At 37.3% G+C, this 115,762-nt stretch overlaps 16 protein-coding genes, 1 non-coding gene and 1 pseudogene across 20 annotated transcripts; 10 read left to right on the top strand and 8 right to left on the bottom strand.

The window, feature by feature from the left end:
- Positions 1–8,369: 8,369 nt before the first annotated feature.
- BDBG_17674 (uncharacterized protein) lies at positions 8,370–8,836 on the top strand (the record flags this gene model as incomplete). Its single annotated transcript, XM_031725337.1, has 1 exon — positions 8,370–8,836. Exon 1 carries the CDS (start codon positions 8,414–8,416, stop codon positions 8,834–8,836), a length of 423 nt encoding a protein of 140 aa, XP_031580397.1. The 5' UTR covers positions 8,370–8,413.
- A 13,492-nt stretch (positions 8,837–22,328) lies between these two features.
- BDBG_17673 (uncharacterized protein) lies at positions 22,329–22,541 on the top strand (the record flags this gene model as incomplete). The annotated part of the gene is made up of 1 exon (XM_031725336.1): positions 22,329–22,541. One exon carries the CDS (start codon positions 22,329–22,331, stop codon positions 22,539–22,541), a length of 213 nt encoding a protein of 70 aa, XP_031580396.1.
- Positions 22,542–32,254: 9,713 nt separating this feature from the next.
- On the top strand, positions 32,255–32,343 carry BDBG_17672 (annotated as a pseudogene). Its single transcript has one exon. The product of its transcript is annotated as a tRNA-OTHER (tRNA).
- Positions 32,344–36,789: 4,446 nt separating this feature from the next.
- On the bottom strand, positions 36,790–39,634 carry BDBG_07808 (pre-mRNA-splicing factor syf1; the record flags this gene model as incomplete). Its single annotated transcript, XM_002621923.2, has 5 exons — positions 36,790–37,081; positions 37,157–39,168; positions 39,238–39,291; positions 39,355–39,471; positions 39,542–39,634. The coding sequence occupies 5 exons, from the start codon at positions 39,632–39,634 to the stop codon at positions 36,790–36,792; spliced, it is 2,568 nt and encodes an 855-aa protein (XP_002621969.1).
- Positions 39,635–39,856: 222 nt separating this feature from the next.
- Positions 39,857–41,403, top strand: BDBG_07807 (V-type proton ATPase subunit D; the record flags this gene model as incomplete). The annotated part of the gene is made up of 8 exons (XM_031723268.1): positions 39,857–40,005; positions 40,074–40,186; positions 40,259–40,269; positions 40,335–40,660; positions 40,735–40,790; positions 41,017–41,057; positions 41,113–41,168; positions 41,242–41,403. The coding sequence occupies exons 1-8, from the start codon at positions 39,991–39,993 to the stop codon at positions 41,401–41,403; spliced, it is 780 nt and encodes a 259-aa protein (XP_031580395.1). The 5' UTR covers positions 39,857–39,990.
- A 1,484-nt stretch (positions 41,404–42,887) lies between these two features.
- On the top strand, positions 42,888–42,996 carry BDBG_17671. Its single transcript has one exon. It is a non-coding gene; the product is annotated as a tRNA-Gly (tRNA).
- Positions 42,997–43,345: 349 nt separating this feature from the next.
- On the bottom strand, positions 43,346–47,651 carry BDBG_07805 (beta-tubulin cofactor d). The gene is made up of 6 exons (XM_031723267.1): positions 47,384–47,651; positions 44,691–47,259; positions 44,339–44,621; positions 43,910–44,254; positions 43,669–43,834; positions 43,346–43,596 (listed from the first exon to the last, which is right to left on the bottom strand). The coding sequence occupies exons 1-6, from the start codon at positions 47,564–47,566 to the stop codon at positions 43,465–43,467; spliced, it is 3,678 nt and encodes a 1,225-aa protein (XP_031580394.1). The 5' UTR covers positions 47,567–47,651; the 3' UTR covers positions 43,346–43,464.
- A 502-nt stretch (positions 47,652–48,153) lies between these two features.
- Positions 48,154–50,117, bottom strand: BDBG_07804 (uncharacterized protein; the record flags this gene model as incomplete). Its single annotated transcript, XM_002621919.2, has 2 exons — positions 48,883–50,117; positions 48,154–48,806 (listed from the first exon to the last, which is right to left on the bottom strand). Exons 1-2 carry the CDS (start codon positions 50,033–50,035, stop codon positions 48,154–48,156), a joined length of 1,806 nt encoding a protein of 601 aa, XP_002621965.1. The 5' UTR covers positions 50,036–50,117.
- Positions 50,118–52,426: 2,309 nt separating this feature from the next.
- On the bottom strand, positions 52,427–58,477 carry BDBG_07803. 2 transcript variants are annotated; one of them, XM_031723266.1, is made up of 9 exons: positions 58,134–58,477; positions 56,976–58,058; positions 56,617–56,886; positions 55,978–56,538; positions 55,532–55,927; positions 54,395–55,463; positions 54,127–54,328; positions 53,664–54,069; positions 52,427–53,596 (listed from the first exon to the last, which is right to left on the bottom strand). In XM_031723266.1, the coding sequence occupies exons 2-9, from the start codon at positions 57,439–57,441 to the stop codon at positions 53,535–53,537; spliced, it is 3,432 nt and encodes a 1,143-aa protein (XP_031580393.1). In that variant the 5' UTR covers positions 57,442–58,058; positions 58,134–58,477; the 3' UTR covers positions 52,427–53,534. The 2 variants fall into 2 exon arrangements, with proteins under 2 accessions (XP_031580393.1, XP_031580392.1); XM_031723265.1 differs by having other exon boundaries at positions 56,976–58,450.
- Positions 58,478–61,436: 2,959 nt separating this feature from the next.
- BDBG_07802 (uncharacterized protein) lies at positions 61,437–61,907 on the top strand (the record flags this gene model as incomplete). The annotated part of the gene is made up of 2 exons (XM_002621917.2): positions 61,437–61,747; positions 61,811–61,907. 2 exons carry the CDS (start codon positions 61,437–61,439, stop codon positions 61,905–61,907), a joined length of 408 nt encoding a protein of 135 aa, XP_002621963.1.
- Positions 61,908–62,063: 156 nt separating this feature from the next.
- BDBG_07801 (alpha-1,3-mannosyltransferase) lies at positions 62,064–63,507 on the bottom strand (the record flags this gene model as incomplete). Its single annotated transcript, XM_002621916.1, has 3 exons — positions 62,064–62,666; positions 62,790–63,313; positions 63,387–63,507. The coding sequence occupies 3 exons, from the start codon at positions 63,505–63,507 to the stop codon at positions 62,064–62,066; spliced, it is 1,248 nt and encodes a 415-aa protein (XP_002621962.1).
- A 212-nt stretch (positions 63,508–63,719) lies between these two features.
- BDBG_07800 (uncharacterized protein) lies at positions 63,720–66,315 on the bottom strand. Its single transcript, XM_002621915.2, has 2 exons — positions 65,134–66,315; positions 63,720–65,066 (listed from the first exon to the last, which is right to left on the bottom strand). The coding sequence occupies exons 1-2, from the start codon at positions 65,256–65,258 to the stop codon at positions 64,133–64,135; spliced, it is 1,059 nt and encodes a 352-aa protein (XP_002621961.1). The 5' UTR covers positions 65,259–66,315; the 3' UTR covers positions 63,720–64,132.
- A 34-nt stretch (positions 66,316–66,349) lies between these two features.
- Positions 66,350–68,053, bottom strand: BDBG_07798. Of its 2 annotated transcripts, none has more exons than XM_031723264.1 (2): positions 67,507–68,053; positions 66,350–67,431 (listed from the first exon to the last, which is right to left on the bottom strand). In XM_031723264.1, exon 2 carries the CDS (start codon positions 67,277–67,279, stop codon positions 66,779–66,781), a length of 501 nt encoding a protein of 166 aa, XP_031580391.1. In that variant the 5' UTR covers positions 67,280–67,431; positions 67,507–68,053; the 3' UTR covers positions 66,350–66,778. The 2 variants fall into 2 exon arrangements, with proteins under 2 accessions (XP_031580391.1, XP_002621959.1); XM_002621913.2 differs by having other exon boundaries at positions 66,376–67,445; positions 67,507–67,629.
- A 1,575-nt stretch (positions 68,054–69,628) lies between these two features.
- Positions 69,629–72,372, top strand: BDBG_07797 (serine/threonine protein phosphatase). Its single transcript, XM_031723263.1, has 3 exons — positions 69,629–69,988; positions 70,064–71,369; positions 71,501–72,372. Exons 1-3 carry the CDS (start codon positions 69,972–69,974, stop codon positions 71,501–71,503), a joined length of 1,326 nt encoding a protein of 441 aa, XP_031580390.1. The 5' UTR covers positions 69,629–69,971; the 3' UTR covers positions 71,504–72,372.
- Positions 70,818–77,053, bottom strand: BDBG_07796 (nitrogen assimilation transcription factor nirA). The gene is made up of 6 exons (XM_031723262.1): positions 76,518–77,053; positions 76,061–76,421; positions 75,938–75,992; positions 74,919–75,885; positions 74,484–74,852; positions 70,818–74,415 (listed from the first exon to the last, which is right to left on the bottom strand). Exons 2-6 carry the CDS (start codon positions 76,205–76,207, stop codon positions 73,167–73,169), a joined length of 2,787 nt encoding a protein of 928 aa, XP_031580389.1. The 5' UTR covers positions 76,208–76,421; positions 76,518–77,053; the 3' UTR covers positions 70,818–73,166.
- A 2,311-nt stretch (positions 77,054–79,364) lies between these two features.
- BDBG_07794 (N-carbamoyl-D-amino acid hydrolase) lies at positions 79,365–81,072 on the top strand. Its single transcript, XM_031723261.1, has 3 exons — positions 79,365–79,909; positions 79,972–80,626; positions 80,761–81,072. Exons 1-3 carry the CDS (start codon positions 79,665–79,667, stop codon positions 80,845–80,847), a joined length of 987 nt encoding a protein of 328 aa, XP_031580388.1. The 5' UTR covers positions 79,365–79,664; the 3' UTR covers positions 80,848–81,072.
- Positions 81,073–82,396: 1,324 nt separating this feature from the next.
- Positions 82,397–83,902, top strand: BDBG_07793 (uncharacterized protein; the record flags this gene model as incomplete). The annotated part of the gene is made up of 1 exon (XM_002621908.2): positions 82,397–83,902. One exon carries the CDS (start codon positions 82,397–82,399, stop codon positions 83,900–83,902), a length of 1,506 nt encoding a protein of 501 aa, XP_002621954.1.
- Positions 83,903–93,046: 9,144 nt separating this feature from the next.
- Positions 93,047–94,063, top strand: BDBG_07792 (uncharacterized protein; the record flags this gene model as incomplete). Its single annotated transcript, XM_031723260.1, has 4 exons — positions 93,047–93,166; positions 93,197–93,238; positions 93,565–93,657; positions 93,959–94,063. The coding sequence occupies 4 exons, from the start codon at positions 93,047–93,049 to the stop codon at positions 94,061–94,063; spliced, it is 360 nt and encodes a 119-aa protein (XP_031580387.1).
- Positions 94,064–115,762: the final 21,699 nt, after the last annotated feature.

Raw genomic sequence — 115,762 nt, 5'->3', positions numbered from 1 at the left:
CAGAAGTGTGACAATGTTCTTCTGTCACGCTCCCGGCCGCGTCAAGGCCCCGTTGCGGTTTCACACGGCTCATCACTTTCATGCGGATGATTCCATCCTGTCTGAACCGGTTTCCAACCACTCTATGACATCATTTGAATATATCATAGAAAGATCTGATTGATGAATATAAGAACCTCACTTCTATACAAGGTCAGCAGATTACTTTTTCTTGATAGTGAGATGCTGCTGAGGTATTACTTCAGCTATTCTTACTTATAAAATGAGAGAAGAGATTCACTTATTATCTATATAAAATAGCTAGATACTGGCTTCTCATGAAAGAAGTCAGTGATTTGTTTTTCTTCTACTGAAATATATATAAGAGTTACTGCATATCTTATACAATCTTCTTAGTATACTAAGTACTATATCTGTGATATTCTTGCAATAACCCTGTAGTTTATAAGCTCACTATTCAAGCAAGATAGTCAAGCTTACTTATACAGTCTCTTAAACAACTACTTCTACATGATATTATCAACTAGTCATTACTTCAGTTCTATTATATTACAATTTGAATTGCTTAACCTGATTACATATTTGAATCAGTCAAGCTCTAACAGACTGATATGACTTTATACACCTGTGCTGAGACTGATCTAACCTCACTCTCTGAGGGAAATACTACATCATTCTCTAGAGTGTGTACATCTCTATCTCAGCAGAAATCTGAGATTTCTGAATCTGCTGCATATTTTGACATGAGCTCTTCAACTGCTCTGTCACCGCCGCAGCCTCTACACACCTACATCTATCATAGAGATAGAGAGATTAAGATCAGAGATTCACTGAGATATAAGAGAAACATCTTGTCTGAATTTCACAGCTTTATCTGTACTCTTGAATGAAAATTCCACCTTAACCTGAGCCAGTATAATACTCACAAGGTATAAGTAATATACACTGTCAACCTTCTTGAAGGCATCTCTGCAACTACTTGAGTTATCAAGAAGAGAAAGCTTGAGTGTATCAATACTGTCATGACTTGAGAAGAATTCAAGAACTTTCTACTAAATCAAATTGAAGATTATCATAACTGCAGCTTTACAGCAGTGCAGTAGTTCAACTTATTATATTAATAAGATGATGAGAATCCTTCTAATTTCAATGCAAGATTTGAAGAATATTGAGAGAAATTGATCAATGATTTGAATCAATTAAAAACACAGCTTTATCTTATAAAGCTGACTCACAAGATGCAGACAATGATATCACAGTATCAGAGTTCATCAATCAATTGCACTGAGCTTGTCAATCTGACTTCTCAGATCTATTTGAATAATCAATTCTCTGAGAAAAAGACTAATAAGATCTCTTTTAAGTAATCAATGATGAGATCATTATTATTATTATTATTATTATTCTTCAATTATAGATGTATGCAGTCAGAGACTATGACATCTACCTGAGAACTTTTAGTTCTCAGGGTTTTTCCTATATCTGTAAAGTTAACTATTATACATTCATCAATTTCAGATATGCAAAATCAGAAAATTCCAGCTCAGAATACAAAAACTGTTTATAAATTGCAGTGTTTTAACATCATCTCATACTTTGAAATCATTTGACAATATCATGACAAAGGAAAAGAGAACACAGTCTTAAAGATAGACACATTAAATAGATAGATAGAAAGAAATTAAAAGGAAAAGATAAAATAAAGAAAGACTGTAACAAAACAAATTATTAAAAGATAGTATATAGCTGTTTTAACAGACTATATCTGGTTGATTTCCTTCTCTTCATATTCAGATAATTCTGAATGTAGTCATTTTCTTATAGCTGCTTGAGTTTCTGATAGAAAGTCTATTAAGTATTTAATTCCTGTCTCAGTTGAGAATAAGAATCTCATATTTAATTGATTTAGATCATACTTCTCTTTCAATCTGACTCTGAGACTATTGTATAATGCACAGTGTATTATAATATGCTCAGAATTCTCATTTGCATTGCAGAATGAGCATTCTATTGAGTCAAATCTATCATCAAATCTTTGTATATAAGATTTGAAATAGCCATGTTCTAGTTTCAGCTGTATTATAGATGAGAATATTTTCTTTTTACATTTAATTGAACAAGATTTTCACTTGGGTTTTATTTCAAATCTTGAATAATGTATACTCTTCTTTTATTTCTGCCAGCTTTCATTTCACTTGTTTAAATAAGATTCTTTTATTTTTCTCTTTATAAAAGACCAGGACACAACTTTTTGAATAGATCTGCTTAATTCTGCACCCTTTTTTACAGCTGAATCAGCCAATTCATTGTCATGAATATTTATATGAGCAGGAACCCAGTGTAAATGAATTATCAGCTTTGATATTCTTCTCTTTTGAATTTTCAAAACAGAGTTTAAGATCAGTTTAAGATTCATTTAATTATTATGAATCTGACTATTTCTAAGTCTTTTTAAAGCAGCTTGACTATCAGAGAATATTCATACCTCTTTCAAACTATTTTCTCTTTTATAAGATTTTATTTCTATGAGTTTGAAAGCTTTCACTATTACAAATAGTTCAGCATCAAAGACTTCAGATTCACAGCCTAGATTTCAGAAATCTGAGATAAAATTAATATTATCTTCAGTATAAGCAATGCCTGCGCCTAATCTATTCAGATTCTCATTCTTTGAGTCATCTGAATAAATCAGAATAGAGTCTTTTATATTGATTGTAGAAATTCTCTTCAAATGCTGTTCATATTCTTTCTCTTTTGATAGTTCACTTATTTGTAAGTCTATAAGAGATTCAAGCTTTTCTCTCCAGAGAGATAACTTCTCATGATTCACTTTTTCAATATTTAAAGAAGAAAATTGATTTTTAATCAGAGAGTATAGTCTGTAAAGTTGAGAAGATATTTTCTTTGAAGAATCATTTTCATTTCAATCAAGAAATCTATTCTAATTCAGTTCATTTTCAGAGTTAATTGATGAAAATGAAGACAAGACTCTTTCTCTGATTATATGATTTGAGCTTATCTTTATAACTCTCAGAGCATAGTTTATACAGGCCTTTTCAAATCTAATAGCAGAAGAAGGAATTGAAGCTTCAATTTTCATTGCTTTAATAGAAGATGATTTGAATACTTTCAGAATTCTTCTCAGAGCTCTGTTTTGCAGACTTTGAAAGAGTTCAGTGAAATTCCCTTGATTATTTCATTAAACTTGAACTTCATAATCAGCTACTGATGTAATACAGGCTATATATAACTGTCTCATAGCCTGGAAGAATAGACCTCTCTCTGTATTTGATAGTCTGATTATGTTGTTCAATAGTCTTTCTGCCTTGACAGTTCTTTATTGAATATGATATTTAAAGTTCAACTTAGAGTTTAATCATACTTCTAATTATTTGACATTTACACTGGGTTTGATCTCTCTATTTAAAAGAGATAGAGACAGTTCTTTCTCATTGAATCTAGAAAAGAAATGAATTAACTCAGTTTTATTCATATTAAATTAAATTTGATTGATATCTACTCTAACAAAGATTTTCTTTGCAGCTTCTTCAATCACTTTCAAATTCTCTTTGATAGTTTTTGAGCTGTAGACTAGACCAATATTATTCACATAACTCAGAGATCTCACTATTCTCATATCTCTATTCTTGAATAGATATGCAGTGTATATTACAAATAAAATGAGTGAGATTGAAGATTCTTGTGATACTTCTATTTTTATCTCAGTCTTGTCTTGTTTCATTTCATCAAAGAAAAGTTGTATAATTCTTTTAAATATAAAACAGTTAACTCATTTTATTAGAGAAAGTGACAGTCTTAACATCTTCAATGTCTGAATTAGCTTTGACTTTGAAACATGATCAAATGCTTCTTTTATATCAATAAAAACTGCAGTTGAGACCAGATCTTCATGCTTTGCTATTTGAATATCATGAATAACTGAGAGAATAGTGTCAATTGCAGAACACTGTTTTCTATTTCTCATTTATTCACTGAATAAAAGAGAATTACTGACAGAGCTTATAAAAGATAGTCAAGTAGCTATTATCTTTTCTAAAATCTTTTCTAGACAGTTCAATAGAGATATTACTCTATATAACTTAGAAATTGAAGTTTTTCTATTAAGCTTTGCAAGAATCACTTCAGTGGCTTCTCTCCAGCATTCAGAATGATATCCATTTTTCAAGAGATTGAAAAAGAGCTCAAAATATTCATTCTTTAAGTAGAAGTATGTATTTTGAATAATCAAGTGATTAATTGAATCAGGTTCTGCAGCAGTCTTAACTGAACTTGAGAAAATAGCTGACTCTAATTTATCTTGAGTAAGATCAGGCCATTTTCAGTCATTTTCATCAATATAGTTAAAGAGTGATATATTCTCTTTCTCTGAATCTGAATCTGATGAGTATTAAAAGAGAGTTCTTATAAAAGCTTGATATTTTTTCTCAAAAGAGTTTACTGTATATAATTCATTCTGAAACTCATATTCTAAGGTTGAAAGTTTTGCTACACTTCTTGTTTTAGTATAGTTAAAAGCTTTAAAAACTTTCTTCTCTTATACTTCTTTAAGAAATTTATTTCAGCAGTCTGTTTTAGCTTTTTTAATATCTGAAAAATATTCATTTCTGACAGCTTTGAACTCTTCATCAGATATTATATTATTCTTTCAATCTCTTCTAGCAGTAGGTAATTCTTTTCTTTTAGATGAGATATTCTCATTTTATCAAGATTTTGAATACTCAGAAGATTTTCTCTTTGAAATATTATCTCTAACACTTGTTAGAATAATAGATGTAATAAGCTTCACTCTATTCTCAAGCATTTCATTTGAGATATCTTGACCAGAATTTCAATATAGCTCATTCTGTCTTTCAGATTTTAACAGTTTTATGCTTTCTTCAACTGCTTTTCAATCAGCTTTTTCAAAGTTAAACTAATTAGAGAGAAGAGAATTTTCACTCATTTGTTTTTCACTCAGTTCAATCTTAAATTGAATAATTTCATGATCTGATTCTGATATCTCATTTGAATTAATAAACCAGTTTACAAGTCTTCTTTTCATTAAATTTTATAACATGAAGATTAGATCTATAATAGATTTCTGTTTCATGTCTTTTCTAAAGAATGTTTGTTAATCAGACTTATTAATCAAATCTATTGAATGCTCAAAGATTCATTTAACTAGATTATCAGCTCTCACTGCTCTCTTGCATTCTGAATTTCATCAGAGATGATGTGCATTGAAATCTCCTGCAATTATAGAGTTTCTTAATGAAGTTATGTTCAGAAATCCTCTATCAATTATTCAGATATTATTATTTTTCTTCAATGACTTTTCATTATAGATATTTATGAGCTGTATAGTATCAAACTCATTTTCTCTATCTATAATATCACTCACCAGAATATCAGAGTCAGACATGATATCAAATCTTAGATTAAATTAATATCTTGATCTCTTTCTTTCATAGATTACTACTCTTGACTTTATCTCAGACTTTTGAGATAAAAAGCAGTAGTAGCTTAAATGAGAAATAACATATTTTTACTCAGTATTAAAATTCAGCTTCTGAAGCAGTATAAAATCAACTTTTTATTCAAATGTAATTTGAAGACAAGAATAAATACAATTTGAGTTTCTATTCACATTATTTTGAATAAATGTGATTTTTGAAGAGTTTTTAAACTTTTTTTGTTGTTTTTATTGTATATTCATACTAAAAGAGAGTAGAGTAGAATCTAATCACTATTATCAGATAGTAGATTATAACTATTCTTAAAAGTAGAAATCTCAACTGCTTACATTATATCTAGTTTATCATCAGAGTCATTTCTCAATTCTCTAATCTTAACAGAAGTTTGAGGATTCAAATTCTGTTTACATTTAGCTGAAGAATTAGAGTTTGAAGATTTAAATAGTTGAGAGTTTCTTCTTTTTGAGCTTGCAGTTGTAAGTCTACTGACTTGACTCTTCTTTTCAGTTCTAGATTGATTTTGAGCTTCATCTTTTCTCCAGTTCTTTTGAGTTCTAGAAGCAAACATACATTCTTTTGAGCTAGATGTATGTTTTTCTTTACAATTAGAGCACTTAAGCAGAGTATGTTGACAAATTTCACCTCTTTTTGAGCATGTTTCACATTTATACTCACTAGTTTTGTGATCTTTGACACAGAATGCACATTTTGAGTCTCTAAAATATGAGATTGCAAAGTATTCATATCTTTGACAGTTTGAACACTGTGTTTGAGCTTTGAGATTCATTCTTGAGTCTTTGTATTCATGAACTCTTATTTTCAAATCTACTACTCTTACTTCAGAGATCTTTGACTGTTCAAGTGTTTTTATATATACTAGAACAGAGGCATTTCTCCTGCTTTATTCAAACTCAATTGAATTTAGTCATACAGGCTTCTTTCTCAGTTGAATAGAGTTATATTCTTTCAATTCATTTTTGAGAAGTAGCATTTCTTCTTCACAGTCAAAAATTTCAACTGAAATATCATGAAGAATGAATTTATCTCACTTTTCATCTCTTTTAGATAGAATTATTATATTTAACAAAGATTCTACTGCTGACTTTCAGAGATTCTTATTCTGAATAAGAAATTCAGCACTGAATTCAGGCATTGTAGTCAGAATAATGAAGTTTTCAAAGAATGATAGCTCAATTGAAGCTATAACTGATTTTTGAACTTCAATATCAGTTATTAACTGAGAAAAGAACTGCTGATTAATTTCATTTCTGATTCTGAAAATGAGATTTGAGTTTAGCTTGTTTCTTTGCAGAATGTCCTGGTTTGAGACTTTGAGAATAAGTCTTCTATTTCTGAAGATTTGAAAGTTTTTCTCTTTTTATATTTTCTTTTCCACTTTTCTATGAATAGGGCCATGAGCAGTATTCTTCTCAGTTTTCTCAGGATTTTGAGCAGGTTTTGAGACAGCAGATTTAGAGACAGCAGATTCAGCTGCTTGAGCATATGTTTTCTTCTGATTCAAAGAAGAAGAAGAAGTAGAAAAAAAGAACAAAGAAAAGTAAGATGAAGAGTCAGTGATTGTACTAGGAATTTTCAATGTTTTTTGAACTGTGTTTGAGATTCCAAGTTTGAACTTGATCATCTTCTGTAGTTGTCTAGCCTGAGCATGAAGAATTAACAGAACTTCTTCATTCATCTCACTCAGACACTGCTTTTCAAGAATCTTGCTTACTTTTTCAAGTTTCTGTATTTCAAGAACTTATTGTTTCTCTATTTCTTCTTTCTTTCTTCTCTTCAGAATTTCAATCTCAGAAATAGCATTTGAGAAAGCATCTTTTTTTACATCAACTGAGTGTATTTTTGAACTCATTGTTTTCACTCAATGAAAAGTTGATCAGACTGTTTCAATTGAGATATTTCTAAGTCTGTTTTCAATTGAAAAGTTGGTCCAACTGTTTCAAAAGAAGTATAAAAGACTTTTGTGTATAAAACACCTGATTTTTTTCACACTAGTTCAGTAACTAGGTTAGATTTTTGAAGAGAATCTAATAAACTAAAATTGATTTTTGAGATAAATCAATAAAATCTTTATAATCTCTTTCTTGGGATACAGTGAGGAAAAGTATGATATCAATTAATAATAAATCAGATAATATAACAGTTTTTGAGAGAAAAACTGACAAAAAATAAATCAATTTTTTGCAGAGAAATTGATTAAAACTATTCAATTTTATTCTAAATTATTCAATTCTTCTCACACAACAAGTGTGCAACTCAAATCAGTTAATAAAGAGTATAAAAAAGAATTAAGTATTAATGAAAGCTCTTCAGCCACTGAAAAAGTTATTCTTACTTAAAAGAATATGAAATTATGACAGAAAACAGCTCTGTTTTTAATTCTTTGTAAGAATATTGTATAAAATCCAGAGAAAAACACCTTACTTTTTCAAGAGAAGTAAAAAACTATTTCTAAGATCTTTTTTTTTAATACATTGACTGCTGCAGAAGAATGAGATAGAAACTGCTAAGATATACACTACTGTATACTCTCTATCAAGACTTTCTCTCTTCAGAGTCTTGATATTATAGAGAATATATGTCTATTTCTATATGATAATATAAATATTGTCAGTGAGATGTAGAGGAACTGGTTATTTATATCTCAAAATAGAAGACTTTGTCAATGATTATATTAATATAGAGTTAATTCTCAAATTCAATAGAAACCTAGTGTTGCTGTTCTCAATCTCTTGCAGAATCTATTGAATATTGAGGTATTAAAACTAGATTTAATATATCTCACTGTGCAGGGATCAAAGGCTCAGTCAGATCTTGGAATATACTGATTTTATAGTTGTTGATGTGCTGTTGACTCGTTGTCTGTTGATTATGTGCTTGATATTATCACCGAGGTATCTTTTTGTATTTTTCTGCCGGGGATGGGCCAGATTGGGAAGGGCGGTACGAGGGTGGGACTTGGCGTTGGTGTTTTGGAACATCAAAGATGGACAGGGTTTTCGCGGAGGTCGCTCCTCAGATATCTCCACAACTACAGATCGGGGATCTTCCAAAATCGAGAAGATTGGTGCATACGGCTAGGTCTCTTCACCTTACAATTTGTATGGCAATTTGGCCCGGGGTTGTGGTGTGGTAGGGGAGAATGGGGGATAATCCCACGCAGGAGTTCCGAACGACGTCTGGTTCACGTTTGGCTGGATAACTCCACCACCACACGGGGTATGCGGTCGGCGATGGGGTCAAAATGCTCGTATGATCGAGGGCTTTTCGATGGATCTATCGGCGGGTTCTTATTCGAAAGATCGAGCGAGTTCGTGGTGGAGCGGTTGAATGATGAGATCTAAACAGTGCTGTGATAGCTTCAGTGCAGAGAAAGTAAAGAAGAATTCTAAGTATTCTGATTCTTTACTCTCTATGAAGAAATATTAAAAAAGATTTGATAAAGATCTCTGTTTCAACTGTGAAGCTAATAAACACTATATCAGTGATTACAAGAAGCTGAAGAAGAGAAGAAACTGAGAAGATATCTTCTTAAAGTCAACTTCTCTTCTGACAAATGTATCTGTGAAAGATAATGAAGAGAAAGAAATGAAGAATTAATAATTCTCACATCTTCAAGTTCATATTACAATCATAATACATATCTCAAATGAGAAGATATCAGTGAGATATCTACTCAACTCTGAAGTGAATGTTAACTTCATATTCTATTTCTTTTCTTTAATGAAGAGTTGAAAGAAGATAGATTTATCAGATTATGCAAAATTTACTGATGAAATGAAATGTCACTATTTTAGCATAATTCAAGTGAAGTGTGTGACTACAGACTTAGAAGAAATCTTCAAGAAGAGCAGTCTGCTTCTTCACACAGTTAATATTATAGATGAGAACATCATTCTAAATCTTCTATAATTGAGAGAAAACAATTCTCTCATTGACTGAGTTATTCAGGCATGACAGTACTGTCTTACTGATAAAGAGACAGTGATAGAGAAATCTGAAGAGTTTCATCAGAAGAATCTTGAGAAAAAGATTGAGTTAATATACTGTGTAGTAGATGATTGAGACTTGAGAATAGATAAAGAAGTTATCATTCTTACTGCAAGATTAGCAGCAGTATTCATCATTGAAGATGAATATATATGACATCTCTTTACAGATTTTAAGAATGTCTTTTCAGAAAGAGAAGCAGTGAAGTTTTCTAATATCAAGATATAACATAAGATTTATCTTGAAGATAGTGTAATGATATTATACAGGCCTCTTTACAACTTATCTGTAAAGAAATTGAATGTTCTGTACAAATATCTTAAAGAAGCACAATCAAAGAACTGAATATATTTATCAAAGAGTTCAGCAGAGACATCTATACTCTTTATACTCAAGAAGAATGATAGGCTACACCTATGTGTAGACTACAGAGGTCTTAATAAGATAACAGTTAAGAATTGCTATTTATTACTATTAATTGATGAGATAATTAATCAATTATCTGAAGCAAAGATGTTCTCAAAGATTGATATACAGAATATCTATCATAGAATCAGAGTTAACAAAGATGATATTTGAAAAACAGCTTTTCATACCAAGTACAGCAATTTTAAATATCTTGTTTTATCTTTTGATCTTTGTAACACTTCAGCTATCTTTCAGATCTATATAAATGAGACACTGTGAGGCCTTGTCAACATCTTCTGCATAGTATACCTGAATGACATTTTAATCTTCTCAAAATCAGAGAAAGAACATGATACTCATGTTCAAGAAGTGTTGAGTTGCTTGAGACAGTATCAACTCTATATAAACACTGAAAAATGCTTGTTCTATATACAGAAGATTGATTTCTTAGATTATATTATTAAGATGAATAACATTTCAATGAACAGAAGCTGAGTCTTTATCATTGAGAACTGGTCAGCACTGCAGACATACTGTAAGATATAGATGTTTCTAGAATTTATAAATTTCTACAGATAATTCATCTATGTATATTCATAGATTACTGCTCTTCTTACAGATCTGTTAAAGAGAAGTGTGAAAGATAGAAAAACAAGACTGTTTACTCTCACTCAAGACACTGCACAGATATTTGTGAAATTGAAACAAGCTTTTACAGATATCATGATACTGAATCACTTTAATTCTGACTTACTCAGTCAGTGTGAGACTGATATATTCAGAAATGAAATCTGTGAAATCTTTTCACAGTTGTCACTGAAGATCTTTCAATATTGAAAGAATCAGAGAATAATCACTTGTGGTTCGGAAGAACGTACAACTGTCGGATAATAACGCGGCCGCTTCTGAACTACTAGCGTACGCGTACAAGTGTAAAGGGGCCATAGCGGCTGCTAATTAATTTAGCATATGATATTACAATATATAAGAAGCCGGCGTACACCTGTAATTGTACACAGGCTTAAGCAACCTTTGAATCACATCTGATAGCATGTCTAAAAACTGATGAGAAGTGCAGGCTTCTTCAGAATATGATAATTCCATCTATGAAGTGATTTGTAGTTATCATGCCAGTGTGATTCTAGAATGTCTCAAAAGATAGTGTACAAAGAGTGATGAGTGAAAGAGCATCTGATTGATACTGCTTCACTTATTGAGGGAAAACTTCACACTCAGGTGAATACTATGTATGCAAATGAATGAGATGTGAGAAAGAGAATGAGAGCAGTGAACCAGATTCAAAGAAGTCTGCTCCCTACTCAAAAGAAGAATAAAAAGAGAGAGAGTGATCATCACTGAAGTTATACAATGATAACAGAAATCATATAATGATATAGTGATATAACAATATAGTGATAGAATAATATATCAATATAATGACACAGTGATATAATAATAGACATTATACAATCAATGAGAAATCACTGAGATGAATATCTTCTCTAGTTAATACAAATAACATCCTTCTCTGCTATCTGAACTGAAAGATATGCAGAACCTCTCAGAGAGCTTACTTGAAGTGATAAGAAAAGCAGCTGAGACTGCTGAACTGGAATTGAAGCTCTGTACATGTATGAGAATTCTAAACAAGATTGAGGTCTTGCATACACAGTGGCAGACTGAGACAGAAGTCAAACAATAATTGACATTCACTGCAGATTAAGCATTCACTATGAAGAGCTTCACTGACACAATCATCATCATCAATAAGAATAGAGAAAACCAGATCTTAGGCCTGCAGCAGAAGATTGAATGTTTACATAGATAGATAACTATACTGAACCTGAAGATCTTATCATGATTGTTCATGATCTCTTCAGAAGTATACATATTATCAGAGATCACTGTGCAGAATGAGAATCTGAGCATGAAATATATCAAGTTAGAAGATCTGTCAGAGTCATTAAGCTTTAATAGCAACTGAAAAAATGATGCTGCAATCAGCTGACTAAGTCAGATATGATCATATTATCAGATTGAATGTGAACTCACAGACAGGCAGTCAATGAAATTTCAACAAGTCTTAAGATCTGTCACATTTCTACATAAAAAAGTGAAGTCATTATAAATGACTGATGAAAAAATGAATCTCACAGACCTGAAGTGATATTCATTCTTATAAACATGAAATGAGTTTTTCAAATGAATCTTACATAACTTTGAGAAAGTGAATATATGAGATAAGTGTTATAAATACTTCACTGAGTGTAGATAAGTAAGTGATCTTACATTATACTTCATACACTTCAGCTTATACTATCATACATTGAATGAAGAGCTTTCAACATCTTTCTGTTTACAGATCTTTATTCATAATCTTACACCTGAGTTGAGAGTAGAATGAAAATGCTTAATCTCACAGTCAGACACAGTGAAGAAAGCATACAATATTCTCATTATACAGGAACAAGTGAGTCAATTATGACAGAAAATACTGTAATCAAGTATATCTCAGTGAAGAATGAGTAATCAGACTTCTATGATACAAGTTACACATCTGAATGTGATAAATCTAGATCTGAATATCATTGCTAAAGCACTGAATTCTCTGAAAAAGAGATTCTCTGAGTGAAAATCTTAGTATCATGAGCATCAGACTTGCTTCAACTGTGAATATCAAAATCATGATATAAAAGATTGCACTCAGCATGTACAATCAAGAGAAGCAAGAGAGTCAAAAAACTAGCAGAATCAGTGAGCTCAGAGACACTCACTGATATTCTATGAAAAGTCTTCAAAGTGAAAGAAATGTCTGTGTTAGATGACTCTCTGAATTCTGTGAATGTAAAGAAGAAGCAGACTTCTGAATAAGATGCAGATAAGAATAATGAAGTGAATACTCATCTCAATACCTTGAGACCTGAAATGTTAATGTATAGAGAGTACTTGAATAAGAATTGAGAGATGGCTGTAAAAGTGTTAGCAGATACAGAAGCTTCTATACAATATATTGATAATTATATAATCTGAAGATTGAAAGAGATTTATCAAGTGAAGAATCTCTGATATATAAGATTATCTGATAACTGATATTTAATATCATCTGTAAGAGTAAGAGTTCTCTTGCACTTCAAAGAATGATCTTGCTATATTTAAGTGTGAGAGCTGCAGAATGTGGAATATGATCTTATTCTTGAACTTGATTGATTTCAAAGGTTCAATCTGCAGATTCAATGATGTACATGTCATATACAGTTGATTGATAGAAAGAAAACAGTTCATACAATTCTATTAACTGATATGAGAAGAACATTTCATATCTCTGATATAGAAGGGTTAAATCTGCTTATACATTAATAAGTAAAGAGAATGATTTATAAGACCTCATCTGAAAGTATTCTGTATATCATACAGAACTCAGAAGCAGAGGAAACCAAGATAAAAGATATGTGAGAGAATAAGCATATGAAGAAGCTTCTGAAGAAGCATAAAAAGATCTTTCAAACAGATCTTTCACTGAAATTGTCACTGAAACAAGGATTTATACATGAGATTGACATGAAGAATGCAAAATCAGTCAATCAGAATGCATACTCTCTGTCACAAATGCATCTCAAAGAACAGAAGTGTCAGATCACAGACCTTCTAGAATATAGTCTCATACAATTCTTATCAAGCATATGAGGCTTTTCAGTTCTATTTATGAAAAAGATAGATGAGAAGTGATGAATATATATCAATTACTGAGCACTTAACAAGCTTATAATCAAGAATGAATATTCACTGTCATGAATTCAATAACAGTTGAATATGATTGAAAACACTTAATATCTATTGAAAATTGATCTTCTCTCAGAATACTGGCAGATCTATGTAGATGAACTATCAGTTCTGTAAACCACATTTAATATATAATAAGAGAAGTTTGAATTCCTGATAATGTTATTTAATCTGATAAATGCACCTGTCATCTTTCAAACAATGATGAATATAATTCTTTATAAACAGAATGAAATCTTATGTCTCATATATCTTGATAACATTCTAGTCTTTTCAAACTCATACAATGAACATCTGAAGCATCTTAATAAAGTACTTATAACTCTGACAGAGTATAAGCTCTATATCAAATCAATCAAGTGTGTGTTTAAAATGAAAGAGTTGAAGTTCATAGAACATGTAGTAAGTGATAACTGTATATATCTCATTTCAGAGAAATTGAATATCATAGTGAATTAATCACAGCTGAGAAACATACATTATATACAACAGTTTCTTGAGTTGATCTCATACTACTGTAGATTTATTAAGGATTTCATATAAATATCTACATCACTCTCAGATCTCTTAAGAGAAATGAATACAAATCTGTGAAAGAAGAAGTTTTGTTCAATCATCTGAAATACTGTGTGTGAAGAGGCTTTTCTCACACTGAGAAAACATGTAATAACATTCTCAGTGCTTATTCAATCAGATTGTGATAAACCTTTCTATATTAAGACAGACATATCTGAATGAGCTATTAAAGACACTCTTCTACAGATGAGTAAGAACAGCAAGCTGCACTCAGTGATGTATAATGATAGGAAACTATCAGGTGCTGAGCTCAATTACTTAGTATATGAAAAGAAATTGCTAGTGATCAAGCACACACTGATGTTGTGAGATAGATATATTAACAACAGATATATAACAATAATGATCATAGATCATGAAAGCCTCATCTATCTACAATCAATGACAAAACCTTTCAAATGCTTAGTATATTGAATCTCAGAGTTTCAAGTGTATAATCTTCATATCAAATACTGAAAGAAATTGAATATCATGATATCTGATGCAATCAGTTACAGACCTGATTTCATGAGTGAGAGTCCTGCAAACCAGGTACAAGAAATGTTTATGTTAAATGTGCTGAGAGAATGCAAGGAATCAGAATGAGTAAACATCATGATCTCTTGCTTAAAGAATGATAAGATGTTAGATGATAAGTATCTCATGAAAGTAATAGAAGAGATACTTCTGAACTTCAAGCTGGAGAAATTGAGAAATGAAAATGATGTTGTGCTTTACTGTAATCTAGAATATGCAGAAGCTTTCTATCTAGAATCTTCATTTCAACATAACTTAGTGACTCACATGCACAAGGAATTCAGTCACTTAGAAAGCTCTGAACTCATGAGTGTACTCAAATCAAGAGTATACTGGCTAAGTATGGCTGAGGACATTCAGATGTATGCTCACAAGTGCCTGAATTGCCAGGTTGTGAAAGAATCTAAGAAAGGATTAGAACATGAGAAAGCATAACATCAGATGAAGTATATAATACAACTGTTTGAATGATGAGAGATGAATCTCATAGATATATTACTACAAATGTCAAATGAAAATTGATGAATAATCACTGCTATAGATTATGCTACTGACTGGCCAGTTATGAAAGCAGTTTCAGAGATGACAGAGAAGGTGATAGTGAAGTTTCTACACAATGAGATCTATATCAACTATGAAATGTCATGTGAGATTCTAACTGATAATGATGTGAACCTCATGAAAGAAGCAGTGAGGCATTTCATGAGCCAGTTACAGACAAGACATTGTAGAACAACACCATATTATCCACGGATGAATGAGAAGATGAAATGCTTGAATGGAATCTTGAGCAATATGCTGACAAAATATCTAGTGAACAAGTCTATGAGACTATGAGATGAATATCTCAGGCAGGTGCTATTGACCATGTAAATTCAACAGTATGCAGTCTTCAAGCATTCATCATTCTATCTGTTGTATGAATTGCATCCGTGCATTTCAGAGAATGCTTTGAAAAAGATGAGGAAGGAAACAACAGTTGTAGATGCAGAACCAAGATTGAAAGAGATCAGTCACACATGCATAAAAGCTAATGAGTTACTCCTGAACTGAGCAATTCAATTGAAAAGAATACAAGACTCACTTGTTAAGAAATTGAGTCTCAAGATGAGAATATGAGTTCTCATACACAATGAGAGTTCTGAGAAGTTTCAACCTAGGTGATTTGAGTCATATAAGATACTCAAATCACATTCTCTGAGAATGTATACATTGAAAGAATCAGAGAGACAAGTCTTATACAACTTAATTAATAATTCACAACTTATAAAAGTAAAGATGTAAGACCTGAGTGAATTATAATTATTTACAGCACTATTGTCAGTGTTGAAAAAGAAGAGACTTATAATTGAAAAGTCTCACAAAGTAAGAGAAATCATAGACACTTACAAATCAGATAATCTCACTTATTTCAATCTTTTCATAATTATAAGAAAAGAATGAGAAGCAATAAAGAAATCAGATGAATGCTATACTTCAATAAGTGATAAGACTGTAGCTGATTATATGATAACATATCACAGACAGTAGATACAACATAGTAAAGAGCAGTCTCAGAGCAGCAGACTTACATGTGAGTCAGATTACAGAAGAAAAAGAGATTCAGAGTTGAATTTGACTGTTTACATCAGTTCAATCACAGAGATTACAGAGAACAAACTATCTGAAACATCTGTAAACATATGAGATCAAGTCATCTTAATCTCTGAGAACACTCAGAGATCAGACAAGATTAGTTTTAATGAACTGTTCACTGTAGTAATCTGAGTGAGTGAAGAGAGACAGTATAATACACAAGACAGAATCACAAAGATGAAAGCTGCTGAATCTAGTCACTAAACACTGTATTATATAGAGATTGTGTAAGAGTAGTGACTAGCAGATAAAGAAAAAGTGTAAGAAAAGAAAAGAAATAATGAATTAATCATCAACTGTAAGAGTCAGCTGTAAAAAGATAAATATTATTATACATATCTCATTCATTTTCATATATCACATGTTTAATCTATTTTCAATGCCATGTCACCTGAAAAACATCAAAAATAAAAGAAATCTCAAAACTTGAGATCTATAAGAGATTCAAGAATTATAAGCTGCTCTTGTAACAATATCATACATGCTTCTGATTTCTCTATCACTCTGTATATAACATTAATATCATTTATTGCAAGATTGACTGGAATGTTAATATAGAAATGCGCATGTGTATGCATAGAGAAATTGAAGAAGAGTGTGAGACCCGCAGGATCAGAAGCCAGGACAGAGAGAACAGAGATGAAAGAAACAGAAGAAGAAGAAAGTACAGAATCAGACAAATGACAGTGAGAGTCACTCAGAGCTGAATACTTATAACTCAGTGTGCACACAACCTTCTCTGTAAGAGAGAGAGAGAAAGCAATGAGAGAAGCTTGAGAATAGAAGAAGATAGTCTCAGTAATGTTATCATCTTCAATGAGAATAATCTCTGACACTGAAGCAACTAAGAATCATTGTTAGTGTACAAAAATTGTAAAAGCAGAGATAACAATTACTGAATGAACACTCACTAATCTTAGAATTATACATGTAATTACAACACACATGAGACTTCTCAGAAAGAGAGAGAGAGACATGAGAGAATGCAGAAAGCAGAACACAGCATGTGAACAGCTCATTCTCATGACAACATCTCAGACAAGGTGTATGAGCCTCACACCCGCGGGTGTAAAAGAGTATAATATTCATGTTTCTGTTTCTGAAAACACAGATATCTTTTGTCTGTATCACAAAGTTAGATGACAGATATCAGAGAATAGACTGATATAGATCTATCATTTCAAAGAAATTTATCAGAGTGAATGTCTCTGCAATATTGAACTTTACAGTTGTAAAAAGTTTCTTGATATCTGTGAATATCACAACTTCATGCACAGTAAAACTCATAATAATTTTCTCTAAGAACAGAAAAATCAGTGTTAGAAAGAAAAGATGAAAAAGAAAAAAACTTATAATCTCAACACTGTTGAAAAGAGAAGTGATTCTCTGAGATGAACAGATAATTATCTCATCATGAATATTTAAAATGAATGTAATAATTAACATCTGTGACTGAGCTTCAGATAGTTGTGTCATATACTGTCTTTATACAATAGATTGTTCTAGAGATTGACAAGAAGAATGAGAGTGTACATACTGAGAAATGTGATTCACCAAGTCTATACAATATCTCCTTGAAACAGAGAGAGCTGATAACAAAAGCAGAGACAGCAAAACCAGGGGGAGCAGAAGTAGCAGAAGTGAGAGTCACAGGAACAGAAGTAGCAGAAGCGGGAGAATCAGACACAGAGACAGGTGTAGAAGATTGAGAGAGAGCAGCAGAGAAAGAAACAGAAGGAACAGAGAGAGACACAGAAGACTCAGTCACATATGATATAGACAATTTCTTCATTATCATGTTCTTCAGGTTCTCAATCAATGATTCAATATTGAGTTCACTATCATCAGCAGACACAGATCTGTCAACATGTGAAAATTCTATATAAATAAAAACAAACATATCAGTATCTGTGTTCATGCAAAATCATGTCAGAAAAACATGATCAGAAACCCGCTGAGAAGAAAATGATTGAGAGTATATAAGAAGATAAAGAAGGTGTGTCATTCATAATAGTATGTTCTGACAATTGTTAGAAGATAAACAAGTTCTGATCACATACATTTCACAACACATTACACTTACTGCTAATGAACTGCCTGGTATGAGCACTACAATAATACTTGTTATGAAAACAGAAGATCATTATCAGAAACATGTACAATGTGATAGATAAACAGATGAAAAGAGTTGAACAGAAGAAGAGATAGAAATCTTGAATGAGATAGTAACATTCAATGATGATGATGATGAAGAAGATAGTTGAAGAATAAAAAAAGTTAGTGAATGAGTGATATAATATAGTGAAAGTTTCTTTGTGAGAGTGTACACAGAATACTAGCCAAATCAGAGATAGGTCACACAATTATGAAACACTAGTGACAAGCTAATCCGCATGAAGCTAGAGTGTACAATATAGTCATGTGAGTGTGACTGAATCTGATAAGAGAGGATGTGGTTCAGAAGAATATATAACTGTCAGATAATAATGCAGCTGCTTCTGAACTACTAGCATATATGTACAAGTGTAAAGGGGTCATAGTGGCTGCTAATTAATTTAGCGTACGATATTACAATATATAAGAAGCCGGCGTACGCCTGTAATCATACGCAGGCTTAAGCAACCTTTGAATCACACACTTCTGAGAAAATAGATAATGAATTATCTATGAGAGAAGACTTTTTCACAGAGTCTATAAGATACTGTGAATGAAGATCAGTGATCTTCTTCTTCAAGAAGTTATCACTTATACAGAGAAGATATAATACTTATGATCAGAAGATATTAGTAATTATTAAATTCTTTAAGATCTGGCAATATTATCTTCAGAGTAGTAAGTACTCAGTGTAAGTTCTCACTGATCATATAAATCTATGTTACTTCTTGATAATAAAGAGCTTGATAGAATATTAAGCCAGATAAGTGAAGCTGCTTTCAGAGTATGATTTCTATATTCAATATCATTCAGATCAGCTTAATCTCACTGATATATTATCTAAACAGTCTGATTATAATATCATTAATGTGAAGAAGAATTCTATAAAAGAATCTCTGTTATTACTGCAGAAGAAGCTGACTGCAGAGAGTTAAAGTTCTCTAAAGCTCAGAAACAGTGCTGAAGAGACAGCTGTGCAACTCAGTATAGAAGATGAAAGAAAACTCAGATTCTCACAGAGAACTAACACTGAAGATTATAAGCTTCTTATATTATATCTTACAACTATTAAATTGATAAAGAATAAAACAGTCTACAATCTTTCAATCTGACTACTTTTGAAATTCATTAATGAGTTATAGAAGAAGAATATCTCTACTACAGCTTAAATTCAGAAGTTGAAGAAGAAAGAGTTCAATTTAAACTTGAAAGAGACAGACTCTGAGCAGAATGATACTGCTAAGAAATCAAGTCACTGATAACTAGAAGAATGTGAACTTCTACTGCTGAATGATTCAGTCTTCATCTCTTATAGTAGAGCAGTGTGTCAGAAGTTATTGAGAATTTATCATAATAATTTTCATACAGAGCACTTTAGATTAGAGAAGACTGAGAAGCTTCTAAAATATAAATACATTTAAGACAAGCTCTGAGCAGATGTTAAAGAGTATATTAAGACTTATAATATCTATTAAAGAATAAAGATTCTGCAGTATAAGTAATATAGTGAGTTAATATCACTGCCTGTTTTAAAGAGCTTATAACAGAATCTATCAATGAATTTCATAGTTAATCTACTGAAGTTGATAAGAGTCAAAGAATATGACTTAATTTTAGTCATTGTTAACTACTTTATAAAGATAATTAGATATATTTCTATTTATAAAAAGATTAAAGTCTCTGAATTAACTGATCTGTTTTTAAATATCATTATTTATAATCACAGTGTTTTGAAATTATTAATAACAGATCAAGAATTCCTCTTCATCAATAAATACTAGTTAACTTTTTACTATTATCTTATAATAAGACATCTTCTCAGTACTGTATTCTATTCACAGACTGATGATCAGACTGAATATCAGAATCAGATACTAGAATAGCATCTTTAAGTATTTTATTTATATTATCAGAATGATTGACTCAAACATCTTCTAATCACTGAATTTATATATAATAATATAAAGAATACAATCTTAAAGATATCTTCTTTCTATACTTATTATAAATATAATTCTTCATTACTCAGTGACATTGTAGACAATATTTTAAAGAAGAGAATAGACAGTCAGAATATTAAACAGATACAGAGAATAAAGTATCTCTCAGTATTAAAAGTAAAAGTGAGATTGAAACTTTTGAATAAAATTTATAAGAAGACAGTGAAAAGTATTCACTATGTCTAGAAGTAATAGATAAAATACTATAATTGAAAACATCTTTCAATGAAGTTCTTAATAGAGAATCAAGTACTACTTTCAGTAAAGAATATCAAGATAATAAGACTGTATAAGAAGCTCAGTGAGTAGTGACTAGAATCTTTTCTGATAATAAGAGTAATAAATAAACAGATATATGAGTTGAAATTACTTATAGAATTAAAATCAATTTATTCTGTTTTTCACATTTTCTATTTAAAGCTCTATAAGTAATGTTCTGAAATAAAGTCATCTTGACTGAATAATATTGAGATTAAGAGTGATACTGAATATCTTATGAAGAAAATATTAAATAAGTGAATATATTACAGCAAGCTTCAATATCTTATTAAATGAAAAGATTATTTATTATCAGAGAATTTATAAGAACTGTTTAAATATTTGAAAAATACTGAGAAAGAGATTATAATCTATGAGATAGCTAGTAGAGACTGTCTTATTACATATTAGAGATATTGAGTAAGAAATATTACTTAAAACTTCTCATTTTTCTTAAAGAGTTTTTTAGAGATAATCTTATAGTAATAAGCTGATATCTTATGAGCTTTATAACACTCTTCTTCTATTTTCTCTTAAAGAATTTTTTAGAAGTTTAATAAGATTATACAAGTGTAAAATTTCTGAAGCAGTTAATAAGAAAAGAAAGAAATATTTGAAATTAATAAAGATTAATATTATTAATCTGTGAATCACTACTATTTTAATAGAGTCACAACTCACTGAAAAAGTAAAAAGAGAGATCAGAGTCTACTTATTAATAATCATCTTCTTATTAAACTTATTCTTCACTGTTAAAGTCTCTGACACTGATATCTTTATCTATTAAGAAGTTAGTATATAATACTGCAGAAGAGCATTCTGCAGAAGAGTACATAAGATACTTAAAGTATGACTTATTAACTATAAAGTATCTCAGTTATCTGCTTTAACTGAAGTAAGATTCTCTTCAATTAGTAATTAATCTTTATAATACTTTTAATAATAATACTGACTGATCTCTTCTTAAGATCAGTCATTCTGAGATGTTTTTTCATCTTAGAGACTTATACTTTCATCTTCTTTTATAGATAAGTAAGAGAGATCTTCTCAGTCTTAATAGAATTCATCAATACTTGAAGCTCTGAGACTCTTACTCTGTACTGCTTAAGTATCTAGACTTCTTATCAGAGCTGATACAATGTCTTCTGATAAGATAATATTTATAGAGAGATAGAAGTCATTGTTATAGATATAATGAAAATAATGAGAGTAAGAGAAGAAGTAAGTATATAAAATCCTCTCTTTCTTCAGCTACTTGATACAGTGTAGACAAGTAGCAGTGCCAGTCAGAGACTGCACTGAAGCCTTCTCACAGAGAGAAGATAAAGAAATCATGAGACTCTGTGAACTCAACTTAGCAGCATCTCAAGCAGGGCTTGAGTGTGCTGTGAAAGAGAAACTATGAATTGAGCTTCTCAGAGTCACTGTTCTCAGAATCAAGCTCTTTCTGAGTTTCTCTCTGAATGATCACACAGGGTCATACATTATCATGTTAACTGAGAGAGGGAGCAGCATCGCAATGACAGTGAGAGAGGCAGGGAATGAACCAGATGCAGATGCATCAGTCAGCAGAAGGGATGACACTTCACTACAAGGCACAGCAACTATCATCACAGCTGCAAGAGAAGCAGAAGAAGATGTAATAATAAGAGTGATACTCCTGCAGCTCATTGATACTGCTGCCTTCAATCTGACTTTCTTAGTGATTATGGAGACCGCAGCTGCACCATGAAGATGTTTGTTATTCACTAGAAAATGTCAGAATAAGCTTCTTATTGTCTCTTAAGAATGATACTTTCATACACTCACTATTACAGATGAGAAGAAGAGGGAGAAAAATGTATCACAGAGAGAAGAATCTTTTTGAAAAAATTCTGTCACTACTGTTAGCTTTGTCTCTAAAATACATCACTTTTACAGAGAATTTCATATATAGAATAAAATATATTGAGAGATCTGTAAGTTACTTGTTAACTACATTTTCCACATTTTAAATTAATATATAAGAAACTCACTTATCATATGTTTGATTTGAATGAAGATGAGAAAAGAAAGATCTACACAGTCAGTAGAATAACTCATCTATTTCTTTATACAGTATATATACTATCAATCAGTTGACAACTATTGCTATACAACAAAGATAATTTCTAATTCAGTAATCTTAAGAGTATCAGAACTATGCTCTTAAAGAAGAGAATATTATCACACTTCTGACTGTACTAAGACTCTGTTACAGTTTCACATAACTCATTACTTTTATGTGAATAATTTCATTCTGTCTGAACTGATTTTCAATCACTCTATGACATCATTTGAATATATCATAAAAAGATTTGATTGATGAATATGAGAACTCTGCTTTTATATGAGGTCAGCAGATTACTTTTTCTTAGCAGTGAGATATCACTGAGATATTACTTTAGCTATTCTCACTTATGAAATAAGAGAAGAAATTCACTCATTATCTATATAGAATAGCTAGATGCTGGCTTTTTATAAAAGAAGTCAGTGATTTGTTTTTCTTCTACTGAAATATATATAAGAGTTACTGTGTGTCTTATACAATCTTCTTAGTATACTAAGTATCATATCTGTGATATTCTTACAATAACTCTGTAGCCTACAAGCTCACTATTCAAGCAAGATAGTCAAGCTCACTTATATGACTTCTTAAACAACTACTTCTACATGACACCGCTGACTAGTCACTGCTTCAGTTCCGCTACATTATATCTTCTCTTTAAGAGTATAGTCTCTATACTCTTAAGATTATCAGATTAGAAATTATCTTTGTTGTATAGCAACAGTTATTAATCAATTAATAGTACATATACTGCATGTGATATAAAGAAATAGATGAGTTTTTCTACTGACTGTATAGATCTTTCTTTCTCATCTATATTTAAATTAAACATGTGATAAGTAGGTTTCTTATATATCAATTTGAAATGTGGAAAATATAGTTAATAAGTAACTTACAGATCTTCTAATATACTCTGTTCTATATATGAAATTCTCTGCAAAAGTGATATGTTTTTAAAGACAAAGTTAACAGTAGTGACAGAATTTTTTGAAAAGATTCTCTCTTCTGTGAAACATTTTTCTTCTCCTCTTCTCAATTGTAATAGTGAGTGTATAAGAGTATCATTCTTGAAGGACAATTAAGAGCTTATTCTGATGTTTTCTAGTGAGTAAATGTCTTCATGATGCGGCTGCAGCCTCCGTGACTGTCAAGAAAGCCTGATTGAAGATGGAGATGACAGTATTGACAGATCACAGAAGCATCACTTTCATTGTCACATCTTCTTCTTCTTCTCCTGCTTCTCTTGCAGCTGCGGCGGCAGTCACTATACCTTGCAGTGAGGTGTTATCCCTTCTGCTGATTAGTTCATTCATGTTCAGTTCTTCCTCTGCCTCTCTCACTACTGTTGTAATGCTGCTCCCCCCCTCAATTAACACAGTGATATATAACCCTATGTGATCATTCAGAGAGAACTCTGAGAAGAGCTTGATTTCAGAGACAGCAGCTTTAAGAAGCTCAATCTATAGTTCTTCTTCTGTGACACATCTGAGCCCTGCTCAGAATACTGCTGAGTTGAGTTCACAGAGTTTCACAGTTTCTTTATCTTCTCTCTGTGAAGAGGCTTCAGTGTAGCTTCTGACTGATATCATCACTTGTCTATACTGCACTAAGCAGCTGAAGAAGAGAGAAATCTTGTATATCTATCTCTTCTTTCACTTTCATTATTTCTGTTACATCTGTAACAACAACTTCTATCTCTCTATAAGTATTATCTACTCTATAAGAAGACATCATATCAGCTCTGATAAGAAGTTCAGATACTCAAGCAGTACAGAGTAAGAGTCTCAGAGCTTTAAATATTGATAAATTTTATCAAGACTGAGAAGATCTCTCTTACTCATCTATAAAAGAAGATAAAAGTATAAATCTTCAAGATAAAAAAACATCTCAGAATGACTGATCTCTTCTTAAGATCAGTCAGTGTTATTATTAAAAGTATTATAAAGATTAATCACTGATTAAAGAGAATCTCACTTCAGTTAAAACAGATAACTGAGATATTTTATAAGTGAATAAGTTAATACTTTCAGTATCTCTTATACTCTTCTATAGTATACTCTTCTGTGATATCACAGTACTAACTTCTTAATAGATAAAGATACTGATATTAGAGACTTTAACAGTGAAGAATGAGTTTAATAAAAGTATGATTATTAATAAGTAGACTTTAATCTCTCTTTTTACTTTTTTAATGAGCTGCAGTCTTATTAGAATAGCAGCAGTCTACAGATTAATAATATTAATCTTTTTATTAGTTTTAAATATCTCTTTTCTTTTAACTGCTTCAGGAATTTTATACTTATATAGTCTTATTAAACTTCTAAAAACTCTTTAAGAGAAAATAGAAGAAGAGTGCTATAGAGTCTATAAGATACTGACTTATTACTGCAAGATTATCTTTAAAAAATTCTTTGAGAAAAATGAGAAGTCTTAAGCAGTATTTCTTACTTAATGTCTCTGATATATAACAGAGCAATCTCTACTAGCTATCTCATAGCTTATAATCTCTTTCTCAGCATTTTTCAAATACTTAAGCAGTTTTTATAAATTCTCTAATAATGAATATTCTTCTCATTTAATAAGATATTGAAGCTTACTGTAATATATTCATTTATTCAATATTTTCTTTATAAGATATTTAGTATTACTCTCAATCTTAATATTATTTAACTGAGATAGCTCTATCTCAGAGTATTACTTATAGAGCTTTAAATAGAAAATATGAAAAATAGAATAAATTAATTTCAATTCTATAAGTAATTTTAACTCATATATCTGCTTATTTATCACTCTTATTACTAAGAAGAGTTCTAGTCACTACTCACTGAGCTTCTTATATAGTCTTATTATCTTAATATTCTTTATTAAAAGTAATACTTAATTCTCTATTAAGAACTTTATCAGAAGATGTTTTCAATTATAATATTTTATCTATTACTTCTAAGTATAATAAATACTTTTCACTGTCTTCTTATGAATTTTATTTAAAAGTTTCAATCTCACTTTTACTTCTGATACTGAGAGATACTCTGTTCTCTATATCTATCTAATATTCTGACTATCTATTTCTCTCTTTAAAATATTGTCTGTGATATCACTGAGTAATAAAGAATTATATTCATAATAAGTATAGAAAGAAGATATCTTTAAGATTACATTCTTTATATTATTATATATAAATTCAGTGATTAGAAGATGTTTAAGTTAATCATTCTGATAATATAAATAGAACACTTAAAAATACTATTCTAGTATCTAATTCTGATATTCAGTCTGACTATCAGTCTGCAGATGAAATACAGTACTGAGAAGACATTTTATCATAAGATAATAGTAAAAAGCTGATCAGTATTTACTGATAAAGAGAGATTCTTAATCTGTTATCAATGATTTCAGAGCACTATGATTATAAATAATAATATCTAAAAATAGATCAGTCAATTCAGAGATTTTAATCTTTTTATAAGTAGAGATATATCTGATTATCTTTATAAAATAATCAATAATAATCAAAATTAAGTTATATTCTTTGACTCTTGTTGACTTCAGTAGATCAACTATGAAATTCATTAATAGATTCTATTATAAGTTCTTTGAAACAGGCAGTGATACTAACTCACTGTATTACTTATACTATGAGATCTTTATTCTTTAACAGATATTGTAAGTTTTAATATACTCTTTAATATCTATCTAAAGCTTGTTTTAAGTATATTTGTATTTTAGAAGCTTCTCAGTCTTCTCTAACTTAAAGTACTCTGTATAAGAATTATTATAATAAATTCTTAATAACTTCTGATATATCACTCTACTATAAGAGATGAAGACTGAATCATTCAGTAGTAGAAGTTTATATTCTTCTAGTTATCAGTAACTTGATTTCTTAGTAGCACTGTCTCACTCAGAGTCTGTCTCTTTTAAGTTCAAACTGAATTCTTTCTTCTTCAACTTCTGAATTTAAGCTGTAGTAGAGATATTCTTCTTCTATAACTTATTAATAAATTTTAAAAGTAGTCAGATTAAAAGATTGTAGATCATTTCATTCTTTATTAATTTAATAATTGTAAGATATAATATGAGAAGCTTATAATCTTCAGTATTAGTTCTCTACAGAGATCTGAATTTTCTTTCATCTTCTATACTGAGTTATATAGCTGTCTCTTCAGTGCTATTCTCAAGCTTCAGAGAATTTCAATTCTCTGTAGTCAGCTTCTTCTGCAGTGATAACAGAGATTCTTTTATAGAATTCTTCTTCATATTAATAATATTATAATCAGACTGTTTAAATAGTGTATTAACAGAGTTAAGCTGATCTGAATAGTATCAGATATAGAAATCATACTTTAAAAGCAGCTCTGCTCATCTGACTTAACATTCTGTTAAGCTCTTTATTATCAAGAAGTAATATAGATTTATATGATCAGTGAGAACTTACACTGAGTACTTACTACTCTGAAGATAATATTATCAGATCTTAAAGAATTTGATAATTATTAATATCTTCTGATTATAAGTATTATATCTTCTCTGTATAAGTAATAACTTCTTGAAGAAGAAGATTACTGATCTTTATTCATAGTGTTTTATAAACTCTATGAAAAAGTCTTCTCTCACAGATAATTTATTATCTGTTTTCTCAGAAATAATTATTTTCTGATTCTTTTAATATTGAAAGATCTCTGATATCAACTATAAAAAGATTTCACAGATCTCATTTCTAAATATATCAGTCTCACACTGACTAAATAAGTCAGAATTAAAGTGATTCAGTATTATAATATCTGTGAAAGCTTATTTTAATTCTACAAACATCTGCACAGTGTCTTGAGTGAGAATAAATAATTTCATTTTTCTATCTTTCACACTTCTCTTTAACAGATCTGTAAGAGAGACAGTAATCTGTGAATATATATAGATGAATTATCTGTAGAAATTTGCAAATTCTAGAAACACCTGCATCTCATAGTACATTCATAACACTGATCAGTTCTCAATGACAGAGATTCAGCTTCTGTTCATTGAAATGTCATTTATCTTAATAATATAACCTAAGAAATCAATCTTCTGTATGTAGAATAAGCATTTTTCAGTATTTATATAGAGTTGATACTGTTTCAAGTGACTCAATACTTCTTGAACATGAATATCATGTTCTTTCTCTGATTTCAAGAAGATTAGAATGTTATTCAAGTATACTATATAGAAGACATTGACAAGACTCTGCAGTGTCTCATTTATATAGATCTGAAAGATGACTGAAGTATTACAAAGATTAAAAGATAAAACAAGATATTCAAAATTACTATACTTGATATAAAAAGCTGTTTTTCAAACATTATCTTCATTAACTCTGATTCTATAATAGATATTTCATATATCAATCTTTGAGAATATCTTTACTTCAGATAATCAATTAATCATCTTGTTAATTAATAATAATAAATAGTAATTCTTAACTATTATCTTATTGAGACCTCTGTAGTCTACACATAGATGTAGCCTATCATTCATCTTAGATATAAAGAGTATAGACATCTCTGTCAGACTCTTTAATAGATATATTCAGTTCTTTGATTGCACTTCTTCAAGATATTTATACAGAATATTCAATTTCTTTACAGATAAGTTGTAAAGAGATCTGTATAGTGTTATTACATCATCTTCAAGACAAATCTTATATCATATCTTGATATCAGAAAACTTCACTGCTTTTCTTTCTGAAAAGACATTCTTAAAATCTGTAAAGAGATATCATATACATTCATCTTTAATAACAGATACTACTGCTAATCTTGCAGTGAGAGTGATGACTTCTTCATCTATCTTCAAGTCTCAATCACCTGCTATGCAGTATATCAACTCAATCTTTTTCTCAAGATTCTTTTAATAAAACTCTTCAGATTTCTCTATCACTGTCTCTTTATTAGTGAGACAGTATTATCACATCTGAATTACTCAGTTAATGAGAGAATTGTTTTCTCTCAATTATAGAAGATCTAGAATAATATTCTCATCTATAATATTAACTGTATAAAGAAGCAGACTGCTTTTCTTGAAGATTTCTTCTGAGTCTGTGATCACACACTTTACTTGAATTATGTTAAAATAGTGACATTTCATTTCATCAGTAAATTTTATATAATCTGATGAATCTATCTTCTTTCAATTCTTTATCAAAGAAAAGAAATAGAATATGAAGTTAATATTCACTCTGAAGTTAAGTAGATATCTCACTGATATCTTCTCATTCAGAGTATATATTATAATTATAATATGAACTCAGAGATATGAGAATTATTAATTCTTCATTTCTTTCTCTTCTTTATCTTTCACAGATATATTTGTCAGAAGAGAAGTTAACTTTAAGAAGATATCTTCTCAGTTTCTTTTCTTCTTCAGCTTCTTATAATCACTGATATAGTAATCATCAGCTCTGTAGTTGAAACAGAGATCTTTATCAAATCTTTTTTAATATTTCTTTACAGTGAGTGAAGAATCAGAATACTTAGAATTCTTCTTTACTTTCTTTACACTGAAGCTGTTATAGTGCTGTTTAGATCTTATCATTGATTACTTAGAAGAAGTCTTATTAATCTTTTTCTCAGAGAATTAATTATTTAAATAGATCTGAAAAGTCAGATTAACAAGCTCAGTGCAATTAATTGATAAACTCTGATACTGTGATATTATTATCTGCACCTTGTGAGTCAGCTTTATAAGATAAAGCTGTGTTTTTAATTGATTCAAATCATCAGTCAATTTCTCTCAATATTCTTCAAATCTTACATTGAAATTGAAAGAATTCTTATTATCTCATTAATATAATGAGTTGAACTGCTGTGCTGCTGTGAAGCTGCAGTTACAGTGATCTTTGATTTAATTCAGTAGAAAGTTCTTGAATTCTTCTCAAGTCATAGTAGTATTAATACACTTAAGCTTTCTCTTCTTAATAGCTCAAGTAGTTGCAGAGATGTCTTCAAGAAGATTGACAGTATATATTACTTATATCTTATAAGTATTATACTGACTCAGATTAAGATGGAATTTCTGTTCAAGAATGCAGATAAAGCTGTAAAATTCAGACAAGATGTTTTTCTTATATCTTGAAGAATCTCTGACTTTAATCTCTCTATCTTTATAATAGATGTAGGTGTGTAGAGGCCGCAGTGATGACAGAGTGATTGAAGAGCTCATGTCAAAATGTGCAGTGAGTTCAGAAATCTCAGATTTCTGTCAGAGTAGAGATGTATACACTCTAGAAGATAATGTAGTATTTCCCTCAGAAAGTGAGGTCAGATTAGTCTCAGTGTGAGTGTATAAGATTATATCAGTCTGTTAGAGCTTAACTGATTCAAACATGTAATCAGATTGAGTGATTTAAATTGTAATATAATAGAACTGAAGCAGTGACTAGTCAGTGACATTATATAGAGATAGTTATTTAAAAAGCTGTATAAGTGAGCTTGACTATCTTGCTTAAATAGTGAGCTTGTAGACTACAGAATTATTGTGAGAATATCACAGATATGATATCTAGTATACTAAGAAGATTGTATAAGACATGCAGTAACTCTTGTATATATTTCAGTAGAAGAAAAATGAATCACTGATCTCTTTAATAAGAAGTCAGTATCTAGCTATTCTATATAGACAATGAGTGGATATTCTCCTCTCATTTCATGAGTGAGAATAGCCAGAGTGATATCTCAGCAGTGTCTCATTGCTAAGAAAGAGTAATCTGCTGACCTTGTATAGAAGCAGAGTTCTTATATTCATCAATCAGATCTTTCTATGATATATTTGAATGATGTCATAGAGTGGTTGAAAACCGGTTCAGACAGGATGAAATTATCCGCATGAAAGCAATGAGCCATGTGAAACTGCAATGAGGCCTTGGCGCAGCTGGAAGCGTGACAATATTCATCAGAGCAGATATACTGATAATATTAAATTTAATAGTTATAAAAAGTTTCTTGATATCTGTAGACATTATGACTTTGTATATAATAAAACTCATAACAATTTTCTCTAGAAAAATTAGTATTAGAAGAAAAGATAGAAAAGAAAACACTTACACTCTTAATACTGTTAAAGAGAGAGATAATTCTCTGATATAAATATATAATTACTTCATTATAAATACTTAAAGTAAATATAATAATCAGTGTCTGTGACTGCGCTTCAGATAGTCATGTTATATACAGTCTTCATATAATAAATTATTCTAGAGATTAGTAAAAAGAGTGAAAGTGTATATACTGAAAAACATAATTCACTAAGTCTATACAATATCTTCTCAAAATGAGAAGAGCTGATGATAACAGCAGAAGTAGCAGAGAAAGAGAGAGTAGAAGTAGCAGAAGTAGAAGTAGCAGAAGTAGAAGTTATGAAAACAGAGATAGTAGAAGTAGAAGAATCAGATATAGAGATACGAGTAGAAGATTGAGAGAGAGCAGTAGAGAAAGAAACAGAGAAAGCAGAAGAAAACACAGAAAACTCAGTTATATATAATATAGATAATTTCTTCATTATTATATTCTCTAAGTTCTTAATTAATAATTCAATATTGAGTTCACTATTATCAGCAGATGTAGATCTGTCAACATATAAAGATTCTATATAAATAAAAACAAACATATCAGTATCTGTGTTTATATAAAATCATGTTAGAAAATATGATCAGAAGCTCACTAAGAAGAAAAACAGTCAAGAGTGTATAAGAAGATGAAGAAGATGTATTATTTATAATAATATATTCTGATAATTGTTAGAAGAAAACAAGTTCTAGTTATATTTCACAATGTGTTATACTTACTACTAATAAACTGCTCAGTATAGATACTATAATGATACTTGTTATAAGAATAGAGAGTTATTATCAGAAACATATATAATATAATAGATGAATAAATAGAAGATATAAGATAGAAGAAGAAGTAGAAATCTTGAATACAATAATAATATTCAATGATAATAATAATGAAGAAGATAATTGAAGAATAGAAAAAGTTAGTAAATAAGTAATATAATATAGTGAAAGTTTCTTTGTGAGAGTGTAAGAAGAATACTAGTCAGATTAGAAATAGACTTTATAATTATAAATACTAGCAGTATGCTAATCTGTATGAAGCTAGAGCTTATATTATAATTATATAAGTGTGACTGAATCTGATGAAGAAGAATGTAATTTGAAAGAATATACAGCTGCTGAATAATAACACAGCTGCTTCTGAACATGCTTACAAATGTAAAGAGATCATAGAAGTCACTAATTAATTTAGTATAATATGTATAAAAAGCCGGTGTATGTCTGTAATTGTACACTGACTTAAGCAATCTTTGAATCACAATCTCATTTAGCCCCGGTGGCCGAATGGTTAATGCGGCCACCCGGTAGCGCCTTGGCGTGGGAAACCAAGGCGCGTGGGTTCGAAACCCGCAGGGGATACATTAAATCCAGAACTCAAGCACCTCAGGTTTCTAATAAATACAGAGGTGTACAAATCACTTCAATGAATCACTCTATGTTCCTGGGCTGGGAAGTTATTATTGCATGTATCTAATTGTCACTTCTTTGTATTTTCCTATGTTCTTGTTATCTTGATGTGGTCTCAACACCTGTATTTCCTCCTGTATAATTAACACTTGACCTGTATTTAACATCACGCAAGGACTCATCATAAGCTCCGCTTGCATATGAGTATAATGAAAGAATAATAATAATAATAATAATACAATCTCATTTAATATCATTCTCAATAATGAAATCAGAATGAAAATGTAACTAAGAATTTAAATATATTCTTTATTTAAAACTAGATTTTTATTTGAAAAGTGAATCTGAGATCTTTAATATTTAAAATAACATGATTTGAGATCAATGTAATAAATACAAACTATAATCAGAAGTAATACTTTTAGATAATATAATAACTGTAAAGTTTGATTCTGATCTTAGACACGGTCACACAGTCAGTCTATCTAAGATAGATATAATAAAAATTATCTGTGAGTAATAACTATAAAAACAGAGAATAAATCTCAATCTTATCACAGCTGTGAATTCAGTTATTAGAATAGATAAGTTTCACAAATTCAAGAATAATTACAGTTATATTGAAATGAAAATTATTACAAAGCTCTCAGAGCTGAAAGACTATAATGTCTGATACTGTAAAATCAAATTAAAAGCAGTTTTAATTAACATATCTTACATTCTTACAGATGAAGAGCTTTTCTCTGATCTCTAATTAATAGATAAAGATTTGAAGATCTAATACTATAAAGAAGATAAATTATAAGAGTGTATATAAAGCTCAATAAAAATAGAGCTATAAATACTTATTCAATTAAAACTGAATTAAGTTGATAATTATAATATTATTAAGATAAGATGCTCAGTCACACTATAATAAGTAGTTGAATTAAAATATTAAATACATTGAGCAGATCTTTAATTCAAATTATATAATAAAGTTATCACTATAATAATCACTGATTATAACAATAATGTTACACTATATACAAAGTACTGATAAGTTATTATTATTATTATTATTATTCTTTCATTATACTCATATACAAGCAGAGCTTATGATGAGTTCTTGCATGATATTAAATACAGGTTAAGTGTTAATTATACAGAAGAAAATACAGATGTTGAGATCATGTCAAGATAATAAGAACATAGAAAAATACAAAGAAGTGATAATTAGATACATGCAATAATAACTTCTCAGCTCAGAAATATAGAGTGATTTATTGAAGTAATTTGTACACCTCTGTATTTATTAGAAATCTAAGGTGCTTGAGTTCCGGATTTAATGTATTCTCTGCGGGTTTCAAACTTACTAGACTGACTGTGTGACTGTGTCTGAGATCAGGACCAGAATTTTTAATAGTTTCATTACTAATTTGACAGATCTTATTACACAGTTCTAATATTAAATAGTAGTTTTATACTGTCTCAGTGAAACTTACTGTCTACTCTTATTACATTTTTCAAATAAGATCATGATTTTCACTTCTTAATTTAAATTATTTTTATTACTTTAAATGACTTTAAATCTTATTTAAGTATTATTAAAAAGTGTTACTTTTTAAAAAATTAAAAATAGTCTAAAAAAAATCTTAAAATGTCTAAAAATAGTAACTTTATATTAAGAATAAGACTAAATGAGATTAAATAAGATCACTTTCTTATTTTTTTCAAGTCATGATTTTATTTTAAGATCTGATATATAGTCACTTTGCATGTTTATTTAATAATTAGTCTCAGCAGAATTCATATCAAGAAATGTATGAGATCAGATTAAATGAGACTAAACATGAAATTCATAGTCTCAGTGATCAGTCTAAAACTCACATATCTTGATTTCTCATGCCAAGGCGCTATCAGATGACTGCATTAATTATTCAGTTATCAGAGCTGAATACTACTAATATAACTGCAGACATTCTTACAAAGATATTAATCTTCAAGATTTATAAAAATACTTTAATTAATATGAAGATTTAAATGCTCATAGTCTGCAAAGCTCTACAAATATCTTAGTATATATAAGATTTAATCAGGTTAATATCTCTATGCTAATTTTCTTTAATTCTTTAATTCTTATTAATCTTCTGTGAAATCTTTGATGAAAGACACTACTATTTTATATATAATATTTCTTCTTTAGTTATAGAATCACTCTGCTGAGTTGTAAATATCTACTTAGTAGAGTAGTAGTTAAGAGAGATATCAGATTCTCTCTCTACAGACTGACTACTTCTGTATAAGTAAGATATTCACTGATCACTCAGTAAATACTTATTATATATAAAAGACTTTATAATAGCTAGATCTTAATAATACAATTAACTACTTTACAATATCATCTTTATTATTAAAAGAATTATATATTATTTTTAAATATATTTTTTTTATATTTTTTTTCCTATTCTTTTTTATATATTTATTTAATATGGTTATTTTTAAGATTTTTTTTCTTTTCTTTTATCATATTATTTTCTAAATAATTTCAAAAGTATCAGAAGATGTTAAAAATACTGTAATTTGTAAAAGATTTTTGTATTCTCAGCTGGAATTTTCTGGTTTTTCATATCTGAAATTGACTAATAAAGATAGAGAATTCTTTCATTTTCTAAATATTCCGAGACTTATAAAGTATGTAGAGAAGAGACTTGAATAGTAAACAATTAAATTCACAATCAAAAAATGACTGTGTTTTATCATTTAAATATTTAATATATTGCGATCTGATAGACTGTTCAAACTCGATTGACCCGGTGTAACTCCATCAACAAGGTCTGAACAATATTAAGTAAAGGGAAAGTCAAGTTCCCTCCTCATGCACCGAGCTATGGCCTTATGAGAGATAAAAATCGAGCGGAAACTCAGCAAACCTCAATCTAGGAGATGGAAAGGTAAATGATCGCCCATATTGAGGCAGCGCACAGGTGCTTATTTTCAAGTCGCAATTCAAGTTCAAACATAGCGTAACTACCTACAGCTAGGTGGGAATCGGTGTAGTGGTGTAGCGAACTCCTTTGCAAAGCGTGGTTTACTTATTAAATGCGGCGTTATGTATATCTATGGTTTTTTCAGTTCCGACACTGGGATCCAGTAGAACCCCTTTTCCACGCTCTTCATCGTTGCTACTAGGGTCAATCTAGGCACACAAAGCACCAGCATTGCGTCATGTAGAAGAGGGAATTATGTCATGAGGTAAATAAGTGCTCTCGGTTGGTTAGCGGCGAACTATCATATGAAATGGTTCCTAGGTACGCTGTCCTATTTTTCGGTATCAGGACAGACAGGAAAAATTGCCGCATAGTGAGAGTGGGCAAGGCGGATATATTGTCGCAATCCTTTTCATCAGGCTAAGCAGGGCCGCAGAGTCACAGCCACATCTAGCACTCGTCATATTGCTTTATATTGGAGAGCAGCTTTCGGTTAAACTCACAAGTGAAAAAACAAGGAGAGGAGGGTTGGCGGGGTTGACATTTCATATTTTGTATGATACTATAACTGCGGCTTGGGGGATTGACTTCACTTGCACATGGCAAATTCAATAAACACTTGTCATAATTTGGGCACGGGAAATAAGTTATTACAATACAGTAGATGGTACAGAACCGCGCTGGAAAGCGGATAACGAGGTAGGTTAAGGCACGCAGATAAAGGTGAGAGTCCAGCTGCCCACATGGCTCTAAGACATGTTTTCATTCTCGAAGACGATCAAGCAGAAAGGTTTTGAATAAAAAGTAAAGAGAGAGCCAATGATTGAAGAGGAAAGGAAAAAAAAAAAAAAAAAAAAAAAAAAAAAAAAAAAAATCTCAAAATATGGTCAAGGAAAAAGTGGCATGTTGCGCACCCGATGTCTATGTGGCCAACGAACACCGATAAACTCCGGTGAAAAGGTGACAAAAACCCTTTTTCCCTCTAATGGTTCCTTTCTTGCCCCAATGCCATCCTGCGCCTGCTTGATCAACAGGTCGGAGAACCAATATATTCATCCAGGTTAGTTGGCATGAAGTGCAGTTGGGTAGGAAAAGAAATCAAAGAGCAATACAAAGGAGAAAACACAAAGGAAATGGAAGATTTGTCAAGGACAGTGGAGACAAAACGATGAGATTTGGAAATAAAAGCAATTGGAGATAGTGTGGTCTTAGCTGGATGTAAAAACCGTTCCTGGATGCACCTAATGACACAAGAGAAACTCCGTATGAAAGAGAGAAGAGACTAAATATGTAATGTGATATGCAAATACGGAGCCGAATCCGCGAAAAGATATAAATAGGAAATACTGAAATGTGGTGGGTAAATGTCTTCGACAAATTTCGGATAACAGAGGGTATCTAGTGTGAGCTGAGATTCTTATGGCACTTTTTAGTCTTCCCCATTCATGTCTTCATCAAGATCAATCGCATCGGGATTTGCAGGAGAGACTTGTTGCTGTTGTGCCTGTTGTTTGTCACCATTAGCAGGCAATGGCCTGTTTCCTCCTTCTGGGCCAGTGCTTGCGGGGACGAAACCCATAGGGGCTCGGGCTTGTCTTTCCAAAGCTGCCATCGCATCGGCACGGTCTTTTCCCTCCTCTTCCTCCTCAGCCCCGGCAGCTTCCTTGGAAAGCTGCTTGCTACGAGCAATGGCCTGTGACGCAATGAAGTTGACATCGGTACTGTAAGGTTTCATGTTAGTTTCACTGGTAGAACGGATATGGAACAATGTAAAAGTGCAACGGGGAAAAACATACTTGTACTGAGCCTGAACACTGCGTTTGATGCGCAGCATTTCCTTAAATGTATCTTCGTTGCCATGCTGAACTTCGAAAGCTTCCCATTTCTGCCAGAACCCGGCATTCGTACGTGGATCACAGAATTGTGACGCATGGCCGTAAATGGCGCGAGCTCTATCAATCTCACCCAGACGACGCTCCATTTCAGCGAATTTGAGACACATTTCTTTTGCCTCATTGTCTGGCAACGCTACAATGGCGCGTTCATAGATAGGGCGCGTTGATGTCAACCCGAAATTGGAGGCCGACTTCGTGATGTAGAAGTTGAACATTTCAAATCTGTCGGAGTCGGAGACTGCACGAGTTGCGCGTTCATATATTCTCATGGCGTGTCGAGCAAGCCCCCTTTCTTCTTCCAGATTGCCATACATCAAGTAGAGAGGCTTGGCGAACTGCGGTGGGCATCCATCCACAGCCTGTTCGAACAAGTCTCGTAATCGTTCGATTGAGATTTTGCGATCCACTGCCTTGGTCAAATATAGGTTCCACAATTCGAAAGCGACTGGGTAACTGAAGAGGTCAAGGCCCCTCTCATAAATCTTGAAAGATTCCTCGAAGTATTTATTTTCTTCCAAAAGGTTCGCATAATTAACGACCGTTTGCGGTGTTGCAATTCTCAGCTCGAAAATGCGTTCGTACACTTTCTTCGTTTCTTCGAGAGTCCCAACGCTTTCGACGAGGTCAACGTAGAAACTCCACAGCTTCCAGCTCTTGTGGATCCGCTGCTGAGGCGAAAGAGTTTCGTCGAAGTAGTCCACGGTGGATCGCTTAGGAGCCTGTGTGGCTTTTGCCATGATGTCAACTGCTCTGTCGAAGTTTTCGCTGCGCAATTCCATCTCGGCCCACTCGCACCATGTTTCAGCCAGTTCGGCAACCGTCTTGAAAGGAACCTTGACAGCTTTGTCCATAATGACTCTAGCCGTATCCAAATCTCCGCCCTGTTCATAAAACTTGGCATAGTTAACCCAGAGCTCGTGGAACTTTCCATGGGCTTTCTTCGGATGGATAGTTGCAATGGCCTTGGTGTAGGTTTGAACAATTTCGGCTTTATTATCGCCCCACAGCGCAACACGTTTCCCCCACTCAATCACATTATTGGGGTTCTGTCTGAGAAGCACGTCGTTAACTAGGAAAGGCCGACGATCCATGAGTTGTTCAAATCTCAGCATTCGAAGGTCTAGATCGAAATCGGCGGCCTCATCAATTTTGCCCTTGTCGGATCGTAAAGCAGCCTCCTCCATCAGGTGTCCTATGATAGATTCTTCAAATTCCACGTAGGCATCGAATACCATGGTGAAATCTCGAACAGTCATGACAGTTGTAATTCCTTCCTCGAAAATATCTCTCGCGTTTTCGAAATTGCCCCGGGTAATCCAGTAGGTAGCTAAACCAGCCCACAGCTTGCCTCTCTGGTCAGCGAATCTATCAATTCCACTGCGAATGATCAAATCGACATCGATGCCAGTCTCAGGACCCGCTTCGATATCTTTAGCTTTGTTGACGAGTAATTCAACCATATCAGTCCACAGTTGAAATTGGCTTTTGCCGTTCTTTGACTGAAACCTAGGATTGTCCAGAATCTCCATATATTTCTTCACAGCCTCTGTGTATTTGCCCATCTCAACCAAAACATCGATATACTCTTCGGCGTTCTCGGGATGAACTTGCATGTACCTACGCCATATTTTTACGGCAGTGTCTCCGGACGCTGAGTATGCGAAGGCCTTGTAAAGTTTCCAGATCCGATTATGCTGAGTGACTGGTAGCGCGCGAAGAGCCCGATCAAAAGTACGGCGCGTCTGCGTTATTATTGGTTGCTGAAGTAGAAATGTGAGGAACATCTCCCAGATTCGAGGCATTTTGTTGAGCAGGATCACGGCGCGTTCGAATAGGCCATTGACTTTGAGATATTCTGCACGATGGATCGATGGGTTGCGGCCCCTGAGGTGCTTCACACGGAATTCGAGATACTAAAAGAAGAAAGTGAATCATCCAGTGAGCGGGATCGGATATAGTGGGGAGTGCATGTCAGGACTCACCATTTTCCACAACTTATATGACCTGGGTAGTTGTTTGCAGGCACGTTCCATAACCTTTGTCAACTTTATTAGCAGTCTGCGTTACCCCAAGGGGAGGTGGAGAAGTCATTCACTTACAAAGGCTTGTTCATAGGGATTGCCCTGCTGTTGCTTGAATTCAATGTAAGACAGCCATGGTTTGATACTGTGCGGGTCGCGCAGAATGTCTTGTTCATAGACAGTATCCTCATTTCCCTTCAAAGAAGTCAGCAAATGTCTTCAAAATTTAGGTCAATGGACCAAACAAAATATGATAGCTGCTTACAATCAAGTAGAAATCAGGCCGAGCAGGCGCGGCCTTGTCCATCTTTGGCTGGAGCCCTTCCTGGGGCCTTCTGTCTAAAAGCGTCCCGGGCATCTCACCACTCACAAGAGCGGGACCTTACGCAGGTCGCCACTGTGCCGGTATACGAAGAGATAGTCTGCGAGGGGCATGCAGAGTCATTGCCGCCGCGTGGGTTGAAGAGAGGAGGAGTCGTTCGCCGTCTTGATACTGCCGTCCGTCTTAGAGTCGCGTCGGGTCATCTGACTGCACTAGTCTACAAATGGCAATTATGGCTTGGCATTATATCAGCATCAGATGGTCCAAGCGTCCAGGGCGCTGGATATGACGAACTGCCTCAATTCGAAGCGCCGTCGACCAGCAAGTCGAAACAACTTAATGCGAGTTGTGCGGCCTCATTTGCAGGCCCCGTCCTATCAACTCTCTTCACGATGTCTGGAACAGGGGTATGTTTTGTCTCACGCCTTGCTGCCGTGTCTATGCTCGTCATTAATTACTTTTCCAATCGTTTCAGGACCGAGAAGCTGTGTTTCCAACCCGGCAGTCGCTGGGGATAATGAAGGGGAAGCTAAAGGGCGCGGAAACAGGCCACAGTCTTCTAAAGAGGAAAAGTGAGGCTTTGACAAAGTACGTTTATCAGCAAATAATATCTAATAAATATTGTGTTGTTTACTAATATTTATTCTCACTCCCAAATAGGCGGTTTCGAGGTATGAAGACTGTGGAAGAGCCCATGTACCCTAATATCTAGTCTAACGTCTTACCTTACTACTAGAAATCACTAAACGAATCGATGAGGCAAAACGGAAAATGGGTCGCGTTATGCAGATAGCGGCCTTTTCCCTCGCAGAAGTTACATATGCTGTTGGAGGAGATATCGGTTTCCAGATCCAAGAATCTGCGAAACAGGCACGGTTCCGCATACAGACAAAACAAGAGAATGTCTCGGGAGTGATGCTACCTCAATTCGAAAGCATAACGGCCGAGGGTAGTAATGATTTTGGCTTGACAGGCCTAGGAAAAGGAGGACAGCAAGTCCAGCGGTGCCGAGAGACATACTCAAGGGCCGTTGAAACACTCGTCGAGCTTGCTAGCTTACAGGTACAGCCTCGTGACCCCTCACCACCTAGTACGACCACATTCAACTACTGACAAATGTTATACTTTATTATTAGACGGCATTTGTAATATTAGATGAAGTCATCAAAGTGGTTAACAGACGCGGTATGTTGTCCTGTTTCCGCTATTGGACGGGCTAAGTTGCTAACACCTTGTCACCTTAGTCAATGCCATGTATGAAATACCTCCCCTTTCCCCTCTGGTCGACTGGCAATTAGGCGCCACCCTAAGTACTCCGTATTCTACGCCATATTCTTTTGGGGCACTCCTGATTTCCTTTTCGGGTATGGCTTATTTTGGTGTTGAACTAAGGATCTGATTCCATCGCATCCATCTAGTGAACATGTCATCATCCCCCGAACCGAAAATACTATTAAATGTAAGTGGTTCAAAATGAAAATTAAAAGCGATGTAAATGGCTTACATTGCGCCAGATATCAACTCAGAGCTAGACGAGCTCGATCGAGAAGAATTTTACCGGCTTAAAAAGGTAGCCAATGTTAACCCGAATCCGTTTCGTGACAGACTAGAGTGAGGCTAACCGGTAACCAACTTATTATTAGGTCTCCAACAAAAAACACCAAGTAACTGCAGCCGCCGATGCCGAAATGAAGGCCAAACGAGAAGCAGCGGAGAAGGATGAAATCGCAGAGTCAGAGTCAGCAGATACCCCGGCACCCGCCGATATTCTTGGAGAGCATGAGGATAAGGATATTATTTTTTAATTTCACCGCTCTTTTTGGGCCATTGTACAATTTCCATGCGCGTCATTCGTAGAACGATATATGCAGTAACGTTTTCCCCTTAATATCTCATACCGCTACCCATTGCCTATAATAATTGGATGAAGATTCAGGAGCACATTATCCCATTTATTCATAAAACCCAACGCCTAAAAACATATCACAGCGATGTCATAAAGCACATAGAAAATTCCCACCAAACAAAGAGTATAAGATGAACAAAGTAAAAAAAGAAAAGAAAAGAAAAAAGTCATCACTGCCTCTGGAACGTCACCCGAATGGGTTTCCCATTCTCCCCCAACGGCATGCCAGACGTAGCCTCCTTAGCACTGATAGCACCCGTTTCCGCCTCATATTCCACGAATGCAATTCCTTTCCGGCCCGGCACCATACGCACTTCCTTGAATCCCTCGAATCTACCAAATATCTCGGTAAGGCCGTCCTGGTCTAACGAATCAGGGATCTCCCGCAAGAACAGAATCTTATTGGGCGGTAGGTATTCATCTTGGATAACCGGAGCGGCGGTGGCAGTAGAGGGTTTCAAGCCAGCGCCTCTAGTAACCTTTGACGGGCGGGCTTCTGGGCCTCCTGGTGCAGCAACTCCACGCTTCAGCTTCTTCTGCGCCTCGAGCGCTTCCTGTGCTTGTTTCCTCTCTGTAGCGCCAAAAAAGTGAAAATCAGCCATCAGAGCTTTACTCACAACGAGACGGAACGAAAAGGAAAAAATGAACTGACCCTTCTCCGCTAACCTCTTCCGCTTGTGGGCCTCCAGCTCCGTCTCCCCATGTTCTTTTAGCACTATCGCATCGCTTCTCGTTCTGGCATAGTCCAACACCATAGGTTTCTCAAAAAGCTCAAACCCGTTGATCTCCTCAATTGCGCGCGTGGCAGAGTCTACATTATCAAAGACGATAAAGGCCTGGCCTTTTGCTTTTAGGTTTGTCTTCGCGACGATATCAATGATGTTGCCGTATTCGGAGAAGATTTCGGCCAGGGCTTCTTTGAGGGGCTCGACTTTGATTCTTTCTTCGAGATTGCGGACCTGCACATGAGAGACAAAAATTGCGATTTGTTTCGTTAGCCTTCCAATTATTCTTGTATTGCGACTGGGGAGTAGCTCGAACTGTTTCGTCTGACGTACATAGACACTAGAAGAATAGCAGCAAACAAGGTCAGTAAAATTGGAATTTTAGATCAGGAAAAAAGGGTTCGAGGAAACTCACGTTGAATTGGGGGCTATGCCAGACGCCGAAGCAGCTACGGCTGCCATGGTGAATGAATTAACGTGCCTCAAGTTATCGATTGAATTTCATCCGCGCTGGAAGAATCGAGAAATGCCCGCCCCAGCAATGCGAGAGCTTAGTAGTTGGGTTGGGTCTGCAGGCTGTCGGCGAAACTCTTAGTCCGGACTGAAGCAAGTGTTATCATATCAAGGGATGATATTATCTCCCTTCATCATAAAAAGAGCATCATTGGTCTAGTGGTAGAATCCATCGTTGCCATATCCCCTGATCAATGACATGATTGGTCATAATGTGACTCGATGGGGCCCGTGTTCGATTCACGGATGATGCATCTCCCCTTCTTTCAAGATGTTTTACCATTATTTTCTTTTTTATTCTATTATTATTATTATTAGATGTTGCTGGCTGTAGAGAGAACCCATGACATGTGAAATATTTTTGTTCTAGGTTTTCTACGTAGTTGATGCGGATGCACTCATTACATTTTTTGTGGTGCAAAACACTACTTTGAATTGTACAGTACAATAAGACTGGGTTGGGTTCAAAAATATATATCTGAGGTCCTCACAATCAAACTAGTTGCCAGTAAATTTCACATTTAATTGGTATAATATTATACATGTTGACATAACTTACCAGTCAAGGCTGGCGGTGATCAAGCGTTTTCGCCCTGGGGTCCTACAATACATACATATATATCTTCCCTGGCCGTCCTCGTGAACGCGGAAACATCGTAAAATAATCATTATATTTTTGTAATATCTATTTATACCCAGCTATATATATCCTAAGCTATCACCTAAGAAGTGAGAACCACACGTAAATTATCAACCTTCGCCTTCAATTGCTCTGGAGGGCTTGACCAGTCTTCACCCTTCATCTCCTCGACGTGGCTCTCCATATATAAACAGTCCGCGGCAATGGTGCGGATCTATATTTGGTTAGTGGGAGAAAAGTAGCGATCAGAAGAAAGAGGAAATAGAAATTAGCAGAGGAATTTTACCTTCGGATACGGATGCAGGAGCATTCCTGTCAGCTTCTTCATGGCATCTCCCTTGATAACACCCATCCTCCACAGGAGTGAGTATATCTTTATTGCAGCTTCAATCCGGGCCATATTGGCCGATTTAAAATGGAACTTTTGAACCAGAACAAAGAGTTTGTGATAGCTGTTGAGGTTGAAAAAACAAGAAAAAATTAGTCATACCACCGTTGCAACCTCGATATAAGGTGAAAATACTCACTTCATATTTGGATCCGGGGAATTATGTAAGAAGCAATTATCGAGCAAAAACGCAGTCATTTCCACAACAGGGATGGCGTAACGGTCGTCATCGTTATCGCTCTCCAGTATCGATAGCCAATCCTCTATAAGTTTAACGCATATAATGTTCCTCCGCTGCTCATCATGGTTGTTGATGTATTGCAAAAGTGCGACGCGGGCGGATCGAACTACTACCTCAGTGCCTGTAGTAGCGGAGGTTACCAGGCCTCTCGAAAGAGAATGACGCAGCCACTCAACTTGGAGTAGGCTGAAAAGCTGTAAAAAATAGTCTGCCGAGGAGACTTCGCTGAAATGTTCGTATTTTCTAGGACTTCGTTAGAGCCATTATATATATATATATTTTTTTTTTTTTTTTTTTTTTTTTTTCGAGACTCTTGGGATGACTTACTGTGCTAATGGAGGCAAGTCTGTGGATATCTCCCAGAAAGTCTGTAGGCAATTCCAAGCGTGAAAGCGAACTTTGTCAAGCTTTTCTGCTGCAAGGCGTACAACACAGCCCATCAAGTCCTTCAGGTACATGGGTGTTGGGCCAGGTGGCACCTTCGATTCAATAATGATATTGACAGCCTCTATTGCTTCAAGCCTAATGAACGAACCAACGTCCCCTCTTCTGTCCGTCGTATAATCGTTAAGAAAGTCCTTGAAGTGCCCAGAAATAGGTTCCACATCATCTGCCGTATCGCAACATGTTAGCCAAAAGCTAGCTTTTAACGTCAATGAAAAGAATATTATTATCATACCTATCTCCGGCAACACACCAGTAGCAAGACAGTTCACAGCTGACGACCGTTTAGCAATTTTCTCTTCTGCCCCAGTACAATCGATGAGCTTATCTATAATGAACTGCCTCCCCTCCCCAGATTTCGGCATTCGTTTGAAAACCGCACCTAACGCCGCAATTTGCCCACGCCCAGTTACCAACCGCCAGCTATCGTGGATATTACTGAACCACTTTTGCACAACTTCCGATTTCCTAGAGTTAGGAAGTAGCATGAACAAGTCTGATGCCGCTTGCGATGAAGCTTCAATCGGGATATCGTCTGGTCGACACATACATAGAAGCAAGATTTCAATGGCTCTATCGAGCAATCGAAAAGACGGATAAGAGAGCGTGGGGTGTACATTATTTTGTTGCTCCTCCGGGGCGCAGGAGCGAGAAAGAGAAGAGATAAGGCGCGCACAAGCCTCAGCAGTGAGGTCGGGTCGCATTGTAGGATCCGTCAGGACTTCTGGCGTGGGAGCTATAGCGGAATCGAAGACAACGCCCCAAAGGACTGTAATTTGATCCTTGAGCTTTTTGGTATACTCAGGTGCATATGTTGTGCCACTCCCATTTTTTCTATGAGTGATGAATGCATCAATAGTAGCAGCAATAGATAAAAATAGACCATGTCTTGCCTCAACAGCCTGTAATGGCGTCGTAGACAATTGTTCCACAAGCCGTTCAAGCACTACGCTTAAGCTTTTATACGATTCCTGAAGGCTTAAATCTCCGAGGGCGCGAGCGGCCACCCGTCGCGATTCAGCGTCAGGAGAGCCGATACCTCTCCATCGTAGAAGGCCATTCACGAGGGGGTTCCAGTAAACAATTCCTATATCTGAAGCACCCTTGGCAACCTCAATCATCGCCCTCGACCTGCGAGCAACGGAATGATAATCAACAGCCTGAACCAAGGGGATACCTTCAAAAATAGTATCGGGATGGCGACCAATAAGTTCCTGCAGTGCTGCAGAAGCACCTCGTCGAATATTCCCCGAAGGATCCAAACATGCGGCACAGACAAGCTCTATTGCAAGGGCCTGCAATGTGCTCCCGCCCTCCTGGTTTGTCGTTACTTTCAGCTCCTGGGAGTCTAGGTCTAGTAGTTCACTTGTCGTGTACTTTCGAGATAAGGCCCAAATTCCAAAGCACGAAGCGTCTCTAACACTAGTTCCGATAGAACTTCCCGTCGATGACCGTTGCTCAAAGTCTAGTCCAGACACGAGTGATTGAAGCACACTGGGAAGTAGAGAAGTTGGTGGCGAGCGGCGAAATAGTAAATGCGCAAGAGTGAGGATAAGACCCTGCCACCGTTGAGGGTCTACGGCACTTATGTTACGTTTCCTCAACTTGACGTCGACGTTCTGGGCTTCGAACGGTGTTATTAGTGTGCCATCCTGCTTCTCATAGAGAATATTCTCATCTAGAGAACCAAGGACTGCTTCTATGACATCAGACGTCATGCTCGGATCGAGTCTGACGGTTATCATGCTAAGTGCCTTGCTCGCTGCAAATCGTACCGGTGTGTCTTTATCAGCGAGAGAGACCAGGAAGTAATCGATTGCGTTCTCCAGAATCATCGACACCGTATCTTCCGGAATTTGGTGGCGTCCAGAGCTCTCGTCTAGAGATATCACTAGAGTCGTGATAGTCCGCAGAATTTTTATCATCGACTTCCTGGCAGATGCAGAGGACCTAATTGTCTCAGCAAGAGGCGACTCTCCCTCAGATATTTGCAGGATCCCATTAAATATCGGCACGATGAATGGCGCTAAATCCCCAACTTGCCCAGAAACCCCAAGCCTAGAGATAAACGAAAGCACTCCGATACAGGTATACACTGGCGGCGGCGCGGTACTTTCAGCCGTTGGGCGTAGAATATCCAGCGCCCACCGCATGAGAGAGCTCAAAAGTCCCAGTCGCTGCATATCTACCCGCAGAGCAAGCCTCGCCAACAATACGGTCGCCGCCTCCCGCTCCTTACCAGGAAGCACAACATACTTAAGACATATCGAAAGAATCGAAATAGACACGCGGGGAATATCGGGTGACAGATCAGGCACAACAGAAAGATTATCATATGGCACTGGTAAGGTCTTTGATGAAATCGACGCCAGATCGAACGGTGCAAGGAGCAGATGAGAGAGCCAAAGAAGCATTATATATCTCTCTTCCCAAATCAACGTCTTGGGCTGAGCTTTCGTACCCGCGGTTTCGGTGGGGGCTGCTTCTGCCGTGGTAGCACTGCTGTCCCACTCAATAAACGCACGCAACATGACTTCCAGGTACTTTGGTTCATTGTTCAGAAACCGGCTGATGACTTTGACGCCGCGAATTTTGCAGAGCGTATATAGGAGCATGCATATTGCTCTGGGTAGAGGGATGAGACCTCCACTTTCGGCTCTTTTCTGCACCGAAGCTTTCGATGACGCAAGCACATATTGATCTCGGTGAACTGTCAGATATTCTAAGAATGCATCGACTAAATTTGAAAGTACTTCTTGCAGATAGGGATCTAGAAGTTGTGGCCACTCTTGAAATGGCTCCAACTAATATCTCGAACATGCGGAAAAGGCCACAAGCCCATGCAAGAAAAAGTTAGAACAGTTCATAGCTTATATATCCATATACATATATACACAATTAATTCGATAAGGGGAGTTGTAGACTTACGAGATCTATTAGTTTTAATGCCTTGCGAGTTTGCGCCAGACGGTGTACTTGACGGCTGCTGGCATTGTGATTGCCATGAGGCCGCGATTTCCAGAGGAGTGGGGAAAGTTTTGATCTAGTCTCTCGTATTAAATCACTAGAAGCACGTTGAAGTTTAATATCTCTGTCCTGAGGGGCGTCCATTCTTATTCTCAAGTCACTCTGTCCTCCTCTTCTACTTCATTCTAAGAGTAACTCCGTAGGGGTTCCCAGTAGCCTACAGAGGTTGCTGGTGTTGACATTGACTGCACGTGATCAACATCACCAGGTGCGATGATTTTCTAAATAACTCACCGTCATCAAATGTGTTCAAAATGGATCCTATGCTTGAGAAGAATACTGCGAAAAGAGAAGTAAATTCAAGGGAATAAATTCAGCAATCGGATAATCTACAGAGCAAAGGACGCCAGAAAGAACTAAGGGGTATAAACAAAAAGGGTATCTCCCAGTTCCATGCCAGCGTGAGTATTGGTTTCAATATCTTCCATCATAAGCACGTACAATTCGTAAAACATATATTGCATAAAAACAAACAAAAGGGAAAAAAAAAAGAGAAGAAAAGCAACAGCTCAAGCAGATGGAAAATTGGGCCCGATTATTTAGTACGCAGCAGCAGTACCACAACCGCCATCAGTGGTCCATCAATGGCACAACCACCCATCTGAATGACACCAATTAACCATCCCGGGAAAACTATACTCATAGCCTTCGACATCAAGTTGACGAGATGCCTAGAGATCCGGGTCCCCCGAACGGGCCTCGTCGCCAGTCATCCACATAACATCCCCTTTTCCTTCCGCTTCCAACTGAGCCATCGTCTTTCGCATCCGAACAACAGCAATGGCAACAGCGAACGAATTCCACACATCTTGCGCAATCTCGCTAAAATCAAACTGCGAGATGAATTTGGCGGAAAACATTGAGTCCAAGACGGGATGCACCTGCGGGTCCGAGTTCAGGGTGAGAAGTGCAACGATGGGCCCGCAGATCAGGAATCCGGTTATAACTGGGAATGGGCGAGTCGCATATTGGTTGATGCTGTCGCATTGACCACTTTCGTTATTCTCGGCGTCGTTGGTTTTTCCATTGAAGCTGGTCTCGATACTAGGCGTTAATCGCCAGGCTTCGCGGTAACGGTTCGCCAACATGACTAACCGTTGGTTTAGGATTTGAAGGGCATCGCGAGTGGACTCGGATGGTTTAAGAGAATATATTGCGTATATGGGGATTGCATTTGGACGATTGAGGAGGTTAGAATCGTACAAGGCCCATTTGATATAACCCGTGATGGCGCGACGGATAACTGGCTCGGGCCGAAGGTAGACCGATTGGCGGTCCCTGACTTGACTTCCAAGTTCAAAGAGATCGCTAAGGGCGTTGATAGCTGACATACTGTTAGTTTGAGTCGTTGGTGACAAAACGGCTGTATGCCATAAAGTTTCTCTTACGAATACACTTACCACGAAACTCCGATGCACCAATCGCATCGATATAAGGAGGGGTGATATCCTCTGGGTGACCAAGCAGCGATTCGGGAAGGGTGCTGAAATCCAATTGCCAATTGCTAGGCACGAGAGGTTCGAATCCTCGCATTGCAAGGCGATAGAAGAGGTCCTTCTCCGCTTCCGCCCAGTGCCCCTTCGGCAACTTGATAGCAGCAACCCAGCGTTCTGCTCTCTCCACAGAGAAATCAAATGCCACTTCCTTCCTCTCATTTTTGCTCACAACGTGCGACTTCCCGACAACTTCATCTTCACTTAGGTCGTTTTCCATGCTCGGGTCCCGATTCAGGTTCTTGTCCACAGCCGTTGACGAAGGGCGGTAAACATCGTCTATGTCACGCGAGATTTTCGAGCCACGGTTCGCCTTACGTGGATGCGGAGGGACTAGCAGTACCTCATCACCATCAGTTCCAAAATCATCCGAGGCAACCAGGGACGCCGCGTCTTCATTATCGCTCAATGTAGACTCTTCATTGACTATATCTGAATCTTCAGCTTCGCTTTCAGCTTCGCTTTCAGCTCCTGAGCCCGTCATTGCCTCAGTATCTTCCACACCAAGAGTATCACCCTCAAACAGCTGTACTTCCATAGTCTCTCGTTCGCCCATATATATCATGCCCTCACGAACCCGTCGTCGTTTAGCTGGAGTAGCTTCACCCACCACAAGCGTATCTCCCTCCAGATCATCCTCATGGGCACTGATTTGATTCTCCGCTTGAGCGTAACTACGATCAAACGTCAATTTCCTCTTCGACCCGGACTCAGCCGGAGTGGGAAGTTGCACAAAGTTCCTGTACGCGTCCCGGGGTGTCTCCACGATTCCTCTCATCATGGAAGGATGGAATGCCATTTTCCCTCGTCGATTTACAGACTCGCTTCCCTCTCCACTTCTTCCATCGAATTGGCTGGACGCGGTGCATGAAAGCCAATCCTGCATTTTGGACGTAGGGCTCATTGAACGGTGTTGTAAGACTTCTGAAAATGATTGCGCACGCGGCTCGACTGCGCTAGGCGTGGGCAGACCAGTTTGTGATGGCGGTCGTTCGAGAGGGGATTTCTGAGGGGCCAGGAAGGACGAGAAGGATTGGCGGAAACTTGAGAAGTAGCCCATCTTTATGGCAGGTTCAATCCCAAGGTCCTTAAAGAGTCGAGTTTTTTTGAAAGAAAGGTAAGATATGAAAGAAGATAAACAATGGAGAAACGCTCCCTTGGAGATTTCTGTCGAAGAAAGCGAGGGGCAGAGCTAGATTGAACTAGCAGGTTGCAATCGAGGGTTGCTGTTTTTGGTTGGCTTTGTCCGAAAGTGTGCATCGGACATGGGCTGCAGGTAGGTGGGAGGAGTTCATTATGAGAGGAGAATACCACGTGCTGTTGGTGTTGTCCACGAAGAGTGATGAGAAGGGGATTGCAAGGGCTCAAGTGAAGAAATTGACGCTGCTGATGTGTTGTAGAGTTGAGAGTTCTGAGGGTGGGATATATATTGCAATGACGCGGTTTTCCCTTTTCTGGAACGACGCGAGAGGCGGCTCATCAGGCAACCACCCATTTAACTTAACCTACTATGGTTTAGGGCCACATAAGGTTGCTGAATTAACTCAAGGTCACATGATGTAACCCCTGGTTCCTTGAAGCATCCTTATCTCAGCAGGCTCAGCCGCTGCACAGCCCATTGCTGTTTTAACAGTTGAATTGATGATTAGTCACTCTTTGAAGCTAAACCAAAATAGACAATAAGCTAAATCTCTCTATATCTCTCTGTTGGGGGTTCCCGGGGGTTGATCGGCCCTCTACCAGCAGTGCGCTGGTGGTGACTGAGCTCTTTTGCCCCAGTAGCCTACAAAAAATCCATGGATATGTAGTGACGCCTGCTCAGTGGCATTGTCCTAGCAATTGCTCCTATCACTCCTACCCCCTCTACCACCACTACTGCCTCTACCGCCCCGCAGCCTCTCCTCTATCACTTCCACTTCATACCTCTACTCCCATCTTACCACTCACTCTCTTACCACCCCTACCACCCCTTCCACCTCTACCCTCTCTACCACCATCACTGCCTCTACCGCCTCACAGCACTCTCTATCACTTCCACTCTCTATCTCTACTCTCATCTTACCATTCTACCCCTCTCTTACCATCTCTATCACCATCACTGTCTCTATCACCTCTCTCTATCACCTCTCTCTATCACCTCTCTCTATCACCTCTCTCTATCACCTTTTCCACCCTCTAGCCTCTCTATCACCACCACTATCTCTACTGCTCTGCAGTCTCTTCTATCACTTTCACTATCTCTACTCCTCTCTTACTATCTCTACCACATTTTGATCTCTGTGTTTATAGTATATAGTTACTGCTAAGTACTCTGTAATAAAGTCTCATGTGATGTCATGTGCATCTCTTTGAATTCATGAATGAGATTGAATAGCTGGCTCTGCAGTCTGTACAGCTCTGATTAATCTGATAATGGTGATAGAGATGATACAGAGTGGAAGAGAGTAGTAGAAGGAGTAGAGATGATGATGGTGATAGAGAGAATAGAGAGTGAAAGGAGTGGAAGGAGTGGTAAGAGTGAGTAGAGGTAGAGAGTGGAAGTGATAGGGGGGGGTTGCCGGGTGGTAGGGGTGGTAGGGGTGGTAGGGGTGGTAGGAGTGGTAGGAGTGGTAGGAGTGGTAGAGGTGGTAGGGGTGGTAGAGGTGGTAAGGGGGGTAGAGGTAGGGGGTGGAAGTAGTGGAAGTGGTAGAGGGGGCTGCGCCAAGCAGCAAAGCGAGCGTAAGCGAGCATTTGATGCTTGTTTCAATTAGGGCCTGTTCGGTGCGTCCGTACTTTTTGAACGCAATAGTGGATCTCATTAAAAATAGCGTATTTACCAATTATTTAGTAGCAAGCCGGCGTTGCGCCATCTTGATGATCTTTGCTGACAATATTCTTCTGTAGGATGGGATGGAGAAAGAAGAAGCTTACAAAACACATTCTTTTTGAACAGACTCTGGAGTCTGTTCAAAAAGAATGTGTTTTGTAAGCTTCTTCCTAACCAATATTAGTTAACTGCCTCCACTATGAACACTATTCTACACTATATTGCCTCTAAAAGTGCTATTCTACACCATCACACGCCGTTGAAGTTAAATATGGCTTATTCATAAGATCTTGGCAAAAGATGCAAGTACAGCTGCTCAATCCACTGAACACCTGGCCTTTTTCATCTGTACTTTGTAAAAAGCAGCGGTACTATTAGTACAGATGCTCTGCCCACCGAACAGTCATGAGATTGGGGCCATACTTTTTAAAAAAAGTGGAGATCCGTACAAAAAGAATGAGTACACACGGACGCACCGAACAGGCCCTTTATAAATAAAAGTAGCATTCATCTATTTATTATATCTATACTATTTTAAGATCTAGAGAAATCAATATCTATAGCTATAATCTAAGATGATTTATAAATCTTAAAAATGTATAATGAATAAGAAATTGAAATTCAAAGTTATATAATATTAATATTCTCTGAAAATATGTAATTTTTAGGTAATATGCTGGAACTGAGCAGAACAGAGAGTCTGCTGAGATAAAAGCATCCCAAACTCTCTGGAGAAATGTCACCATCCACAGATCCATTGCGTATTTTTAAGTAAACAAGACCATTCATAGCAATAATAGTAATACGTATATGAATAGCAACGAGGGGTATAATTCAAACGACTACATAACAAGGGCAACTTAAAGAGAGAGAAGCAAAATAGGGCTAGTAACTACTTCGTTTTGTCCTCCCTTCCCTTCCCTACCCGTATCCTTGGATGCAATCACTTCGCAGCAGGTCGCGACCAAGGAATAGATATCCATTGTCTAGATACTACAGCTGAACAATGAAAATCCAAGCCCTTGTCTGGCCATCCTACACCACCCACACCCCCATCCCATTTGGAAGTAGGGAAACCAAAGACGAACAAAAGGAGGAAAGCGAAAGGAGGAAAACAGTTATATGAACTAATAATAATAAAGGTATAGGTGTAGAACAAAACAGAATAAATAATGATTAAGTGAGAGGGTGATTTTGAGAAGATGGAGAGATAAAAAGAAGACTAGAAGCACAAAAAGGAAGGCAAAAAGCGGGGAAAAAAAATAGGCCTAAGAAAAGTCCTCCACCACCACATTATCTCGCTACCATAAATCTGTTTTATTCGTTCTTTTTCTTAAAAAGGCAATCTTGTTATTAAAAAGAAGCTTGTATATCGCCACCTACCCCAGAAATATGACATTTTGGTTAACTCGAACAAGTCCGGCAGTGTTCTTGGTCTGGAGTCCAGCTCTTCTCTCCACCGGCGGGATGTATATATGCAGGTACATACTTTCTTGTTTCGAACCAGGAGAAGTGGTTTTCGTTTAAATGGAGCGTCTATCATTGGTTGGAGAGACGAAAGTTAAGTTTTGATCAGAGATGTGGTGGTAAAAGGATCAGTCATCCTCATTTCAAAAAAGACCTTGAAGAAAAAGAAGAAAGGGGAAGCAAGAGAAGAAGCATGAGACCAAAATATAGGAGATGATAGAGAGCGTCTAGAAGCCCCGATAAAGAGGATCGTGATCAATTTATTTTAGGCTCTGGAGCTAATCAATCAAACAAAATCGGCAAAATATGAGAAACCGCGGAATTCCTCCTGCATCGCTTGGGAGAGGACTATTAAAATCGTCAGCATATATAATCTTAAGGGAGTTTGTTATCGAATGGAATATCCTAGACCTACCTGATTGCACGGGAGTCAACACGGGAGTGACGCTTGTAAATTCTTGGTCGAAGTTACTTGTATCCGTCGGGTTAGAGATAGTCGGGCAGAATGGCGGAGGTACGCGCTTATGGTATACATCATCCCAGTTAATGTTCCGGAAGAATGCATGCGACATAATCTCTTGTGCATCCGTTGGGCCAGATCCAAGTCGCATTTCCGGTTCTCGAGTCAAGAGCTTTTGTAAAATCGATACAGAATCGCGGGGCATATGGATTGGATACAGAGGTTCATCCGCTAAAATTGCATCGTATATTTCGTCCTCGTCTTCGCCGCGGAAAGGGGATTGTTGAAGAAGCATCTGGTAAATCAGGACGCCAAATGCCCACCAATCAACTGCGCGGCCGTACTTTTTGTCCAAGAGAATCTACACATCATGTTAGTATAAACTCATTACATGCAAGCTGCCAACGGGGAGTCGTACTTCTGGTGCCATGAATTCTGGGGTACCACAGAACGTACTGGTAGTACATCCATACCACATTTCCTCCTTACATAAGCCATAATCAGCAATTTTGATGTGGCCATCTAGCGTTAGCAGAATATTATCGAGTTTCAAATCACGATAGATCACGCCATTCTCGTGGAAATATTTTAGCGCCAAACAGACCTCCGCAGCATAGAACCTAGGATAATAATATCAGCACCGTCTAGGTTTATTTTGACTACATGGAAATATCAGAGAGACTTACTGTGCGCGCTTCAAGCCGAACTGGCCACGTTGAATATGGAGCATGAGATCACCACCAGAAATATATTCCATGACGAAATAGACACGAGTTTCTGTCTGGAAGCATGCGTGAAGATTGAGCAAGAACGGATGCCGTTCCTTATTAGCAATCAGGAACACCCGTTTTTCAGACTTCGTACTCTCCACTTCATCATTCTCAATAATGAATTCCTTCTTCAGGACTTTAATAGCGTATAGTTTCTTGGAAGCCTTCGTCTCGGCAAGCATAACTTTGCCGAAGTTTCCCTTTCCAAGAACTGCGAGGAAGTTGAAATGATCCAGACCAACTTTGGGCTTCGGTTGTTGTGGCGGTTGCTGGGTGGCGACTGGCCCTGACTGGGGTTCCTTCATAGGGAGTGTCGACATGGGGGGCTGCGACGTAAGTGGTGTGTGCTGGGCGTGGCCATAGGGACCGGGAGGTTGGGCGGCCTGTAGAGTGGGGAGTTGTGGTGCCTGGCCGTATGTGTTTATGCTCGCATAGGCACTAGGATCATAGGGAGTATGTGACGGCGGCTGCTGCTGCTGTTGAGGCTGACGGGCTGCATCTGCATCGCTGCGAGAATCAATTGGATACCTGTCGGCTGGTCTATTACCAGAGTAATCCGGGATCCTGTCGTAGGGGGCGGGAGGTCCCAGTTGCGAAGATGGACGCATGCCCGTTGCAGCTGCAGCAGCAGCGGCTGCGGCCGCGTTCGAGGAGCCACGGGGAGGATGACTCTGTCTGGGTGACGCGACTGGTGACTGAGGAGTGTAGGAACCATGAGCCGCACTAACTGCCTCCGCGGAAGCGGGTTTCGGGGGCTGCCCATATGCCACATCTTGCGGTTGCTGTCCGCTCTCGGCCGCTGGTTGTGGCCGGCCAGGAGGACGTAAAGTACGGCTACTTATTCCTGTACCTCCCACTGACGCAGATTTATTATGATTTTTGGTTTTGATGAGAGTCTCCAAAATTTGGTTGGCAACTTCCATAGACATCCCACAAAAGTCCGGGACGAGATGTGCGCACTGCGCATGGCACGTAAGACTGCATTCTAGTGAAGATGTTAGCAATTATAGAATAGGCAAAACAGCACAAATTATTGCGAAAGCTTCGTAATACCTGAGCATTTTTTGGCATTCTTCCGCCCGAATGGTAACAGGTAGCCACAATGGCAACACCAACTGGCAGAAATGTTCGAATATCCCTCGAACCGATGTGGAATACGATGATTGATTTTCTCATCGTCTGGATCGGTCTCGTAATTCGCTTTGCTGATACACTTGGTGACGACTTTTGGGTAACATTTTTTGTGACAGGTGTACTTGCAATCTGAGCACTGCATGCCTGCAGCATACTTCAAGAAATCTCCACAGAGAGCGCAGCGCATAATGTTATAGAACTGCTGTGTAACGAATTTATGTCCCTGCTTCTCGTGAACCTCTTCCTTCTTCTGACGAACGGCACCCTGCCGATTGAGACCGATATCAAACGGCCGTCGATCTTTCAATTGTTTTGCTATACACTGGTTAGCAATATGTGGTCAAAAGTGCCTCCCGGAAACTTACCAAAGCTCATCGTGAGATGTATTCTCCCGACAGGCTCTAGAGCGAACCATGAATCAATCATAACGGTTGCATTCTGATTTATTTGAGGATTGGGCTCTGCTTGTGATCCCCCACCAAAAGAGGGTTGAGGAACGCCATGGAACTGGGCATCAGGTCTAATCCCACCTGCCCCTCCGTGTTCCATTTTATCAGCGGACACCCATCCGGACGCATTGAACTCTGATTCAATCTTTTTCCGTCGCATCTCTTCGGAAATGTCGGATATTCGGATCCAAAGCATTCCGATTGGAGTTGGTCGATCTCCAGCTTTGTCGTAAACTGTAAGTTCGATCTCGTTGGCTTTGTCGATATCCACGTTGAAAGTTTCCTCAGTCCATTTATCACTCCTAGTGGCTCTAGTTTTTGCCTTAATCGCATCTTCCACTTTCATGATAACGAATGTTTCAGGGCCTCGTGAAAACCGAGAGCTTGCTGCGTGATCAACGTCTTTCACTGCGTGGATGCGCATCGTTAAATGGCCGGTAAGGGGCTTTCTGATATTAGGCGAATTCAGACTCTCATCTAAAACGCATCTAGATTAGCCACCCAGTGAACGAAAGGGGAGAATGATGGAATAAACCAGTTTAGGTGAAAACCAACCGTCGGGATGATCCGCAGAGGATTCGATGTCAACGTGTAGATCCTCATATCTTTTCAGGGCCTGCTTTAGGAGCCTGATTTTTTGGATGCTCTCGATTCGTCGACCCTCGGCATCCGCTCTGCTCTTCCGGTCTCCCTCATCTTGATATAATCGCACCATCTTCTCAATGCCATCTTTGTACTGCTTCTCAACACTTAGTTTGAATTCTAACTGCGATAACATGAGTTGAATTTTCGGTCCAAGATATGGCGTGTCGTATTTAATCAAATCTGGTACCCGGGAGCAAGTTAAGTTAGCGAAACTTATAATAGGATAAATCCGATGGATCCGTAGTTAGGGACGTAATGTGGCAACTTGCCTAGTTTGCTAAAATTTGGTCGTGCTTTTGGTACGCCGGTATCAGGCCTGGGGTCACCATATGGAGCACGGGGTGGCATAGCTCCAGTTCCACCTTGGCTGTATCCCCGTGGGCCGACATCTCCATAATCACCCCTATCATTTGGGGTATAACGACCACCATCATCTTTTGGAGGAGGCGGTGGGCCACCGCCATAGCCACGGGAAGCGCCGCGAGGACTTGCTGGAGAGCCAGGCTGCTCGGGGGACTGGCCGCCATCACGGCCCATTTTGCGAATCTGGAGTTCCCGCATCTTTTCTTCCAGGTAGACGATATTCTTGCGACTGTCGCGGATATTTGCGTCAACTCGTTGTTGCACGAGGGGGTTATCTGTTGATTGTCGCATGTTGGTGGCAGCGGTAATGAGGGCCTTTTCCCGCTCGATCTTTTTGTAGACCGTGGCCATGAGTTCATCGTCCCCGTCCATTTTTGCGGGCTAGTTTCTTCTTCCTTGCGTAGGGTACGGGAATCGTGGAGTAACGGACTGTCGCCCAGGCAAAGGCGAAGGAAGGGTGGATTGAAGTAGATTGAAATAATATATAGAGTTCTTTTTCCGGTCTCGTCTGCGCTGTTGGTGGGAGAGTTAGAGTGAGGAGACCCTTGCAACAAAGAGAGCGGACGGGTTCGCTTTCGAAACAGTTATCTTAGCAAATGTGAAAGAAGAAAGAACATAACTATGTATCACTCAGTCGAAAGAGCATGAAGGAGCTGAATAAAGTCTATGGAGGTAGTGTACGTTTGTGGCGAGTTTCAGCCGTGTCAAAACTGGTGGCCAGGTGAGCAGAGGATAGGATTGAGGATGCGGAGAAAACGAATGCTAGACAATCCTTGATTCTGCGCTCGTGTGCCCGTGTGTGGTGAGGATGAGCTGGCGGGGGAATGGGATAGAGTGGAAGAGGAGCGATGGATATGGTGGTGGTAGTGGTGGCGGTGGTTGATGGTGGCGGTGGTGACTGAGTGTGGAGAGGGGAAAATGAGCCGCAGTGGGGGGAAGAGACGGGGAGAGAAAGAAAGAAAAAACAATGTCCCATCTATCCGCGATCCCTGCGCAGGACTTCCTCACTTAACAACAAATGGTGCTTCGGTTGGCTACTGAATTGGAACTATGCGGACACTTACTTCTGTGCACAATTTTTACGCTGCGTACATGTGTCTTTCTTCTTTTCTTTAAGCATTCTCTCCTCTTGTGGCTAACTATTTATCTCTTGGACTCCCCTGGCGCGCTGTGCGCGAACCAACAGGCATTCGGATTTAACAAGAACAACAGGAAATAGGGAAAAGGGTTAAATTCTTGCAAGGCGCTTGGGATGAGTACTTTCAACCTCTTAATATGCCCTTATCTCTTTTTAAATATTTTATGCCAGACACTGAGATTGACTTTAACAACAGCAGGAAGGTTGGCAGCCTCCCGAGGAGAAAAAAGTGTATTGTTTGTCACAAAAAGTTTTTATACTACTTTGCCGTTTTCTCTCCAAAAAAAAAAAAAAAAAAAAAAAAAAAAAAAAAAAAAAAAGGCCTTCAATGCCCTGTGGGAGGAATTAGTTTGACGCCTTTTTCCTTGCACAACAAGCTCACAATGTGCACATCATGCTTTGTCCGCCTCCAGCAATGGGATATGCCGCAGCACAACTGTTGTTCTCGGAGCAAAGAAAACTACAGGTTTTTTCTTTAGTTGTTCGAGAAAATCGGCGCTCTACAAACTTTGAGGCTATAGACAGAGGGAAAAACCCAAGGACAAACCCGCAGATTCCCCGACACATTCTTCTGGGGCGATTATTGGCCAGCAGCTTTGTGAGGCGAGACCGCGTGAACAGCCCTGGTTGATGGGGTCCAGAGTGAGATATTGCAGTCATCATTCTTGCTTGATTCTCTCTTGCTTCTAGGGCAATCGGCGATTGCACGTTTTGAGGATCGGGGAGAGATGCATCCTTGCTCCTCTAACAAATCCCTCTTGCGTTCCCAGGCATAGCTTACATACTTGCAGCTCTATGACCACAATACTACTCTCTTTCTTTCCTCCAAAGTTGATATACAAAGGTATTATAGCTATTATACAAGTTCTTCGGGTACATATGACTCGAAACATTTGAAAATATACATGGAATCTAGACTTCACCGTGGAGAGGATAAAATCCTGATCTAGGTCATCATGACAGGCGGGTTGACTTAGTTACTGCGCGGGTCACAATTACACCGTCACGCATAAGAAAGCACACTTTCCTTTAAAGGCATCACACTTATTATCGTCACCTCACATTAATGCGGTTCTTCTCCCCGAAGCTGGAGAAGAGGAGGTGCGCATTCCATGTACAAGGCCGTGTTCGAACTTGTGGTGAGTTGGAAAGGTGCTTCGAACTTCTATCTCCGTGCGTAATGGGTATTGGGGGCCCGGTACGTGATCAGCTCATCCCGACAGATGCGTTGGAAATTCCCGCAGCATCGTAAGCTATAACCAAAGCTTAAGGCATGATAGAACGGATGTACTCCGTATGTCATGTCCGTTGCCTCAAGACGGAGGGCGGGACTCGATCCTCGGTTATCTCAGTAAACTCAGCCACTCCACTCCGAGCTAACTCAATCCGAACTACTGCTACTTTCTGCCAAGTCCTGCTAACATCTGAGTCAATCAACTGTCACAGAGCTTATACTAAACCTAAATAAGACATTCTCAGCAAACTCTTCACAGAGTATCTGAGAAAAAACAGTTTCTATTTATTAGTAATATAGAAATAATTTACTTTAATTATAATATTTAAGATAGAATCACTGTGTAATATCACTTATAGATTATTTCTCTATTATTTTAAAGAATTAATTTTTTCAATTTTCTATTAATTGATGTAATTTTTATCTGAAAATATATATATTCTAAGTATAAAGTATTATATTGAAAACTACTACTATGATTTTAAATATAGAAATGATTTACTAATTTTTTAATTATAATTATATCTAGTTATTTAATATCTTAATCTTACTATTAAAATATTTATTCAGTTATCAGAGACTATAGTTAAAATACTAAGTATATTTTTTAATAATTTCTAATAACTTCTAATAACTTCTGATCTCTTAATAATCTTATATAGTATATTAACTTATAATAACTTCTAATAACTTCTAAGATCTTTTAATAACTTCTGAATTAATTATATAATACTTCTTTTTAACAGCTGAGTTACTTTTTAATAACTGAGTTAAATAATATCTCATTAACTGTATTAAATATAATCAAGAAGAATTAAAGAAAATATATAAGTCAGCTATAACAGCAGCTTTAAAAATCATTATTAAAGAAAACAGTCTGAAAGTTAATAATATTCAGATTAGAATTATAATTGAATTTTATAAAGAAAAGAGTATTAATAAGATATTTCAGCTTCTATTTAAATAAAACAGTATAATATTAATTATTATTGAATATTTCTATTTTAAAAAGTACTGAATATAGTATATTTCACTGCTTTGTAGAAGTACTGTATTATTAATAAGTTAAGATATCAGAACTCTGAATTTAAGTCTCTATAAAAATCTTTATTTCTTAACTATTTTACTGTAATATTCTGATAATATAAGATAATTTTAATTATCTTTTCTATTAATTATAAGACATTGTAGATAGATATTATAAGTCACAGTAGTTTAATTATAAATAAACTTATAGAGTATTAGTATTAGTATCAGTAATCTTAAATTTTAAAGAAGTATTAATAAATTCAAGCTCTGTTAAGTTATTATCTGATATATTATATTCATTATCTATATTATTGAGAGACTGTAGTAATTATAGAGAGAATTTATCTTTAAGTAATAAAGAATATTAACTAAAGTATATCTGATATTAGATATCTTGAGATTTAAAAGACACACTGTCTTTTATCAATAATTATAATATAATAAGAAGAGATAGTGAGTTATAAAATAGCAGAGATAATAGCAGAATAACTGAGAATTTAAAAAATATTAATTTAATAATGATCAGATAGATATTTAAAATAGATATATAATTTTAAAATTAATTAAATATTTTATATAAGTGAAGTTAATTTTTCATATATAATAAAACTATTTCTTCTTAGACTCTCTATAAGATATTAGATTGTGAGCACATGTGAAGTCTCTTATTGATCCAGAAGTTAGCAGGACTTGATAGAAGTCTAAAGGAGTTTAGTTGGTCATGCTAATCTGAAAATATTGAGAAGAGAGGCTGAGCATGCTGAGATAAATCCTCGGCACGGTGGCCGGATTCAAAGATCACGTGATACACAACTTGACCACCCCTCCAACGTTTCCATGAGCAGCATAAATTTGCAGACCACATTCAAAACAAACATCAACCGCAATCTAGCGAAACCAACAGCGCAGCGTAACAATAACTTGCAATCCAAAGAAACTCCTTTACGTGGAAAAAGTCATTTCGAGATGGCCCCTCCAAGAAGAAAACTACTAGCGACAGTAGAGGAAACTTTAGTTGCACCGGATTCATTGACGGATAGTCAGAAAATCGCCAAAGTGGTCAGGGCCACGGGAAATAATATCTACTCTGTAGAGCTACCCTCTAAAGAGAGCATATTAGTAGAGCTGGCGGCAAAATTTCGTTCGACGATCTGGGTCAAGCGGGGCTCCTATGTGCTTGTCGACATGGATGCGCTTGAGGAGAGGGGGAACAAATTGTCTGGGGAAATCATAAACATTGTCAGAGATGAAAAGGCATGGCGGAAAGCGTCTTATTGGTTTGTTATCCCATCTTTTCACGCATGCCAATAATGTGTGCTCTCGCTGATCGTATTGTTCAGGCCAAAGGAATTTGCAAAGCCCTCGAGGGAGGATGATGAAGATTCAATTACGGGCAAGTTGCCGCCTTCAGATGATGATGATGATGATCAGGACTAGTGGTATTCCAGTCCGCATGATTTCCAGGGCGATAGAGCTTTTGTCTCGTAACCCTGATCAAAGCTGTGTAGGCCATTTTGGGTTGGAGGACTACCGCACAGGAGGATTTTTGGATCGTGAAGGTTAATCGCATACATCGACCGGTCCGTCACCATCTCATCGTCTACTCATAGCCAGGCCACCTTTTAATCCTTGTGTTCTTTTTGGCACGCGCTCGAACCCATTCAAAAATGACCCAAGAACCTGTATTGCAAGGCACGCGACAATAGTGATCGAGCTTATAGTTGTGCTTGGATAGACGTTCCAAGCCCATTCTTGCGCGGTCCAAAGCAAGTAAATAAGCAACGGGTGGAATCCAGATTTCCAGAGAAGGAAAGGCGTTGCCCACGAAAGATAAGCGAAAAACTGATAGTGCAAGCTGCGGGCGCAGAGGAGCCCTATCGCAAGAGAGGTTAACATGGTCGTGGCAATGAAGGAGCTTGTGATTTGGGTTGGCGACTGTTTTCCACGGGCAATGTTGTTGATAAACTGTGTTAAACTCGTGTTTGATGGGGCAATCCAACGAAATACGAAAAATGCCCCAAGTATCGATGCATGCACAACCAGCAGTGCAAGTGCAAAGGATTTGGAGAGAAAGACATCTTCACCAACGAATCGCCAGTTTACCGTCCACGTGAAAAGGAATTGCCGCGTGAATTCGAACGCTCTTGATATATAGCTGCTGGGATGGTCTTGAAGAAACGGGACTGCAAAAAGCACCTATATATAGCTCTTGTTAGTCGCAAAAAATGGAGACTTGTCGCATCCGCAATAGCCTCTTTCAATGGGTAGTTAAAGTAGCCTTCGTATGGGTAACTTCCAGCCGTAAGTTGGGAAACATACCTGTAGTAACAACGCCGTTACACCAGAGCCAGCAGCTTTAATGATACCAGCACCCAGCACCACAATCACTGCAATAGCTGGTGCGACAAGTAGCACGGTCATTTTAACCCCTACACCCATTGACCACAATACAACGCCCACAGCCCACTGTCTCCTCTGTAGCATCAAAATAGCCGCCCACAGGAAAAAGGTCGCAACTGCATCGTTGAATAGCCGTAAAAGGAATATACTATGAAGTCTCTTCGATAACACAAGCAGAGGCAATAGATATGGCGGCGCCCCTGCAGAGCGATAGCTCCACATCACAATCACCAACGTCGCGAGATATAGAATCGCAAATATGACCTGTGCAAAGGCGATGTCCCTGCCATCGTCGCAGATGTGATAGAGGGCCGAGTAGATGTAGACGTGTACGGCAGGGTAGACAAGCGGTCCCGTGGAACCCTTAATGAGGGCGTAATCTCGTTCACCGGACAAAAATAGTGATACCTGTTGCATGTACGTTGACCAGTCTATCTCCGTGTCTGTTGCGATGGGAAAAAGAGGTAAGCTGTCGTTCCTAACCGCATGCTCCATTTATGCGTTTTTGATACATACACGGGACTTTCCAAACAATGACTGTGCAGAGGAAAACCTCTGCGAGCAGAAGCAATGGCCAGATCCATTTTGAGTATTTTGGATTCGTAGCAAGGTCGACGGCGCGTTCATAGATGTTCATGTTTCGGTGTGGGCGTGTTGAGCTCCTGTCGGGAAAATAAATTCAACACTCAGCATTTCTCCTTGCCGCGAATTCTCTCTACTATCTTTCCAACTCTTTCGTTCTAACCTGTCATATTTCGGGAATCACCGCAGCTTCATCGGGCGCCGCGTTTCACGTTGGCAGCATGACAGATTACTCAGCCAAATATTTAGCGCAGGCATCCCGCTATGCTATGGTGCTCATGCTCCCAGCTACTTTGCACACCTACTGGGAGTAATGAACAGAAACTTAATTTATTTATCTATTTCTCGAAGATTATAATTATGAATTTTCATTGCTTACATTAAAGGGCAAGGAGAATACTTGATGTAGAAACTCTCCAGGAACTCGACAATAGGAGCCAACTTAATACTATTCGCCGGCATAGAAGCCCATTGGATAGCGTGTGGAAAATAAACCGAGAGAAAAGAGAATTAGAAAGAAGAGAAATGGAGAAGAGTTGGGGGAATATCATTCATGTTTTGCCCAAATACGTCCGTTTCATTATAAAAAGAAAAAAAGAAAAAGAAAAAAGAAGAAGACAATGGTATCATGGTTCCTAAACTCCCCTGTCATAAAGCAAAGAAACGCTCGGCCTTAGTGCTCACGATGCAAGCTCATAGACACCTCGGGAGGGTAGCACGACTCCCGTAGGAAGACATGTTTCTTCTAGCTCTGCTACTGAGCCGCGACTATCCGTAGTAGAGTCATAGTCGGGTGGATCCCCTCGAGAAGATACTGGAGATGAAGCTGAGGAGCGGGCACTTTCAGGCTCTTCGACTTCTATAACACCAATCTGAAGTAATTCTTCTTCGCCAATAGGTTTTCTGATATCCTCCACCATTAATGTATAATGTGTTTCCAACCGTTTCGCCTCCAGCTTCTCTCGCTTGTTCCTTGCAGCCATCGATTCCTTCGGCTCAACTTTGAAGCCTAGTTTCGAGTTAGATGACCGGCTGAGGGGGCTGCAGTCGGCGTGAGGGTTGCTTCTGGAGGAGAGTGAAGGTGTGCTGCCGTTAACGTCGTCACCGATGTCGTCGCCGTCTTCTTTGTTCATTTTTTTTCCTTCCCTCTTTTCCATCTTGTGCTCCAGCTTCTCCTGTTTGCGCCTAGGTAAACGGAGCCATATTCTGATGCCCTTGTCTCGAAATACATTCTCGTTCCAGGTGTTCAGTGTTACTTCAAGATCTCCTTTTCCCTTTTGACTCCGTCTCACTTTCTTCGCCACGCGACTCTTTTTGACGCTCTTTCCAGCATAGTATGCGGGGATTGGCCCAAGGATAGCCAATGCACCTGTGGCGACTATCCCAACTCCAACACCCACTGACCAGACAGCACATTTTTCTAGAAGTGTAAGCCTCACTGCGTACGCCAGCTCGTCGCAGAACTGCGTCCATTCGTCTGGGCTGACATGCAACTGGAAGAGTCGTTGGTTATATGGAAAGCCTGAGGCGATTTCTGGTCCATTGGTCGGGACTTCAAGGGTCGAGAACAGCTCTGCTTGTGCGGGGGTATGTGGTTGGATGCTGCTGTTTTCGCTAGATATCGAGAGTCAACCTTTTAACAATGGCACTGGAAAGGGCGGGAATCATTTTCAGTGCCTACCTTGAATATTGCCTGTGGATTGAGGAGTCACCTTCATTACTCTCGGGGGGAGCAATTGGTGAAATTGAAGTTGTTGGGGAGGCTTGTGTCGCAGACAACACCGGTTTCCGTGGGATTTGATACATTATTTCGAGAGATATCAATTGAGTTCAGCGAACAAGACGAGGCTGACGGCTGGACAAAGCAGCGCAGGCTGCTTTCAAGCTGCTATCTCAAGGGTGTAACGGTTTTGTAGACTTTTCCTGGGAAAAGTGCACAATTACGTTTCAATTGCACATTCGGTGAATCCCAAAGGTTGCTGTCGGTCGTGGACAACGACTCAGGTACAAGAATAAGGCTTATGAGCTGCGAAAGAGCTACAGGCTTGGCCGCTTTATTTGTACGAACTGAGGTGGGACTGGATATTTAGCTAGTCTCATTTGCATCCAGCGCAAAACAAACTTCACTCTTGGTTTGTAATGAGAGTTGAATTTTCCACGCGGAGCGCGAGTCGGGAGCAGGCATAGATTTATTTATGCTTATTCGAGCGCCTAAATGACTAAGTTAGAATAAGGCCTTGACAGTTTTTCATCCAGACTGGGATGGTGAAGATGGCACAGCCCCCAAGCAACCCGGCAGCAACAAGCCTCAGGTCTCGGCCTCAGATTTTGTCTCGGGCGCACTCTGGCCGATGGAGAGATCATTTCTCCCCCTCATGATGGCGCCAATTGCCAATTGTTGCGAGGATATCCCAAATCCAGCATTGGAAACCAAGATCGATTCGTCACCTATCAAGTGGACCCGTTGATTGATTCCTCTTTTCATCTGGCGTACTGTGCGCTCCGTCGTATTTCAAAGTCGAGAGCATGAATGGAAGCTTATTTAGGCTTCGTCATCTTACGAGCGTGGTCATTTCCGCTAGATGCGCTAACCGGTAGCTGGCGTTGAAATTCATGCCCCATCCCAGATCCTGCGCGAACAAGAGCACACAAACCTCCCAATAGCTTTGTCTACAAGGCTTCCCGCCTTATTTAGCGGACTGTGTTGATGACGTCTCCTCCAAAACAAACCCAGCCATTTGACTCAGTTTCCGGCAAGCCAAAGTCTGCCCAGGTGAACTCGGCATACAAACCACCAATGAAATTGGACATCTTCAACTCTGAAACTCACCCCCTTCTTCGTGTGCGCCCGAAGAGAAAGCTTGACCATCCTTCGGAGATTCAGATATTGGACACCGGTTCACAAAATTTTCAAGTTTTGGTTGGGAACTCTAAAAATAGAAGCTAGGGTCGATGCAGATTGGTGGAGGCAATGTCTAAGTATATAAAAATCACCAGTAGGGCGGGCTTGGTTAGAGATGAAGAATCACTGATGAGTGAGAGAGTGGGGAAAAAATACCGTGCCTTTTCGAGTTCTTGCATGGCTTCCAGTCCCCAGTAAATGCAATATTAATATACAATGTAAATGTTTAACTATACAATCCATGTTTACCCATTCACCATTTCAAGGTCGAAATAAATAAAGACACGAGCAGAGAATAAGCCCAACAAAGCCATATAAAGACATATCCAAGGGTCCACATGCAATCCCGCATATCGCGATGTCTATATGTTACAGTATCCTTCCTCCTGCCTGCAATGAATTTTTTTTTTAATAAATCAAATATTCAAGACCCGTTCCCCCGCCCCGGAATGTCCGCTCTTGGGATCCCATCTCTCCCTCTCCCCTGATCTTGATTCTTAAAACCCAGCAGCTCCCCAACCATACCCCCGGGCTTCGGCACGGGGCATTCCCTCTTAACATTCTGTAAATTCCTTGCCTCCTCTTCCATCTGCCGGAATTTCACAATGTCATCATCTAAAAGTCCCTCTTGTTGGCGTCGTGACGAATACCCCGGCTTCATCGTGCGAGGTGGGGTGGTATTTATCATAGTTGAATTCACATCACTTTCACCGGCCGGCTGGGCTTCAACAGGCTTTCTTCTTCGTTTCCGTACCATCTTCTGCTGTCCATCGGCGGACATGATCATTTCGGAGTCGGCGTATGCGTGTCGTGGCACGGGGCAGGGGAAGAGATGTGGTATGCCCACAATGACGAGAGACGACATGAGGGTAAGTGTGAAGAGGGAGACGGTCGAGCGTGACCGCGGATGGAGATGAGGAGGCATTGTTGGAAAGGGAATTTGCCCAATAGGTTACTTCGTCCTTGTTATTGTAATGTCAAAAGGGGCGTAGACGTCATGGGGCCGTGGGGAGGGAGGGACGTGAGAGGAGCCCAGCTAGTACGAAATGCCTTTCTTTTGTTCGTTTTCTGTTATCCCTGGAAGATGCGCACTTAGAATGTTAGTGGCTGCGGGTTGGGACCCAATGTTGAAAGGGACAATGGCTTGCATACCTTTAAATCCATTAGGCTGTCCGGACGGGATTTCTTAGATCGGCATACTGTTCAATGGCGCGATCGGACACTGGTAGCCCTCTTTTGCGCCTAATATCAGCAATCCCGAAAAGTGTGTGAGCGGGATCTGGCGGCCGGGAATTATGTCATGTCGATGGCCAATCAAACCACGCAGATTATTTTCTCACGTGGTTAAAGACTTGGCGGACTTGGCCGAGGAACCTCTCCCGGGGCTGGAGATCGTTCTCGAAATGAACAGACAAGTGGCAGGACCCCAGCCAAAGATTATTTCCATGGATATCTGTGCGCGGTTCCCAGTCTCTGGTTGCAGATTAACTTCCTCTGGAGAGATAAACCTTGCAATATCAACCCGGATCTCTCTCCTGCTCCACTCCAATACCTCTTTAGAAACACTTGTAGTTTGCAAAAAATCTCGTTAGATACGTGATTTAGAGTTTATATGTCTATCTTGCCTTGGTCAGTATCTAAGATATACCTAGGCACAGCGACGCGAGAGAGCAGGACGGAAGCTTTTTTGGTAGTTGAACATGTTTGGCTGGTTTTTTATTGTACTGTACCTGATCCCCAAGCGAGTCGCTTCTGTGGTTGATCTAATCTTATCTTATCTCTGATCTCACCTCATGTTATTTTGAAGCAAACCAGATGGAAAAAGCTGTATTCCTCGATATCTACGCATTCTATGTATATAGGACGCAGGTGTGGAGGAAGATAGTGAAGACCGTCCCAATATGCCGGATGCTGGACGCGCTTATTCATGACCCTGTTAGCGAACAGTGCAAGAATGAATGTGCTGTAGATGTTTCGGCTTCGGCGGCCTTCCAATGGTTCTACCTCAGTCGCAGACACTGCAGTCTTTTCTATCAATCAACTTGCTCTACTCTCCTGTCGAGAACAGCTGATCATTCACCCTCTGTTGTGGACAAACCGTAATGTTGAGCTATTATGATGCTCTTTCGAAGCACCACGTTTGGAATGCCTAATAGCACAATTGGATGCTTTTAGTAATTAACGACTTTTTGACCTTAGAAATTATCCAGGGCGGGAGTACATTATTCATAGGGATCTTTCAGCTCCCGAATGTCCATTTGCAGCCCTGTTGTGCTGTTGTTCTCCTACTCTCCTTTTGATTCAAAGTCCTGGGTTTTGCTTCGATGAACGCTGTGTTGCCAAACTTCGTACTTTCTTCAGGGAGATTCGTTTAGCCATGCGGGCGCTGCATTTATTAGTTATACACGGACTACGTCGTGAGAAGACATCCCATCAAAATGGCGGTATAGCAAGCCCACCAGTACCCTACTCAAACTCAAGTTAAAGATAGTCACTCCCTCAGATCCTCAACAGGACCCATATATTGTAGCACTTCTAATAGTTGTGGCCCCATCAACAACGGACTGCTCTGCGGCTGACATGGCACATGGAGGGAGATACATGTTCTACCTTTCCTGGTATGATTCGCAATTGATAGTTCTTTAGTCTAATAATATCTATATTTAGACCCATGCATGCAGGGTTGACCCATGCCGGTGATAAGGAAAATAATATCCACATTTTCACCGTGGACATTCTCATTTCTTCGAAAATTCGTCTTCCCTGGCATCCCACCGTATAAACCGTGCAAGACGTTCCGCAACCGTCCTTGTGCGCACTTCTGATTCCCGGTAGAGTCATCTGCAAGCAACAAAGTGATATTCTACCCGGACTGAAAGTATTCATCCTGGATGTGAAACTCGTGTTCATAATTGCATTGAGAACTTGATCTCAGAATTGAGCGCTACGGCGCATTACACGACAGATACGGAGTGCTAGTATGATGTGGTTGCTGGCATGAGCTGAGTAAATTGAACTCAGGCCAATAGAAGTGGCCGCTTCCAGGTAAATTGGAATTCTATGAAGTTTGTATTCTAATATGTAAGTATGTATATTTTAGATTTTAAACAATTGAAATGAACTTCTCATTACCATAAAACGCTCTTAATAAATAACCAATACTTACTAGTTCGATGAGCGTCGAGCACAGGCCAACACCCGCGCGACATGCTGACATAACACTGTCGTGTGGGGCGCTTAGTTAGCGATCTTCCGCTTCTTGGAGCCCAAGCGCATTCAAACAACCTTTGTCAACGAGGGAGGGACCGAACGACAAAAAACACACCACCTCCCCGAGAGTCTTCATTAACGCCCTCAAGTACAGTTTTCTAACGAAGATGACCTTCATTGTCCTACTGAGATAACCCAGTGCTCGTTTCCCCGGTGGCCCTAAACACGCAGATCCGTCAGCTCATCGCGCCCGCCAAGCTAGATCATCAGCTTCTTGGATACTGCAGCAAGCCCTCCGCCACCTGGTCCGCCTCCCTTGGTACGCTTCTTAACGCCAGCGGTTTAGTTGGAGAAGAGAAGGCGGGTGGCTAGGGCGTGCGTTCTGTGTGCGCGGAGGAAGTTTCACCATGAGTGATCTAGACAAGTCAGTGGAAGGGAGCTCCGTCTCCTAACACCACCTATCAAAACATTTTACTGACTAGCCATTTCTTGCGTCTAGAGCTATCGCGCAGCTCCGCGCTTGCCGCCCTATCCCAGAACACGAAGTGCGAGAACTCTGCTACAAAGCACGCGAGATTCTCATCGAGGAGGGAAATGTAGTCTCCGTCGACGCGCCGGTGACCATCTGCGGTGATATCCACGGCCAGTTTCATGATTTGATGGAATTATTCCGCGTGGGCGGTGATGTGCCAGATACGAATTATCTGTTCATGGGCGATTTTGTCGATCGCGGCTTTTACTCTCTCGAATCTTTCCTTCTCCTCCTTTGTCTCAAAGTTCGATACCCTGACCGCATAACCTTGATTCGTGGTAATCACGAATCGAGGCAGATCACGACCGTTTATGGTTTTTACGACGAATGTATTCGGAAATATGGCAGTGCTAATGTTTGGCGTTATTGTTGCGAGGTATTTGATTATTTGGCTTTGGGCGCATTGGTATTGGGTGCCAGCTCTGAATTGGAACCATCAGGCCCCGTGATAAACGATCACACCCAATCCACCACGGCTACTGGGGATGAAGAGCTGGAGTCTGAAGTGTTGAATTCAAAAGGCGAAGTTACATTTTCGACATATAGACGAAGGGGCGGCGGTAGCGACGGCGACTCACAAGATAGCTCAACTGATATTCGGGATGTGTCCCCCTCCAGGGACCCATCTTCGTCGGGACCCACCGGTACCCCCAGGAGATCTGGCCCCGCAGGCACCGGAGCCACAGCTGATAGCATGGGCAGTATTGGAAGTAGTACCGGTGCTGTCTTTTGCGTTCATGGCGGGCTGTCCCCACTGGTGGACAGCATCGATAAAATCCGCCTTATCGACCGAAAACAAGAAGTGCCGCACGAAGGTGCCATGTGCGACCTTCTTTGGTCCGATCCAGACGAAATTGAAGGCTGGGGTCTATCTCCACGGGGAGCAGGCTTTCTCTTCGGAGGTGACATCGTCAAGCATTTTAGCCACAGAAACGACCTCTCGCTCATCGCGCGGGCACATCAACTCGTCATGGAAGGGTTCAAAGAGATGTTCGACGGTGGCATTGTGACAGTCTGGTCTGCGCCGAATTATTGCTACAGGTGCGGCAATGTGGCAGCAATATTGGAGCTGGGTGAGGATGTGAGCAACGGGGGAACAATTGCGAGGAGCAATGGCGACTATGGACGGAGTGCTGGCGCTGTTGCTGATATGAGGCAGCAAGGTCAGCAGGGGGGGATACTAGGTCCTGGAAGGAGGTATAGGGTGTTCGATGCGGCGGCGCAGGATACAAGAGGGATGCCGGCGAAGAAACCGGTTGCTGATTACTTTCTGGTATGTTTTTCTTTTCGGTTATTGCAACCTTGTTAATTGTGATCCTGGTCCCTACATCCCACTGGCCTATCTCGTTCTCCCACCTTTTTATCCTTGAAGGAACAGCTCTCTAACGGACACCTAATAAATAGTGATACCATATACCGTTATACCATCAAATACAAATCTCATTATATCCAACCCGGCCGTCACTCAATTTCCCTCAACCACCCACACACTCCCTTCTCCGTGTACCATCTGCTAAATTCTAATAAGGCCTAGCCTGTTATCCTCGTTGGCGCATACCGGGATGAAATATTTGGTATATACAATTTGCTTATGGAAAAGAAGTCCGCATAACAACGGGGGTTGTACGCTAGTAGAAGAAAGAGAGCGAATATATAGATCGTAACGAAACGGGATCTAGGTCTTTTTCTTATGTTCATTTAATTTCTTTTTTTTCTTTTTTTTTTTTTTTTCTTTTCTTTTTTTTCCCCCAATTTATTCGAAACAACTACATGTTAAACTGCGAAACATGTTTGGTGTCTCAGGCAGAATGAAATGTGCCTGTGCCTGTATTCTTGTCACGTTAAGTTCTAAGACCGTGTTGTGTGACTGTCCAAACCGCCATCATCAGTTCACCCTCCGCATCTAATTAATCATCCTCCAGCCCCCTTGATCCAGAGCACCTCCATTGAGATCTGCTCTAGCAGCATGAATGCAAAAGCCCAACTAAATAGAATATAACCTAAAAACTTACCTGTCTATTTACCTCTGTGTGTATACACTTATATCTATATACATTTATGCCAGCTATTCAAGTTGAAGGGGTAATGAAAGAATAAAACGGGAAAAAAAAAGGGAAGGATGAGAAATCACCACCCTGTTGTCCGCAACCAGGCTCCCCCAATGGATGCTGACGAAATCCAGAGGATACACAAAAGCAGTTGACTGAGGTGGGAGACGACAAATAGACAAGATAATAAAGAATAAAAGCGGAAAATAATGGAAAAGAATGAAAAAGGAAGGAAAAGAATGAAAAAGGAAGGAAAAGAATAGTCAAATACCAGCATATCGCAAAAAAACGTAAATACCGACTCTATCATGACCGTGGTCATGGAACCTTTCCCTGTATCCCTGTATGTATCTCGAGATCCAGCGACGGAAAAATAGGAAAAAGATTATGTAGATATATGTATGACAAACGTAAGTAGAGCGCCAGAAGAGGTTACGCCATATCTCTGACGTCCTTTCCGCCCTCTCCGCCAACCAGTCGCCAGTTTCAAGCTTCCAGCAGGGAAGGACGGATGGGGAGAAGATTTGAAACTCTCTTCGTTGGCGGGTTATTGGCGCGTTCAAGGCAAAATGAAATCCCACTCCCTTGTTTTCTGATAAGTCTTGGTTGGGGTTGGCAGTAGGAAACGTAGCTGATGAAGCGCCACTGAAAATCGTTCATCCGTAGAGAGATGAGGGGGAATTCCAGGAAAAGGATTCTGTTTTCTTTTCCGGTTCCATTATTTGGGGAATGTGAGGGCAGATACATGTGTATAGGACAAATACACAATGCAGGTTTGGGTCGATAAAAGGTGGCTGAAATTTAGGTGCGGAGAATCTCTACCTCTAGGCAAAAGTGGGTACGCTATAGCTCACGATGAAAAGAGAGAATAGAAAATGAACGTGACGTCGTATTTTTAGATGATAAGACATTGAAGCGTTTCATCAGGGCCAGCGATGAGTATGGACATAAGTTGCCGTCGAGTCTCCTTCGGAATCGCTTCCATCTACTTGGGTCTTAATCGCATCATGGGTCGGTGATGACTAGTAATACATTTGACCGAGAGCCCCGGATCCCGTATCCGCCGTCGATGTTTGGTCCGGCCGCGTGGTGTCCTGATCCACACCCGTTCTCGTCTGGGACAGCCCGTTTTCATCAGTATATTCAGCGTCGAATCCCGGTAGGGTTAAAGGCATATTGATTCCCATGCTATCGGTGGCATCTGACAGCTGGCTGGGGCCCAGACTGTGGCTGCTACTGCCAATCATTTGTTCGCTATTACCCCCGAGAGCAACCGCTGGTATGCTGTGTTCAAAATCCATACTAGTACAGACCGGTCCAGCAGGACTATTCCAGCTCTCGCCCCAGTTGTCTAGTCCCAATGCTAACGCATTTTGATCCTTTAGCCACCAATCTTGGCTTGATTCAACTAAATTTTCCATACCTCCTATAGTTGCCAGCTGCGGCGCATTCATATTAGACAGGCTGTTGCTACTAGTGGACATGTCCACATGGGCCTGCTGGGACCTTGTCCAGGCATAGTGTTTTGGAACCGTATCGAAACTAGCGCGGTAAGATCTTTTTGATACTGGCATAGAGAAGGCATGATCGGGTAGTAGAGATGATGGTAAATTTGTTGGGAGAATGGGCTGTTTTTGCGAAAGTTGAGGGGTTGCGGTAGGGAACGACTGATATTGCGAGAATGACGGATTGAGTACATGAGTAGTGGCCTCTTTCACGCGTGCGCGCATACTGGGTTTCGAAGGCCGTGAAATAGGTTCGGGCGTTACATGAGAATTTGCTGATCTTGGTCTGTGGCCTCTGTCCTTGTCAGATGCGTCCGAATTCGAGGCAGAATGTACCTGGTCCCAGGAACCCCAAGATCCAAACTTGGCGTGTGAACGCTCAAAAATTGCCAAGGCCTCACTTGGCAAGTCAACATTCCACTTTTGCGCTGAGATATCGAGGATCCGTAAAGTCCGACGTGCGCAAAGCCAGCTTTCAGAAATCTCCTCCAGATTTTTGAGACCATGAATGAGGTCTCGTTTCGCAGTCTTGTCTGGTAGATTGAGCAGATGAATTGTGCAAGCAGAATGTGCAATATACACGGCAAGGTTGCAGATTTGGCGGAATCCATAGGTGCGTTTGTATAGTCGAAGTAATTTGGATATCGTAGATGCGGACTGTGTACACAGTTTTCTTGGTGAGACATGGGCGGGAAGTGGGGAAGTGGATTTTGTGTATTTGAGGAATGGGCGGTAGAGGTGTATAAAGAGGAGTTGGAAGAACATGCTGGAGTTTTTGGTTAGTCGGAGACTTTTATTACTTAGTTGGAATTTGGACATTTCCGAAGGACTCACTGCATAAGCAAGACTTGGGGTAGTTGGCCTTCCTTCGGCTCCATTTCTTTGGGAAGGCCTTTTCGCCAGGCTTCTAGCCTCGTGTGAAGCTGACTTAGCCGCTTTAATTCCTCTTGCTTTCCAATATGTCTTTCGAGCGGCTTCGGATGGTAGAAGTACGATAGTAAATCGCTACTGATCTCACTCAGACGTAATATTTGAAGCGAAATGGCCCTTGTTCGAGAAGGCTGTATATGTTCACGCGTAACCCCCGAATCCGTGTACGGGGACCATGTTTCCGCATCCTCGTCGGGGAAGACATCAAATTTGGGAACGGAGATACTGGAACCTAATAACTGGGGTTGACGTCCTAGGTAGTTAGACCAGCATCTACAAATACAGATTATTAGCCAACGGCAACGACAAGCTAGGAAGATATAACAAAAGACAACTCACTTGTCAAAAAGGAAACACCCCCAGAACGTCATCCTTCGTGCGTCGATATCCTCCTCAGTCAGACTGTGGGAAGAAGCAATCCCAGTACCGTCGACGTTCAAACCTAGATCGTAAGCCATTCGGAAGCTCATTCCGCTATATACCCAACCGGAGCCCTCTCGCCCGCAGCCAGCTTCCCGCACTGACATCAAGGCAAGAGCCTGCACGGTGCATAGTTTTGCCCTTTCATGTTCATCATTCTCCAATATCAACCTTTTAGCCTCTTTGAAGAAGTGATCGCCAGCAGTTGCGGAGTCGTTCGGGTCACTCCTTGAAGCAGGCCATGAGCTGAAGTGGCAACCGAGCGCTAGCATAGCATTTACAAGAAGCGATGAACAGTATTGGGTCGACCGTCCTTTAATAAAATCGCGATAGAATAGCTTCTTCGACATTGTCGTAAAATATGCATAATGCCATGTAAAATACATGGTCAACAAGTGGCGGATAAGTTCTTTACTTTTCGTTACTCGGGTCCAACCAGTGATAGCATCGCCCGTGTCTTGATTCTGCTCCACAAGAGCGAACGAGGCATCCGGCTCCTCAAGGTAGAACTCAGCGGGCAAGAATATTAAATTCGAAGTGCCTCCAACAAACCTCACAGTACCATCCATTATCAGTTCGCTCATCTTCCCCGCAAGTTCAGACTCGAATTGGGGGACTTCGGTGGACTGTTCATTATCGTCTTCTGTAAACACCTCCCGAGTGACGTCTTTGCCCGACGTTTTTTCTCGCGCTATAATAGACTCCGCTACTTGCTCTAGATCTTCGCATGACCGTATTTGCCGGACGAGCTCCGGCACGTCGGCTTCATCATAATTGAGGATTGCCTGAACTAGCGTCTGCAGAGTGGTATTGCGATTTTTCAAGTTGTCGATGTCTTGCTTATAGACGCCCTTTCGACGGTGATCTGAGTTGGGGTCGTATATACCTGATTGTAGGAATTAGTATTCGATCTTGGAATTTCGTGAGGGGAGACAAACATGGTGTATGATAGACGGATGCGCACGCAGCACAAGTAGGTGTATTTCCATCGCACTGTGTAAGTACCCCATCAGCCAGAAGATTTCACTGCTGTTATACGATCAACGCAAGCCGGGTAATACCTTAGATTTCCTTTTCCTACAGGCAATGCATGCAGTACTGACACATCGTCGTTTCACCGCCGCTGTGCCGTCTCGAGACTTTAACCTGGATTTTGACTTGCCGGTTTGAGTAGCGGAATCCGGGCGGGCGGGCTGCTCGCCGGCCATTTGAAGCTTCCACCACGGGGACAGAAGTGCACGTAGAATAAAGTCAACGGTTTAGTGACATAATTAAAGAAACCCTGTAACAAGATCGTCTAGCGCACAATCATGCAGCGGGTGTAATTTGCGCGCGGTGCCGGATGATTGTGACCAGGGTGGGGTTGTAATGGGGGAAAGGATGGTCGGGATGCAAAACGTGAATATAAGGAACAACGGCAATCTAATCGTGATTTTATAGTCATGGTTAGAACAAATTCGCTCCAGCGTCAAATTTAAACATGCTCAATGATGACAGGAAATGAAATGCTGTCTGTACCTTGAGGCCTAATACACCGTCACACACGTCCTCACCTCCCTAATTAGTTACTGGGCGCAAACACCGACCTTCGGTTGCGCAAGATGGACTACGGAGCAAAGGGCCGCTTGGATAGAGCTCGCATATGGTGGGAAATATTTGTTGATTTAAGCGCGGGAGACCCTGAGCTGCTCGGTAGGTGGCGGAACTTCTAAGATCCCCTGCTGCGGAATTGAGAACTGGTAGTAGTATTGGTAGTTTTGAGGGCAAAAGAAAAGGCAAGAGGTTATGAAAAATGATCAGCGAGGGATTCCGTGATCTCGCAATCTAGAGAGAGCGGGGGGCGGAAGATAGACCCCAGATTTGCTCGAATTGATGGTTGGTAAGTTAATCGCGCTGCGGACCCAAATTCCCACGTGAACTGCACTCATGGAAACAGGCTGTTTGAGAAGGGCGGAAAGATCCCACAATGACTGGGGGTATGCAGCGGTGATGCGAGTCTGCTGCGGCGGAAGCGGGTGATGTTGTAGTCCGCAATAATAATAAGACTATTGTCGCGAGTGGTTTTGCCTGACCGAGCAGCAGCAGTCAGGTGACATGCGGCCATGCGGCGTACAGAGTTGCTACTTCGCAGTGTCCGCCAGTTCAACCCTGGAAACCTTTCCAGCGTCCGAGAGAAAGCCGGCAGCCTAGGAAGCCTCCATCAAACTCTGGCTCTGAGCATTCAAGCTCGTAATTCCGTTAAATATTGCTTCGTGAAGTTGACTACCCGAGTTCCATGACGCTGGAGCCTTGCCGTCTGTGCAAGTTGCCTCGTTCTGCTTATCCAACACAATATCATTTTGTGTGTGGACTATGAACCTAGAATTTCCAGTACACACAGCTTAATCCCAGGGGTATATATGTCGTCAAGCTCCTACATGATCGGCATTCCTGGCGGCGACCAACATTGGTGCTGCATGCTAGGCTGGAGCTATCCCAGCCTGATTCCCCAGGCCCCGGTTTTCGCTTGCATGGGCTCCGCATTTCCGGGATCTAAACTGCCAATGCTTCCGGTGCAGGATAATGGTATTCAGGAGACCTCTGCAAACAAGGGAACTTTATGCGGGCCTTGAGTCTAATATAAACTCACAGTCATGGTTCTCAGCGCTTGGAAGAAAATACCGTTCAAACACACAAATTCCAAGGCTGATCTCCCAGAGAGAACCAGATGATATCATACCTATCCTATCAATTCCATTCTGCAGGAGTACTGGTTATCAGACTGAATGAAGCAGATGAAGTGAAAGTAAGAGGACCTTTTGAGAACACTTTCAAATATTGGGGCTTTGGAGGTCTATCTTGGTTTGAGTGAGGGCAGTTTTTGACAAATATGATCATGAAAAGGAAGGCTTGTTTGTGATAATGGCTTTTCCTGACACACTACAACTTGCTCTGGGTAAATCTGTCTTGAAATGCTGGGCCGGACGGTGCGTTGACGTGGGAGAGATTTACTTTGGAGGTTGAGCAAACCAAGGTGAACGCCGCTGTGAAGGCGAAAGAAAGGACCGCAAGAGATCTGGGTTGGTGGCATGACAGCCAGTACGTCTAAATTCACTCCTGGCCATCCATTGTGAGAGATCTGTTTGTGAATCAGAAAATGCCTTGCTCCGCATTCAACAACCCCCCTCCTCCGGGGACATAGTTTTAAAATTGGAATACTGGATACCCGTCAATGCCATACTAGAGAAGCATCGTGAATGGCGAAATACAAAAAATGAAGGTCGATGACCATGGATGGGGACAAGCACAAATTCGCTCTCCTACAAGCTGAATATTTAGGATGGAAGAGCCATGAAATATGGCTCCCATCAGATAGTGCAGTTTGCTATTTTGTGGCTTCTTTACAGAGGAAACCCACGGAGTGGAGTAGCTTTTATGGTGATGAGCCGGCCTGAAACTTGCAGAAGAGTCCCTTTAACCAGCAGCAGAGTGACACTGGGTCCTTTATGATCTCTAGGACGAGACATCAAACAGAAATAAGAATTATTGGTGAGAAGGGTGGTGATAATTGACATGGTCGTCCGCCCACTAAATACTCTACTACATCATACAAGATCTGCACCGGGCTCGTAGCGCTGCCTATCCCGCCTACCCCGCGGATCCTATCTTAAATATCCCCCCAGGGACAATCCAACAGAGAATCTACGGCAGCGTGGAAAGAAGGAGGCCTCGTTGTCTGAACCATTTATCTCAAGGTAAGGAGACAGATCACAAATTCTTCTGCGAATGCCACGTGCTATCTGCTGTTTCATACGTAGAAATTGCACTGGAGTTCCATGTCTCTTCTCGGCAGCCCGAGCTTCGGAGAATCATAATTACTACATAGCCGACACCTGTCCAACGTCCCGATTAACTTAGATAACAGGTCCACAGCATACGGTATGTACCTACTTGTGTCGGAGTCCCCCGCATGTCTCCCTCCACTCCAGATGATAGCAATTTGATCATAGAATATCAGTTCTCAGTGGGATTCTTGCTCCTACCGCCCGCATCCTGCAACCAGATGCTGATGTTATACACCCCTCCGATCAGCTCTCCATGCATCCGTCCCGCCCCTCACAGTAATTGCTAGTAAACACTCTATTGTTCAATTATGGAGCAAAGCTTTACATCTGCAAGTTCTGTCAATAGCAAACTTTGTGCCTGTGAGCTTGGCAAAAGAGTGGGAGCGCTGAGAAACCGAACTAGTTAAGAACATCGGTTCTCGGCGGGGTCCTTACTTCTATGGCCTCATCCACAACTAATTGCTAATATCATATACCACCCCCAACCGGCTTTCCCCGCATAGCCCCCGCTCTCCTCGCAGGAATTGCAAGTAAACACTGTATTTTGCCCAGTTATGGAGCAAGATTTTACGTCTTGGGGTGCGCTCGGGCAGTTGCAGAATGGATACAGTTGTGTTGGTTTGTGCTCCAGCGAGCGCTAGTGCTCTGATACACATGCAATCGTGTCGGGGAATGGGAATTTGCTGAAGGCTATATAAATGAGTATAGCAATGGAGTCCCGCCTAACATACGATGGTTTACCAATCCATTCTCTCTTTATTTTGAACACGAAATTTTGTAACCTAAGTTTGTACGTGCGAAGCAGTTGTATCAGCAGTTCGTGTACAATCCTACATCGACAATGTCCCGAAAAATAAAAGTCGCAGCGGCCCAAGTTGGTTCAGTCCACATCGACTCTGACCGCAAAGAAACACTCCAACGACTCATCGCCCTCATGAAAACTGCCGCATCATCCGGCGCACAACTCCTCGTCTACCCAGAAACTGCCTTCACGACCTTTTTCCCGCGCCACCTAATGAGCCAGGCGGAGGTGGAGAGATTCTTCGAGAAGGGTGATGACATAACCCAGAGCGAGAATGTCAAGGAGTTCTTTGACGCAGCACCTCACTGGGCATAGATGTCTGCATTGGATATGGGGAACTTACTAGTGCCGGAGAAAACTATAACACATGCGTCTACTATTCAGGGAAGCAAGGGAAAGTCCTCAGCAAGTACCGCAAAATCCACCTTCCCGGCACGAGTGAACCGTACGAGAACCCCAACGCAATCAACCAGTTGGAAAAAAGATACTTCAGACCGGGGAATCTGGGCTTCATGGCGTTCCGAGTCCCAGATCTTGTCCCGGATGCACTCAAAAAGAGTGACACGACCGCAACGACGATGACAAAAACAGACATCGCCGGCAAAGGTGACCCAATTGTCGGAATGATCATATGCAATGATCGCCGCTGGCCCGAGTCCTGGCGCGCGTACGGGCTGCAAGGAGTAGAACTTGTGCTGTGCGGGTACAACACGCCCAGTTTCGCACCAGACCTATACGGTGACCCAGAAATGGATCGCGAAGCGGCGGAGCGGAAGGCTTATTTCTATCATAAACTCGTCATGGAGTATAATAGTTATGCCAATAGCTGCTATTCTATTTCGGCCGCACGTGCAGGACTGGACGATGGGAAGTATGGGCTTATTGGGGGTTCGGCGATTGTCGATCCGATGGGACAGACGATTGCGGAAGCGAAGGGGACGGGGGACGAGGTTGTTGTGGCGGAAATTGATCTCGCGATGTGTCGGTATGGGAAGAAGGCGGTGAGTGATTTTCTTTTTTTCTTTTTTTCTTTTTTTCTTATGATTTTGGGTCTTCCTCGGTTACCCCCCTTCCTAATAATACTTATCCGATGGGAGGAAATAGTGTGCTAATGTGCTGGGCTGTACAATTGTAGTCGTTTGATTTCGACCGACATCGAAGGATCGAAGCGTATGGGATCCTCTCATCGCAGACGGGTGTTGTAGAACCTCCTCTTTTATGAGGTGGTAGCGTTACATAACTAATTACTTGTCATTCCAATGAGCAAAGTGTCGGTTGTTCTGAGATGGTCCTCTCGATATCCTAGATAGATTTTGATGTTCAAGATCCTACCCTACCCCGAACTTAACTCCCCAACAAACGCTCTAGCCCGCCTAGATTCCTTCAAGCGTTACCTAAAGTGTTGTAGAGCACAATGAATATTCGTTAAACGACTCTAAGATTTCCATGGAATGCCCTCAGTGCTTCCTCAATCCTAGCCAAAGCATTTGAACCAAGCAAGAGGCTCATGTCTTCATTAATAATATTGGAGTGGACAGGCAGGCATGTGCAGCGTAGTTTAAGCCATTCGCACAACATGTATCTCCGTACTTTTTGACCTATCCTGTCAAAAATGCTTGTTGAGAACAAGGTCGATGGGGTCTTCAATCCGTACGCTGTACTCCGTACTCTCTGAAGGCTAGCTTGGTACGTCGCACTTATTGACCCCCGATCAAGCAAATGCTGCTTTCCTGGTTCTCGAAAATAGGGTGCCTGCAGGTACGCGGACATTTCTCAGCGTTAGTGAGAGCGACTGCACGGCCCGTTAGCGGTGGTTTGATTTCCCCCACGGGACGAATCGCGTGACATGCAAAGAGGGATGATTTGCGGACAGCAAAACACGTTCAAGAGGGAAATCCGGACGTTCAAAACACCTCTATGCAGAGTAATTGGTTTACGCAGCGTGGTTGGACCAGCGGCGTCAGCTTACGCAGTAGTATGAGGAATGGGTTGTACAGCTGTCTCCAGTCTCCACGATCCAGCCAGTGGAACCTGTGTTAGCTAGCCCGTGACACGGTTCCCGTGCCAATAATAATAATTCCAACGATGCAGACGCATGCGTCCCCAAGTGGCCCCCGATCCCATCCTGGCGATGTTGCTGTGCTGTGCTGGTTGTTGACATGGTGAAGTTGTTGGGCAGCAAACGGAAACTCTTCGCGCTCAACGATTGGCGGCGATGACGTCGCAGCGCCAAGTCTCGCCCAACCAACCAGCGCAGGTTGCCGTCAGCCGTTTCCGTCCTCTGGAGAGCGGAAGTACCGCGCCACCGTTTTTGTGCGGTGAGGTACGGAGTATAATAATACATGTACAGGAACATCCCGACTTCCCAATACCCACGGCAAACCTGATCTCTTCAATCTCATCACCAACCCTCTTCCCTCCCCATCCCTTCTCTCGACTCCTATCATCTCTTTTCTTTTCTCTTTTCTTCCTTCTTAGGATTCGCTCTTGTTCACAAGCCTGCTATGTTTATGCACTTGGCAGATCATATTGGCTTCATTGTCGTTGACATCCGTTTACAAGGCTTAGAGAGTTGATCTAGCAATCGTTGACACAAGCACAACAAGTAGAGTGGGCAGTCAGTCTGCCAAGGTTATAGGGAACTGTGCTTTAGGATTGACTACCTGCATCTCTGTGTTTGCGTTGACGGTTTACCTCCAACCTCTATCCACCAAGACCACTCACTATCTCCCATTACTCTCTAGCCCTTGCGAAGGTGATGAACCGCGGCGATGCCTCCCCAGACTTTTCGATTCAACTCTACGATGAGAAATACGAACGTCCAGTTACAGGATGAGAAGGCCGCTCCCGTAGTTTCGGCTGGAATTTTCGACCCGCCGACAAATCCCGTTTTCATCGCTCCGCAGCGAAAAACCCAAAGACCATCTATCCGCCCTCTCCAAACCACACCAAGAAGAAATCCTCCAAAAGGAAACGCGGAAATGCGCTCCAGTTCATCGACAAGACCGGAAGTTTCTGTTCCTCTTCATGTTTCGAACTTGTTAGAAGCGACGGCAATTCCGGTGCCGCGGACTTGGGCTGGTCGGAAACAGCGTCGTTTGTTGGACTATAACAATGCAGAATATCTGGGTGGCTTGTTTGCGGAGGGTATAGCAGGAAACGAGTCTGGCAGAATGGTTCGAGCATCAAGAAAATCCTCTCTCCACGTTCTTTTGAGCCCTCCAAACGAATTGGCGGATGACGAGAGCAACCTCCCGGCCGGATCAGAGACTCCGGATTCAGTAGAATCCTTATCGCTGGACTCTGTTCCTTCTTTAGATAATGATGATGATGTTCCCACCCCATTCAGTGACCCGGCAACTCCATATTTTCCCACTCAACGATTGCCGTTTGTTCGGAAACAGCGTCTGTTCTCGCCCTGTGAAGCCTGCCCTCAGGACCACCCACTCCTTTCTTCGTCTATACCAGATAATCACATACACATCGATGAGACTCCCACAAAGCTACCAGCATATGGCTCAAACTCCTTCCGCTCTCTTCCAAAACTTGGAGCAACAGTCAAGTCAAACCTCACAGCCTCACTTCGAGCACTCAGATCCGCCGCCCAAAGCGTCTCGAATTTCACAGCCCCCTCAGTCCGTTCCGAAGATTTTCTGACGCGATCCTTCTTCTCCTTTTCTCCCGAGCTAACCGACGATAAACATCCTGTTCCAATGAAGAACCCCCCTTCACCGGCACTCCGTCGCTATTTAAACCCCTTGACCATCTCCGCAGCTGATATTCACATCTACAGCGAATCCCCGCGAGGAACTCCCGTCCAACCGCTCAGATGCACAGCCTCCATTCAAATGCAGACATACAGCTCTCCAGTGGTCAATAAAGTGCGCAGAAATCGCCCGTTTCTTAATCCGACAGGCGCAGATGGCTCGCACGCTGAGAATAGCGATGAATACAACGACTCTGACTACCAAGACGAGGAAGGCGAAGAAGACCCTCCACAATCCCCGGCTCACCGCCAGCGCGAGCCCAGAGAGAACGGCGATTTCCTCCGCATGGTCGTCTTAGAAATGAACATGCGGCGTCGTGGTAAACTTCGAAGTGATATCCCCGGTCGAGCCAAAGTCTGGCTTCCGCCGAGGAAGACGGTGGTGTCGTCATCGCCATCATCATCTGCTGTGACTGTTTATATGAGTGCAGGTGGTGGTGGTGGTGGTGGATGCGCTGGCTGCAAGATTCCACGAAGGTGGATTGCAGTATCTGCAGATGAATTATGTTGATTTTCTCTTCTCCTCTTCCCTTACTTTTGTATCCTCGTTCGCTTGACTGGCCATACGCCGCGCAGCCCATGCGCATTTTCCTTTCCCTTGTTTTCCTTTAACTCATTTTTCACTTTTACCTTGACGTTTTCATATGTCGAGCGGGTTGGCGAATACTACAAGGCTGGATTTTTTTATATACATTTCTTTGGGTTATAGTGGGTGTTCAAGAGGGTTTGGTTTTGGGGTTTTTTTCTGTGGTGATAGATAGGACATGCTATTTTAGTATTTTAGCGATTTTTTCATGAAACGTGGAGGTTAAAGGCACCGCGCGGAACAACTCTATTTACATAGACAAGCTTACAATCTGACTTATCTTTGTGAGTCCCTTATTTTACTGAGGTGTTTCCTTGGACGGTTGAAAACAGGGATGGCCATAAGGTGTCTGGGAAAGAAAAAAGAAAAAAGAAAAATTGAAATAATTTGCGGAGCGAAGCGAAGCAAATATATGATGAAAACCCTGGTCATTAAAAGTGGAGAATTTCCTTTTTGGGGTTCTTGGCGCGAATACAGCCCACTGATTGGTGTAGAATTAAGCGAAGCGCAATCCCGTGACATTGCACTATCATTCATGGATATTATCTACTCTGTACAGATTCTTGAATAATAGATTATGCATCTTATCAACTATCTACTCTGTACAGATTCTTGAATAGATAATGCATCTGATCAACCATCTCTCATAGATTCTCAAGAATGAATAATGTGTCAAAAGTCTGTATTCACTGCTTATAAAATCAGTCTCTTAATTAATTTATTTCTTTACAGTGTTCTACTACTTCTACAGCTGTCTGTCTTTAATATCACACTCAGAGAACTTAGATATTATAATCTTCTCTCATTACATCTTTTCTATCACTGATTATCTCTTTACACTGTGTAGAACTGTAAATGAATATATATAGTAAAATCAGATTCTTCTACAGTGTTATATCTCTGACTATATTAAAACTCTACTGCAGTTTCACACAGCTTATTACTTTTATATAAATGATTTCATTCATTTCACAGGTTATTTGAATCAGTTTTCAATCACTCTATGATATTATTCAGATATATCATAGAAAGATTTAATTAATGAATATATAATATAGCAGAACTGAAGTAGTGACTAGTTAGCAGTGTCTAGACTAACTATGTAATCATGTCTGAGATCAGAATTAAACTTTACAGTTATTATATTGCCTAAAAGCATTACTTCTGATCATGGTTTGTATTCATCACATTGATTTCAAATCATATTATTTCAAATATTAAAGATTTCAAATTCACTTTTCAAATAAAAATCTAGTTCTGAATAAAGAATATGTTTAAATTCTTAGTTACATTTTCATTCTGATCTCATTATTGAGAATGATATTAAATGAAATTATGAAATTACTTCTCACTTACATAATATCATAACATAGTACTCATTTGTTGAAAATTTAATAGAGAGTATTATTAAATATTATTACTTTTCTAAACACAGATCATAATTTATATAATTTTAATTATAAAAAAAATATAAAATACAAAAAAAAAAACAAAAAATAAAAAACAAAATAAAACAAAAACAAGAAAAAATCAGAATGAATGAAAAAAAAAAGAAAAGAAAAAGAAAAAAACAAAAAATAAAAACAAAAAAAATCAAGATTGCAGAGCTGTAGTACTCTTAAAATACTTACTTCTCAGAGTCTTTGCAATGTTCATTATTAACTGTGTATCTCTCACAGTGAGAATAACACAGCTGTAATAAGTTATTATCTTAATATCATCTAATAAATAATCAGTATATATCTGTATAAATGTGAATATTTAGAAAACATACACTTAAAAAGTGTGGCCAGAGTGAACTCTGCTGTCACTTGAATAGTATTAAGAATAGAACACTGAAATCAATGATTCTTCTCATTAATTTCACAGATAAGATGAGTGAAGATAATCTTGAGAAATATAAGATTCTCTGACTTCTGATAAAAATGAATCTTACAGAGAGACTCTATTTTCATAATATCAGAGACTGAGTATTATTAAAAAGTGTTACTTTCATGCAATACATATGCACTTACTGTGATAATTCACTCTCTACACATATAACTGAGAATTGCAGCTTTTTCATGCTGCACAGCTCTCTCTGAGATACTGACACTGGTTTACAACTCACACAGTCTCTCAGTTCAGTACACACTGTGTATATACAGCTCTGTGTACTGAGACTGTGTTAGTCATTATAATCTGATGTAATACTCACTTTTCACAGGCCATGTTTCATTTAGAGAGAGAAAGAAGAAGACACAACTGTGATTTTATTAAGAGAGAATGAATAATTAGTAATATTAAATATAATTTAATTCTTCTGTATTTAAAATTTAATTAGTCTATACTCTTTAATTTAAGAGTTTCTAGAAGTGTTTTAATAGTTTTTATACTAGCTTGAATTTAGTGATGAGTTGAAGAAGAAGAGAAAAGAGAGAAGAAAGAAATAAGAATAACTTATCTTTATAATATAAAAACAGAGAATTACTGCAATTATTCTTTCTAGTAACAAAGATCTGTTTTCTGCATGTATCTCTGATATAGATTATATGATAACTGTATACAAAGAATATCAATACTGCATGCATTGAATGAAAATGATATTACTATGCAATACTATAGCTGTTTCTGTATATCTCTGAAAGCTGTTAATATTTTCTTTATCTCTTTATATTTGATAAGTCAGTAATATATTTCAATGCACTCTTTCTTTCATCATCATCATTATCATCACTATCACTATTATTATTATCATCATTATCATCATCACTATTATTATCATTACTATTATTATTATCATTATCATCATCATTATTATTATTATTATTATATTATTTCTAATCATCTCTTCTGCCTTTATCTCTCTTTAATACTCACTGAAATCAATCATATCATCTCTCTTCAAATATTCTGCGATTCTGCAGATCACTAAGACGCGTGAGCACTGTCATAGATTGAAGAGAGAGAAGAAAAAGATATTCAAATAAGAAGAGACTGATTATAAGACATGTTATAATGTCTTGAAGAGACTCTGTAAAAGAGTAGAATGATAATAATTTTAAGTAACACTTCTGATAGATTTAGACTGAACTAAGTATAGAAATAATGCAGATAACATCACTCATGAGAGATTAAAGAAGAAGACAGTGAAGAGTCTTATACAGTAGTGATAAGACCAGGAGAAGTTCTGAGAATAATTTGAGTTCAAGATGAAGAGAGAAAGAGAGAAGAAGAGTGTTACTATAAATAAACAGTAGTAGAAGAAGATTAAGAGAATGTTAAAATAGAAGATAAAGAAGTCAAAACTAATAAGTTTTTTATTTATTAAGAGATAATGATTTTTGATAATACTTCTGTTCTCTAATTAATTAGCAGAAGCTGATAAAGAAGAAGGAAATTGAGGTCTTATTCAGGTCTTAAATGCGCTTCATAATTCAGAATATTGAGAAGACAGCCCTGCTTTCTGAGTATGTTAATCTGCTTATCACTGAGATGAAACCTGAGACAGTAGATCAGAAAATGCAGGATTTTGAGATGCAGGTTGACCTGAGTGAGAGAGAGTAGCAAGAACCCTTCTCTGAGAAGGCAGTGAAGAGAGATTTTGAGATAATTATTACCTCAGATGAGAAGAAGGAGAAGAAGAAGAAGAAGAAGAAGAAGAAGAATGAGAAGTGAATTATAAAGAATAATAAGAAGAATGAGAAAGAGAAGAAGTAGATTTTTTTCTTTTTATATTAGTTAGTTATAAGTTTAAGTTTTTAATTATTAATAATTAAAATTAATTTTAAGTTTTCAAAAATTATTGTACAAGTTGTAATCAAGTCAGGAATGATATATATATATATATATATTTAACTATCATGATTCACAAATCACTATAATGTATAAGTATCAACATTTTTTCAACATTAATATTCATAATATTAATATATTTTTAATGATATCATCTGATAATATAATTTGATAACACTCTCTTTCACAATATTAATATATTTTAAGAAATATGATAGAAATTAATCAAGATTATTTATTTACTTTTATACATCAATAATATTCAATCTGAGTTAGTACTAAAATTATAACTAAGCTAAGAAACAAGATTATTTTCTCTTATATTAATTCTTCTTATACACATCAGTGATCAGTTATTGAAAATAAATTGTTATCTTTCTTAAATTATTATCATATCTTCTGAATTCACTTCTTTCACTTCTTTTACTTCTATTGAAGATTTATAAACTCTTTAAGAAATCACTGTGAATCACAAAGTCTATATTATTTACAATTCAACACAGAATGCTCTCTTTCAATTATAATAAATAATCACTTCATTCTTCACATCTGATTTCAGGTCATGAAATTTATGAAAAACTCAACATAAATATCAAGATAATCTATGAAATAATTATCAACAGATTATATTGTAGATTACTGAAGAGTCATCTCTCTGCTACAATTACTGTAACTTTATTTAGAAACATTCATTATAAACTGATCATAACTCTGAAGAAATTTTCTGACATCTGAAGTCATCAGAATATAGATAATAAAAGAAAAATAATCAGAAAATTACTACTGAGCTGATAAGTTACTCTATCAGATAATGATTTTTAATAATACTAACTTTCTAATTTGAAGAAAATTATGTGAAAACAATTATATATCAGTACTCTGATTTCATAACTCTTATCTGATAACTTCTGTAAACAATTACTTCATATATATATATCTCTGAATCTTTCTCTTCAATCAATTGAAAACCCTGAATTCTGAATACTTCTTCAAATACTTAATTCAAATCTTTATATTTCACATTGATTCTGTCTTCAGTTCAATCTTGAGATATACTACAAAGTTAATATACAACATCTAGAATCAGAGTTGAAGAATCATTGAAGAGTGTCTCTTACAGTGAATGCATAAACTAGTACAAACAATCTTGCATTTATGACAGTTATATGTTATTATATTGATGAGAACTGAACTTATCAAGAGATATTAATTAGATTTGAATTATTGATCAGTAGTCATACTGAGAATTATATGACAGAGATATTAATAACTGTGATTAAAAATAACTATTGAAATATTAGTCTCAGTCTTCTTATAATTATAACTGATAATGCTGCAAATAACTACACTATGATGAAGAGCTTGAAGCAAAAATTGACTTTGTATTTCTGAAATAGTAAACAAGGTTATATTCTCTACATTGCTCATATGGTTCAACTTATGATGTAAACACTGATAAAGAATCTTAACATTGAGATGAAGAATAATAAGATGACTGGTTCTTGAGATAAGAATGAGATGAAAGTGATTACTCAAGTAACTTTTACATCTACTTTGCAAAAGATAATGTTTTTTAACAACACTTTTTAATATTGCTTTTTGATAATGCTTTTTAGTAACACTACTGTTAATTTTGAATAGATTGACTAATAATTTAAATATCACAGATTTGAAACATTACTAATGTGATTTGTACCTTCTCTAAACAATAACAATGATTTTATAATATTCAATAAATAAATAAATCAGTCACATCACTGAATATGATACAGAATGTTAAAATACAGTGAAGTTTAATATATAAGATAGCTGTTCAGACTCTTCAATTGTATCAGATAATTGATTATTAAGTGCAACACTCTGATTGAGAAAAGATTCAGATATTGAAACTTTCTGATATGAAGTGAACTCAGTTGAAATATGTGATTGATTTACTGTTTCAGTTTTATAAGATAATAAAGACAGTCTCAATCACTTGTACATCAATGCTGCAGTCAGCCTGGTGAATATATAACAGTTTATTTACTCATCTTGAGAAGTAGTTGAATCACTCAAAAAGAAATTCAGTCTGAGATAATACTATAGTGCAGGCTATTATTACTGCAAGGGATAAACTAGCATATTATTACAGTAAAACTGAACAATCTTTTACAGAGTACTATACTGTAGCAGCTCTACTAGATCCCTCTCATTAAGTTAATATCTACACTTCTCAAGATTGAACAGAGGAGAAATGAGACTTGTATGTTAAATTAGTCTGAGACTACTACAATGCTAACTATCAGAGATTTGAATGAGTAGATGTTCAAGATATGAAGACAGTGAAATACAATTCCCTAGTAAGTAATGATCTTTAATAACACTTCATATCTCATAGAACTATAATACTAACTTTGAAACAGAACTTACATATATTGATTGCAACTGAAAATCAGGTAAAACTACATGCTTATAAAACTGAATTTAACTGCTATCTTCAAGATGATCTGACAAATTTACACATCAAATCAATTCTAGAGTTATGAAAAATTGTTGAGAGTATATATTCAACTGTTGCACTGATGACATGTGATATTCTGACAATTTCATTGACAGAGGTGAAAATGAAGTGAAAGTTTAACTCAAGTCAAGATATTTATCATTATCACTGAAGACAATTACAAGGAGAAACAATCAAGAAACTCATGATTATAAAACATGAAATTATCAGATGGTTTAATACCTCTGATCACAGTATATCAGAGAAGTGTAGTTTTCATGAGAAAGTGAAGAATAAACTTGCACAAGAATGTATTTAGTTGTTTCATGAGTGTTATCAATAATTGTTACCAAATTCTGATTATATAAGTAATCACTGAATGAACTGAATGAGACTGATTTTAATCTTCAGTCTCAGTCTCATTCTGATTTTAGAAGAATGATCATCTTTCACAGTTTATTCTAAGAAATTACTCTCATTTCACTGTTCTTGAATTAAATCTGGTTATTTTTCACATCATTTCTCTCAGAAATGATTCATTTTCAGATTTTTTTAAGGCTTGGTCCTGATGAGACTCATGTCAAGAAATGTATGAGATCAGACCAAATAGAACTAAATGTGAAATTCATGGTCCCGCCGGCCAGTCTAGCAGTGTCATGTAAAGATAGTTGTTTTAAGAAGTTATATAAGTGAGCTTGACTATCTTGCTTGAATAGTGAGCTTGTAGACTACAAAGTTATTGTGAGAATATCACAGATATAATACTTAGTATACTAAGAAGATTGTATGAGACATGCAGTAACTCTTATATATCTTTCAGTAGAAGTAAAATGAATCACTGACTTCTTTTATAAGAAGTTAGCATCTAGCTATTCTATATAGATAATGAGTGAATATCTTCTCTTATTTCATAAGTGAGAATAGCTGAAGTGATATCTCAGCAGTGTCTTACTATTAAGAAAAAGTAATCTACTAATCTTATATAGAAGTGAGATTCTCATATTTATTAATTAAATCTTTCTATGATATATCTGAATGATGTCATAGAGTGATTGAAAACTGGTTTGAATAATCTGTAAGATAAATGAAATTATTCATATAAAAGTAATGAGCTGTGTGAAACTGTAGTAGAGTCTTGATATAGCTGAGAGTATGATAATACTCTTCTCTTTAAGAGTATAGTCTCTATACTCTTAAGATTACTGAATTAGAAATTATCTTTGTTATATAGCAATAGTTATCAACTGATTAATAGTATGTATACTGTATATAATATAAAGAAATAGATGAGTTTTTCTACTGACTGTGTAGATCTTTCTTTTCTCATCTTTGTTTAAATCAAATATGTGATAAATGAGTTTCTTATATATTAATTTGAAATGTGAAAAATGTAGTTAATAAATGACTTACAGATCTTTTAATATATTTCATTCTATATATAAAATTCTCTGTAAAAGTGGTGTGTTTTAGAGACAAAGTTAACAGTAGTAGTAGAATTTTCTCAAAAAGAACTTCTCTCTCTGTGACACATTTTTCTTTCTCTCTTCTCATCTGCAATAGTGAGTGCATAAGAGTATCATTCTTGAAGAACAGTAGAGAGCTTATTCTGATATTTTCTAGTGAGTAAATGTCTTTGTGATGCAGCTGCAGCCTCTTGTAAGAATAAGTACTCGCGGCGATTATTCAGGTGTTTGCAGCTTGGCGTGATATGTACTGTTAACTACTAGAAGTGTTCACAGTAGAAAGATAAATGTAGAGATCAAGTGTATAATAGCATTCAAGCTGAGTTATGAATAGTATTCATGAACTCCAGTCTATATAGTTGTGTGTAGCCAAGAGCCGCTAGCTCTATTGATTACATGAGAGATAGGAATAGGGGTAAAGAATCTGTGAGAAGTGAGATTTCTTACATATCCCCCCCTCTCTAAGACTTCATCTGTGAAGCCTTTCACTGAGTGACTTCATAGTCAGCTCAGCACTGCAGTGATACTCACTAAAAATCCTTCACATCTGTAAAAAACCTCAGTGAGGAAAAATCTCTTGTTATCATGAAGAGAAAAGAGTCTGTCACTCAGTTTCTTATTCTGTGAGATTCTTTGTGATCTACAGATTCTTCTCTGACTATCACACAGATTCATCTCATATCTTTCATACAGAAGAGTTTCAGTTGACTCTCAATCATTTTCACAAGATTCTTGTGTAATCATCACACAGATTCATCTCACAGATGAATCACTCTCTGTGAGATCATTCTTATCAAAGAGAAATATTTGTAAGTTAATCTTTCATTCATTCTTGCAAATCATTGCTCTTTGACACTGTAGAATTGTGAGGAATTTTTCATTCTTTCATCAACTCTGTAGAATTGTAGAATCAAGATGTTCACAGTCTATAATCACTCTTTATAGTCATATAGAAAGATCCAGGCCTGTGATTCACAATCACTCTTGTTTACTAGAGTGATCTGACTGTTCTGCAGAATCACTCACAGTGTAAGTAAACCTCTCTAGAGTAGTATAAATATCTCAGATCTGTCTGCAGAATCTCATCTTCTTTTTCCTTTTTCTGTAACAGCTCTTATTCTTATAAACTGTGAGTATTCTCATTCATCTGTGAAGTGTTTTCACTCAGATGACAGAGAGAGAGTGTTTCTGACAATATTCACATATTAATTCAAGAACTTCTCAAGAATAAAAATTTTTTCAATTTCAACATCTTTGTAAACAATGTCTGGTCACTGCTGAGCTTCTCATGAGTGTTCTCATAACTTCTTCAATCACTTTTTACTGGCTGATGAAGCAGGGGTGCTGCTGCTTATGACTGCATCTTCATTCCTCTCAGCCCTGTCACTGCACCTGATCTTCAGGCCAGCAGCTCATCTCATCCCTTCCCCAGGCCAGTCCCTGGCTCTAAGCAGTGCAGTCTCTTCCTTTGCTGTAAGTCTTCTCATAAGTAATTCCTTACAGACTCTAGCTGACAGTTCTTGTGAAGCTCTCAGTGTTATCAGTGTCTCCTGCAGTTCCACAGGCCTATGATCACCCTCTCTCTGCCTGCACAATCTCTGACCAGACATATGTGAATATGCCTAGATTTCCTATCAATGATTCTCGCGCCGCGGCGCATTTCCGCAATCTCATTGTCAATAAGAGATGAGTTCTCAGGTACCCGCAAAATCCAGGTAGTCAAGGCAATGCAAATGCCATGAATTTGCAATGAGAGTTGATCTGGGCAGATGAGCCTTCTCTTCACATTCTCATTATTTTCAGACTGAATACTTCAGCATAACTGAGAGAGTGAACACAGCTTTGTGAGAAATATCTGATCACATGCACAGATAATCAGTCTTCAAGATTCTGCTGCAACTGCATGCATTCTGGTGTTCAGCTTCTCTGAAGTCTGTGCATTTCTGACAGTCTTCACATCAAATGTAACAATTGTCTGTACTATAGACATGATACTCTCTACTTCTTTGAAGAGAGAAATTAGTAGTTATAAAGAAATTAAGTGTCACAGATATTGATAATGTAAGTGTGAATTTTCTTTATTTTTTCTTTATTAATCTCTAAATTGCATTCATGACCCTGTTTATTTTCTTGTTTTTTAGCTTTAATAAGAACATGTTTTCTTCTTCTCTTGTATACATCACAGACTGTTCATCTCAGTAGAAACTCATCATCTTATAGACTAGGATTTATAAATGACAGTGTTAATGTCTTTATTATAACCAGGTTCTTAGTGAAGACTGCATCATTCTGACTTGTCAGAATTCACAGTATGAAAGTCATGTCTCAGCTTCTGCAGATGTCTTATCTGTTCAGATGATTCTCAAGTGAACTCATTCATCTTGTCAGAATATTCTTATCACTGAACCTTGAATCAGAGCTTGCAATCTTGCTTCTCTGAGTTAATAATTCCTTTAACCTGATATTCTCTTTCACTCTCTAGTACTTTGCAGATAGAGTGATGAGTTACAGAGTTCTCTTCTGAGAATTCCTTATATTCACAGAGCAAAGAGACATGAAAAACATTGTACATCTGCAACTCAGATAACAGTTTCAATCTGTAGAACTATGAGCTAACTTTCTTCATAATCTTACAAGACTCTGTCTGTAAGAGATTCAGCTTCTTGCTAGATCTTCATATGATGATGTTTTCTAGACTTAGTCAGACTCTATCATCTTTCTTGAAACTCTTTGCAATGTGCTTGAAGTCATAGTATCTCTTCTGATACTCTTAAGCCTTTCTCAAGAATTCACAGGCTTTCTCTCAGATCTTCTGAATTCTCTCAGCCTGTTCACAGACATCATCACACTCTATAGTATACTCTCACAGGTTTATTAAGATCATCTGTGAATAAGTTTCAGTGAGCATCTCAAAGAGGGTTTTATCTGTGCTGACATGCTTTGAGTTGTTGTATATAAACTCTGTGAGTGATAATCAATACACTCAGTCATTCTAATTGTAATTGACAAAGCACTGCAGATACTGTTTTAATATACTCATCAGGCATTCTATCTGATCATCTGTCTGTTGATGAAAAGCTGTGCTTAGATCTTATGAGATCTTCAGTATAGTCATCAGATCAGATCAGAACTCTTCTACAAAGATTGATTCTCTGTCTGAGACAATGTTCACAGACAACTTATGCAACTGAATCACATCACAGACAAAGATATGAGTCAAATTCTTTGACTTCAAGTTCTTGTGAGTGGATATAAAGTGTGTCATCTTGATAAAGCAATTCACTATCATCAGCACACTGTCAAAACAGGTATCATATATGTCCTTGCTTTCAGAGAGACTCACAAGAACATTCATTTCTAGCTATTCTCAAGATTTCTGTGAAATGAGTAGAGGAGTAAGTTCTTTATATGATCTGAACCACACTATCTATGAACTCTGATAAACAGTATAAGAATTCACTATCTTCTTCACAAGTTCTTGCATCTTCAGTCAGAAGTATTTTCTTATAAGCAGCTCATGAGTTCTAGTGTCTGCAAAATAACTCACTAGAGAAGAGTTATAATATCTTTTAATAAGTTCTACACATAGAAACTCATTTGCAGGCACATAAATTCAGCCCTCTCTTTGCAAGAGGTCATTTAAGTCTCTTCAATTCTTTATTTCTGCAGGATTAATCCCTGCTGTGAGCAGTTTCTGAATATACTGAGTATATTCATTCTTCAGTTGCAGTTCAGACAATCTGAATAGAAGACCTTGTGAAGACTTATGCTCTGTTTCCTCTTACACCAGGTCTTCTGTGATGCTTCTCAAAGTCTGTAAATTCTTCAGATTATAGATACTCTCTTCAAGAATTCTCACAGAGATTCTCAGAGTGTTGACTCTCAGTATTATAGAGAGTAGTTATGCAGGCTTCTTTCCTCTCTCTTTCTTCTTCTCTTACAGAGAATTGAGAGACTCTTCAGTTAATCTCTTTATAACACTCAGTCTGAGCATTCTGTAAAGCTTTTCTATCTTCTCTAGTCTCTCTGTGTCTGTCACCCTGGCCTTCTTAATATAGTCTGGCCTGTGAGAGAGTTCATTCACTGAGTTCTTAGTTCTCTTGATATATTCTATCTTGAATCAGAACTCACTCAGTCTCTGAGTTCAGTAAATCTGCTACTGTGAGAGTTCCTTGATTGAAGTAAACTGTCACAAGCTGTCATGATCAGTTCTAACAGTAATCACTGTCATGAGGCCCTCAAAGTAGTGACATCAGTGATGAAAGGATTTCACTATCATAAGAAGCTTCTGATCATGAATATCATAGTTGATCTCTGTGAGTTGCATCTTCTGTGAGAAAAAGGCCACTGAAACCCAGTTCTCATTTGACTGTAGTTGTAAGACTATTTCTGAAATCACAAAGAAGAAGACATCTGTCTTCAATCTAGTTAAGAGCAAGAGATCAAAGTGAAATAGTATCACTGTATTTATAAATATCTATTTCAATCTTATAAAGACTCTGTGAGCTTCTGAGATAAGAAAGTTCTCACAGTTCTCTCTTCTTAATAATCTTTTCATTCTTCATTCACAGAATGACTTCTTCTTATTTTCACTCTTCAGCATGTCTGTAAGAATCAAGAAGATTCTCATGAATGCAAAGATAAATTATCTATAGAAATTCACAAAGTTCAGAAAGATCTGAATCTCATGAATACTAGTTGACTTCAGTCATGATAGAATAGTCTCAATCTGTGAAGATTTCATCTGAATATCATCCACAGTGATTACATATTCTAGGAAATTAATTCAGCAGGCACTGAAGTTGCATTTCATAAGCTTAATATACAGTTCTGCCTCATCTAAGGCCTTCAACATGCTTTGCACATGCTCAGTGTGTTCTTTCTTCTTCATGAAGTACATCATCACATCATTCAGATATATTATTATGAAGACATTCAGATATGCATAAAGTGTTTTATTGATGAAAGACTGAAATGCTGCAGGAATATTAGTCAGATCAAAAGATATTACTAGATATTCAAATAATCTCAGTGCAGTTCTAAAGACAGTCTTTCATTCATTCTCAGACTGTATTTGTAGCTGTGTATATGCATTGATCACATTCAGTTGTATGAATATGACAGCTTCTGTGAGACAGTTGATCACATTCTCAATCAGAGACAGAGAGTAGCAGCTCTTTATTATCTTGAAGTTCAGATTATGATAGTCTACACACAATCTGAGATCTTTATTCTTCTTCTTCATGAATATCACAGAGGCTCCTGCAGAGGCCTGTGAAGATCAGATAAAGTCATTCTTCAGATTCTTCTTTACATAGGTTCACAAGGCCTCTGTCTTATGATAAAAGAGCTTATAGATTGATTCTCAGAAGAGTTTCTGCTCTTCTATCAAATCTATTATCAGATTCTTCTCACAGTGAGAAGAAAGCTCAGCTGCCTTAGCTGAGCTGAACATCTCTGTGAGATCTTGATATTTCTCTGATATCTGAAGCTCAGTTTTCATGACTGTGAGATTCTCAGACACTCACAAAGTTATCATATAGATAAGCTTATCTCCTCTAATCAACTCTGCAGCATTAACTGCTTCTACCTCTGTGAGTGAGTCTGCCAACACTGATTGAAAGTATAAACCTGACTCACAGACAGCTATGTGTGAATTGTGTCTTTGAAGTTATGCAAGTCTCAAATACATGTTATCTGTGATGTCTGTGATAATCACAGTTTCTGCAAATCTTCTTCAGATTTCAGAGAGATCTTGTAATTCAAAGATAACTCTTATGAGTCTCTCAGCTCTCAGGTCTGAGTTCTCACACTCTGCTTATTGTAAGAGCAGGTTCTCAGTCTTCATCTTTCAGCTCATTTGCTCTGTGAGCTTTAGAAACATCACAGTGACCTGGGATCCTGAGTTCATTAATACTTTTCATACTTGTGAGACAGCAGTACTGCAGTGCAGTCTCTCTCTGTGAGTAAGCATTTTCATTAAGAGAGTAACAGATTCAGATGTCAGCTTCAAGATTCTTAAGAAGACTGTTGCTGACTCTGTCTGTGACTCTTCAAATTCCTATTTTGATTTGTCTGAACAGTTTGTATGAAGATATTCTGATTTAGAACAGATAAAGCAGAGTCTCTTTTTCTTAATCTCTCTGTTGTACACTCTGTTCACAGAAGCTTATGAAGCTCTCTCTCTCTGCTCAGCAGTCAGATGCAAATCTCTCTGTGTCTTATCATCTTTTCCTGATAAATCTGTCCTCTGTTGTTCTGACTCTTACAGAGCTGGTTGATGATCTGCTCTTTATAAGTCTGTAACTCTCACAGTGATCTGTAAGTGATGAATGAAAGTCATCAGTTTCTCCAGAGTCAAGAGCTTAGAGCCTTGCTCAATGAGCTTGTCCTGCATGTCTTTATCCAGTCTCTTCACAAACATCATCATTCAGGTCTTGTTTCAGGGCCCTGTTTCCACAGATCTCAATTCACATCATAATTCCATGAAGTGCTGTGAGTAGTCTTTATCAGATTTCTCACCTCTTTTTCTAATATTGATGATTACAGCCCAGGTGTTCTCTGTTCAGCTTGTAAAGTCTCTCAACTTATTCTCTAGATAGATCTTGAGAACAGATCATCAGAATCTCTCATGATCATTCTCTAGATAATTCAGCCAGTTCTTGACTTCAGTGTAATAGAGGCCTGTTATCACATAGATGACAGCTTCTTCATCTTTCATGTCACACAGCTGGGCTTGTAAGTCAATTTCAAATACAAACTCACAAAAGCTTTTATAGATTGTGATTTGATAGATGGCCTTAAGTGATCACAGCTTGAGGAAGTTTCTTTTCAGTTTATAAGTGTCTCTGAAGATCATGTCTAGAGACTCAGTTCAAGGGTGTTTGCAGGCAGTAAGCATTTCTTGTAGAAAAATAGCTTGATCTCACAGGAGATGCTCAAGAATGTTCTTCACTGAGATTGATTCATTCATGGGTTCAGAGGGTTCCTCTGTCACAGATGCAGAGAATGATGTTCTGTGAGTGATTGATAAGTCCTCTGAGACTTCTTTTATGGAGGTTATTCATGGTTCGGGTGGCTGCTCCTGAGTGTCTGCAGTAGAGTTCACAGGGATTGAAGCATGCAAGTTTCTAGTTCTTTCAGTCATAACAGGCAGTTGCTGACTGACTGAGCTTGAAATGTAAGAATAAGTGCTCACAGCAATTATTCAGGTGTTTGCAGCTTGACATGATATGTACTGTTAACTACTAGAAGTGTTCACAGTAGAAAGATAAATGTAGGGGTCAAGTGTATAATAGTATTCAAGCTGAGTTGTAAATAGTATTCGCGAACTCCAGTCTATATAGTTGTGTGTAGCCAAGGGCCGCTAGCCCTATTGGTTACACAAGAGATAGGAATAGGGGTAAAGGATCCGCGAGGAGCGGGATTTCTTACACCTCTGTGACTGCAAAGAAAGTCAGATTGAAGATGAAGACAGTGTTAATGAGCTGTGAGAGTACTACTCTCATTGTCACATCTTCTCCCTCTTCTGCATCTCTTGCAGTCACAGTGATAGTAGTCATGCTATGTAGTGAGATATTGTTTCTTCTGTCAGCTGATGTATCTGTGTTCAGTCTGTCTTCTGCTCTCTCTACTGCTGTTATAACACTGCCTCTTTCTCTCATTAATACAGTGATGTATGACTCTGTGTGATCATTTGAAGAGAAATCTGAGAAGAGCTTGATTTCAGAAACAGTGACTCTGAGAAGCTTAATTCATAGTTTCTCTTCTGCATGCCTGAGCTCTGCTTGAAATGCTGCTGAGTTGAGTCTGCAGAATTCTGCAGTTTCTTCATCTTCTCTCTGTGAGAAGGCTCTGATACAGTCTCTGACTGATACTGCTACTTATCTGTGCTATGCTAAGCAGCTGAAGAAGAAGAGAATTTTATATATCTACTTCTTCTCTCACTTCTGTTATTTCTGTTGTATCTGTAACAATAACTTCTGTCTTTCTGAAGATATTATCTCATAGAAAGATGTTGTATTGACTCTGATAAGAAGTCTAGATACTCAAGTAGTACAGAGTAAGAGTCTCAGAGCTTTAAGTATTGACAGATTCTATCAAGACTGAGAAGATTCTTCTTACTTATCTGTAGAAGAAGATAAAAGTATGAGTCTCTGAGATGAAAAAACATCTCAGAATAGCTGATCTCAAGAAGAAATCAGTCAGCACTATTATTAAAAGTATCACAGAGATTAATTACTGATTGAAGAGAATCTCACTTCAATTAAAACAGATAATTAAGATACTTTGTAAATTGATAAGTTAATACTTTAAGTATCTCTTATACTCTTCTACAGCATGCTTCTCTACAGCACTGCAGTGCTAACTTCTCAGCAGACAAAGATATCAGTACTAAAGACTTCAATGATGAAGAATAAGTTTGATGAAAGTGTAATTATTAATAAGTAGACTCTGAGATTTTCTCTTTTTACTTTTTTAATGAGCTGCAGTCTCACTAGAATAGCAGCAGTCTGTGAATTGATAATATTAATCTTTTTTATTAATTTCAAATATCTCTTTTCTCTAATCACTTCAGGAATTTTACACTTGTGTAGTCTTATTAAACTTCTAAAAAATTCTTTAAGAGAAAATAGAAGAAAAGTGCTACAGAGCTTATAAGACACTGACTCATTACTGTGAGATCATCTCTAAAAAACTCTTTAAGAAAAATGAGAAGTCTTAAGTAACATTTCTTACTCAATGTCTCTGATGTGTAATGAGATAATCTCTACTAGCTGTCTCATAGCTTGCAATCTCTTTCTCAGTATTCTTCAAATGCTTAAGCAGTTTTCATGAATTCTTTAATAATGAATAATCTTCTCATTTAATGAGATATTGAAGCTTACTGTAATATATTCACTTATTCAATATTTTCTTCATAAGATATTTAATATCACTCTCAATCTCAATGTCATTTGACTGAGACAGCTTTATCTCAGAGTGTTGCTTATAGAGCTTCAAATAGAAAATGTGAAAAATAGAATGAATTGATTTCAATTCTGTGAGTAATTTCAACTTATATATCTGCTTACTTATCACTCTTATTACTGAGAAAGATTCTAGTCACTGCTCACTGAGCTTTTTACACAGTCTTATTATCTTAATATTCTTTGCTGAAAGTAGTACTTAATTCTCTATTAAGAACTTCATTAAAAGATGTTTTTAATTATAGTATTTCATCTACTACTTCTGAGTACAGTGAATACTTTTCACTGTCTTCTCATGAACTTTGTTTAAAAGTTTCAATCTCACTTTTACTTCTGATACTGAGAGATACTTTATTCTCTGTATCTATTTAATATTCTGACTGTCTATCTCTCTCTTTGAAATGTTGTTCACAATATTACTGAGTAGTGAAGAATTATATTTATAATAAGTATAGAAAGAAGATACTTTTAAAATTACATTCTTTACATTGTTATATATGAATTCAGTGATTAGAAGATGTTTGAGTCAATCATTCTAATAATATAAATAGAATGCTTAAAGATGCTGTTCTAGTGTCTGATTCTGATATTCAGTCTGATTATCAGTCTGTGAATGAAATGCAGTACTGAGAAGATGTCTTATTATAAAATGATAGTAAAAAGCTGATCAGTATTTACTGATGAAGAGAGATTCTGAATTTATTATCAATGATTTCAGAGCACTGTGATTATAAATAATAGTATCTAAAAACAGATCAATCAATTCAGAGGTTTTAATCTTTTTATGAATAGAAATATATCTGATTATCTTTGTGAAGTGATTAATAATGACTAAAATTAAGTCATATTCTTTGACTCTTGTTGACTTTGACAGATCAACTATGAAATTCATTGATAAATTCTGTCATAAGCTTTTTAAAATAGACAGTGATGTTAACTCACTGTATTACTTATACTGTGAGATCTTTATTCTTTAATAGATATTATAAGTCTTAATATACTCTTTAACATCTGCTCAGAGCTTGTTCTAAGTATATTTACATTTTAAAAGCTTCTCAGTCTTCTCTAATCTGAAGTGCTCTGTATGAAGATTATTATGATGAATTCTTAATAACTTCTGATACACTACTCTACTATAAGAGATAAAGACTGAATCATTCAGTAGTAGAAGTTTACATTCTTCTAGTTATCAGTGACTTGATTTCTTAACAGCACTGCTCTGCTCAGAATCTGTCTCTTTCAAGTTCAAACTGAATTCTTTCTTCTTCAACTTTTGAATTCAAGCTGCAGTAGAGATGTTCCTCTTCTGTAATTTATCAATGAATTTCAAAAATAGTTGAGTTGAAGGATTGTAGACTATTTCATTCTTTATCAATTCAATAGTTATAAGATATGATATGAGAAGCTCATGATCTTCAGTGTTAGTTCTCTGTAAGAACTTGAGTTCTCTTTTATCTTCTATACTGAGTTATACAGCTGCCTCTTCAGTGCTGTTTCTGAGCTTTAGAGAATCTCAACTCTCTGCAGTCAGCTTCTTCTGCAGTGATAACAGAGATTCTTTTATAGAATTCTTCTCTGTATTAATGATATTATAATCAGGCTGTTTAGACAGTATATTGATGAGATTAAGCTGATCTGAATAATATCAGATATAGAAATTATACTCTGAAAGCAGCTCTACTTATCTGACTTGATGTTCTGTTAAGCTCTTTATTATCAAGAAGTAATGCAGATTTGTATAATCAGTGAGAACTTACACTGAGTACTTACTACTCTGAAGATAATATTATCAGATCTTAAAGAATTTAATAATTGTTAACATCTTCTGATCATGAGTATTATATCTTCTCTGTATAAGTAATAACTTCTCAAAGAAGAAGATTACTAATCTTCATTTATAATATCTTATAGACTGTGAAAAAGTCTTGTTTCACAGATAATTCATTATCTGTTTCTTCAGAGATAATTATTCTCTGATTCTTTCAATATTAAAAGATCTTCAGTGTTAACTGTGAAAAGATTTCACAGATCTTATTTCTAGATATATCAGTCTCACACTGACTGAGTAAGTTAAAGTTAAAGTGATTCAGTATTATAGTATCTGTGAAAGCTTGTTTCAATTTTACAAACATCTGTACAGTGTCTTAAGTGAGAGTAAATGATTCTATTTTTCTATCTTTCACACTTCTCTTTAACAGATCTGTGAGAGAGACAGTAATCTGTGAATATATATAGATGAATTATCTGTAGAAATTCACAAATTTTAGAAATATCTGTATCTTGTAATACATCTGTGTGGTTCGGAAGAATGTACGACCGTCGGATAATAACGCGGCCGCTTCCGAACTACTAGCGTACGAATGTAAAGGGGGGGCCATAGCGGCCACTAATTAATTTAGTGTATGAGATTCAATATATAAGAAGCCGGCGTACACCTGTAATCATACACTGGCTTAAGCAACCTTTGAATCACATCTGATAGCATGTCTAAAAACTAGTGAGAAGCACAGGCTTCTTCAGAGTGTGATAATTCCATCTATGAAGTGATTCATAGTTATTATATCAGTGTGGTTCTAGAATGTCTCAAAAGATAGCATATAAAGAGCAGTGAGTGAAAGAGCATCTGATTGATGCTGCTTCACTTGTTGAGGGAAAACTTCACACTCAGGTGAATGTCATGTATGTGAACAGATGAGATGTGAGAAAAAGAAATGAAAGCAGTGAATCAGATTCAAAGAAGATCACTCTTCACTTAAAGAGATAAAAGAGAGAGGTGATCACCACTGAAGTTGTATAATGATAACAGAAATCATATAACAATATAGCAATAGAATGATATAGTGATATAATGATACAGTGATATAATGATAGACATTGTATGATTAATGAGAAAATCATTAAAATGAATACCTCTTCTAGCTGATACAAACAACACTCTTCTCTGCTATCTGAACCAGAAGATATGCAGAATCTCTCAGAGAGTTTACTCAAAGCAGTAAGAAAAGCAGTCAAGATCACTGAACTGGAATCAAAGCTCTGTACATATACAAGGATTCTAAACAAGATCAAGGTCTTGCATATGCAGTGACAGGCTGAGACAGAAGTTAAACAACAATTGATATTCACTGTGAATCAAGCATTCACTATAAAGAGCTTCACTGACACAATCATCATCATTAATAAGAATAGAGAAAACTAGATCTTAGACCTGCAGCAGAAGATCAAATATTTATATAAATAGATAATTACACTGAATCTGAAGATTTTATCATAATTATTCACAATCTCTTCAGAAGTGTACACATTATCAGAGACTATTATACAGAATGAGAATCTGAGTATGAGATATATCAAGTCAGAAGATCTGTCAGAGTTATTAAGCTTTAATAGTAACTGAAAAAATGATGCTGCAATCAGCTGACTAAGTCAGATATGATTATATTATCAGATTAAATATGAACTCACAGATAGACAGTTAACAGAATTTTAATAAGTTTTAAGATCTGCTGCATTTCTACACAGAAAAGCAAAGTCATTATAAATGACTAATAAAAAGATGAATCTTACAGACTCAGAGTAATATTCATTCTTATAAACATGAAATGAGTTTTTCAAATGAATCTTACACAACTTTGAGAAAGTGAATATATAAGATAAGTATTATAAATACTTCACTGAGTGTAGATAAATAAGTAATCTTACATCATACTTTATACACTTCAGCTTATACTATCTTACATTGAATGAAGAGCTTTCAATATCTTTCTGTTTACAGATCTTCATTCATAATCTTACATCTGAGTTGAGAGTGAAATGAAAATACTTAATCTCACAGTCAGATACAGTGAAGAAAGTATACAATATTCTCATTATACAGAAACAAGTGAGTCAATTATAATAGAAAATACTGCAATCAAGTATATCTCAGCAGAGAACAGATAATCAGACTTCTATAATATAAGTCACACACTCAGATGTAATGAATCTAGATCTGAATATCATTACTAAAGCACTGAATTCTCTGAAAAAGAGATTCTCTGAGTGAAAATCTTGATATTATAAGCATTGAGCTTGCTTCAACTGTAAATATCAAAATCATGATATAAAAGATTGCACTCAGCATACACAGTTAAGAGAAGTAAGAGAGTTAAAAAACTAGCAGAATCAGTGAGCTTGAAGACACTCACTGATATTCTATGAAAAGTCTTTAAAGTGAAAGAGATGTCTGTGTTAGATGATTCTCTAAATTCTGTGAATGCAAAGAAGAAGTAGACTCTTAAATAAGATACAGATGAGAATAATGAAGTGAACACTCATCTCAATGTCTTGAGATCTGAAATGTTAATGTATAGAGAGCACTTGAATAAGAATTAAGAGATGACTGTAAAAGTGTTAGTGAATACAGAAGCTTCTATATAATATATTAATAATTATATAATCTAAAGATTAAAAGAAGTTCACTGAGTGAAGAATCTCTGATGTATAAGATTATCTGATAATCAATATTTGATATCATCTGTAAAAGTAAGAGTTCTCTTGCACTTCAGAGAATGATCTTACTATATTTAAGTGTGAGAGCTGCAGAATGTGAAATATGATCTTATTCTCAGACTCAATTGATTTCAAAGATTCAATCTGCAGATTCAATGATGTACATGTTATATGCAGTTGATCAATAGAAAGAAAACAGTTCATACAATTCTATCAACTGATATGAGAAGAACATTTCACATCTCTGATATAGAAGAGTTAAATCTGCTTATATATTAACAAGTAAAGAGAATGATTCACAAGATCTCATCTGAAAGCATTCTGTATATCATACAGAATCTGAAAGCAGAGAAAACTAAGATAAAAGATATACAGAAGAATAAGTGTATAAAGAAGCTTCTGAAGAAGTATGAAAAGATCTTCTGAACAGATCTTTCATCAGAATTGCTGTCAGAACAAGGATTCATACATGAGATTGATACAGAGAACACAAAATCAGTCAATCAGAATGTGTACTCTCTGTCACAAACACATCTCAAAGAACAGAAGTGTCAGATCACAGATCTTCTAGAACATGATCTCATACAATTCTTATCAAGTATATGAGGCTTTCCAGTTCTATTCATGAAAAAGATGAGTGAGAAGTGACAGATATGTATTAATTACTGAGCACTTAACAAGCTTATAATCAAGAATGAATATTCACTGTTACAGATTCAACAACAGTTGAATACAGTTGAAAACACTTAATATCTGTTAAAGATTAATCTTCTCTCAGAATACTGACAGATCTGTGTAGATAAACTGTCAGTTCTGCAAACTATATTTAATATATAATAAGAGAAGTTCAAATTCCTGATAATATTATTCAGTCTGACAAATGCACCTGTCATCTTTTAAACAATGATGAATATAATTCTTTATAAACAGAATAAAACCTCATACCTTATATATCTCAATGATATTCTAGTCTTTTCAAACTTATATAATAAATATCTGAAGCATCTTGATGAAGTGCTTATAACTCTGACAGAGTATAAGCTCTATATTAAATCAATCAAGTGTGTGTTTGAAACAGAAGAGTTGAAGTTTGTAGAATATATAGTAAGTGATAACTGTATACACCTCATCTCAGAGAAATTGAATGTCATAACAAATTAATCATGACTGAGAAACATACATCATGTACAATAGTTTCTTGAGTTGATCTCATACTACTGCAGATTCATCAAGGATTTCACATGAATATCTGCATCACTCTCAGATCTCTTAAGAGAAATAGATGTAAATCTGTGAAAGAAGAAGTTTCATTCAATTATCTGAAATATCACATGTGAAGAGGCTTTTCTCACACTGAGAGAACATGTAATAATATCTTCAGTGCTTATTCAATCAGATTATAATAAATCTTTCTATATCAAGACAGATGCATCTGAATGAGCTATCAGAGATACTCTTCTACAGATAAGCAAGAATAGCAAGCTGCACTCAGTGATGTACAATGATAGAAAACTATCAGACACTGAGCTCAATTACTCAGTATATGAAAAGAAATTGCTAGTGATCAAGCACACACTGATATTATAAAATAGATATATTGATAACAGGTATATAACAACAGTGATCACAGATTATAAAAGTCTTATCTATCTATAATTAATAATAAAATCTTTCAAACACTTAGCACATTGAATCTTAGAGTTTCAAGTGTATAATCTTTATATCAAATATCAAAAGAGATTGAATATTATAATGTCTGACACAATCAGTCACAGACCTGATTTCATGAATGAGAGTTCTGCAAACCAGGCATAAGAAATGTTCATATTAAATATGCTGAGAGAATGCAAGGAATCAGAATGAGTGAATACTATGATCTCTCACTTGAAGAATGACAAGATATTGAATGATAAGTGTCTTATGAAAGTAGTAGAAGAGATGCTTCTGAACTTCAAGCTGAGAAAATTGAAAAATAATGTTGTGCTTTACTGTAATCTAGAATACACAGAAGCTCTCTATCTAGAATCTTCATTTAGATGTGACTTGATAACTTATATACACAAGGAATTCAGTTACTTAGAAAGCTCTGAACTCATGAGTATACTCAAATCAAGAGTATACTGATCAAGTATGACTGAGGACATTCAGACATATACTCACAAGTGTCTGAATTGTCAGATTGTGAAAGAATCTAAGAAAGAGTTAGAACACAAGAAAGTGCAACATTAAATAAAGTGTATAATATAACTATTCAAATAATGAGAGATGAATCTCATAGACATATTATCATGAACATTAAATAAAAATCAATGAATAATCACTGCTATTGATTATGCTACTGACTGGCCAGTTGTAAAAGCAGTTTCAGAGACAATAGAGAAGATGATAGCAAAGTTTCTATACAATGAGATCTATATCAACTATGAAATGCTGCATGAGATTCTAACTGATAATGATGTGAATCTCATGAGAGAAGCAGTGAGGCATTTCATGAGTCAGTTACAGACAAGACATCATAGAATAACATCATATCATCTGCAGATGAATGAGAAGATGAAACACTTGAATGAAATCTTAAGTAATATGCTGATAAAATATCTAGTGAGCAAGCCTATGAGACTATGAGATGAATATCTCAGACAGGTGCTATTAACCATGTGAATTCGACAGTATGCAGTCTTCAAGCATTCATCATTCTATCTGTTGTATGAATTGCATCCGCGCATTCTGAAGAATGCTTCAGAAAAGGTGAGGAAGGAAACAGCAGTTGCAGATATAGCAGAAACAGCAGTTGCAGACACAGCAGAAACAGCAGTTGCAGATGCAACAGTCATGAATGCAGAACCAAGATTGAAAGAGATCAGTCATGTACATGCAAAAGCTAATAAGTTACTTCTGAACTAAGCAATTCAATTGAAAAGAATACAAGACTCACTTATTAAGAAATTGAGTCTCAAGATGAGAACATGAGTTCTCATACACAATGAGAGTTCTGAGAAGTTTCAATCTAGATGATTTGAGCCATATAAAATACTCAAATCATATTCTCTGAGAATGTACACATTGAAAGAATCAGAGGGACAGATCTTATACAACTTAATCAATGATTTATAACTTGTGAAAGTAAAGATATAAGACCTGAGCAGATTATAATTATTCACAGTACTATTATCAGTATTGAAAAAGAAGAGACTTACAATTGAAAAGTCTTATAAAGTAAGAGAAATCATAGACACTTACAAATCAGATAATCTCACTTATTTCAATCTTTTCATGATTATAAGAAAAGAATGAGAAGTAATGAAGAAATTAAATGAACATCACACTTCAATAAGTGATGAGACTGTAGTCAGTTATATAATAACATGTCACAGATAGCAGATATAACACAGTAAAGAGTGATCTCAGAGCAGTAGACTTGTACATGAGTCAGGTCACAGAAGAAAAAGAAATTCAGAGTTGAATTTAACTGTTTACATCAGTTCAATCACAGAGATCACAGAGAATGAACTATCTGAAACATTCACAGATGCATGAGATTAAGTCATCTTAATCTCTGAAGATACTCAGAGATCAGATAAGATTAGTTTTAATGAGCTATTCACTGTAGTGATCTGAGCAGGTAAAGAGAGACAGTATAATATGTGAGACAGAATTATAAAAGATGAAAGCTGCTGAACCTAGTCACTGAACACTGTATTATATAGAGATTATATAAGAGTAGTGACTAGCAGATAAAGAAAAAGTGTAAGAAAAGAAAAGAGATAATGAATTGATCATCAATTATAAGAGTCAGCTGTAAAAGACAAATGTTATCATATACATCTCATTCATTTTCATATATCACATATTTAATCTATTTTCAACATCACATCATCTGAAAAACATCAAAAATAAAGAAAATCTCAAAACTCAAGATCTGCAAGAAATTCAAGAGCTGTAAGCCACTCTTGTAACAATATTATGCATATCTTTGATTTCTCTACTACTCTGTGTACAACATTAATGTCATTTATCACAAGATTGACTGGAATGCTAATATAGAAATGTGCATATATATGTGTAGAGAAATTGAAGAAGAGCATAGAACTCACAGAATCAGAAGTCAGAGTAGAGAGAGCAGAGGCAGAAGAAACAGAAGAAGAAGAAGACACAGAATCAGATAAATGACAGTGAGAGTCACTCAGAACTAAACACTTATAATCTGATATGCACACAACCTTCTCTGCAGAGAAGGGAGAGAAAGTGATAGAAGAAGCTTAAAGATAGAAGAGAGTAGTCTCAGCAGCATTGTTATCTTTAATTAAAATGATCTCTGATACTGAAGTAACTAAGAACTATTATTAGTATATGAAACTGTAAAAGCAGGGGTAACAATTACTGAACAAACACTCACTGGCCTTAGAATTGTACATACAATTACAACATATACAAGGCTTCTCAGAAAGAGAGAGAGAAACATAGAGAAATACAGAAAGTAGAATACAGCATATGAACAGCTCATTTCTACAATGACATCTCAGACAAGATGTACAAGCCTCACATCTGTAAGTGTAAAAGAGTATGACATCTGCATTCTCATTTCTGAAAACACAGATATCTTTCATCTGCATTATAAAATCAGATAACAGATATCAGAGAATAGACTGATATGAATCTATCATTCTGAAGAAATTTATCAGAGTAGATATTCTTATAATATTAAACTTTACAGTTGTGAAAAGCTTCTTGATATCTGTGAATATCATAACTTTATACACAGTAAAATCTATAATAATTTCCTCTAAGAATAGAAAAATCAGTATCAGAAAGAAAAGATGAAAAAGAAAAAGACTTATAATCTTAACACTGTTGAGAGAGAAGATGATTCTCTGATATGAATAAACAATTGTCTCATCACAAATATTTAAAATGAATATAATAATCAGTGTTTATAACTGAGCTTTAGATAGTCATATTATACACAGTCTTCATACAATAAATTATTCTGAGAGTCAGTAAGAAGAGTGAGAGTATATACACTGAGAGAGATGATTCATTAAGTCTATATAACATCTCCTTGAAATGGGAAGAGCTGATAATGAAAGCAGAGGCAGTAAAACCAGGAGTAGCAGGAATGAGAGTCGCGGGAACAGAGGTAGCAGGAGTGAGAGAACCTGACACAGAGGCAAGTATAGAAGATTGAGAAGCAGCAGAGAAAGAAGTAACAGAAGAGGCAAGAGAGAACACAGAAGACTCAGTCACACATGACACAGACAATTTCTTCATTATCACATTCTTCAAGTTCTCAATCAAGAATGCAATATTAGGTTCACTATTATCAGCAGATATGAATCTGTCAATGTGTGAAGATTCTACACAAATAAAAACAAATATATCAGCATCTGTGTTCACACAAAATTGTGTCAGAAAACACAATTAGAAACCTGCTGAAGAAAACAGTCAGAGATGTATGAGAAAGTGAAGAAGATGTGTTATCATTCATGATAATACATTGTTCTGATAATCATTAGAAGATAAGCAAGTTCTGATCATATTTTATAATGTGTTACACTTACTGCTAATGAACTGCCTGGTATGAGTACTATAATAACACTTATTATGAGAACAGAGAGTCATTGTCAGAAACATGTACAATGTAATAGATGAACAGATAGAAAGAGTTGAACAGAAGAAGAAGTAGAAATCTGAGATAATGATGACATTCAATGATGATGATGATAGAGATGATAATTAAAGAATGGAAAAAGTTAGTGAATGAGTGATGTAATATAGTGAAAGTTTCTTTGTGAGAGTGTATATGAGACACTAGCTGAATCAGAAATAGGTCACACAATTGTGAAATGCTAGTGATGAGCTAATCTGCATGAAGCTAGAGTGTATGATATAGTCACATGAGCATGACTGAATCTGGTGAGAAAGAATGTGATTCAGAAGAATGTACAACTGTCAGATAATAACACGGCCGCTTCTGAACTACTAGTGTATGAATGTAAAGAGAGGGCCATAGCGGCCACTAATTAATTTAGCATACGAGATTCAATATATAAGAAGCCGGCGTACGCCTGTAATTGTACGCTGGCTTAAGCAATCTTTGAATCACATCTGCAGTGCTGATCAGTTCTCAATGACAGAGATCTGACTTCTGTTTATTAAAATGTTATTCATCTTAATAATATAATCTAAGAAATCAATCTTCTGTATATAGAATGAGTATTTTTCAGTGTTTGTATAGAGTTGATACTGTCTTAAGTGACTTAATACTTCTTGAATATGAGTATCATATTCTTTCTCTGATTTTGAGAAGATTAAAATGTTGTTCAGATATACTATACAGAAGATGTTAATAAGGCTCTGCAGTGCTTTATTTATATAGATCTGAAAGATGACTGAAGTGTTACAAAGATTAAAAGATAAAACAAGATATTCAAAATTGCTGTACTTGATATGAAAAGCTATTTTTTAAATATTATCTTTGTTAATTCTGATTCTATGATAGATATTCTGTATATCAATCTTTGAGAACATCTTTGCTTCAGATAATTGATTAATCATCTTGTCAATCAATGATAATGAATAGTGATTCTTAATCATCATCTTATTAAGATCTCTATAGTCTATGCATAGACATAGTCTATCATTCTTCTTAAGTATAAAGAGTATAGATGCTTCTGCTGAACTCTTTGATAAATATATTCAGTTTTTTGATTATACTTCTTCAAGATATTTATGCAGAATATTCAATTTCTTTACAGACAAGTTGTAAAGAGATCTGTACAGTACTGTTACATTATCTTCAAGACAAATCTTATATTATATCTTAATATCAGAAAACTTCACTACTTCTCTTTCTGAAAAGACATTCTTAAAATCTGTAAAGAGATATTATGTATATTCATCTTTAATAATGAATACTGCTGCTAATCTAGCAGTGAGAATAATGACTTCTTCATCTGTTCTCAAGTCTCAATCACCTGCTATACAGTATATTGACTCAATCTTTTTCTCAAGATTCTTCTGATGAAACTCTTCAGATTTCTCTATTACTGTCTTTTCATCAGTGAGACAGTACTGTCATATCTAAGTGACTCAGTTAATAAGAGAATTGTTTTCTCTTAATTATAGAAGATCTAGAATGACATTCTTATCTATAATATTAACTATGTGAAGAAGCAGACTGCTCTTCTTAAAGATTTCTTCTAAGTCTATAACTACATACTTTGCTTGAATTATATCAAAACAGTGATATTTTGTTTCATCTGTAAATTTCATATAATCTGATGAATCTATCTTCTTTCAACTCTTTATCAAAGAAAAGGAATAGAATATAAAGTTAGTATCTATCTTGAAGTTGAGTAGGTATCTCATTGATATCTTCTCATTCAGAGTATACATTGTGATTGTAATATAAACTTGAAGATGTGAGAATTATCAATTCTTTATTTCTTTCTCTTCTTTATCTTCTGCAGATACATTTCTCAGAAGAGAAGTTAATTTTGAGAAGATATCTTTTCAGTTTCTTCTCTTCTTTGACTTCTTGCAATCATTAATATAGTGATTATCAGCTCTGCAGTTGAAACAGAGATCTTTATTAAATCTTTTTTAATATTTCTTTACAGTGAGTGAAGAATCAGAATACTTGAAATTCTTCTTTACTTTCTCTGCACTGAAGCTGTTATAATACTGTTTAGATTCTATTATTAATTACTTAAAAGAGATCTTATTAGTCTTTTTCTTAAAGAATTGATTATTCAAATAGATCTGAAAAGTCAGATTGATAAGCTTAGTATAATTGATTAATGAACTCTGATATTATAATATTATTATCTGTATCTTATAAGTCAGCTTTATAAGATAAAGCTGTATTTTTAATTAATTCAAATCATCAGTTAATTTCTCTCAATATTCTTCAAATCTTGTATTGAAATTAGAAGAATTCTTATTATCTTATTAATATAATAAGTTGAACTGCTGCACTACTGTGAAGCTGTGATTACAGTGATCTTTAATTTAATTCAGTAGAAAGTTCTTGAATTCTTCTCAAGTTATAACAGTATTGATACACTCAAGCTCTCTCTTCTTAATAACTCAAGTAGTTGCAGAGATGTCTTTAAGAAGATTGATAATGTATATTACTTATATCTTATAAGTATTATACTGACTCAGATTAAGATGAAATTTCTGTTCAAGAGTACAGATAAAGCTGTGAAATTCAGATAAGATATTTCTCTTATATCTCAGAGAATCTTTAATCTTAATCTCTCTATCTCTATAATAGATGTAGATGTGTAGAGACTGTGACAGTGACAGAGTAATTAAAGAGCTCATATTAAAATGTGCAGTAAGTTCAGAAATCTCAGATTTCTACTGAGATAGAGATATATACACTCTAGAAGATGATGTAGTATTTCTTTCAGAGAATGAAATCAGGTTGATTTCAGTATGAGTGTATGAGATTATATCAGTCTGTTAGAGCTCAACTGATTCAAATATATAATCAGATTGAGTGATTTGAATTGTAATATGACAGAACTGAAGCAGTGACTAGTCAGTGATATTATATAGAGATAGTTGTTTTAAGAAGCTATATAAGTAAGCTTGATTATCTTACTTGAATAGTGAGCTTATAGACTACAGAGTTATTGTGAGAATATCACAGATATAATACTTAGTATACTAAGAAGATTGTATGAGATATACAGTAACTCTTATGTATCTTTCAGTAGAAGTAAAATGAATCACTGACTTCTTTTATAAGAAGTCAGCATCTAGCTATTCTATATAGATAATAAGTGAATATCTTCTCTTATTCTATGAGTGAGAATAGCTGAAGTGATACCTCAGCAGCATCTCACTATCAAGGAAAAGTAATCTGCTGACCTTGTATAGAAGTGAGGTTCTTATATTTATCAATTGAATCTTTCTATGATATATCTGAATGATGTCATAGAGTGGTTGGAAACCAGTTCAGACAGCCTGCAGAATGAATGAAATCATCCACATGAAAGCAATGAGCCGTGTGAAACCGCAGCGGGGCCTTGACGCGGTCAGAAGCGTGACTAGACTGGCCGGCAGAACCATGAATTTCACATTTGATTTCATTTGGTCTGATCTCATACATTTCTTGGCGTGAGTCCCACCAGGACCAAGCCTTAAAAAAATCTGAAAATGGACCATTTCTGAGAGAAATGATGTGAAAAATGACCAGATTTAATTCAAGAACAGTGAAATGAGAGTAATTTTTCAGAATAAACTGTGAAAGATGATTATTCTTTCAAAATCAGAATAAGACTGAGACTGAAGATTAAAATCAGTCTCATTCAGTTCATTCAGTGATTGCTTATATAATCAGAATTTGATAACAATTATTGATAATACTTATGAAACAACTAAATACATTCTTATACAAGTTTATTCTTCACTTTCTCATGAAAACTACACTTCTCTGATATACTGTGATCAGAGATATTAAACTGTCTGATAATTTCATGTTTTACAATTATGAGTTTCTTAATTGTTTCTTCTTGTAATTGTTCTCAGTGATAGTGATAAATATCTTAACTTGAGTTAAACTTTCACTTCATTTTCATCTCTGTCAATGAAATTATCAGAATATCACATATCATCAGTGCAATAGTTAAATATATACTCTCAATAATTTTTCATAACTCTAGAATTGATTTGATGTGTAAATTCATTGAATCATCTTGAAGATAGTGATTAAATTCAGTTTTACAAGTATGTAGTTTTACCTGATTTTCAGTTGTAATCAATGTATGCAAGTTCTGTTTTAAAGTTAGTATTATAGTTCTATGTGATATGAAGCATTATCAAAGATCATTACTTACTAGAGAATTGTATTTCACTGTCTTCACATCTTAAACATCTGCTTATTCAAATCTCTGATAGTTGACATTGTAGTAGTCTCAGACTAATTTAACATATGAGTCTCATTTCTTCTCTGTTCAATCTTGAGAAGTATAGATATTAACTTAATAGAAGAAATCTAGTAGAGCTGCTACAGTATAGTACTCTGTAAAAGATTGTTCTATTTTGCTGTAGTAATATGTCAGTTTATTTCTTATAGTAACAATAGCCTGCGCTATAGCATCATTTCAGACTGAATTTCTTTTTAAGTGATTCAACTGCTTCTCAAGATGAGTAAATAAACTATTATACACTCACCAGGCTGACTGCAGCATTGGTGTATGAGTGATTGAGACTGTCTTTATTGTCTTATAAAACTGAAACAGTAAATTAATCACATATTTCAACTGAGTTCACTTCATATCAGAAAGTTTATTATTATTATTATTATTATTCTTCAATTATAGATGTATACAGTCAGAGACTATGACATCTACCTGAGAACTTTAGTTCTCAGGGTTTTTTCTATGTCTGTAAAGTTAACTATTATACATTCATCAATTTCAGATATGCAAAATCAGAAAATTTCAGCTCAGAATACAAAAACTGTTTACAAATTGCAGTGTTTTAACATCATCTCATACTTTGAAACCATTTGACAATATCATGACAAAGGAAAAGAGAACACAGTCTTAAAGATAGACACATTAAATAGATAGACAGAAAGAAATTGAAAGAAAAA

The sequence above is a fragment of the Blastomyces gilchristii genome, assembly GCF_000003855.2.
Source record: "Blastomyces gilchristii SLH14081 genomic scaffold supercont1.20, whole genome shotgun sequence".
Taxonomy (NCBI): Eukaryota; Fungi; Ascomycota; class Eurotiomycetes; order Onygenales; family Ajellomycetaceae; genus Blastomyces; species Blastomyces gilchristii.
The sequence above is the reverse complement of the archived record's forward strand: the minus strand, read 5'-3'. Positions and strand labels throughout refer to the sequence as shown.

What these genes read in the sequence shown, in the direction of transcription:
- BDBG_07805 (XM_031723267.1), bottom strand. Translation starts at nt 47,566, where the DNA reads ATGGACGCCCCTCAGGACAGAGATATTAAACTTCAACGTGCTTCTAGT. An exon ending in GACTTGCCTCCATTAGCACA is followed by an intron (nt 44,255 to 44,338) that starts GTAAGTCATCCC and finishes ACGAAGTCCTAG; the next exon opens with AAAATACGAACATTTCAGCG. An exon ending in TCCCCGGATCCAAATATGAA is followed by an intron (nt 43,835 to 43,909) that starts GTGAGTATTTTC and finishes CAACCTCAACAG; the next exon opens with CTATCACAAACTCTTTGTTC.
- BDBG_07803 (XM_031723266.1), bottom strand. Translation starts at nt 57,441, where the DNA reads ATGGACGGGGACGATGAACTCATGGCCACGGTCTACAAAAAGATCGAG. An exon ending in ACCAAATTTTAGCAAACTAG is followed by an intron (nt 56,887 to 56,975) that starts GCAAGTTGCCAC and finishes CCCGGGTACCAG; the next exon opens with ATTTGATTAAATACGACACG. An exon ending in CAGAATTCATGGCACCAGAA is followed by an intron (nt 54,070 to 54,126) that starts GTACGACTCCCC and finishes CATGATGTGTAG; the next exon opens with ATTCTCTTGGACAAAAAGTA.
- BDBG_07800 (XM_002621915.2), bottom strand. Translation starts at nt 65,258, where the DNA reads ATGTATCAAATCCCACGGAAACCGGTGTTGTCTGCGACACAAGCCTCC. An exon ending in ATCCACAGGCAATATTCAAG is followed by an intron (nt 65,067 to 65,133) that starts GTAGGCACTGAA and finishes CTCGATATCTAG; the next exon opens with CGAAAACAGCAGCATCCAAC.
- BDBG_07798 (XM_031723264.1), bottom strand. Translation starts at nt 67,279, where the DNA reads ATGCCTCCTCATCTCCATCCGCGGTCACGCTCGACCGTCTCCCTCTTC.
- BDBG_07796 (XM_031723262.1), bottom strand. Translation starts at nt 76,207, where the DNA reads ATGGCCGGCGAGCAGCCCGCCCGCCCGGATTCCGCTACTCAAACCGGC. An exon ending in GGGTGTTTCCTTTTTGACAA is followed by an intron (nt 74,853 to 74,918) that starts GTGAGTTGTCTT and finishes CTGTATTTGTAG; the next exon opens with ATGCTGGTCTAACTACCTAG. An exon ending in CCCCAAGTCTTGCTTATGCA is followed by an intron (nt 74,416 to 74,483) that starts GTGAGTCCTTCG and finishes CAAAAACTCCAG; the next exon opens with CATGTTCTTCCAACTCCTCT.
- BDBG_07794 (XM_031723261.1), top strand. Translation starts at nt 79,665, where the DNA reads ATGTCCCGAAAAATAAAAGTCGCAGCGGCCCAAGTTGGTTCAGTCCAC. An exon ending in CAGAGCGAGAATGTCAAGGA is followed by an intron (nt 79,910 to 79,971) that starts GTTCTTTGACGC and finishes GGAACTTACTAG; the next exon opens with TGCCGGAGAAAACTATAACA. An exon ending in GTCGGTATGGGAAGAAGGCG is followed by an intron (nt 80,627 to 80,760) that starts GTGAGTGATTTT and finishes GTACAATTGTAG; the next exon opens with TCGTTTGATTTCGACCGACA.